The following is a 144,179-nucleotide window of genomic DNA, read 5'->3' as shown; positions in this document are numbered from 1 at the left end:
TCCATAACCTGAGCTGAAACCAGATTGCAAACCAGAGAGAATAATATAGACGTCAAGAAAGTTTTTCCAACACTTTCGATAAACAGGGCAAAGTAGAAATAGGCCTATAACAGTTAGGATCAACTTGACAAGAGAAAAACTGATGATGCAAAACGAAATGTCGAAATTACACCTGGTCTATTGTACTATTCTTTCTCTCAATAGTAATTTGAGACCTGACTGAGTTCCCCAAAAAACACACCAGAAAACGTTTTTCTTGGGTCCCCCTAGCGGCCGGGGGCCCTAAGAACCTCTTATGTTACATACAGTATGCATAGAACCGGCCCTGATTGTGACTGTCAGAGTTGACAGGGTAGAACAGTGGGACAGTGTAGGACCGGCCCTGGTTGTGACTGTCAGAGTTGACAATGGGACAGTGTAGGACCGGCCCTGGTTGTGACTGTCAGAGTTGACAGGGTAGAACAGTGGGACAGTGTAGGACCGGCCCTGGTTGTGCCTGTCAGAGGTGACAGTGGGACAGTGTAGGACCGGCCCTGGTTGTGACTGTCAGAGTTGACAGGGTAGGACAGTGGGACAGTGTAGGACCGGCCCTGGTTGTGCCTGTCAGAGATGATAGGGTAGGACAGTGGGATAGTGTAGGACCGGCCCTGGTTGTGACTGTCAGAATTGACAATGGGACAGTGTAGGACCGGCCCTGGTTGTGCCTGTCAGAGATGACAGGGTAGGACAGTGGGATAGTGTAGGACCGGCCCTGGTTGTGACTGTCAGAGATGACAGGGTAGGACAGTGGGACAGTGTAGGACCGACCCTGGTTGTGCCTGTCAGAGATGACAGGGTAGGACAGTGGGATAGTGTAGGACCGGCCCTGGTTGTGCCTGTCAGAGTTGACAGGGTAGAATAGTGGGACAGTGGGACAGTGTAGGACTGGATATTCCCCTTGTTCTGTAAACAATAATGATCACCCTCCCCACTCATTGAAGTAACTCAAAAAGAATGGGTACGACCACAAATTACAATAACTGTAGCGATCCTTTTGTCTATGAACCAGGATATCGATTTTGCAACTTCAGCATGGTTTTGTGACCCAGTTTATGCTACGCAGGCCTATGGGCTAGAAGCCTGAGGGTCCGCTGGCCGCAGACCATCTCACTCTCCCTGCCTGTATAATTACACTCTGATCAGAGCCGGCTGCAGACCCTGATCAGAGCCGGCTGCAGACCCTGATCAGAGCCGGCTGCAGACCCTGATCAGAGCCGGCTGCAGACCCTGATCAGAGCCGGCTGCAGACACTGATCAGCTAGGGAGAAATCAGATTTGAATTATATCAAATATATGCAATGAATTGTCCACCGACAGGTTACTATGCCAACGCACAACACAACCAATAATGAAAGCATAACTGCGTACTGATTACCCACTTAGGGCACTTCAATATATTGGTTTGTGTTTTCAACACCACAATCAAAAAGAATATGTAAATCTGGACAAACAGAAAATACATCCTTCCCAATCCAGTATCCAAAGCTTGGCTTGACAATTTTCCGAATGTGGATTCTGTGATTCAGTCCGCGCTCTCCGCATTGCAGATATTATAGGGTCCTGTAACTGGTTGTGTTATGCCACACATAAAAGGTAATACCTCAAGCAGGGTGCGTGTTAGGCTTTCCTGATTAACCCGGCCTGCTGGGAGTATATGTGGACACATTGTTATAGGATGATTTGGGAGAATGATGATCTGCAACAGACAGCGCATTCAGTATCAGAAGTAAGAATACAGCCAGACTGGCCTGCTACTGTGCCCTTTCTACACATCATAAACCGTCCAGAGTAGAGCCACAACGGATCCAAATGGAACGAAACATTCAAATCACGGGGCTTTTCTGCTCCGTTATTCAATTGACATGTTCACAGCAGTTTACAGCCTAGAGTAGAATGTTGTACAAAGGCTAGACAGCAGTTTACAGCCTAGAGTAGAATGTTGTATAAAGGCTAGACAGCAGTTTACAGCCTAGAGTAGAATGTTGTATAAAGGCTAGACAGCAGTTTACAGCCTAGAGTAGAATGTTGTATAAAGGCTAGACAGCAGTTTACAGCCTAGAGTAGAATGTTGTATAAAGGCTAGACAGCAGTTTACAGCCTAGAGTAGAATGTTGTACAAAGGCTAGACAGCAGTTTACAGCCTAGAGTAGAATGTTGTACAAAGGCTAGACAGCAGTTTACAGCCTAGAGTAGAATGTTGTATAAAGGCTAGACAGCAGTTTACAGCCTAGAGTAGAATGTTGTATCAAGGCTAGACAGCAGTTTACAGCCTAGAGTAGAATGTTGTACAAAGGCTAGACAGCAGTTTACAGCCTAGAGTAGAATGTTGTATAAAGGCTAGACAGCAGTTTACAGCCTAGAGTAGAATGTTGTATAAAGGCTAGACAGCAGTTTACAGCCTAGAGTAGAATGTTGTATAAAGGCTAGACAGCAGTTTACAGCCTAGAGTAGAATGTTGTACAAAGGCTAGACAGCAGTTTACAGCCTAGAGTAGAATGTTGTACAAAGGCTAGACAGCAGTTTACAGCCTAGAGTAGAATGTTGTATAAAGGCTAGACAGCAGTTTACAGCCTAGAGTAGAATGTTGTATCAAGGCTAGACAGCGGTTTACAGCCTAGAGTAGAATGTTGTATAAAGGCTAGACAGCAGTTTACAGCCTAGAGTAGAATGTTGTATAAAGGCTAGACAGCGGTTTACAGCCTAGAGTAGAATGTTGTATAAAGGCTAGACAGCAGTTTACAGCCTAGAGTAGAATGTTGTACAAAGGCTAGACAGCAGTTTACAGCCTAGAGTAGAATGTTGTACAAAGGCTAGACAGCAGTTTACAGCCTAGAGTAGAATGTTGTATAAAGGCTAGACAGCAGTTTACAGCCTAGAGTAGAATGTTGTACAAACGCTAGACAGCAGTTTACAGCCTAGACAGCAGTTTACAGCCTAGAGTAGAATGTTGTATAAAGGCTAGACAGCAGTTTACAGCCTAGAGTAGAATGTTGTATAAAGGCTAGACAGCAGTTTACAGCCTAGAGTAGAATGTTGTATAAAGGCTAGACAGCAGTTTACAGCCTAGAGTAGAATGTTGTACAAAGGCTAGACAGCAGTTTACAGCCTAGAGTAGAATGTTGTACAAAGGCTAGACAGCAGTTTACAGCCTAGAGTAGAATGTAGTATAAAGGCTAGACAGCAGTTTACAGCCTAGAGTAGAATGTTGTACAAAGGCTAGACAGCAGTTTACAGCCTAGAGTAGAATGTTGTACAAAGGCTAGACAGCAGTTTACAGCCTAGAGTAGAATGTTGTATAAAGGCTAGACAGCAGTTTACAGCCTAGAGTAGAATGTTGTATAAAGGCTAGACAGCAGTTTACAGCCTAGAGTAGAATGTTGTACAAAGGCTAGACAGCAGTTTACAGCCTAGAGTAGAATGTAGTATAAAGGCTAGACAGCAGTTTACAGCCTAGAGTAGAATGTTGTATAAAGGCTAGACAGCAGTTTACAGCCTAGAGTAGAATGTTGTATAAAGCCTAGACAGCAGTTTACAGCCTAGAGTAGAATGTTGTATAAAGGCTAGACAGCAGTTTACAGCCTAGAGTAGAATGTTGTATAAAGGCTAGACAGCAGTTTACAGCCTAGAGTAGAATGTTGTATAAAGGCTAGACAGCAGTTTACAGCCTAGAGTAGAATGTAGTATAAAGGCTAGACAGCAGTTTACAGCCTAGAGTAGAATGTTGTATAAAGGCTAGACAGCAGTTTACAGCCTAGAGTAGAATGTTGTATAAAGGCTAGACAGCAGTTTACAGCCTAGAGTAGAATGTTGTAGTGTGGTGTTGTAGGCTAGACAATAATTCTGGTAAATATAGGCCAGTGTGTGGCCTAAAACCAACTGTCTCCACAATGCCTTCACGAGGGCACCAAACACTGGAGATGTGTCTTTTGTTGGGGATCTACCTGGACTAACGCCAGGGGGCCATCTGAGCATGGAGCATTTACTGCCACAGGAACTATACAACCTCTGAGGACAATATGACGGTAACCATGTGTCCCAAATTGCATCCAATTCCCTCTGTAGTGCACTACCATAGGGCTCTGGTCTAAAGTAGTGCACTATGTAGGGAATAGGGTGCCATAGGCCTCTGGTCTAAAGTAGTGCACTATGTAGGGAATAGGGTGCCATAGGGCTCTGGTCTAAAGTAGTGCACTATGTAGGGAATAGGGTGCCATATGGCTCTGGTCAAAAGTAGTGCACTATAGAGGGAATAGGGCTCTGGTCTAAAGTAGTGCACTATATATTGAATAGGGTGCCAACCCAATTCAGTGTAGCGTACTCTGATCATTTGAGGCTTGCCGCTGACCAGCTGTGTCACTGTAGCTTGCAGGCGAGCCATATGCTAATCACTGCAGTGGGTATCAACCTCTACCCTGCTGGGATAATGAGTCTTCTGATTGGTTGAACTTGAGCCTCATTGACCCTTGTTGGGGCCTAATGGGTGGGTTTAGCGTGTGGCAGACCTTCTATCGAGAAGTGGATCTTTATATTACAGAGTGGGCCTTTAATTGGCGCTGGAACAGGCATTTCTCTGTTTACTAACCCAAATGATGCTTTGTACAAGTGGAGAGATCACACAATAGCCAACAAAGGTGATTATGAGTTTCATAGTACTCACACCTTCTCGTACTCTTACATTCCAGTGCATCAAGTTGGTAGTTAACTTTCTAAAGAGTGCTTTGACGTCTCCTTTTTTATGGATTTCATTGTCAGAAAGAAACACTAGAAACATCTGAAAAGCTATCTGATATTAGCCAGCCTGCCAGCTTAGTGGAGTCTGCCACTAGCACAGTCAGTGTAGTCAGCTCAGCTATCCCCATTGAGACCGTGTCTGTGCCTCGATCTAGGTTGGGCAAAACTAAACATGACGGTGTACGCCTTCGCAATCTCACTAGGATAAAGACCTCCTTCATTCCGGTCATTATTGAAAGAGATTGTGATATCTCACATCTCAAAATAGGAAACTATTTAATGTTACATCCTTCACTTCCAAGGCAGTTATAGTCAATTAACTAATCACTGATCATAATCTTGATGTGATTGGCCTGACTGAAACATGGCTTAAGCCTGATGAATTTACTGTGTTAAATGAGGCCTCTCCTCTTGGTTACACTGGTGACCATATGCCCCGTGCATCCCGAAAAGGCGGAGGTGTTGCTAACATTTACAATATATATATTTTTTAAATGACTGCGTTTTCGTCTTTTGAGCTTCTAGTCATGAAATCTATGCAGCTCAACTCAATCGCTTTTTATAGCTACTGTTTACAGGCCTCCTGGGCCATATACAGCGTTCCTCACTGAGTTCCCTGAATTCCTATCGGACCTTGTAGTCATAGCAGATAATATTCTAATTTTGGGAGGTTTTAATATTCACATGGAAAAGTCCACAGACCCACTCCAAAAGGCTTTCGGAGCCATCATCGACTCAGTGGGTTTTGTCCAACATGTCTCCGGACCTACTCACTGTCACAGTCATACTCTGGACCTAGTTTTGTCCCATGGAATCAATGTTGTGGATCTTAATGTTTTTCACAAGACGCAGGATTATGAGGAAAAACATTAAGATCCACAACATTGATTCCATGGGACAAAACTAGGTCCAGAGTATGACTGTGACAGTGAGTAGGTCCGGAGACATGTTGGACAAAACCCACTGAGTCGATGATGGCTCCGAAAGCCTTTTGGAGTGGGTCTGTGGACTTTTCCATGTAAATATTAAAACCTCCCAAAATTAGATTATCTGCTATGACTACAACGTCCGATAGGAATTCAGGGAACTCAGTGAGGAACGGTGTATATGGCCCAGGAGTCCTGTAAACAGTAGCTATAAAAAGTGATTGAGTAGGCTGCATAGATTTCATGACTAGAAGTTCAAAAGACGAAAACGCAGTCAAGACCACTGCTGGCTTGCTTCTGAAGCTCAACAAGGTTGGTCCTGGTTGTTCCTTGGATGGGAGACCAGATGGTGTTGGAGGGCCAGTAGGAGGCACCCTTTCCTCTGGTCTAAAAAAACAAGTTCCCAGTGCAGTGATTGGGGACATTGCCCTGTGTCGGGTGCCGTCTTTCAGATGGGATGTTAACTGGGTGTCCTGACTCTCTGTGGTCACTAAAGATCCCTTGGCACTTATTGTAATAGTAGAGATGTTGACTGGGTGTCCTGACTCTCTGTGGTCACTAAAGATCCCTTGGCACTTATTGTAATAGTAGAGATGTCAACCCCGGTGTCCTGACTAAATTCCAAATCTTGCCCTCATACCATCATGGTCACCTAATCATCCCCATCATCCTGTCGGCTCATTCATCTCATTAACTATGCTGTCAATGAGAACGTGTTCTCAGTCAACTTACCTGGTAAAATCAGGGTTGAATAAAATGTTTATTCGACTGCCATTTTACTTTATGATTGTACTCTTCTAGTTTTTACTGTTTCTCATCGTCGAGAAGGAACCTGCGTTTCGTTGTACGATGTATAGCATGCTTATCCCGTACATACGACTAACAAAACGTCAAACTGAAACTAATCTAAACTATTATTGTCTCAGTTGGACAATACAAATATGTTTCAGCTCTAATAACATCTGAGTTTGACAGAAACCACAACATTCCATTCCAGCGTCTGATGTACTTCCTGTCTCACGTGGCTTTGGGTTGCATAGTTCAGCGTTGCCATCAACTGGTCAGTCACAGAACTTGTACAGCAAATAAAAAAATAGTTGAAAAAAATAATGTGTCACTGTGGCTCCGACAGGTGTAGACGTTGAAATGCTCCGACAGGTGTAGACGTTGAAATGCTCCGACAGGTGTAGACGTTGAAATGCTCCGACAGGTGTAGACGTTGAAATGCTCCGACAGGTGTAGACGTTGAAATGCTCCGACAGGTGTAGACGTTGAAATGCTCCGACAGGTGTAGACGTTGAAATGCTCCGACAGGTGTAGACGTTGAAATGCTCCGACAGGTGTAGACGTTGAAATGCTCCGACAGGTGTAGACGTTGAAATGCTCCGACAGGTGTAGACGTTGAAATGCTCCGACAGGTGTAGACGTTGAAATGCTCCGACAGGTGTAGACGTTGAAATGCTGACAAGCCCTTCACCAACAATGCAGAGTAACAAAATGCTAAATAAACTAAAGTTTTTAAAAAAAGTTACAAAATGCTGTTTCTTGAAACCAGGGCCCATATCCACAAAGTGTCTCAGAGTAGAACATTTGGTCATAAGTGCTGGGAATAGAGATATTTTACTCCTGCTCTTATGGGTAAAAATGAAAGCTATGCATGAATCCTCTGTAGTCATCCGTCCCGCCTCGTCGAAAGATATCTAAGATGAGCGGTTCTAACCAGCAGGTGTCATGGTAATAGAAAGAAACAGCCAGGCAGTGACCACGTTTACATGCACACCAATATCCCAATATAATTAGGGATACTCCAGTACTCTGTTTTTGAGTTGACGTATATAAACATCATATACCGTTTTACAATAACCTGAATATGTTCCTATCCCGGTTTTGAGAAAGCCGAATGGGATATGCTTATCTTAGATGGGATACTGTGGCATGTAAAACTACCTATCCCATTTACTGTTGGTTCTTGCAGTCTGCCAGGCTCAGTTTCGCACCTTTTAAGTTCAGATGGGAACAGTAATAGTTGGAATAGTAACTGAAGTCTGGACACTGACTGTAGTCCTCAGTCTATTATAATATTAGGCTTTCAACCATATCATTTCTATTTAATTGTTTACCTTTATTTAACTAGGCAAGTCAGTTAAGAACAAATTATTATTTACAATGATGGCCTAGGAACAGTGGGTTAACTGCCTTGCTCAGGGGCAGAACGACAGATTTTTACCTTGTCAGCTCGGGATTTCAATCTTAACCTTTCGGTTACAAGTTCAACACTCTAACCACTAGGCTACCTGCCTCCTCTACACTCTAACCACTAGGGTACCTGCCGCCCCTACACTCTAACCACTAGGCTACCTGCCGCCCCTACACTCAAACCACTAGACTACCTGCCGCCCCTCCACTCTAACCACTAGGCTACCTGCCGCCCCACACTCTTACCACTAGGCTACCTGCCTCCTCTACACTCTAACCACTAGGGTACCTGCCGCCCCTACACTCTAACCACTAGGCTACCTGCCTCCTCTACACTCTAACCACTAGGCTACCTGCCGCCCCTACACTCTAACCTCTAGGGTACCTGCTGTCCCTACACTCTAACCACTAGACTACCTGCCGCCCCAACACTCTAACCACTAGGCTACCTGCCGCCCCTACACTCTAACCACTAGGCTACCTGCCGCCCCTACACTCTAACCACTAGGGTACCTGCCGCCCCTACACTCTAACCACTAGGCTACCTGCCGCCCCTACACTCTAACCACTAGGCTACCTGCCGCCCCTACACTCTAACCACTAGGCTACCTGCCCCCCCTACACTCTAACCATTAGACTACCTGCCGCCCCTACACTCTAACCACTAGGCTACCTGCCACCCCAAGACAAACTGAAATACTATCAGAAACATGTTGGATCATTTTCACAGCTTTCAATTGACTTAAAACCGGTCAACAGCTGATGTCGTTTGTAAATGATGCACTGGAAATCTCCCCGCACCCTAAACGTCTTCCCTCCGAGAGAGAAGTAGAAATGAAAGACAAAACCTACAGATGATTCATTCCTTCTGTCGAATGATGACATTATTCTGGTGAGCAAGGGTTGATTTAGTCTTCTAGGGCAACATATAATGACAGAAGACAAGACAAATGATGACAAGTTGACTCACAAATAGCCTACCAAAATGTTGAAAATATTTTAAACTTTAAAATGTACTCCGTTCCTTGGCAAATTAGTAATATTCTGTTTATTAATGGATACAGGGATAGTTTAACGACACAGGGTGAGACCCAGATGCAGACACAGGAGGCAGATGGTTAGAGTCTCTGATATTTATTGAACAACAAGGGGCAGGCAGGAGGCAGGTCGTGGACTGGCAAAAGTTTGTAAAACAGGTAAGAGTTCCAAACGGTACAGGGCGGCAGGCAGGCTCGAGGTCAGGCAGGCTCGAGGTCAGGAAGGCTGAATGGTCAGGCAGGCTCGAGGTCAGGCAAGATACAGGTCAGGCAGGCTCGAGGTCAGGCAGGCTGAATGGTCAGGCAGGCTCGAGGTCAGGCAGGCTACAGGTCAGGCAGGCTCGAGGTCAGGCAGGCTCGAGGTCAGGACAGGCTGAATGGTCAGGCAGGCTCGAGGTCAGGCAGGCTCGAGGTCAGGCAGTCTCGAGGTCAGGCAGAATGAATGGTCAGGCAGGCTCGAGGTCAGGCAGGCTACAGGTCAGGCAGGCTTGAGGTCAGGCAGGCTCGAGGTCAGGACAGGCTGAATGGTCAGGCAGGCTCGAGGTCAGGCAGGCTCGAGGTCAGGAAGGCTGAATGGTCAGGCAGGCTCGAGGTCAGATAGGCTGAATGGTCAGGCAGGCTCGAGGTCAGGCAGGCTACAGGTCAGGCAGGCTCGAGGTCAGGACAGGCTGAATGGTCAGGCAGGCTCGAGATCAGGCAGGCTCGAGGTCAGGCAGGCTCGAGGTCAGGCAGGCTGAATGGTCAGGCAGGCTTGAGGTCAGGCAAGCTCGAGGTCAGGCAGGCTGAATGGTCAGGCAGGTTCGAGGTCACTCAGGGTCGAGGTCAGGCAGGCTGAATGGTCAGACAGTCTCGAGGTCAGGCAGGCTGAATGGTCTGGCAGGCTCGAGGTCAGGCAGGCTCGAGGTCAGGCAGGCTCGAGGTCAGGCAGGCTGAATGGTCAGGCAGGTTCGAGGTCACTCAGGCTTGAGGTCAGGCAGGCCGAACGGTCAGACAGTCTCGAGGTCAGGCAGGCTGAATGGTCAGGCAGGCTGAAGGTCAGGCAGGCTACAGGTCAGGCAGGCTCGAGGTCAGGCAGGCTCGAGGTCAGGACAGGCTGAATGGTCAGGCAGGCTCGAGGTCAGGCAGGCTCGAGGTCAAGCAGGCTCGAGGTCAGGCAGGCTCGAGGTCAGGCAGACTGAATGGTCAGGCAGGCTTGAGGTCAGGCAGGCTCGAGGTCAGGCAGGCTGAATGGTCAGGCAGGTTCGAGGTCACTCAGGGTCGAGGTCAGGCAAGCTGAATGGTCAGACAGTCTCGAGGTCAGGCAGGCTGAATGGTCAGGCAGGCTTGAGGTCAGGCAGGCTCGAGGTCAGGCAGGCTCGAGGTCAGGCAGGCTGAATGGTCAGGCAGGTTCGAGGTCACTCAGGCTCGAGGTCAGGCAGGCTGAATGGTCAGACAGTCTCGAGGTCAGGCAGGCTGAATGGTCAGGCAGGCTCGAGGTCAGGCAGGCTACAGGTCAGGCAGGCTCGAGGTCAGGCAGGCTCGAGGTCAGGACAGGCTGAATGGTCAGGCAGGCTCGAGGTCAGGCAGGCTACAGGTCAGGCAGGCTCGAGGTCAGGCAGGCTCGAGGTCAGGCAGGCTGAATGGTCAGGCAGGTTCGAGGTCACTCAGGGTCGAGGTCAGGCAGGCTGAATGGTCAGACAGTCTCGAGGTCAGGCAGGCTGAATGGTCAGGCAGGTTTGAGGTCAGGCAGGCTCGAGTCAGGCAGGCTGAATGGTCAGACAGTCTCGAGGTCAGGCAGGCTCGAGGTCAGGCAAGCTGAATGGTCAGGCAGGTTCGAGGTCACTCAGGCTCGAGGTCAGGCAGGCTGAATGGTCAGACAGTCTCAAGGTCAGGCAGGCTGAATGGTCAGGCAGAATCGAGGTCAGGCAGGCAAAATGGTCAGGCAGGCTCAAGGTCAGGCAGGCTCGAGGTCAGGCACGCTCAAGGTCAGGATAGGCTCAAGGTCAGGATAGGCTGAATGGTCAGGAAAGGCTGAATGGTCAGGATTGGCTGAATGGTCAGGCAGGCTGAATGGTCAGGCAGGCTCGAGGTCAGGCAGGCTCGAGGTCGGGCAGGCTCAAGGTCAGGCAGGCTCGAGGTCAGGCAGGCTAAAAGTCAGGCAGGCTCGAGGTCAGACAGGCTCAAGGTCAGGCAGGCTCGAGGTCAGGACATGCTGAATGGTCAGGCAGGCTTGAGATCAGGCAGGCTGAATGGTCAGGCAGGCTCGAGGTCAGGCAGGCTTGAGGTCAGGCAGGCTGAATGGTCAGGCAGGCTCGAGGTCAGGCAGGCTGAATGGTCAGGCAGGCTTGAGGTCAGGCAGGCTGAATGGTCAGGCAGGCTCGAGGTCAGGCAGGCTCAAGGTCAGGAAGGCTCGAGGTCAGGCAGGCTCGAGGTCAGGCAGGCTCGAGGTCAGGACAGGCTGAATGGTCAGGCAGGCTTGGGGTCAGGCAGGCTACAGGTCAGGCAGGCTCGAGGTCAGGCAGGCTCGAGGTCAGGCAGGCTCGAGGTCAGGACAGGCTGAATGGTCAGGCAGGCTCGAGGTCAGGCAGGCTGAATGGTCAGGCAGGCTCGAGGTCAGGACAGGGTGAATGGTCAGGCAGGCTTGAGGTCAGGCAGGCTCGAGTTCAGGCAGGCTGAATGGTCAGGCAGGCTCGAGGTCAGGCAGGCTGAATGGTCAGGCAGGCTCGAGGTCAGGACAGGCTGAATGGTCAGGCAGGCTCGAGGTCAGGCAGGCTCGAGGTCAGGAAGGCTGAATGGTCAGGCAGGCTCGAGGTCAGGCAGGCTACAGGTCAGGCAGGCTCGAGGTCAGGACAGGCTGAATGGTCAGGCAGGCTCGAGATCAGGCAGGCTCGAGGTCAGGCAGGCTCGAGGTCAGGCAGGCTGAATGGTCAGGCAGGCTTGAGGTCAGGCAGGCTCGAGGTCAGGCAGGCTGAATGGTCAGGCAGGTTCGAGGTCACTCAGGGTCGAGGTCAGGCAGGCTGAATGGTCAGACAGGCTCGAGGTCAGGCAGGCTGAATGGTCAGGCAGGCTTGAGGTCAGGCAGGCTCGAGGTCAGGCAGGCTGAATGGTCCGACAGTCTCGAGGTCAGGCAGGCTCGAGGTCAGGCAGGCTGAATGGTCATGCAGGCTCGAGGTCAGGCAGGCTTGAGGTCAGGCAGGCTGAATGGTCAGGCAGGCTCGAGGTCAGGCAGGCTCAAGGTCAGGAAGGCTCGAGGTCAGGCAGGCTCGAGGTCAGCCAGGCTCGAGGTCAGGACAGGCTGAATGGTCAGGCAGGCTTGGGGTCAGGCAGGCTCGAGGTCAGGCAGGCTCGAGGTCAGGCAGGCTCGAGGTCAGGCAGGCTCGAGGTCAGGCAGGCTCGAGGTCAGGACAGGCTGAATGGTCAGGCAGGCTCGAGGTCAGGCAGGCTGAATGGTCAGGCAGGCTCGAGGTCAGGACAGGGTGAATGGTCAGGCAGGCTTGAGGTCAGGCAGGCTCGAGTTCAGGCAGGCTGAATGGTCAGGCAGGCTCGAGGTCAGGCAGGCTGAATGGTCAGGCAGGCTCGAGGTCAGGACAGGCTGAATGGTCAGGCAGGCTCGAGGTCAGGCAGGCTCGAGGTCAGGAAGGCTGAATGGTCAGGCAGGCTCGAGGTCAGGCAGGCTACAGGTCAGGCAGGCTCGAGGTCAGGACAGGCTGAATGGTCAGGCAGGCTCGAGATCAGGCAGGCTCGAGGTCAGGCAGGCTCGAGGTCAGGCAGGCTGAATGGTCAGGCAGGCTTGAGGTCAGGCAGGCTCGAGGTCAGGCAGGCTGAATGGTCAGGCAGGTTCGAGGTCACTCAGGGTCGAGGTCAGGCAGGCTGAATGGTCAGACAGGCTCGAGGTCAGGCAGGCTGAATGGTCAGGCAGGCTCGAGGTCAGGCAGGCTGAATGGTCAGGCAGGCTCAAGGTCAGGCAGGCTCGAGGTCAGGCAGGCTCAAGGTCAGGATAGGCTCAAGGTCAGGATAGGCTGAATGGTCAGGCAGGCTGAATGGTCAGGCAGGCTCGAGGTCAGGCAGGATCGAGGTCAGGCAGGCTGAATGGTCAGGAAAGGCTGAATGGTCAGGATAGGCTGAATGGTCAGGCAGGCTGAATGGTCAGGCAGGCTCGAGGTCAGGCAGGCTCGAGGTCGGGCAGGCTGAATGGTCAGGAAGGCTCGAGGTCAGGCAGGCTGAATGGTCAGGCAGGCTTGAGGTCAGGCAGGCTGAATGGTCAGGCAGGCTCGAGGTCAGGCAGGCTCAAGGTCAGGCAGGCTCGAGGTCAGGCAGGCTCGAGGTCAGGCAGGCTCGAGGTCAGGACAGGCTCAATGGTCAGGCAGGCTTGGGGTCAGGCAGGCTCGAGGTCAGGCAGGCTCGAGGTCAGGCAGGCTCGAGGTCAGGCAGGCTCGAGGTCAGGCAGGCTCGAGGTCAGGCAGGCTCGAGGTCAGGCAGGCTCGAGGTCAGGCAGGCTCGAGGTCAGGACAGGCTGAATGGTCAGGCAGGCTCGAGGTCAGGCAGGCTGAATGGTCAGGCAGGCTCGAGGTCAGGACAGGGTGAATGGTCAGGCAGGCTTGAGGTCAGGCAGGCTCGAGGTCAGGCAGGCTGAATGGTCAGGCAGGCTCAAGGTCAGGCAGGCTCGAGGTCAGGCAGGCTCGAGGTCAGGCAGGCTCGAGGTCAGGACAGGCTGAATGGTCAGGCAGGCTCGGGGTCAGGCAGGCTACAGGTCAGGCAGGCTCGAGGTCAGGCAGGCTCGAGGTCAGGCAGGCTCGAGGTCATGCAGGCTCGAGGTCAGGACAGGCTGAATGGTCAGGCAGGCTCGAGGTTAGGCAGGCTGAATGGTCAGGCAGGCTCGAGGTCAGGACAGGGTGAATGGTCAGGCAGGCTTGAGGTCAGGCAGGCTCGAGGTCAGGCAGGCTGAATGGTCAGGCAGGCTCGAGGTCAGGCAGGCTGAATGGTCAGGCAGGCTCGAGGTCAGGCTGGCTCGAGGTCAGGAAGGCTGAATGGTCAGGCAGAATCGAGATCAGGCAGGCTGAATGGTCAGGCAGGCTCGAGGTCAGGCAGGCTACAGGTCAGGCAGGCTCGAGGTCAGGACAGGCTCGAGGTCAGGACAGGCTGAATGGTCAGGCAGGCTCGAGGTCAGGCAGGCTCGAGGTCAGGCAGGCTGAATGGTCAGGCAGGCTTGAGGTCAGGCAGGCTCGAGGTCAGGCAGGCTGAATGGTCAGGCAGGTTCGAGGTCACTCAGGGTCGAGGTCAGGCAGGCTGAATGGTCAGACAGTCTCGAGGTCAGGCAGGCTGAATGGTCTGGCAGGCTTGAGGTCAGGCAGGCTCGAGGTCAGGCAGGCTCGAGGTCAGGCAGGCTGAATGGTCAGACAGTCTCGAGGTCAGGCACGCTCGAGGTCAGGCAGGCTGAATGGTCAGGCAGGTTCGAGGTCACTCAGGCTCGAGGTCAGGCAGGCTGAATGGTCAGACAGTCTCGAGGTCAGGCAGGCTGAATGGTCAGGCAGGCTCGAGGTCAGGCAGGCTACAGGTCAGGCAGGCTCGAGGTCAGGCAGGCTCGAGGTCAGGCAGGCTACAGGTCAGGCAGGCTCGAGGTCAGGCAGGATCGAGGTCAGGACAGCCTGAATGGTCAGGCAGGCTCGAGGTCAGGCAGGCTCGAGGTCAGGCAGGCTCGAGGTCAGGCAGGCTGAATGGTCAGGCAGGCTTGAGGTCAGGCAGGCTCGAGGTCAGGCAGGCTGAATGGTCAGGCAGGTTCGAGGTCACTCAGGGTCGAGGTCAGGCAGGCTGAATGGTCAGACAGTCTCGAGGTCAGGCAGGCTCGAGGTCAGGACAGGCTGAATGGTCAGGCAGGTTCGAGGTCACTCAGGCTCGAGTTCAGGCAGGCTGAATGGTCAGGCAGGCTCGAGGTCAGGACAGGCTGAATGGTCAGGCAGGCTTGAGGTCAGGCAGGCTCGAGGTCAGGCAGGCTCGAGGTCAGGCAGGCTCGAGGTCAGGCAGGCTGAATGGTCAGGCAGGCTTGAGGTCAGGCACGCTCGAGGTCAGGCAGGCTGAATGGTCAGGCAGGTTCGAGGTCACTCAGGGTCGAGGTCAGGCAGGCTGAATGGTCAGACAGTCTCGAGGTCAGGCAGGCTGAATGGTCAGGCAGGCTTGAGGTCAGGCAGGCTCGAGGTCAGACAGTCTCGAGGTCAGGCAGGCTCGAGGTCAGGCAGGCTGAATGGTCAGGCAGGTTCGAGGTCAGGCAGGCTCGAGGTCAGGACAGGCTGAATGGTCAGGCAGGCTCGGGGTCAGGCAGGCTACAGGTCAGGCAGGCTCGAGGTCAGGCAGGCTCGAGGTCAGGCAGGCTCGAGGTCATGCAGGCTCGAGGTCAGGACAGGCTGAATGGTCAGGCAGGCTCGAGGTTAGGCAGGCTGAATGGTCAGGCAGGCTCGAGGTCAGGACAGGGTGAATGGTCAGGCAGGCTTGAGGTCAGGCAGGCTCGAGGTCAGGCAGGCTGAATGGTCAGGCAGGCTCGAGGTCAGGCAGGCTGAATGGTCAGGCAGGCTCGAGGTCAGGCTGGCTCGAGGTCAGGAAGGCTGAATGGTCAGGCAGAATCGAGATCAGGCAGGCTGAATGGTCAGGCAGGCTCGAGGTCAGGCAGGCTACAGGTCAGGCAGGCTCGAGGTCAGGACAGGCTGAATGGTCAGGCAGGCTCGAGGTCAGGCAGGCTCGAGGTCAGGCAGGCTCGAGGTCAGGCAGGCTGAATGGTCAGGCAGGCTTGAGGTCAGGCAGGCTCGAGGTCAGGCAGGCTGAATGGTCAGACAGTCTCGAGGTCAGGCAGGCTGAATGGTCTGGCAGGCTTGAGGTCAGGCAGGCTCGAGGTCAGGCAGGCTCGAGGTCAGGCAGGCTGAATGGTCAGACAGTCTCGAGGTCAGGCACGCTCGAGGTCAGGCAGGCTGAATGGTCAGGCAGGTTCGAGGTCACTCAGGCTCGAGGTCAGGCAGGCTGAATGGTCAGACAGTCTCGAGGTCAGGCAGGCTGAATGGTCAGGCAGGCTCGAGGTCAGGCAGGCTACAGGTCAGGCAGGCTCGAGGTCAGGCAGGCTCGAGGTCAGGCAGGCTACAGGTCAGGCAGGCTCGAGGTCAGGCAGGATCGAGGTCAGGACAGCCTGAATGGTCAGGCAGGCTCGAGGTCAGGCAGGCTCGAGGTCAGGCAGGCTCGAGGTCAGGCAGGCTGAATGGTCAGGCAGGCTTGAGGTCAGGCAGGCTCGAGGTCAGGCAGGCTGAATGGTCAGGCAGGTTCGAGGTCACTCAGGGTCGAGGTCAGGCAGGCTGAATGGTCAGACAGTCTCGAGGTCAGGCAGGCTCGAGGTCAGGACAGGCTGAATGGTCAGGCAGGTTCGAGGTCACTCAGGCTCGAGTTCAGGCAGGCTGAATGGTCAGGCAGGCTCGAGGTCAGGACAGGCTGAATGGTCAGGCAGGCTTGAGGTCAGGCAGGCTCGAGGTCAGGCAGGCTCGAGGTCAGGCAGGCTCGAGGTCAGGCAGGCTGAATGGTCAGGCAGGCTTGAGGTCAGGCACGCTCGAGGTCAGGCAGGCTGAATGGTCAGGCAGGTTCGAGGTCACTCAGGGTCGAGGTCAGGCAGGCTGAATGGTCAGACAGTCTCGAGGTCAGGCAGGCTGAATGGTCAGGCAGGCTTGAGGTCAGGCAGGCTCGAGGTCAGACAGTCTCGAGGTCAGGCAGGCTCGAGGTCAGGCAGGCTGAATGGTCAGGCAGGTTCGAGGTCACTCAGGCTCGAGTTCAGGCAGGCTGAATGGTCAGACAGTCTCGAGGTCAGGCAGGCTGAATGGTCAGGCAGGCTCGATTTCAGGCAGGCTACAGGTCAGGCAGGCTCGAGGTCAGGACAGGCTGAATGGTCAGGCAGGCTCGAGGTCAGGCAGGCTCGAGGTCAGGCAGGCTCGAGGTCAGGCAGGTTCGAGGTCAGGCAGGCTGAATGGTCAGACAGTCTCGAGGTCAGGCAGGCTGAATGGTCAGGCACGCTCGAGGTCAGGCAGGCTGAATGGTCAGGCAGGCTCAAGGTCAGGCAGGCTCAAGGTCAGGCAGGCTCAAGGTCAGGCAGGCTCAAGGTCAGGATAGGCTCAAGGTCAGGATAGGCTGAATGGTCAGGCAGGCTGAATGGTCAGGCAGGCTCGAGGTCAGGCAGGCTCGAGGTCAGGCAGGCTGAATGGTCAGGAAAGGCTGAATGGTCAGGATAGGCTGAATGGTCAGGCAGGCTGAATGGTCAGGCAGGCTCGAGGTCGGGCAGGCTCAAGGTCAGGCAGGCTTGAGGTCAGGCAGGCTCAAGGTCAGGCAGGCTCGAGGTCAGGCAGGCTCGAGGTCAGGCAGGCTCGAGGTCAGGACAGGCTGAATGGTGAGGCAGGCTTGAGATCAGGCAGGCTGAATGGTCATGCAGGCTCGAGGTCAGGCAGGCTTGAGGTCAGGCAGGCTGAATGGTCAGGCAGGCTCAAGGTCAGGCAAGCTGAATGTTCAGGCAGGCTCGAGGTCAGGCAGGCTCAAGGTCAGGCAGGCTCGAGGTCAGGCAGGCTCGAGGTCAGGCAGGCTCGAGGTCAGGACAGGCTGAATGGTCAGGCAGGCTTGGGGTCAGGCAGGCTACAGGTCAGGCAGGCTCGAGGTCAGGCAGGCTCGAGGTCAGGCAGGCTCGAGGTCAGGCAGGCTCGAGGTCAGGACAGGCTGAATGGTCAGGCAGGCTCGAGGTCAGGCAGGCTGAATGGTCAGGCAGGCTCAAGGTCAGGCAGGCTCAAGGTCAGGCAGGCTCAAGGTCAGGATAGGCTCAAGGTCAGGATAGGCTGAATGGTCAGGCAGGCTGAATGGTCAGGCAGGCTCGAGTTCAGGCAGGCTCGAGGTCAGGCAGGCTGAATGGTCAGGAAAGGCTGAATGGTCAGGATAGGCTGAATGGTCAGGCAGGCTGAATGGTCAGGCAGGCTCGAGGTCAGGCAGGCTCGAGGTCGGGCAGGCTCAAGGTCAGGCAGGCTTGAGGTCAGGCAGGCTAAAGGTCAGGCAGGCTCGAGGTCAGGCAGGCTCGAGGTCAGGCAGGCTCGAGGTCAGGACAGGCTGAATGGTCAGGCAGGCTTGAGGTCAGGCAGGCTGAATGGTCATGCAGGCTCGAGGTCAGGCAGGCTTGAGGTCAGGCAGGCTGAATGGTCAGGCAGGCTCAAGGTCAGGCAGGCTGAATGGTCAGGCAGGCTCGAGGTCAGGCAGGCTCGAGGTCAGGCAGGCTCGAGGTCAGGCAGGCTCAAGGTCAGGCAGGCTCGAGGTCAGGACAGGCTGAATGGTCAGGCAGGCTTGGGGTCAGGCAGGCTACAGGTCAGGCAGGCTCGAGGTCAGGCAGGCTCGAGGTCAGGCAGGCTCGAGGTCAGGCAGGCTCGAGGTCAGGACAGGCTGAATGGTCAGGCAGGCTCGAGGTCAGGCAGGCTGAATGGTCAGGCAGGCTCGAGGTCAGGACAGGGTGAATGGTCAGGCAGGCTTGAGGTCAGGCAGGCTCGAGGTCAGGCAGGCTGAATGGTCAGGCAGGCTCGAGGTCAGGCAGGCTGAATGGTCAAGCAGGCTCGAGGTCAGGACAGGCTGAATGGTCAGGCAGGCTCGAGATCAGGCAGGCTGAATTGTCAGGCAGGCTCATGGTCAGGACAGGTTGAATGGTCAGGCAGGCTCGAGGTCAGGACAGGGTGAAAGGTCAGGCAGGCTGAATGGTCAGGCAGGCACGAGATCAGGACAGGGTGAATGGTCAGGCAGGCTCGAGATCAGGACAGGGTGAATGGTCAGGCAGGCTCGAGGTCAGGACAGGGTGAATGGTCAGGCAGGCTGAATGGTCAGACAGTCTCGAGGTCAGGCAGGCTGAATGGTCAGGCAGGCTTGAGGTCAGGCAGGCTGAATGGTCAGGCAGGCTTGAGGTCAGGCAGGCTTGAGGTCAGGACAGGCTGAATGGTCAGGCAGGCTCAAGGTCAGGCAGGCTGAATGGTCAGGCAGGCTTGAGGTCAGGCAGGCTGAATGGTCAGGCAGGCTCATGGTCAGGCAGGCTGAATGGTCATGCAGGCTCGAGGTCAGGCAGGCTCGAGGTCAGGCAGGCTGAATGGCCAGGCAGGCTCGAGGTCAGGCAGACTCAAGGTCAGGCAGGCTCGAGGTCAGGCAGGCTGAATGGTCAGGCATGCTCGAGATCAGGCAGGCTGAACGGTCAGACAGGCTCGAGGTCTGGAAGTCTGAATGGTCAGGCAGGCTCGAGGTCAGGACAGGGTGAATGGTCAGGCAGGCTTGAGGTCAGGACAGGATGAATGGTCAGGCAGGCTGAATGGTCAGGCAGGCACGAGATCAGGACAGGGTGAATGGTCAGGCAGGCTTGAGGTCAGGACAGGCTGAATGGTCAGGCAGGCTTGAGGTCAGGCAGGCTCGAGGGGTTATCAGTACAGAGTCAATGAGTAATGATAACTAGGCTATATACAAGGGGTTATCAGTACAGAGTCAATGTGCAGGGTCACGAGGTAATTGATAACCAGGCTATGTACAAGGGGTTATCAGTACAGAGTCAATGTGCAGGGTCACGAGGTAATTGATAACTATGAATAGTGACAGACAGGTAACAGTAGCATCAGTGTATGTGAATGTGGTTCAAAGTTAGTGCAAATAGGATGAATACAGATCATCCGGATAGCTATTTGGTTAACTATTTAACTAACGATTTAACTAACGATTTAACTAACGATTTAACTAACTATTTAACTAACGATTTAACTAACGATTTAACTACCTATTTAACTAACGATTTAACTAACTATTTAACTAACTATTTAACTAACGATTTAACTAACGATTTAACTAACAATTTAACTAACTATTTAACTAACGATTTAACTAACGATTTAACTAACTATTTAACTAACGATTTAACTAACGATTTAACTAACGATTTAACTAACTATTTAACTAACAATTTAACTAACTATTTAACTAACAATTTAACTAACAATTTAACTAACTATTTAACTAACGATTTAACTAACTATTTAACTAACTATTTACCTAACGATTTAACTAACTATTTAACTAATGATTTAACTAACTATTTAACTAACGATTTAACTAACTATTTAACTAACTATTTAACTAACTATTTAACTAACTATTTAACTAATGATTTAACTAAGGGGGGGGGGGGGGGGGGTTGACACTTCACACCCTGTCATAAATTACAGAAGGAGACTTTATCTCCCCCTCCAGTATTTGACTCAAGGAATGTTCTTTGTTTCACAGACAGTTTTCCCACCAAAGCTCTAACGGTCAAACGTGAATACCGGAACAATAATTCTAACATAAGAATGTGGGGTATTGTCAGTGGGGAGCAAATGTTATGCTGGGTTTTATTTTGTGATGTCATTAAAAAGGTTATCAAGGAAATACTGTAACTTGAAAAGTATTTACACTACAGGTATGAAGTCTCCATCCTTTACGTTGTGCATATAATATGAAGAATTCTGACATTATTTTTTTAAAGATAGGAATGTGATTTTAGGAGGTATAAGAGAATCTATCTCTTATAAATTGTGCCACGCCCCGAACAGGTGTCAGACTGACGAGGTGAAGAAATAAACTAAGAAGAATCTCAAATATAAAATATATTTTGATTTGTTTAACCGTTTTTTGGTTACTACATGATTCCATATGTGTTATTTCATTGTTTTGATGTCGTCACTATTATTCTACAATGTAGAACATAGTCAAAATAAAGTAAAACCCTGGAATGAGTAGGTTTGTCCAAACTTTTGACTGGTATTGTATATATTATGCATGCTAACATATTTGGCAATAATTATATCCAGCGTTTTAGCATTGCACCATTTGATGTACAGTCACTTTCACTGTGGTTTGGAAGTGTGATAGAGTTCACAGCTGCTGATGTCTCATCATGATTGGTTATTCCCCATATTTTTTTCAACATTGTCAATGAGCGTCATCATCTTTCCTTTGTGGTACCTCAAACTGTCTTGACTACCAGCTGAGATAAACTTTCAGGAGCTGATTTCACTCCTGGCGCAGACTTCGTCTGGACAGTGTTTTAACATCAACCTACTCTGAGCTGGGAAGCCTTTGTTGTTGTTTTAAAGCAGGTTTTAACAGGATTCCTAGAGCCTTTTCCGAGGTGGTTTGTAGGATATGTTTTTAAATAACGTCAATCAAAGCCAAGATGCTGAGATTGTTTACAATCACTGTGGCTAAATAGTGAAGTTACACTGAAACGTTATGGTGACGTTGGAACCCCTCTGATTGAGTTGACATCATTCTGAGGTCAGTAATGTCCTGTAACGGTCAGACTGTTATTTATGAGTCGCCAAGGCACCACAGGGCTGCCATGTTGCCTGGGAACCAGTCCACTCCCACTGGGCAATTTTTTGTTGGTGAATCAACGTTGTTTCCACGTCATTTCAACAACAACAAAATCTATGTGATGGCGTAAACGTTTAAAACTGATAGGATTTTCAAAAAATTGATCGAAAACCGTGGACACAAGGGCAAAATCTCTCCCTCCCTCTCTGTCTCACTCTCTCTCTCCCGTTCTCTCTCTCTCTCTCTCCCGTTCTCTCTGTCTCTCTCTCTCCCGTTCTCTCTCTCTCTCCTCTCTCCCTCCCTCTCTCTCTCTCTCCCGTTCTCTCTGTCTCTCTCTCTCCCGTTCTCTCTCTCTCTCCTCTCTCCCTCCCTCTCTCTCTCCTCTCTCTCCCGTTCTCTCTGTGGCTCTCTCTCTGTCTCCCCTCATGTTTTTGTTGGACCACAGCCGTTGTCTTGTTTATAAATGCAACATTAAAGAGGAAGGGTGCAGATAAACACCCCCTCTTTGTCCCAAATGGCAACCTATTCCCTATATAGTCCTTTTGGGCTCTGGTCTAAAGTAGTGCTTTAGATAGGGAATATGGTGAGGGCCCTGGTCTGAAGTAGTGCACTAGATAGGGAATATGGTGAGGGCCCTGGTCAAAGTACTGCTTTAGATAGGGAATATGGTGAGGGCCCTGGTCTAAAGTAGTGCACTAGATAGGGAATATGGTGCCATTTGGGACATATGGTTTCAAAACACATCTTCCTGTCAACACAGTTAGTAGACAGTAGAGACACATGATTTTGTACAGTATGAATCACATCCGCTGTGTAAATCTAAGAGATGTCGCAATTCTTCAGTGAACAACTGGAAAATACTTGATAAATATAGTGTATGTGATTCTTTATTAACCTGCATAGAGCCAATCAGAACAGAACTGCTCTCTTTACAGTTCTGGATGTCCTAACAGTATGTAAATAAAATGGGTAATCCCTCTTAACAGAAACTATCGATGGCAAATGCTATTCCCTATATAGTGCACTACTTTTGACCAAAGCCCAAAGGGCCAGCACCTAAAATGAACGCCTGCCACCTTCCAAATGTGTGTAGTAGGTCTTGGCATTGGCTTCTACAGTGTGAGCGTTTCATACAATAGTCACGTCAAGTATGGCCACATGTACGCGTTGTGATTTATAGGTAAATAAATGCTGCAGTAGCAGTTTTCTCAGTATTTGTGTCGTTTTGTTTCATGCTGGTAACGAACAAAGAATGTGAATCCTAACGTTATAGATATCCCGCATCGCGCACCAACACTGTGAGTTACGTGTTGAAAGACTCGTTTTTAGAAGCAATGTGTGCAGGCATAAAAGTTGGTCTAATTTACTCGAAACTCTACTTAAGTGAGACTTTGTCCCTGTGTTTCTATTTACATAGTCTTCTTCATAAGCTAGGTTGCTGTTCGCCGTTTAGGTTTCCTTCCACTGCTAGCGAAGAGATAATGTCGCACACTTGAGGACGACACAGTCAATCTAAAGGGGCAGCTGAGCATCTTCCTCTGGGATATTTTGGTTAAAACACTAAGGTACATAATATTCAATTACATTGAGAAAAATACCACATTACTTCTTATTAGTAATACATTTATTGTATTAGAAACATTACTAAGCATGCTCATCATCATCCTATAATTTAACCCAAACAACTACCTCCCTACTGTATTTAATTAATTTATTTATTTTGCTCCTTTGCACCCCATTATTTTTATTTCTACTTTGCACATTCTTCCATTGCAAATCTACCATTCCAGTGTTTTACTTGCTATAATGTATTTACTTTGCCACCATGGCCTTTTTTTGCCTTTACCTCCCTTATCTCACCTCATTTGCTCACATTGTATATAGACTTGTTTATACTGTATTATTGACTGTATGTTTGTTTTACTCCATGTGTAACTCTGTGTCGTTGTATGTGTCGAACTGCTTTGCTTTATCTTGGCCAGGTCGCAATTGTAAATGAGAACTTGTTCTCAACTTGCGTACCTGGTTAAATAAAGGTGTTCTCAACTGGCCTACCTGGTTAAATAAAGGTGTTCTCAACTAGCCTACCTGGTTAAATGAAGGTGTTCTCAACTAGTCTACCTGGTTAAATAAAGGTGTTCTCAACTGGCCTACCTGGTTAAATAAAGGTGTTCTCAACTAGCCTACCTGGTTAAATAAAGGTGTTCTCAACTTGCCTACCTGGTTAAATAAAGGTGTTCTCAACTGGCCTACCTGGTTAAATAAAGGTGTTCTCAACTGGCCTACCTGGTTAAATAAAGGTGTTCTCAACTGGCCTACCTGGTTAAATAAAGGTGTTCTCAACTAGCCTACCTGGTTAAATAAAGGTGAAATAAAATAAAAATAAATACATCTGTTTATTTGTATTTCTTTGTGTAATTACAGCGAAATATATATTTTGGCTGGTAAAAACATGGCTGGTATATATCTTATATCTAACTGCCCCAGTGGCTGGTATATATCTTATATCTAACTGCCCCAGTGGCTGGTATATATCTTATATCTAACTGCCCCAGTGGCTGGTATATGTTTTTTAATCTAACTGCCCCAGTGGATGGTATATGTTTTTTAATCTAACTGCCCCAGTGGCTGGTATATATTTTTTAATCTAACTGCCCCAGTAGCTGGTATACTAAACAGTTTGTTTTAGGCTGTGCATAGGGCCCTTTTATAGTACTGCACATGCATACACACATGATAACATACGCACTATACACACACATACACATGGATTATGTGTTGTAAAAATGTAGAGTAGGGGCCTGAGGGCACACACTTAATGTGTTGATAAATATGTTTTTAATTGTATAACAGACTTAATTTTGCCGGACCCCAGGAAGAGTAGCTGCTGCCTTGACAGGAACTAATGGGGATCCATAATAAACCCCAGGAAGAGTAGCTGCTGCCTTGGCAAGAACTAATGGGGATCCATAATAAACCCCAGGAAGAGTAGCTGCTGTCTTGAAAGGAACTAATGGGGATCCATAATAAACCCCAGGAAGAGTAGCTGCTGCCTTGGCAGGAACTAATGGGGATCCATAATAAACCCCAGGAAGAGTAGCTGCTGTCTTGAAAGGAACTAATGGGGATCCATAATAAACCCCGGGAAGAGTAGCTGCTGCCTTGGCAGGAACTAATGGGGATCCATAATAAACCCCAGGAAGAGTAGCTGCTGCCTTGACAGGAACTAATGGGGATCCATAATAAACCCCAGGAAGAGTAGCTGCTGCCTTGACAGGAACTAATGGGGATCCATAATAAACCCCAGGAAGAGTAGCTGCAGCCTTGGCAGGAACTAATGGGGATCCATAATAAACCCCAGGAAGAGTAGCTGCTGTCTTGAAAGGAACTAATGGGGATTCATAATAAACCCCAGGAAGAGTAGCTGCTGTGTCATGCGTAGATGTAATAGGTGGCAGGGAAGTCAGGCGCAGGAGAGTCAAATGGAGTGTAAAATGGAGTCTTTTAATAAAGTCCACGGAGTATGCTCCATAACACTAAATGTACATAAACATGGGTACAAGGACCCGACGCACACCTATACAACAATCACACTACACTGACAATAAAACAATCTCTGACAAAGACATGAGGGGAAACAGAGGGTTAAATACACAACAGGTAATGAATGGGATTGAAAACAGGTGTATGGGAAGACAAGACAAAACCAATGGAAAATGAAAAAAGGATCAATGATGGCTAGAAGACCGGTGACGTCGAACGCCGAGCACCGCCCGAACAAGGAGAGGCAACGACTTCGGCAGCAGTCGTGACAGTACCCCCCCCCTGACGCGCGGCTCCAGCTGCGCGTCGACACCGGCCTCGGGGACGACCCGGAAGGCGAGGTGCAGGGCGATCCGGATGGAGACGGTGGAATTCTGATAACATGGAAGGATCTAACACGTCCTCCACCGGAACCCAGCATCTCTCCTCCGGCCCGTACCCCTCCCAGTCCACGAGGTACTGAAGGCCCCTCGCCCGACGTCTCGAATCCAAAATGGATCGAACAGAGTACGCCGGAACCCCCTCGATGTCTAGAGGAGGCGGAGGAACATTACGCACTTCAGCCTCCTGGAGCGGGCCAGCCACCATCGGCCTGAGGAGAGACACATGGAACGAGGGGTTAATACGGTAATGAGTGGGTAGTTGTAACCTATAACATACCTCGTTCACTCTCCTCAGGACTTTAAACGGCCCCACAAACCGCGGACCCAGCTTCCGGCAGAGAAGGCGAAGGGGCAGGTTTCGGGTCGAGAGCCAGACCCTGTCCCCTGGTGCGAACACTGGGGCCTCACTGCGGCGACGGTCTGCGCCAATTTTCTGGCGCCTTATGGCACGCTGAAGGTGGACGTGGGCTGCCTCCCAGGTCTCCTCAGCGTGCCGAAACCAATTGTCCACCGCAGGGGCCTCGGTCTGGCTCTGATGCCAAGGAGCCAGAACCGGCTGATACCCTAATACACATTGAAAGGGAGTAAGGTTAGTGGAGGAGTGACGTAGCGAGTTCTGAGCCATCTCTGCCCAGGGCACGAACTTCGCCCACTCCCCCGGCCGATCCTGGCAATAAGACCGCAGAAACCTACCCACATCCTGGTTAACTCTCTCCACCTGCCCATTACTCTCGGGGTGAAAACCTGAGGTAAGACTAACCGAGATCCCCAGACGCTCCATGAACGCCTTCCAGACCCTTGATGTGAACTGGGGACCCCGATCAGACACTATATCCTCAGGCACCCCATAGTGCCGGAAAACGTGTGTAAACAGGGCCTCTGCAGTTTGTAAGGCCGTAGGGAGACCGGGCAAAGGGAGGAGACGACAGGACTTAGAAAACCGATCCACAACGACCAGGATCGTGGTGTAACCCTGTGAAGGTGGAAGATCGGTCAAAAAATCCACCGACAGGTGTGACCACGGCCGTTGAGGAACGGGTAGAGGTTGTAGCTTACCTCTGGGCAGGTGTCTAGGAGCCTTGCACTGGGCGCACACCGAGCAGGAAGAAACATAAATCCTCACGTCCTTAGCTAAAGTGGGCCACCAGTATCTCCCGTCAAGACAGCGCATCGTCCGACCTATCCCAGGATGACCAGAGGAGGGTGACGTGTGAGCCCAATATATCAATCGGTCGCGTACAGCAGACGGAACGTACAGACGACCAGCTGGACACTCAGGGGGAGAAGGCTCTGCACGTGACGCCCGCTCAATGTCCGCGTCCAGCTCCCACACTACTGGCGCCACCAAACACGAAGCTGGGAGTATGGGAGTGGGATCCATGGACCGCTCCTCTGTGTCATACAGCCGAGACAATGCGTCTGCCTTAACGTTCTGGGAGCCTGGTCTGTAAGAAAGAGTAAACACAAAACGAGTGAAAAACATGGCCCACCTTGCCTGGCGAGGATTCAATCTCTTTGCCTGCCGGATATACTCCAGATTGCGGTGGTCAGTCCAGATGAGAAAAGGGTGTTTAGCCCCCTCAAGCCAATGCCTCCACACCTTCAAAGCTTCTACGACAGCTAACAGCTCCCGGTTCCCCACATCATAGTTTCGCTCCGCCGGGCTGAGCTTCTTAGAAAAGAAAGCACAGGGGCGAAGCTTCAGTGGCGTACCCGAACGCTGAGAGAGCACTGCTCCTATCCCAGCTTCGGATGCGTCCACCTCCACTATGAATGGCAAAGAGGGATCCGGATGAGCCAGCACAGGCGCAGAAGTAAACAGAGTCTTCAGGTGCTCAAAAGCCCTGTTCGCCTCAGCCGACCACTGCAAGCGCACCGGGCCCCCCTTTAGCAGTGAGGTAATGGGAGCTGCCACCTGACCAAAACCCCGGATAAACCTCCGGTAGTAATTGGAAAACCCCAAAAAACGCTGCAACTCCTTTACCGTGGTTGGAGTCGGCCAATTACGCACGGCTGTAATGCGGTCGCTCTCCATCTCCACTCCTGAAGTGGAAATCCGATGCCCTAGGAAGGAGATGGATTGTTGGAAAAACAAGCATTTCTCAGACTTGACATATAGATCATGCTCCAACAGGCGACCAAGCACCCTGCGCACCAGGGACACATGCTCGGCGGGTGTAGCAGAGTATATCAGAATATCATCGATATACACCACTACACCCTGCCCGTGCAGGTCCCTGAAGATCTCATCTACAAATGATTGGAAAACTGATGGAGCATTCATCAACCCATATGGCATGACCAGGTACTCATAATGACCTGAGGTGGTGCTAAATGCCGTCTTCCACTCATCACCCTTCTTAATACGCACCAGATTGTACGCACTCCTGAGATCCAATTTTGTGAAAAAACGTGCCCCGTGCATTAACTCAATAATCGTATTGATCAGAGGTAGCGGGTAACTATATTTCACTGTGATTTTATTAAGACCTCGATAATCAACGCACGGGCGTAAACCGCCATCCTTTTTTTTCACAAAAAAGAAACTCGAAGAGACGGGTGAAATGGATGGCTGAATGAACCCCTGATGCAGGGATTCAGAGATATATGTCTCCATAGCCTCCGTCTCCGCTTGCGACAGGGGATACACGTGACTCTTGGGATATGCAGCGTCTACCAGGAGATCTATCGCACAATCCCCCAGTCGATGGGGTGGTAATTGAGTCGCCTTCTTTTTACAGAAGGCGAGAGCCAAATCGGCATATTCGGGGGGAATGCGCACGGTGGAGACCTGGTCTGGACTTTCCACCGTAGTAGCACCAACGGAAACCCCTAAACACCTACCTGAGCATTCTCGCGACCACCCTGTGAGAGCCCTCTGTGGCCAAGAAACAGTGGGGTTATGACAAACTAACCAGGGTAGGCCTAGCACCACAGAATACGCAGGAGAATCAATAAGGAAAAGACTAATCTTCTCCTTGTGACCCTCCTGCGTTATCATACACAAAGGTGCGGTTACCTCCCTGATAAACCCTGACCCTAATGGTCGACTATCTAAGGCATGAATAGGGAAAGGCATATCCACAGGAACAATAGGGATCCCTAAACTATGAGCTAGACTTTTATTAATGAAATTTCCAGCCGCACCCGAATCTACTAGCGCCTTATACTGGGAATGCAGTGAAAAGTCAGGAAAAGAGACAGAGACAAACATTAGTGCAGCAGAGGGCTCTGGATGAGAATGGTGCCTACTCACCTGGGGTGACGCCAGAATGCCCTGCCTGCCCTCTCTATTCCCAGAAGAACCAACCCGGCACCGACCAGCAGTGTGCTCTCTGCGACCTTGAATGGTGCTCGAGCGGGAACCCCCTCCGGTCTCCCTGCGCACCATCCCTCCCAATTCCATAGGTTCGGGAGAGAGGGTGCGGGAGGATGGAACAACCAGACCCCGATCTAGACGTCCACGAGTAGCCAGCATGTTGTCCAGCCTGATGGACATGTCCACCAGCTGGTCGAAGGTGAGGGTGGTGTCTCTACAGGCCAGCTCCCGACGGACGTCCTCGCGTAGACTACAACGGTAATGGTCGATCAGGGCCCTGTCGCTCCATCCAGCGCCGGCAGCCAAGGTCCTAAACTCCAAGGCAAAATCCTGTGCACTCCTCGTCTCCTGCCTCAGATGATAGAGAAGCTCACCCGCTGCTTTGCCTTCAGGTGGGTGATCGAATACTATCCGGAATTGGCGGGTGAACTCCTCAAAATGGTCCAGCGCCGCAACCTCCCTACTACACACAGCGCTGGCCCATTCCAGGGCTTTCCCGGTGAGGCATGAGACGAGGGCGTAACTCTTCTCACGGTCAGATGGTACTGGGGAGGCCGTGGCTAGATACAAGTTCAGTTTAAGGAGGAAACCCTGGCAGCCGGCAGTATCTCCGTTGTATCCCGTAGGTAGGGATAAATGGATCCTCGATTCCGGAGAGGAAAAATCGTTCACGGGAGATTCCGGTTGTGGTGGTAGTGGCGCTGGAGAAACTCCCTGTCTCTCCCAGCGATCCATTTTCATGGCAATGTGATCCATGACGGAGCTGATAACGTCAATCTCCCTAGCTTGTTCCTGAACGCGTTCCTCCAGCTCCATGGGCATAGTGTCCTCTCCTGCTGACTTCATATATTTGGTCAGAGATTCTGTCATGCGTAGATGTAATAGGTGGCAGGGAAGTCAGGCGCAGGAGAGTCAAATGGAGTGTAAAATGGAGTCTTTTAATAAAGTCCACGGAGTATGCTCCATAACACTAAATGTACATAAACATGGGTACAAGGACCCGACGCACACCTATACAACAATCACACTACACTGACAATAAAACAATCTCTGACAAAGACATGAGGGGAAACAGAGGGTTAAATACACAACAGGTAATGAATGGGATTGAAAACAGGTGTATGGGAAGACAAGACAAAACCAATGGAAAATGAAAAAAGGATCAATGATGGCTAGAAGACCGGTGACGTCGAACGCCGAGCACCGCCCGAACAAGGAGAGGCAACGACTTCGGCAGCAGTCGTGACATGCTGCCTTGGCAGGAACTAATGGGGATCCATAATAAACCCCAGGAAGAGTAGCTGCTGTCTTGAAAGGAACTAATGGGGATCCATAATAAACCCCAGGAAGAGTAGCTGCTGTCTTGACAGGAACTAATGGGGATCCATAATAAACCCCAGGAAGAGTAGCTGCTGCTTTGGCAGGAACTAATGGGGATCCATAATAAACCCCAGGAAGAGTAGCTGCTGTCTTGAAAGGAACTAATGGGGATCCATAATAAACCCCGGGAAGAGTAGCTGCTGCCTTGGCAGGAACAAATGGGGATCCATAATAAACCCTGGGAAGAGTAGCTGCTGCCTTGGCAGGAACTAATGGGGATCCATAATAAACCCCAGGAAGAGTAGCTGCTGCCTTGGCAGGAACTAATGGGGATCCATAATAAACCCCAGGAAGAGTAGCTGCTGCCTTGGCAGGAACTAATGGGGATCCATAATAAACCCCAGGAAGAGTAGCTGCTGCCTTGGCAGGAACTAATGGGGATCCATAATAAACCCCAGGAAGAGTAGCTGCTGCCTTGGCAGGAACTAATGGGGATCCATAATAAACCCCAGGAAGAGTAGCTGCTGCCTTGGCAGGAACTAATGGGGATACATAACAAACCCCAGGAAGAGTAGCTGCTGTCTTGACAGGAACTAATGGGGATCCATAATAAACCATGGGAAGAGTAGCTGCTGCCTTGGCAGGAACTAATGGGGATCCATAATAAACCCCAGGAAGAGTAGCTGCTGCCTTGGCAGGAACTAATGGGGATCCATAATAAACCCCAGGAAGAATAGCTGCTGCCTTGGCAGGAACTAATGGGGATACATAACAAACCCCAGAAAGAGTAGCTGCTGCCTTGGCAGGAACTAACGGGGATCCATAATAAATACAATTACAAAAAATACGAAGGGAAGAAAGTGCCAATTGGTAGGGAGACCTTGAGTGTCTATACGAGCGCAGGAAAATGAATGACCAGGGCCTCATTCCTGCTGTCTGTCGTCTGAGCAATGAACGTTTCTGAGACAGTAAACATTTACTGACCGAGTCAAAGGTCATTTGAACTGACCTGTAGACCATGACTGTCCTGACATTCACATGCCCCTGTCGTCCTGTGACACGAAAATATACCAACCATAACAAACCCTGCTCCTGCTAGCGTTCTGTACTCTCTGGACAGCCCAAAGCACTCTGGGTTGGAGAGAGACCCTCCCGCTAACACAGTCCCCTGGTCCGAGTTCCCCTGCTCCTGGTCATGCCTCTGGAATTCATCTGGCCGGTTTCCCGGACACATTAAGTCTAGTCCTGGAGAGTAGTTTAGACTGAGTCAGTACAGAACCCTGAAAGCAAAGTAGGTTCTATGTAATGAATGTTCTACTGCAACCACAATAGAACCGGAATCACAAAGAGAGAGACATAAGAGCACAACAAATACATGTTTGGTTGGCTTTGTGAAACAAAATATTATCTTCATGATAATAAAGCCATCCGATCTGGGGCGGCTCCGAGTTCAGTCAGTCAGTGGTGGGAAGCTCCAGTCCCAGGGGACTTCAGTCAGTGGTGGGAAGCTCCAGTCCCAGGGGAGTTCAGTCAGTCAGTGGTGGGAAGCTCCAGTCCCAGGGGAGTTCAGTCAGTCAGTGGTGGGAAGCTCCAGTCCCAGGGGAGTTCAGTCAGTCAGTGGTGGGAAGCTCCAGTCCCAGGGGAGTTCAGTCAGTCAGTGGTGGGAAGCTCCAGTCCCAGAGGAGTTCAGTCAGTCAGTGGTGGGAAGCTCCAGTCCCAGGGGTGTTCAGTCAGTCAGTGGTGGGAAGCTCCAGTCCCAGGGGAGTTCAGTCAGTCAGTGGTTGGAAGCTCCAGTCCCAGGGGTGTTCAGTCAGTCAGTGGTGGGAAGCTCCAGTCCCAGGGGAGTTCAGTCAGTGGTGGGAAGCTCCAATCCCAGGGGAGTTCAGTCAGTCAGTGGCAGGAAGCTCCAGTCCCAGGGGAGTTCAGTCAGTCAGTGGTGGGAAGCACCAGTCCCAGAGGGGTTCAGTCAGTCAGTGGTGGGAAGCTCCAGTCCCAGGGGTGTTCAGTCAGTCAGTGGCAGGAAGCTCCAGTCCCAGGGGACTTCAGTCAGTCAGTGGTTGGAAGCTCCAGTCCCAGGGGAGTTCAGTCAGTCAGTGGTGGGAGCTCCAGTCCCAGAGGAGTTCAGTCAGTAGTGGGAAGCTCCAGTCCCAGGGGAGTTCAGTCAGTCAGTGGTGGGAAACTCCAGTCCCAGGGAGTTCAGTCGGTTAGTGGTGGGACGCTCCAGTCCCAGGGGTGTTCAGTCAGTTAGTGGTGGGAAGCTCCAGTCCCAGGGGAGTTCAGTCAGTGGTGGGAAGCTCCAATCCCAGGGGAGTTCAGTCAGTGGTGGGAAGCTCCAATCCCAGGGGAGTTCAGTCAGTCAGTGGTGGGAAGCTCCAGTCCCAGGGGAGTTCAGGCAGTCAGTGGTGGGAAGCTCCAGTCCCAGGGGAGTTCAGGCAGTCAGTGGTGGGAAGCACCAGTCCCAGAGGGGTTCAGTCAGTCAGTGGTGGGAAGCTCCAGTCCCAGGGGTGTTCAGTCAGTCAGTGGCAGGAAGCTCCAGTCCCAGGGGACTTCAGTCAGTCAGTGGTTGGAAGCTCCAGTCCCAGGGGAGTTCAGTCAGTCAGTGGTGGGAGCTCCAGTCCCAGAGGAGTTCAGTCAGTAGTGGGAAGCTCCAGTCCCAGGGGAGTTCAGTCAGTCAGTGGTGGGAAACTCCAGTCCCAGGGAGTTCAGTCGGTTAGTGGTGGGAAGCTCCAGTCCCAGAGGAGTTCAGTCAGTAGTGGGAAGCTCCAGTCCCAGGGGAGTTCAGTCAGTCAGTGGTGGGAAGCTCCAGTCCCAGAGGGGTTCAGTCAGTCAGTGGTGGGAAGCTCCAGTCCCAGGGGAGTTCAGTCGGTTAGTGGTGGGAAGCTCCAGTCCAGGGTTAAAGGTACAGTAGCCTGCGTCAGCTGAGTACGTAGCGTATAGCGTAATGAACCAGGGAATGGATTGCCCTCTTCCTCTCTCCCCACTTCTCTTCTCTCTCTAAACTCAAAGTCCAGCACAGCCTACTGTACTGTAACTGTAGCTTCCTGCCCACAGACCCAGCCTCCAGCCTGTCGCCTGACAAACACCTCATTCTCGACACAGATCATGTGCCTCAGCGTTCAGCCACTGGCTTGGCTCTCCTCTCCCTGCTGCAGGAAGTCTAGCTTGTTATTCTTTATACCCCCTCCTCCACCTCTCCTCTTCTCCTCCATTCGCCCTCCATTTTTTCTTTCCTCTTAGAGCCTGACACCCCCATTCACTCACACCATTTCTCTCTGCGCATTCGCTCTCTCTGCCTCCTGCTCTGTTAGGCGAAAGAGAGAGAGCTGTGTCTGTGTTGTCGTGCTGTAGAAGACGGCTCGTGAGAGGAGGAACCGTCACAACAGTGCACCGAAGGAGAGGAAGAGAAGGAAGAAAGAAGAGGAGGAAAGGAGAGGCCCCCACTGCGGCTAGGAGATCCAGGGGCAGCCAAGTGAGAACCAGCCAGGGAAGGAAGAAGAGGCCCCCACTGTACCTAGGAGATCCAGGGAAAACCCTGGTAAAACCAGCCAGGGAGAGAAGAAGAGGCCCCCACTGTACCTAGGAGATCCAGGGGCAGCCAAGTGAGAACCAGCCAGGGAGGGAAGAAGAGGCCCCCACTGTACCTAGGAGATCCAGGGAAAACCCTGGTAAAACCAGCCAGGGAGAGAAGAAGAGGCCCCCACTGTACCTAGGAGATCAAGGGGCCATGGAGGCCCAGGTGAGGGATCTATCCCTCCTGTCTCCCCTGGGTACCAACGAGTCCCTCCCTCCCCCCACCTTGACCCCGGCTGTACCCCCTTACGTGAAGCTAGGTCTCACTGTGGTCTACACTGTCTTCTACTCCCTGCTGTTCCTCTTCATCTATGTACAGCTGTGGATGGTGCTGCGCTACAAACACAAGAGGTTCAGCTACCAGACAGTGTTTCTCTTCCTGTGTCTGCTGTGGGCTGCGTTGAGGGCCGTCCTCTTCTCCTTCTACTTCAGAAACTTTGTGACAGCCAACACTCTGGGACCATTCCCCTTCTGGCTGCTCTACTGTTACCCTGTATGCCTGCAGTTCTTCACCCTCAGCCTCATGAACCTCTATTTCGCACAGGTGAGTTTAGCACAGTTGAGTCAGTACACCCGTCTCTGTGTTGATCCTGCCTCTGTTTTAGCACATGTGAATGTAGTCCATGTGAAATAGCTAGCTAGTTAACTATGGCGCACTGGTAGCAAATCTATTGATATTTCAAGTCAACTGTGACTCAAGAATGGGTGGTGAGTGTTGTTGTGTGCCGACGGTCTCTGTTTTCGGCCCAGCTCTGGGCAGACAGGAAGCAACACTGTTACAAGTGGAGCAGATCCACATGTATGTGACCAGTCAAGTTGTAGGTTGTTGAGGCCAGAGATGAGACCATAGCTGTGTTCCAAAACCCATACCAACATACTGTATACGACATACTATATACTATTAGCAGTGGCGACCCACAGTTTTGCATGTTATTTTGGCATTAATACGTGTCACATATCAGTTTGCAAATAATGTAAAAAAAATCATCAACATAATTGAGTCAATAAAGCCACCTGCAGACTTGGTCTCTTCTCTGCTTTCCTGACTGAGGCAGCTCCAAAATGCAGGTGTTTCAGCCTAGCTCAGTGCTTTCCTGACTGAGGCAGCTACAGAATGCAGGTGTTTCAGCCTAGATTAGTGCTTTCCTGACTGAGGCAGCTCCAAAATGCAGGTGTTTCAGCCTAGATTAGTGCTTTCCTGACTGAGGCAGCTCCAAAATGCAGGTGTTTCAGCCTAGCTCAGTGCTTTCCTGACTGAGGCAGCTCCAAAATGCAGGTGTTTCAGCCTAGATTAGTGCTTTCCTGACTGAGGCAGCTCCAAAATGCAGGTGTTTCAGCCTAGCTCAGTGCTTTTCTGACTGAGGCAGCTCCAAAATGCAGGTGTTTCAGCCTAGATTAGTGCTTTCCTGACTGAGGCAGCTCCAAAATGCAGGTGTTTCAGCCTAGATTAGTGCTTTCCTGACTGAGGCAGCTCCAAAATGCAGGTGTTTCAGCCTAGATCAGTGCTTTCCTGACTGAGGCAGCTCCAAAATGCAGGTGTTTCAGCCTAGATCAGTGCTTTCTTGACCGAGGCAGCTCCAAAATGCAGGTGTTTCAGCCTAGATCTGCTTTCTGTGGTGGTGGGACAGCCAGTGGAAAATACTGAGCGTAGGGGTTGGTAATGTTCTCTAGTTGCACTGTGATTGGCTCAGCGTTCTGTCACTCATGGGGACACCATGTCACCGCAAAATCTAAGGTAGAGCTCGAAAATTCAAGCGCCTTGGGTGCTGCCATAGAGTTGTATTAGGCGTGCCCATCCACGGAGGCTCAAGGTCATTGGCCACAGATAAATTTACATCAAATCACATTATATCTACAGCAGCTTTGATTGGACTGATCATGTCAACACCATACTTTCAAAATCTTAGCTAGTAAGCTAGCAGTCATCATCATGAATCAAGTCGACAATCTGCTGGAAAATCCTTGTCATGTGAAGATAAATAATTAAGAGAAATTATAGATAAAACGTATTGGTGCTCATCAACTATTGGACATAAACATTACACAACAAGTTGGAAATCGCAACAATGAGTGGTTTGGAAGGAATCAGTGGCTTACTGCAAGCATTGCAAAGCAATCACTAGCCTGCTATTCAGTGGAGTGGGTGTGTGGTCCCAAGTCTGGGTTTAAGGGTCTCTTTTCCAAGGTTAAAGAAGATAAACATTCAACATTGGCCTTGCTGTCAATCCAGCATGACTTCTGCCGAGCTCAAAACAACTGGAAACTCAGAACTGGAAAATAAGACTTCGGTGAGTTCAAGACAACTGGGAACTTTGAAAGAAAAACAGCTCCGACTGGGAAAATTCATTTTGAACAGTCATCCAACTCGGAATTGCAAGTAGGGGACTCAAGCCTCTTTCCAGAGTGCTGACCTTAAGATCACTGAAGTCATGATTCGACCTTGTTTTCTTCAGTTCCCAGTTGTCTTGAAAGCACCATAAATCCAGAGAATGACAGACTTTGACAACAAAATTTGCCCACAAAGGACCGCCGCGCCACCTTCCTGTACAAAGTGAGTCCAAAAATGTATTGTAAGCTGCTGCATAAATGATGTAATATGCCAGGGATATATGTATACTGTCTGTAGCTAAGAAAGTAATACTAAGTGTATGTTGTGTAGTAAGCCCATGTGCCTCACCTTAATAATTCGGTCCCTTTTCCCCCTCATAGTTTCACCTACTGTTCTGACTTGGTTGTGCACATGTAGCCTATAGCCTGTTTTAGAGAAATGTAATCATTGAATATTGTAAGAGCTTTCATTGTCTGTTTATATGCCCCCTTTATTTATCCTATGGTTCTGACTTGGTGTACAGGAAGAATACTGTAAGAACGGCCCAGGTTCTGAATTCTGTCGCTGTACATTTCAAAAGTGCTGAACAAATAGTTATATTGACTACGTCTGTCCTAGCTCGCTCATTAATGTCGTCATCAAAATTACGGATTGCCTCTTATCTGCTCGTTGTCCATTTATACCATAGTTTGTACATCTCAATTGTCAGTAGAAACCACATTTGTTTAAGGGCACCATTGGGCACCATTTGTCACCGTTATAGTGCAATTAATGTTTTGTTTAGTGTTGTGTTGTGTAGTGGCTTTGCTGGCATAAAAATAAAAATAAAGTGTTTGCCTCACCAAGATTTACATGCTAAAATCGTCCCCTGACTATTAGTTCATTTTAGTATACTGTAAATGAACGGTATTCTTTCAGCTGAGCGTACTAGCTTCACCTGTCTACCTGAAGTTGATGCTGTTGCTATGCAACCTCTTGCTAGCTTGTTAGCATAAAAAATTACTAGCTAGACATTTTACGACTTTGCGTATGTTCGTAAATTCACTCTGGATTGCCAGAATGCGCTCTGGGCGTTTGTAAATTCAAAGCGTTGTCAGATTGCCCTTAGGTAAATTCAGAGCGTTCAGAACGCACACTGGACACTCTGGCCAAGGAGTAGGGTTGATCTGAGCATTCTGACCTCACAACTGCAGTCAAGCACCCAAGCTAACTGGCTAACCTGCTAACTACTTCCAGACACAAATGAGAGAACACTTCACTCTGACCATTTTACTCGCCCTAGCAGAGCTGGCTAGGCTGTTTTCATGTTATCCAGAGCGTTGGTGACTGTAACTGTAATGCTGGCAAGAATTGACTTAATATTTTTTGCAGACCTTTACTGACACCGGCCATATTCATCCGGTGTTGAGCATTCATGAATTCATCCGTTATTCTGCGCTCTGGCACACTCAGACAAGAGTGCTCTGACATCAGAGTAGATAGCCAGAGTGAATTTACAAACACACCCGAATGTCCATTGAGAACGCACAACAAACTATACCACTTAGCTAAGAATGACGTAAATAATCATGTCAATAAACGTTGGGTAGTTAGTTAGATAGCATATAGTTAATATACTGGCAAGTTCAATGTATTAGTAGCCAACTAGCGTTAGGTAGCTAGCTAACATACCAGTAATATACATACTGATTACTGCTGTAATGATATGCTTTGCAGTTCATAAGGACAGCGTAGCTAACAAACTGTCAGCCAACAAAATAATGTTTAACTTATTTGAAAAGTCATTACAGTATTACATTACTCAACATTTTGTTAACATTTGTAATAATTAGCTCTCGTTGCATATTTTCCGCCATTTTCTTCAAATCTGAAAATGTTGTGAAGCCACACCCATTTTCTGAAGAATTGCATTATGGGCCATAAAAGCAAGGAAATGTGTCCAATGCTTGTATACTTCGTATTTTGACAGATGTAGTACAACATCCGGGAACCTTTAGCATACTAATTACATCCATACTATGACTAATAAGCATACGACATAGTACATACTCATTTTACATCACAAATAGTACGGTTAGTGCATTACTATGCGTATTTGAACACAGCTCATGTCTCTCTGAGAGGTAAGGGGTCAGAGGTCAGGTGGCGAAGGCCACCATTTGGCACAGCAGTCAGACACAGACGCCGGAGCAAAGAGCTGCAACATAGTTTTGTCTAGTTTAGGATTTGTTCAAAGCTTGGCTTGTGAAATGCTCCATAAACTGAATTAGACTACAGAACACTTTACGATTCATCATTGTGCTGCTCAGACTGGAGTCCTATTGTGGCTAAAGGACCTGCTCAGACTGGAGATGTTTGGTGGGAGAGAAAGAGTTGGGATGAGATGTTTGGTGGGAGAGAAAGAGAGTTGGGATGAGATGTTTGGTAGGAGAGAAAGAGAGTTGGGATGAGGTGTTTGGTGGGAGAGAGAGAGTTGGGATGAGATGTTTGGTGGGAGAGAAAGAGAGTTGGGATGACATGTTTGGTAGGAGAGAAAGAGAGTTGGGATGAGATGTTTGGTGGGAGAGAAAGAGAGTTGGGATGAGATGTTTGGTGGGAGAGAAAGAGAGTTGGGATGAGATGTTTGGTAGGAGAGAAAGAGAGTTAGTTTGAAGACTAGGAACATGTCTCACTCCTACAACAGAAGCATTACTTGTATCAGTCAGTGGCTCTAGCAGATGTTAGTGGCTCTAGCAGATGTTAGTGGCTCTAGCAGATGTTAGTTGCTCTAGCAGATGTCAGTGGCTCTAGCAGGGTCAAGAGACAACTGGTACTGCTGTGATGCCTAGCAACTGTAACTGAGCAACTGTAGCTTAAGGCCGTTCTACTTCTTTGAACTCAGCTATTCTGAACCCAGAGGTTTCAAAGGAATGTTTGGTGTCTTTAGGACAGAGAGAAAGCAGAAGTGAGAAAGCCTTGTTTTTTTCGTCCCTTTCAACAGAGAAACACAGAACATGCGATACAGTAGAATATATATGAGGTTTAAAGGACATTTGTCTTTCTACAGGTTGTGTTCAAGGCAAAATCGAAACATGCACCAGAGCTTCTGAAATACAGGTACGATTTAAGAAACACTAAGCACCATTCAACATACAATAATGTTCCATCCTACCGACACTATGCATACTGAAGTATGTGGACACCCCCTCTAAATTACTGGATTCGGCTATTTCAGCCACACCAGTTGCTCACGGGTGTATAATATCGAGCACCCAGCCATGCAATCTCCATAGACAAACGTTGGCAGTATAATGGCCTTACTGAAGAGCTCAGTGACTTTCAACATGGCACCATCATAGGATGCCACCTTTCCAACAAGTCAGCTTGTCAAATGTATACCCTGCTAGTGCTGTAAGTGCTGCTTTGTGAAGTGGAAACATCTAGGAGCAACAACGGCTCAGCCGCGAAATGGTAGGCCACACAAGCTCACAGAACGGGACCACCGAGTGCTGAAGTACGTAGCCCGTATAAATCGTCTGTCCTCGGTTGCAACACTCACTACTGAGTTCCAAACTGCCTCTGGAAGCTTCATGAAATGGGTTTCCGTGGCCGAGCAGCCGCACACAAGCCTAAGATCACCGTGTGCAATACCAAGCATTAGCTGGAGTGGTGTAAAGCTCACCGCCATTGGACTCTGGAGCAGAGGAAACGGGTTCTCTGGAGTGATGAATCACGCTTCACCCTCTGGCAGTCAGCCAGACAAATCTGGGTTTAGCAGATGCCAGGAGAACGCTACCTGCCCCAATGCAAGTACCAACTGTAAAATTTGTTGGAGGAGGAATAATGGTCTGGGTCTGTTTTTCATGGTTCAGGCCCCTTAATTCCAGTGAAGGAAATCTTAACGCTACAGCATACAATGACATTCTAGATGATTCTGTTGCAACAGTTTGGGGAAGGCCCTTTCCTGTTTCAGCATGACAATGCCCCCCGTGCACAAAGCAAGGTCTATAAGGAAATGGTTAGTTGATATCAGTGTGGAAGAACTTGACTGGCCTGCACAGAGCCCTGACCTCAACCCTATCGAACACCTTTGGTAAGAATTGGAACGCTGACTGCAAGCCAGACCTAATCGCCCAACATCAGTGCCCTAATATTCTTGTGCACTAATGCTCTTGTGGCTGAAACAAAGCAAGTCCCCGCAGCAATTTTCCAACATCTAGTGGAAAGCCTTCCCAGAAGAGTGGAGGCTGTTATAGCAGCAATGTTCCTACATCTAGTGGAAAGCCTTCCCAGAAGAGTGGAGGCTGTTATAGCAGCAATGTTCCTACATCTAGTGGAAAGTCTTCCCAGAAGTGTGGAGGCAGTTATAGCAGCAATGTTCCTACATCTAGTGGAAAGCCTTCCCAGAAGAGTGGAGGCTGTTATAGCAGCAATGTTCCTACATCTAGTGGAAAGTCTTCCCAGAAGTGTGGAGGCTGTTATAGCAGCCATGGGGGGCAGCCAACTCCATATTAATGCCCATGATTTTGGAATGAGACGTTCGACAGGCAGGTGTCCACATACTTTTGGTCATGTAGTGTACTGTTCTATACTCTATAGTCCCTCTGTCTTCTGAACCTTACTGTTCTATACTCTATAGTCCCTCTGTCCTCTGAACCTTACTGTTCTATACTCTATAGTCCCTTTGTCCTCTGAACCTTACTGTTCTATACTCTATAGTCCCTCTGTCCTCTGTCTTCTGAACCTTACTGTTCTATACTCTATAGTCCCTCTGTCCTCTGAACCTTACTGGTCTATACTCTATAGTCCCTCTGTCCTCTGAACCTTACTGTTCTATACTATATAGTCCCTCTGTCTTCTGAACCTTACTGTTCTATACTCTATAGTCCCTTTGTCCTCTGAACCTTACTGTTCTATACTCTATAGTCCCTCTGTCCTCTGTCTTCTAAACCTTACTGTTCTATACTCTATAGTCCCTCTGTCCTCTGAACCTTACTGGTCTATACTCTATAGTCCCTCTGTCCTCTGAACCTTACTGTTCTATACTATATAGTCCCTCTGTCTTCTGAACCTTACTGTTCTATACTCTATAGTCCCTTTGTCCTCTGAACCTTACTGTTCTATATTCTATAGTCCCTCTGTCCTCTGTCTTCTGAACCTTACTGTTCTATACTCTATAGTCCCTCTGTCTTCTAAACCTTACTGTTCTATACTCTATAGTCCCTCTGTCCTCTGAACCTTACTGTTCTATACTCTATAGTCCCTCTGTCCTCTGAACCTTACTGTTCTATACTATATAGTCCCTCTGTCTTCTGAACCTTACTGTTCTATACTCTATAGTCCCTCTGTCCTCTGAACCTTACTGGTCTATACTCTATAGTCCCTCTGTCCTCTGAACCTTACTGTTCTATACTCTATAGTCCCTCTGTCTTCTGAACCTTACTGTTCTATACTCTATAGTCCCTCTGTCTTCTGAACCTTACTGTTCTATACTCTATAGTCCCTCTGTCCTCTGAACCTTACTGTTCTATACTATATAGTCCCTCTGTCTTCTGAACCTTACTGTTCTATACTCTATAGTCCCTTTGTCCTCTGAACCTTACTGTTCTATACTCTATAGTCCCTCTGTCCTCTGTCTTCTGAACCTTACTGTTCTATACTCTATAGTCCCTCTGTCTTCTAAACCTTACTGTTCTATACTCTATAGTCCCTCTGTCCTCTGAACCTTACTGTTCTATACTCTATAGTCCCTCTGTCCTCTGAACCTTACTGTTCTATACTATATAGTCCCTCTGTCTTCTGAACCTTACTGTTCTATACTCTATAGTCCCTCTGTCCTCTGAACCTTACTGGTCTATACTCTATAGTCCCTCTGTCCTCTGAACCTTACTGTTCTATACTCTATAGTCCCTCTGTCTTCTGAACCTTACTGTTCTATACTCTATAGTCCCTCTGTCTTCTGAACCTTACTGTTCTATACTCTATAGTCCCTTTGTCCTCTGAACCTTACTGTTCTATACTCTATAGTCCCTCTGTCTTCTGAACCTTACTGTTCTATACTCTATAGTCCCTCTGTCCTCTGTCTTCTGAACCTTACTGTTCTATACTCTATAGTCCCTCTGTCTTCTGAACCTTACTGTTCTATACTCTATAGTCCCTTTGTCCTCTGAACCTTACTGTTCTATACTCTATAGTCCCTCTGTCCTCTGAACCTTACTGTTCTATACTCTATAGTCCCTCTGTCTTCTGAACCTTACTGTTCTATACTCTATAGTCCCTCTGTCCTCTGTCTTCTGAACCTTACTGTTCTATACTCTATAGTCCCTCTGTCTTCTGAACCTTACTGTTCTATACTCTATAGTCCCTCTGTCCTCTGAACCTTACTGTTCTATACTCTATAGTCCCTCTGTCCTCTGAACCTTACTGTTCTATACTCTATAGTCCCTCTGTCTTCTGAACCTTACTGTTCTATACTCTATAGTCCCTCTGTCCTCTGTCTTCTGCTCTGCTTCCTCTTTGGAGTGTCGTTCAGCTTTGACCTCAGACCTCTAACAATGTTACTTCCTGTCCCCCAGGTTACCCCTGTACCTCCTCTTCCTGTCCATCAGTATGGTCTTCCTGGTAGTAAACCTGACCTGTGCCCTGCTAGTGAGGATGAGCACCACAGAGACCCAGACCATTGTACTGATCAGAGTAGCCATCAACGATACACTGTTTGTCCTGTGTGCCATCTCCCTCTCCCTCTGCCTCTACAAGATCGCCAAGATGTCCCTGGCTAATATCTACCTGGAGTCCAAGGTAAGAGATGTACACACACACCAATCCTTGGTTGAAATGCATGTGGATTTGAGTATCTGGTAATCAGAATACTTGTTTAGTGTGTATCTGGTAATCATAGTACTTGTTTAGTGTGTATTTGAGTATCTGGTAATCATATCACTTGTTTAGTGTGTATTTGGTAATCATAATACTTGTTCAGTGTGTATTTGAGTATCTGGTTAGCACTTGTTTAGTGTGTATTTGAGTATCTGGTAATAATAATACTTGTTTAGTGTGTATCTGAGTATCTGGTAATCATGATACTTGTTTAGTGTGTATTTGAGTATCTGGTAATCATAATACTAGTTTAGTGTGTATCTGAGTATCTGGTAATCATAATACTTGTTTAGTGTGTATTTGAGTATCTGGTAATCATGATACTTGTTTAGTGTGTATTTGAGTATCTGGTAATCAGAATACTTGTTTAGTGTGTATCTGAGTATCTGGTAATCATAATACTTGTTTAGTGTGTATTTGAGTATCTGGTAATCATAATACTTGTTTAGTGTGTATCTGGTAATAATAATACTTGTTTAGTGTGTATCTGAGTATCTGGTAATCATAATACTTGTTTAGTGTGTATTTGAGTATCTGGTAATCATAATACTTGTTTAGTGTGTATCTGAGTATCTGGTAATCATAATACTTGTTTAGTGTGTATTTGGTAATCATAATACTAGTTTAGTGTGTATCTGAGTATCTGGTAATCATAATACTAGTTTAGTGTGTATCTGAGTATCTGGTAATCATAATACTTGTTTAGTGTGTATCTGGTAATCATAATACTAGTTTAGTGTGTATCTGAGTATCTGGTAATCATAATACTAGTTTAGTGTGTATCTGGTAATAATAATACTTGTTTAGTGTGTATCTGAGTATCTGGTAATCATAATACTTGTTTAGTGTGTATCTGGTAATCATAATACTTGTTTAGTGTGTATCTGAGTATCTGGTAATCATAATACTTGTTTAGTGTGTATTTGAGTATCTGGTAATCATAATACTTGTTTAGTGTGTATTTGAGTATCTGGTAATCATAATACTTGTTTAGTGTGTATTTGGTAATCATAACACTAGTTTAGTGTGTATCTGAGTATCTGGTAATCATAATACTAGTTTAGTGTGTATTTGAGTATCTGGTAATCATAATACTTGTTTAGTGTGTATCTGGTTATCATAATACTTGTTTAGTGTGTATTTAAGTATCTGGTAATCATAATACTTGTTTAGTGTGTATCTGGTTATCATAATACTTGTTTAGTGTGTATCTGAGTATCTGGTAATCATAATACTTGTTCAGTGTGTATTTGAGTATCTGGTAATCATAATACTTGTTTAGTGTGTATTTGAGTATCTGGTAATCATAATACTTGTTTAGTGTGTATTTGAGTGTCTGGTAATCATAATACTTGTTTAGTGTGTATTTGAGTATCTGGTAATCATATCACTTGTTTAGTGTGTATCTGAGTATCTGGTAATCATGATACTTGTTTAGTGTGTATTTGAGTATCTGGTAATCATAATACTTGTTTAGTGTGTATCTGGTTATCATAATACTTGTTTAGTGTGTATTTGAGTATCTGGTAATCATAATACTTGTTTAGTGTGTATTTGAGTATCTGGTAATAATAATACTTGTTTAGTGTGTATTTGAGTATCTGGTAATAATAATAATAGTTTAGTGTGTATCTGAGTATCTGGTAATCATAATACTTGTTTAGTGTGTATTTGAGTATCTGGTAATCATAATACTTGTTTAGTGTGTATTTGAGTATCTGGTAATCATAATACTTGTTTAGTGTGTATTTGAGTATCTGGTAATCATAATACTTGTTTAGTGTGTATTTGAGTATCTGGTAATCATAATACTTGTTTAGTGTGTATTTGAGTATCTGGTAATCATAATACTTGTTTAGTGTGTATTTGAGTATCTGGTAATCATAATACTTGTTTAGTGTGTATTTGAGTATCTGGTAATCATAATACTTGTTTAGTGTGCATTTGAGTATCTGGTAATCATAATACTTGTTTAGTGTGTATTTGAGTATCTGGTAATCATAATACTTGTTTAGTGTGTATTTGAGTATCTGGTAATCATAATACTTGTTTAGTGTGTATTTGAGTATCTGGTAATCATAGTACTTGTTTAGTGTGTATTTGAGTATCTGGTAATCATAATACTTGTTTAGTGTGTATCTGGTAATCATAATACTTGTTTAGTGTGTATCTGGTAATCATAATACTTGTTTAGTGTGTATTTGAGTATCTGGTAATCATAATACTTGTTTAGTGTGCATTTGAGTATCTTTGTACTTTAAGCATTTGTACATCGTTATGACATTTCTAATGTCTTTATTGTTTTGAAGCTTCTGTACGTGTCATGTTTACTGTTAATTTTTATTGTTTATTTCACTTTTGTATATCATCTACCTCACTTGCTTTGGCAATGTTAACACATGTTTCCCATGTCAATAAAGCCCCTTAAGTTGAATTGAGTGAGTGCACTTGCTTACACATGACGAGAGCCTGCCCTGCGCCCTGCTGAGTGTGCTGCTGTAGGCACGGCTGTGTGAGCATCGAGAATCAAATGGCACAGTTGGGTAGTTGACGTGTACCAGCTTCTCTAACCTGGTCCCAGATTTGTTGGTATTGTCTGGCCTACTCGTTGAGGACCATAGGAGATGTCAGGACAAACAGATCTGGGACCAGGTTCTATGATTCACACAAAGCTAAAACTATTGCTATCTGAGACAGTGTGTTTTATTTCCCAGGGAACCTCATTGTGCCAGGTGACAGCTATAGGAGCCACAGTCACCCTGCTGTACACATCCAGAGCCTGTTACAACCTGCTGGTTCTGGCCCTCACCAACGTTAAGAGCATCAACTCCTTCGACTACGACTGGTACAATGTATCTGACCAGGTAATACTGTACGACAGTGTCTTTCCTGGTCCTGGGGACCAAAAAGATGCACGTTTTTGTCACGACACACATAATACCTCTAATCAAGGTTGAAGGAAGTCTAGTGGTTAATAACTGAAAGGACGTTGGTTTGAATCCGCGAGCAGACTAAATGAAAAATCTGTTGATGTGCCCTTGAGCAAGGCACTTAACCCTAGTTGCTCATGTAAGTCGCTCTGGATAAGAGGTGACTAAGTCATTTAAGCGTGCCGGCCCAGTATCGTCCTCAGAACAGGTGCAGAGCAGCTTTACGGACAGATTTACATCTCTCCCTGTCCCAGTCTGCTCTCCCCACATCCTTCAACATCTCTCCCTGTCCCAGTCTGCTCTCCCCACATCCTTCAACATCTCTCCCTGTCCCAGTCTGCTGTCCCCACATCCTTCAACATCTCTCCCTGTCCCAGTCTGCTGTCCCCACATCCTTCAACATCTCTCCCTGTCCCAGTCTGCTGTCCCCACATCCTTCAACATCTCTCCCTGTCCCAGTCTGCTCTCCCCACATCCTTCAACATCTCTCCCTGTCCCAGTCTGCTGTCCCCACATCCTTCACCATCTCTCCCTGTCCCAATCTGCTGTCCCCACATCCTTCACCATCTCTCCCTGTCCCAGTCTGCTGTCCCCACATCCTTCAACATCTCTCCCTGTCCCAGTCTGCTCTCCCCACATCCTTCAACATCTCTCCCTGTCCCAGTCTGCTGTCCCCACATCCTTCACCATCTCTCCCTGTCCCAATCTGCTGTCCCCACATCCTTCACCATCTCTCCCTGTCCCAGTCTGCTGTCCCCACATCCTTCACCATCTCTCCCTGTCCCAGTCTGCTGTCCCCACATCCTTCAACATCTCTCCCTGTCCCAGTCTGCTCTCCCCACATCCTTCAACATCTCTCCCTGTCCCAGTCTGCTCTCCCCACATCCTTCAACATCTCTCCCTGTCCCAGTCTGCTGTCTCCACATCCTTCACCATCTCTCCCTGTCCCAGTCTGCTCTCCCCACATCCTTCAACATCTCTCCCTGTCCCAGTCTGCTGTCCCCACATCCTTCAACATCTCTCCCTCCCAGTCTGCTCTCCCCACATCCTTCAACATCTCTCCCTGTCCCAGTCTGCTCTCCCCACATCCTTCAACATCTCTCCCTGTCCCAGTCTGCTGTCCCCACATCCTTCAACATCTCTCCCTCCCAGTCTGCTCTCCCCACATCCTTCAACATCTCTCCCTGTCCTAGTCTGTTGTCCCCACATCCTTCAACATCTCTCCCTGTCCCCACATCCTTCAACATCTCTCCCTGTCCCAGTCTGCTGTCCCCACATCCTTCAACATCTCTCCCTGTCCCCACATCCTTCAACATCTCTCCCTGTCCCAGTATGTTGTCCCCACATCCTTCAACATCTCTCCCTGTCCCCACATCCTTCAACATCTCTCCCTGTCCCAGTCTGCTGTCCCCACATCTTTCAACATCTCTCCCTGTTCCCACATCATTCAACAGCTCTCCCTGTCCCCACAAACTTCAACATCTCTCCCTGTCCCCACATCATTCAACAGCTCTCCCTGTTCCCACATCCTTCAACATCTCTCCCTGTCCCCACATCCTTCAACATCTCTCCCTGTCCCCTCATCCTTCAACATCTCTCCCTGTTCCCACATCCTTCAACATCTCTCCCTCTCCCCTCATCCTTCAACATCTCTCCCTGTCCCCACATCCTTCAACATCTCTCACTGTCCCCTCATCCTTCAACATGTCTCCCTGTCCCCTCATCCTTCAACATCTCTCCCTGTCCCCACATCCTTCAACATCTCTCCCTGTCCCCTCATCCTTCAACATCTCTCCCTGTTCCCACATCCTTCAACATCTCTCCCTCTCCCCTCATCCTTCAACATCTCTCCCTGTCCCCACATCCTTCAACATCTCTCACTGTCCCCTCATCCTTCAACATGTCTCCCTGTCCCCTCATCCTTCAATATCTCTCCCTGTCCCCTCATCCTTCAACATCTCTCCCTGTCCACACATCCTTCAAACATCCTTCAACATCTCTCCCTGTCCCAGTCTGCTGTCCCCACATGTTTCAAGATGGCCACCATTATTCTTGTACCCAATAAAGGGAAGGTATCTGACCACATACCTTACTCAACAACCTAGACCAAACGTCTAAAAGCCTATCTGAGTAGGAGTGCTGGTCTAGGATCAGGTCTTAAAGCCTCTCTGAGTAGGAGTGCTGGTTTAGGATCAGGTCTTAAAGCCTCTCAGTGTAGGGGTACTGGTCTAGGATCAGGTCTTAAAGCCTCTCAGTGTAGGGGTACTGGTCTAGGATCAGGTCTTCCCTGGCCATAATCCTATTCATTATGATCTAAAAGGGAAAACTGGTCCTAGATCAGCACTCCTATATTCTGAAGCTCAATTCAATCCGTATTTCAGACGTTCAGCATTACAGTCTGATTGAAATGTAAAGGCAGTGTTCCCAGCATCAGCGGTGACTGGATTCATGTTAAACGCTGCATATGTAATTCATGTTAAATGCTGAATATATTAAATGCTGCATATGTAATTCATGTTAAACGCTGCATATGTAATTCATGTTAAATGCTGAATATATTAAATGCTGCATATGTAATTCATGTTAAACGCTGCATATGTAATTCATGTTAAATGCTGACTATATTAAACGCTGCATATGTAATTCATGTTAAATGCTGAATATATTAAATGCTGCATATGTAATTCATGTTAAATGCTGCATATATTAAATGCTGCATATGTAATTCGTGTTAAATGCTGCATATATTAAATGCTGCATATGTAATTCGTGTTAAATGCTGAATATATTAAACGCTGCATATGTAATTCATGTTAAATGCTGAATATATTAAACGCTGCATATGTAATTCATGTTAAATGCTGAATATATTAAACGCTGCATATGTAATTTGTGTTAAGTGCTGAATATATTAAACGCTGCATATGTAATTCATGTAAACGCTGCATATGTAATTCATGTAAACGCTGCATATATTAAACGCTGCATATGTAATTCATGTTAAACGCTGCATATGTAATTCATGTTAAACGCTGCATATGTAATTCATGTTAAATGCTGACTATATTAAACGCTGCATATGTAATTCATGTTAAACGCTGCATATGTAATTCATGTTAAACGCTGCATATGTAATTCATGTTAAATGCTGACTATATTAAACGCTGCATATGTAATTCATGTTAAATGCTGAATATATTAAATGCTGCATATGTAATTCATGTTAAATGCTGCATATATTAAATGCTGCATATGTAATTCGTGTTAAATGCTGCATATATTAAATGCTGCATATGTAATTCGTGTTAAATGCTGAATATATTAAACGCTGCATATGTAATTCATGTTAAATGCTGAATATATTAAATGCTGCATATGTAATTCATGTTAAATGCTGAATATATTAAATGCTGCATATGTAATTCATGTTAAATGCTGAATATATTAAATGCTGCATATGTAATTCATGTTAAACGCTGCATATGTAATTCATGTAAACGCTGCATATGTTATTCATGTTAAATGCTGAATATATTAAATGCTGCATATGTAATTCATGTTAAACGCTGCATATGTAATTCATGTAAACGCTGCATATGTAATTCATGTTAAATGCTGAATATATTAAATGCTGCATATGTAATTCATGTTAAATGCTGAATATATTAAATGCTGCATATGTAATTCATGTTAAACGCTGCATATGTAATTCATGTTAAATGCTGAATATATTAAATGCTGCATATGTAATTCATGTTAAATGCTGCATATATTAAATGCTGCATATGTAATTCGTGTTAAATGCTGAATATATTAAATGCTGCATATGTAATTCATGTTAAATGCTGCATATGTAATTCATGTTAAATGCTGAATATATTAAATGCTGCATATGTAATTCATGTTAAATGCTGCATATATTAAATGCTGCATATGTAATTCATGTTAAACGCTGCATATGTAATTCATGTTAAACGCTGCATATGTAATTCATGTTAAATGCTGAATATATTAAATGCTGCATATGTAATTCATGTTAAATGCTGCATATATTAAATGCTGCATATGTAATTCGTGTTAAATGCTGAATATATTAAATGCTGCATATGTAATTCATGTTAAATGCTGCATATGTAATTCATGTTAAATGCTGAATATATTAAACGCTGCATATGTAATTCATGTTAAATGCTGAATATATTAAACGCTGCATATGTAATTCATGTTGAATGCTGCATATGTAATTCAAGCCCTTAGTTTATACAGGATCCAGACTGAATAGAGGAAGCCCTTAGTTTATACAGGATCCAGACTGAATAGAGGGAGCCCTTAGTTTATACAGGATCCAGACTGAATAGAGGAAGCCCTTAGTTTATACAGGATCCAGACTGAATAGAGGAAGCCCTTAGTTTATATAGGATCCAGACTGAATGGAGGAAGCCCTTAGTTTATACAGGATCCAGACTGAATAGAGGAAGCCCTTAGTTTATACAGGATCCAGACTGAATAGAGGAAGCCCTTAGTTTATACAGGATCCAGACTGAATAGAGGAAGCCCTTAGTTTATATAGGATCCAGACTGAATAGAGGGAAGCCCTTAGTTTATACAGAATCCAGACTGAATAGAGGAAGCCCTTAGTTTATACAGGATCCAGACTGAATAGAGGAAGCCCTTAGTTTATACAGGATGTTGTAGTTGACTGTGTTTATACTGAGCTTATCTGACTTCAGACTCTAACATTACATCCTGTCTGTGTGGTGTCTCAGGCAGACCTGCAGTCGACCCTGGGAGACGCGGGGTACATTGTGTTTGGGGTGATTCTGTTTGTCTGGGAGCTGCTGCCAACCTCTCTGGTCGTCTACTTCTTCAGGGTCCGACAGCCTCACCAGGACAAGGTGAGGAGTGTGTGTGTGTGCGTGCCAATGACATGGACGTTGATTAGGCAGATCCCCGTTGGGTTAAATGTGGAAGACACGTATGGGTTCAACTGAGTAGGTTTCCCCTTTCCCGATACACTGTACTGTTCATTGGTTAAAACGTGTTTTGTCTTTCCCAATACACTGTACTGTTCATTGGTTAAAACGTGTTTTGTCTTTCCCGATACACTGTACTGTTCATTGGTTAAAACGTGTTTTGTCTTTCCCGATACACTGTACTGTTCATTGGTTAAAACGTGTTTTGTCTTTCCCGATACACTGTACTGTTCATTGGTTAAAACGTGTTTTGTCTTTCCCGATACACTGTACTGTTCATTGGTTAAAACGTGTTTTGTCTTTCCCAATACACTGTACTGTTCATTGGTTAAAACGTGTTTTGTCTTTCCCAATACACTGTACTGTTCATTGGTTAAAACGTGTTCTGTCTTTCCTAATACACACACACACACACACACACACACACACACACACACACACACACACACACACACACACACACACAGAGGACCAGGATAAGCAGCAGTGTAAGGCCCCTGGATGGACAGCAATTTTCTTGATCTCCTTGCAACTGCTTTGCTCAAGGGCACGATGGCAGGAGAGGGTTTACTGTGAACTGTTCTATACAGGGTCAAGTACAGCTGAATGCCAGTCAGGAAGCACACTGAAACTCTCCTTCCAATGTTCTTCAATGCTTTTCAATAAGGGAAACGTGGAATTTTAATAGGTTTACTTGACCCCTAACCCTGGTACTATCCACTGACCCTAAAGGCTGGTTTCCTGGACACAGATAAGGGAAATGTAGAATTGGAATAGGTTTACTTGACCCCTAACCCTGGTACTATCCACTGACCCTAAAGGCTGGTTTCCTGGACACAGATTAATCCTAGTTAGACTAAAAAGCATGTTCAATGGAAATTCTTCATTTAGTGTGATTTTAGTCTAATACTAGGTGTGATTTGTGTCTGGGACAGAGTGGGTTTAGTATCATAGAAATCTTGAACTAGAACACCCCCTAGCCATACCCTGACCTACGACACCATAGAGAACCAAGGGCTCTCATTGGTCAGGGCGTGACAAGGTGTGATTTGTGTCTGGGACAGAATGGGTTTAGTATGATAGGAATTTGACGGATATCTGGTTTTGTTGTTCTCCAGAGTGGGACGGGACTCCCAGGACACGTCTTCTCGTCCAGGGCCTATTTCTTTGACAACCCTCGACGTTATGACAGTGATGACGACCTGGTATGGAGCATCATCCCTCAGGATGTACAGGCCAGGTACATGAACAACAGACAATCAATCAAATTGTATTTGTCACATGCGCCGAATACAACAGGTGTAGTAGACTTCGCAGTGAAATGCTGAATACAACAGGTGTAGTAGACCTTATAGTGAAATGCTGAATACAGCAGGTGTAGTAGACCTTACAGTGAAATGCTGAATACAACAGGTGTAGTAGACCTTACAGTGAAATGCTGAATACAACAGGTGTAGTAGACCTTACAGTGAAATGCTGAATACAACAGGTGTAGTAGACCTCACAGTGAAATGCTGAATACAACAGGTGTAGTAGACCTTACAGTGAAATGCTGAATACAACAGGTGTAGTAGACCTTACAGTGAAATGCTGAATACAACAAGTGTCGTAGACCTCACAGTGAAATGCTGAATACAACAGGTGTAGTAGACCTCACAGTGAAATGCTGAATATAACAGGTGTAGTAGACCTCACAGTGAAATGCTGAATACAACAGGTGTAGTAGACCTCACATTGAAATGCTGAATACAACAGGTGTAGTAGACCTCACAGTGAAATGCTGAATACAACAGGTGTAGTAGACCTCACAGTGAAATGCTGAATACAACAGGTGTAGTAGACCTCACAGTGAAATGCTGAATACAACAGGTGTAGTAGACCTTACAGTGAAATGCTGAATACAACAGGTGTAGTAGACTTCGCAGTGAAATGCTGAATACAACAGGTGTAGTAGACCTTACAGTGAAATGCTGAATACAACAGGTGTAGTAGACCTTACAGTGAAATGCTGAATACAACAGGTGTAGTAGACTTCGCAGTGAAATGCTGAATACAACAGGTGTAGTAGACCTTACAGTGAAATGCTGAATACAACAGGTGTAGTAGACCTTACAGTGAAATGCTGAATACAACAGGTGTAGTAGACCTTACAGTGAAATGCTGAATACAACAGGTGTAGTAGACCCCACAGTGAAATGCCGAATACAACAGGTGTAGTAGACCTTACAGCGAAATGCTGAATACAACAGGTGTAGTAGACCTCCCAGTGAAATGCTGAATACAACAGGTGTAGTAGACCTTACAGTGAAATGCTGAATACAACAGGTGTAGTAGACCTTACAGTGAAATGCTGAATACAACAGGTGTAGTAGACCTCACAGTGAAATGCTGAATACAACAGGTGTAGTAGACTTCGCAGTGAAATGCTGAATACAACAGGTGTAGTAGACCTTACAGTGAAATGCTGAATACAACAGGTGTAGTAGACCTTACAGTGAAATGCTGAATACAACAGGTGTAGTAGACTTCACAGTGAAATGCTGAATACAACAGGTGTAGTAGACCTTACAGTGAAATGCTGAATACAACAGGTGTAGTAGACCTTACAGTGAAATGCTGAATACAACAGGTGTAGTAGACCTCCCAGTGAAATGCTGAATACAACAGGTGTAGTAGACCTTACAGTGAAATGCTGAATACAACAGGTGTAGTAGACCTTACAGTGAAATGCTGAATACAACAGGTGTAGTAGACCTCACACTGAAATGCTGAATACAACAGGTGTAGTAGACCTCACAGTGAAATGCTGAATACAACAGGTGTAGTAGACCTCACAGTGAAATGATGAATACAACAGGTGTAGTAGACCTCACAGTGAAATGCTGAATACAACAGGTGTAGTAGACCTCACAGTGAAATGCTGAATACAACAGGTGTAGTAGACATTACAGTGAAATGCTGAATACAACAGGTGTAGTAGACCTCACAGTGAAATGCTGAATACAACAGGTGTAGTAGACCTTACAGTGAAATGCTGAATACAACAGGTGTAGTAGACCTTACAGTGAAATGCTGGACATTTTCACTTAGGGGTGTACTCACTTTTGTTGCCAGCGGTTTAGACATTAATGGCTGTGTGTTGAGTTATTTTGAGGGGATAGCAAATTTACACTGTTATACAAGCTGTACACTCACTACTTTGCATTGTTGCAAAGTGTTATTTCTTCAGTGTTGTCACATGAAAAGATGTACTCACTTTTGTGATATACTGTATATATAGATAATTTGTTAGTCCAAAAATGGATGCCGACAGCAGTCGCACCATTGGAAGACATAGCTTGGACTGTAGCCTACAGTGGTTAGAGTGTTGTGCGGTAGGTAGCCTAGTGGTTAGAGCGTTGGGCGGCAGGTAGCCTAGTGGTTAGAGTGTAGGGGCGGCAGGTAGCCTGGTGGTTAGAGCGTTGTGCGGTAGGTAGCCTAGTGGTTAGAGCGTTGGGCGGCAGGTAGCCTAGTGGTTAGAGTGTAGGGACGGCAGGTTGCCTGGTGGTTAGAGTGTAGGGTCAGCAGGTAGCCTAGTAGTTAGAGCGTTGGGCGGCAGGTAGCCTAGTGGTTAGAGCGTTGGGCGGCAGGTAGCCTAGTAGTTAGAGCGTTGGGCGGCAGGTAGCCTAGTGGTTAGAGTGTAGGGGCGGCAGGTACCCTAGTGGTTAGAGCGTTGGGCGGCAGGTAGCCTAGTGGTTAGAGCGTTGGGCGGCAGGTAGCCTAGTGGTTAGAGCGTTGGGCGGCAGGTAGCCTAGTGGTTAGAGTGTAGGGTCAGCAGGTAGCCTAGTGGTTAGAGTGTAGGGTCAGCAGGTATCCTGGTGGTTAGAGTGTAGGGTCAGCAGGTAGCCTAGTGGTTAGAGTGTAGGGTCAGCAGGTATCCTGGTGGTTAGAGTGTAGGGTCAGCAGGTAGCCTAGTGGTTAGAGTGTAGGGTCAGCAGGTAGCCTAGTGGTTAGAGTGTAGGGTCAGCAGGTAGCCTAGTGGTTAGAGTGTAGGGTCAGCAGGTATCCTGGTGGTTAGAGTGTAGGGTCAGCAGGTAGCCTAGTGGTTAGAGCGTTGGGCGGCAGGTAGCCTAGTGGTTAGAGCGTTGGGCGGCAGGTAGCCTAGTGGTTAGAGCGTTGGGCGGCAGGTAGCCTAGTGGTTAGAGCGTTGGGCGGCAGGTAGCCTAGTGGTTAGAGCGTTGGGCGGCAGGTAGCCTAGTAGTTAGAGCGTTGGGCGGCAGGTAGCCTAGTGGTTAGAGCGTTGGGCGGCAGGTAGCCTAGTAGTTAGAGCGTTGGGCGGCAGGTAGCCTAGTGGTTAGAGTGTAGGGGCGGCAGGTACCCTAGTGGTTAGAGCGTTGGGCGGCAGGTAGCCTAGTGGTTAGAGCGTTGGGCGGCAGGTAGCCTAGTGGTTAGAGCGTTGGGCGGCAGGTAGCCTAGTGGTTAGAGTGTAGGGTCAGCAGGTAGCCTAGTGGTTAGAGTGTAGGGTCAGCAGGTATCCTGGTGGTTAGAGTGTAGGGTCAGCAGGTAGCCTAGTGGTTAGAGTGTAGGGTCAGCAGGTATCCTGGTGGTTAGAGTGTAGGGTCAGCAGGTAGCCTAGTGGTTAGAGTGTAGGGTCAGCAGGTAGCCTAGTGGTTAGAGTGTAGGGTCAGCAGGTAGCCTAGTGGTTAGAGTGTAGGGTCAGCAGGTATCCTGGTGGTTAGAGTGTAGGGTCAGCAGGTAGCCTAGTGGTTAGAGCGTTGGGCGGCAGGTAGCCTAGTGGTTAGAGCGTTGGGCGGCAGGTAGCCTAGTGGTTAGAGCGTTGGGCGGCAGGTAGCCTAGTGGTTAGAGCGTTGGGCGGCAGGTAGCCTAGTGGTTAGAGTGTAGGGTCAGCAGGTAGCCTAGTGGTTAGAGTGTAGGGTCAGCAGGTAGCCTAGTGGTTAGAGTGTAGGGTCAGCAGGTAGCCTAGTGGTTAGAGTGTAGGGTCAGCGGGTATCCCAGTAGTTTTGGAATTGTTAGTTAGATTACTTGTTATTACTGCATTGTCGGAACTAGAAGCACAAGCATTTCGCTACACTCGCATTAACATCTGCTAACCATGTGTATGTGACAAATAAAATGTGATTTGATTTGTGATTTGATTTGATTAGAGTGTAGGGTCAGCAGGTAGCCTAGTGGTTAGAGCGTTGGGCGGCAGGTAGCCTAGTGGTTAGAGCGTTGGGCGGCAGGTAGCCTAGTGGTTAGAGCGTTGGGAGTGAGTCTGGGGTTTCTGGGATAATGCCATGAGCCATGACCAGCCTTTCAAAGGACTTCATGGCTACAGATGTGAGTGCTACCGGTCGGTAGTCATTTAGGCAGGTTACCTTAGTGTTCTTGGGCACAGGGACTATGGTGGTCTACTTGAAACATGTAGGAATTACAGACTCGGTCAGCCAGTTGATCAGCACATGCTCTGAGTACACATCCTGGTAATCCGTCTGACTCTGTGGCCTAGTGAATGTTTAAAGGTCTTACTCACATTGGCTATGGAGCGCGTGATCACACAGTCACACACCAGGGACATAAAAACACAGACAACCAGGTGAACACAAATACACACATGCTGCTGTCAGGTATTACACGTTTTAATATCGAAGTGAGGACCGTGACATGCCTGTGGAGAAGCAAGGACCGGGCTTTCCAATAGAGCTTAGATACATACTGACACCGCATCTCAATTAGTAGAAGTTCTGATCTAGGATCAGATCTCCCCCGTCCATCTTTTTCATCTTACAGGGCAAAACTGATCCTAGATCAGAACTCCTACCGTGAGACTTTGTGAATATGGGCCCAGGAATGTAATGTTTGTTTTGTCTTTGTCCTCAGTTTGACAGCAGACAGCTATGATTGCAGCAGCAGCACAGCCCTGCCCCCAGAGGAGCTCAACCCTTATTGAAGACTTTCTATTGGCCCTGAACCTTATTTAAGAGCTCTGATTGGTCCGGAACTTTTACAAGAGCTCCTATTGGTCCGGAGCTCTTTTTGAAGTCTTCCTGCTGGCCCTGTCTCTTTTTTTGCACACGCCTACACTGATGACCTCACACCCGAGGGCCTCGGATCGAGACACGGGGGTGAATATCATCAAGGACTTTATTCATTCTATTTTCTACTATTTTGATAAATAAAGTCAACATATTTTCTAAAGGGCAGTAAGTATTGAGATGATGGTCTTAGGGGGCATACATAACTTGCACAAACAAATATGAATATGTAAAAAGGTTTATTATCAAGGTGTACAACATTGGCAGCTATGAGCTGAATTGCACTGTACAGCCCATCTGAATATGCATTACCTGAATTCACTATTTTAAAAACATGTTTACTGTATGCAATTATTCATTTACAGGTATTTCCTAATCTTGTATGTAAAATGTATCCATTTATATTCTCAATGTCTCCTTTTCATGTTTTTAACACAAGCAGCTAAAATTGTTCATAGGCATTAGTTATCTTTGTTGAGGGAGGAGATGTACTGTACATGTGTTCTGGTCTTTACAATCCTCTCTCACATTGCAGTCTCCATAATAAAACAACTATTTTATAAAACACCTTGATTGTGCTTTAGGACAGTGTGGTGGAACATTCTAATTCTATAGGTGGAACATTCTAATTCTATAGGTGGAACATTCTAATTCTATAGGTGGAACACATTCTAATTCTATAGGTGTAACACATTCTAATTCTAGAGGTTGAACAATCTAATTCTATAGGTTATAGGTGGAACAATCTAATTCTATAGGTTATAGGTGGAACAATCCAATTCTATAGGTGGAACAATCTAATTCTATAGGTTATAGGTGGAACAATCTAATTCTATAGGTTATAGGTGGAACAATCTAATTCTATAGGTGGAACATTCTAATTCTATAGGTGGAACACATTCTAATTCTATAGGTGGAACACATTCTAATTCTATAGGTGTAACACATTCTAATTCTAGAGGTGGAACAATCTAATTCTATAGGTTATAGGTGGAACAATCTAATTCTATAGGTGGAACATTCTAATTATATAGGTGGAACATTCTAATTCTATAGGTGGAACACATTCTAATTCTAGAGGTGGAACACATTATAATTCTATAGGTGGAACACATTCTAATTCTATAGGTGGAACATTCTAATTCTATAGGTGGAACATTCTAATTCTATAGGTGGAACACATTCTAATTCTATAGGTGGAACACATTCTAATTCTATAGGTGGAACACATCCTAATTCTATAGGTGGAACATTCTAATTATATAGGTGGAACACATTCTAATTCTATAGGTGGAACATTCTAATTCTACAGGTGGAACACATTCTAATTCTATAGGTGGAAAACATTCTAATTCTAAAGGTGGAACACATTCTAATTCTATAGGTGGAACACATTCTAATCCTATAGGTGGAAAGCATTCTAATTCTATAGATGGAACACATTACATGGGTGGAACAAATTCTGATTCTATAGATGGAACACATTACATGGGTGGAACAAATTCTGATTCTATAGGTTGAAGATGTTTTTTTCTGTCTTCAAGACCCTACCAGCAACAGTCTGTGATAGTCACTGCTGGGAACCTGCACTCTGAGAACCACTCGTAAAGAAAACCACTGAATACAGTCCATACATGTGGTCAGACAGGAATCTGTCTCTTCAGCCCTTTCCCAAGGATCATAGTCTGTTTAAAAAGACATTTAGTTCTGACAGAGTCAGCATACTGTCGCCACATTTCTGCTTGATGTCTGAGCAATGAATCAACAGAAACATGGATCAAGTGTAACGGACAATCAATCCAGCAAGTCCTTTACAGAAGTACAACATTCATACTAGTCTGGAATTGTGATTGGCATTAACAATATAGTTGTAATTGGCATTAACAATACAGATGTAATTGGCATTAACAATACAGATGTAATTGGCATTAACAATACAGATGTAATTGGCATTAACAATCCAGATGTAATTGGCATTAACAATACAGATGTAATTGGCATTAACAATACAGATGTAATTGGCATTAACAATACAGATGTAATTGGCATTAACAATACAGATGTAATTGGCATTAACAATACAGATGTAATTGGCATTAACAATACAGATGTAATTGGCATTAACAATACAGATGTAATTGGCATTAACAATACAGATGTAATTGGCATTAACAATCCAGATGTAATTGGCATTAACAATACAGATGTAATTGGCATTAACAATACAGATGTAATTGGCATTAACAATCCAGATGTAATTGGCATTAACAATACAGATGTAATTGGCATTAACAATACAGATGTAATTGGCATTAACAATCCAGATGTAATTGGCATTAACAATACAGATGTAATTGGCATTAACAATACAGATGTAATTGGCATTAACAATACATGAAAAGTTCAGATTGAGAATACGTTGAATGCTTGTAGTAAATAGTGCTTGCAGTAATGACATTGACCGTAATGTGTGAGATGGTTAACTGTTAAGTCTGGTGGATAAATAGAGTATTATTGTTTCACCTAGCAACAACCCTGAACAACAAGCCTGATGTGGAATACGACAGCACATGTCTCCACTGTGAAGAGCCTGCAGTTAGATGACAGACCAACACAGAGGACTGGCTGCACACAGATAACAACAGTAACAGTATACAACAGCTCCCTGTTGACTAAGTTAGCCCAGAGCAGTGCTGCCATCTGCAGGCTGGAGTCGATCAGTCAGTTAAAGATGACTATGTCAGCCCAGAGCAGTGCTGCCATCTGCAGGCTGGAGTCCATCAGTCAGTTAAAGATGACTATGTCAGCCCAGAGTCCATCAGTCAGTTAAAGATGACTATGTCAGCCCAGAGTCTATCAGTCAGTTAAAGATGACTATGTCAGCCCAGAGTCTATCAGTCAGTTAAAGATGACTATGTCAGCCCAGAGCAGTGCTGCCATCTGCAGGCTGGAGTCCATCAGTCAGTTAAAGATGACTATGTCAGCCCAGAGCAGTGCTGCCATCTGCAGGCTGGAGTCCATCAGTCAGTTAAAGATGACTATGTCAGTCCAGAGCAGTGCTGCCATCTGCAGGCTGGTGTCGATCAGTCAGTTAAAGATGACTATGTCAGCCCAGAGCAGTGCTGCCATCTGCAGGCTGGAGTCCATCAGTCAGTTAAAGATGACTATGTCAGTCCAGAGCAGTGCTGCCATCTGCAGGCTGGTGTCGATCAGTCAGTTAAAGATGACTATGTCAGCCCAGAGCAGTGCTGCCATCTGCAGGCTGGAGTCCATCAGTCAGTTAAAGATGACTAAGTCAGCCCAGAGCAGTGCTGATCAGTCAGTTAAAGATGACCATGTCAGCCCAGAGCAGTGCTGCCATCTGCAGGCTGGAGTCCATCAGTCAGTTAAAGATGACTATGTCAGCCCAGAGCAGTGCTGCCATCTGCAGGCTGGAGTCCATCAGTCAGTTAAAGATGACTATGTCAGCCCAGAGCAGTGCTGCCATCTGCAGGCTGGAGTCCATCAGTCAGTTAAAGATGACTATGTCAGCCCAGAGTCTATCAGTCAGTTAAAGATGACTATGTCAGTCCAGAGCAGTGCTGCCATCTGCAGGCTGGTGTCCATCAGTCAGTTAAAGATGACTATGTCAGTCCAGAGCAGTGCTGCCATCTGCAGGCTGGTGTCGATCAGTCAGTTAAAGATGACTATGTCAGCCCAGAGCAGTGCTGCCATCTGCAGGCTGGAGTCCATCAGTCAGTTAAAGATGACTATGTCAGTCCAGAGCAGTGCTGCCATCTGCAGGCTGGTGTCGATCAGTCAGTTAAAGATGACTATGTCAGCCCAGAGCAGTGCTGCCATCTGCAGGCTGGAGTCCATCAGTCAGTTAAAGATGACTATGTCAGCCCAGAGCAGTGCTGCCATCTGCAGGCTGGAGTCTATCAGTCAGTTAAAGATGACTATGTCAGCCCAGAGCAGTGCTGCCATCTGCAGGCTGGAGTCTATCAGTCAAATTCAAAATATGTTTCATAAAATGCCTCATAATCATTTAATATTTATTGTACTTTGATATTGTACAAACAATTATTGTAAATCCTGGCAAGAAGGGAGGGGTAGAGAGAGGGAAGAAGGAGGAGGGATAGAGAGAGGGAGGGATAGAGAGAGGGAGGGGGAGGGATAGAGAGAGGGAAGAAGGGAGAGGGAGGGAGAGAGAGAGGGAAGAAGGGGAGGGAGGGAGAGAGAGAAGGAAGAAGGGAGAGGGAGGGAGGGAGAGGGATAGGGATGGAGGGAGAGAGGGAGGGATAGAGAGAGGGAAGAAGGGGGAGGGAGGGAGAGGGGGAGGGATAGAGAGAGGGAGAGGGAGGGATAGAGAGTGAGGAGGAGGAGTGAAAGAAAGAGGGAGTGGGTAGGGAGAGGGAGGGGGTAGGGAGGAATAGAGAGAAGGGGTGAGAGGGAGAGAAAGAGAAGGAAGGAGGGACTGAGAGAGGGAAGGAGGGGGAGGGATGGATAGAGAGAGGGAGGTGGGAGGGATAGAGAGAGAGAAAGAGGGGACAGGGAGGGATAGAGAGAGGGAGGTGGGAGGGATAGAGAGAGGGAAGAGTGAAGGATAGAGAGAGGGAAGGGGAGGGATGGAGAGGGGGGTAGGGCGAGGAGGGAGGGAGGCAGGGATAGAGAGAGGGAGGGATAGAGAGTGGGAGGGAGGGATAGAGGGAGGGGCAGGGAGGGATAGATGGAGGGGGGAGGGATAGAGAGAGAGAGGGAAGAGTTGCCCTCTAGTACATATTAAGATAAACTGAAGGGAAGAGGTGACCTCTAGTACATATTAAGATAAGTATGTTAACTGGGATATTCGGGACGGTAGCGTCCCACCACGCCAACAGCCAGTGAAAGTGCAGGGCGCCAAATTCAAAACAACAAAAATCTCATAATTAAAATTCCTCAAGCATACAAGTATTTTACACCATTTTTAAGATACAATTCTCGTTAATCCAGCCACAGTATCTGATTTCAAAAAGGCTTTCCAGCGAAAGCACCTCAAACGATTATGTTAGGTCACCACCAAGTCATAGAAAAACACAGCCATTTTTCCAGCCAAAGAGAGGAGTCACAAAAAGCAGAAATCTAGATACAATGAATCACTAACCTTTGATGATCTTCATCAGATGACACTCATAGGACTTCATGTTACACAATACATGTATGTTTTGTTCGATAATGTGCATATTTATGTCCAAAAATCAAATTTTACATTGGCGTGTTATGTTCAGTAGTTCCAAAACATGCAGTGATTTTGCAGAGAGCCACATCAATTCACAGAAATACTAAAAATAAACATTGATAAAAGATACAACTATTATACATGGAACTTTAGATAAACTTCTCCTTAATGCAACCGCTGTGTCAGATTTGAAAAAACTTTACGGAAAAAGCAAACCATGCAATAATCTGAGTACGGCGCTCAGAGCCCAAACCAGCCAAAGAAATATCCGCCATGTTGTGTAGTCAACATTAGTCAGAAATAGCATTATAAATATTCACTTACCTTTGATGATCTTCATCAGAATGCACTCCCAGGAATCCCAGTTCCACAATAACTGACTCAAAGAGCCCTTATGAGCCCCTCCTTTACAGTAGAAGCCTCAAACAAGTTTCTAAAGACTGTTGACATCTAGTGGAAGCCTTAGGAAGTGACCAATGACCAATATCCCACTGTATCTTCAATGGGGAATGAGTTGAAAAACGACCAACCTCAGATTTTCCTGGTTGGATTTTTTCTCAGGTTTTCGCCTGCCATATGAGTTCTGTTTTACTCACAGACATCATTCAAACAGGTTTAGATGCATATTCCAGATTTAACGGCTGAGTAGCAGGCAGTTTACTCTGGGCACCTTATTCATCCAAGCTACTCAATACAGCCCCCCAGTCACCAAGAAGGTAAGAAGTCCATGGGCACACGTGATCATTAACAATACAGGGGCAGCAGAAGACCCCAAAGAGGTGGAATTAACGGAGGATGCAGTAAGACATGTGGATAGAGAAATACATCTACATTCTGGTCATTTGGCAGACGCTCTTATCCAGAGCGTATCACAGTCATTATATTCAACTACGGTAGGTAAGACAACCACATATCAGTCATTACATTACAACTAAGGTAGGATAGACAACCACATATCAGTCATTACATTACAACTAAGGTAGGATAGACAACCACATATCAGTCATTACATTACAACTAAGGTAACGTACATTACATCTAAAGTAATTACATCGGACTCCTCTTCACAACGAGATCCTCTTCAACATGACTCTGTGTCTCCGGTTCTTCTCTGACCTCAGTAAGATCCAGTCCCTCTTCTTTATGGCTACCAGAGCCCACAGTGATGACTTCATCCAGTATACGCCCAGAGTGGGAGACTAACAGGTAATATAATTATAATAATATATAATTATAATAATAGATAATAATAGTAATAATATATCATATAAATAATATATAAATAATATATAATATAAATAATAGTCATTATAGTAATCATTATCATAATAATATAATAATAATAGTAACCATTACCATAATAATAATATAAAATTAATAATAATAATAATGGTAATAATAATAATAATTATATGGTAATGCATATAATAAAATAATAGTAATAATAATACTTAATATAATATAAATAATGATAATAGTAATCATTATAATAATATAAATAATAATAATTGTAATCATTATCATAGTAATAAAATAATAAGAATAGTAATACTAATAATTATAATATATAATGTATTAATAATACTGCATAGAATATATAACAATAATAATAGTATAATACACTGAGTATACAAAACATTAGGAACACCTTAATATTGAGTTGCACCCCCTTTTGCCCTTAGAACAGCCTCAATTCACCAGGGCATGGACTCCACAAGGTGTCAAAAGCGTTCCACATGAATGCTGGCCCAAGTTGACAACAATGCTTCCCACTGCAGCGTTGCAGTTCTTGACACACTCTAACACAAAGCACCTACTACCATACCCTGTTCAAAGGCACTGAAATCTTTTTTCTTGACAGGTAATATAATAATAATAATAATTTACTAATATATAATTATAATAATTGTTAATAATAGTAATAATGTATAATACAACTAATTATAAATGGCACACATACACAATCCAGGCCTCTCTTGTCTCAATGCTTAAAAATCCTTCTTTAAACCTCTATGGGATCGGTGTCCCCCCCGCGGGACGGTTGAGCTAACGTAGGCTAATGTGATTAGCATGAGGTTGTAAGTAACAAGAACATTTCTCAGGACATAGACATGTCTTATATGGGCTGAAAGCTTACATTCTTGTTAATCTAACTACACTGTCCAATTTATAGTAGCTATTACAGTGAAAAAATACCATGCTATTTGAGGAGAGTGCACGACAACAAAAACCTTTATCATGGCAACTGGTTTGATACATTCACCTCTGAAGGTAAATAATTTACTTACATTCAGTAATCTTGCTCTGATTTGTCATCCTTCAGGTCTCAGAGATAAATAGTAGCATAGTTTTGTTTAATAAAATCATTTTTTATAATAAAATGTATGAACTGGGTTCTACAGTTTGAACACCTGCTGTGTCATATATGTACAATCATGCATGCGTACATTTCTGGACACAGGGCACCAGGGAGCTGACTTCTGGGGCCTGCCTGACCCCCTGGCTTGCTGGACCTGGGACTCCTCCACGGGGCTGACCCAGCTGGTGTTATTTTTAGGGGTCAGCATTAATATTGCAGCTAGATTGTGGCTTCTATCAATGTAAATGTCTGCATCATTTCCAAACTCCTGTATATATTTTTTGTAAGTATTTGTAATATTATTTTTAATATATATATATATTTAAATATATTTTCCTTCTTTATTATTTTCCCCTATCCTACCACCTCTACCCTACCACCCCTATCCTACCACCTCTACCCTACCACCCCTATCCTACCACCCCTATCCTAATTGGAGTAAACTAATTAAATATATTTCTCTTATTTATTATTTTCCCATATCCTACCACCCCTATCCTAATTGGAGTAAACTAATTAAATATATTTCTCTTATTTATTATTTTCCCCTATCCTACCACCCCTATACTACCACCCCTATACTACCACCCCTATCCTACCACCCCTAACCTACCACCCCTAACCTACCACCCCTATCCTAATTGGAGTAAACTAATTAAATATATTTCTCTTATTTATTATTTTCCCCTATCCTACCACCCCTATACTACCACCCCTATACTACCACCACTATCCTACCACCCCTAACCTACCACCCCTATCCTACCACCCCTATCCCTATTCTACCACCCATCCCTTAATTTGGTTAAACTAACGGCCAACAATACTTAGGTTTCTACTTCCAGTTTATACATACTATATACATTTTACAGATAGTTTAACATTAGTTATCTGTTTTTTCTTTTTAGTCCCAGCCTTCAGCTACCCTCAACCATTGTTCCCTCAAATTGTTTTCCGTCACTGAGCAAATTTCAGGTCTGCTGAGCACAAACTTGAACGTTGTTTCCAGCATTTACTGTGAACGCTGAGGCTGTACCCACTTTAAATTACAGTTTTAACTATGGCCAAGTAGGCTACTGTGACTATTTGATCATAATTTTAACATGGTAATAGCTGTTCTATCATTCAGCCTACATCAGCAGCCAATGTGTGGTGTTCAACATTCCATGAGACTTTTGGAAAAAACATGCATGGCTTGACATTAACCTGTTTATCCACTTGTAAGGAGGTGACTTAAAATGTGTTTGATGCAAGAAACCACTTTACAAAATAAAATGCATTATTATTCCCATACCATTATTACAGAAAATCAGACAAATTATGCTACCCTCTGCCTATTGGCTACTTATCTTACTCAAGCCTGTCTCAAAATACAACACTGCCCCTTTAAGAGAAAAAAAGCTTCTGTCGGAAAGATCTCAGTTTGTCTCTGTGAATGGTTTGTCCTTTGACAAATCAACTGTAAATGTAGGTGTTCCTCAAGGTTCCGTTTTAGGACCACTATTGTTACATTCAGTAATCAGGGGGTTCTGCCAGCCTGTCCTTAATCCAACAGCCAGAAGGAGCGAGCCAATCAAGATATGGAGACGGCACTCCGGTGTCTGGTTTCCAGTAATTCCACCACCTGGAGTCAGCAACTGGTCTGGTTGGAATATACACTCTCCCCTGCTCAGCTACTGGACTCTCCCCCTTCATATGCCCCATGGGGTATTAGCCTCCGCTCTTCCCAGAGCAAGAAGTTGAGGTCAACATACCTTCAGCCCATATGTTCGTCCGCCGCTGTCGGCGTACCTGGAAAAGAGCTCGGTCGGCTCTCCGACAAGCGGATCACCACCGGACTTCGGCTCCCTGCTATCGTATCGGGCAGAGGGTATGGTTGTCCACTCGGGACCTTCCCCATTTCTAGAGTCCTTAGTCCCACTGCTGTTATACCGTACCCTCCGTGTTCACCCTACTTTTCACGTGTCCAGGATTAAGTTCTTGTCTCACATTCATGTGTCTTCTGTTTCTAGGCCCATCCCTCCCCCGGTGTCATTGATGGCCAGCCAGCGTACACGGTGAGATGCCTCCTGAGGGTTCGACCACAGGGCAGTGGTTTCCAGTACCTGGTTGACTGGGAGTGTTATGGCCCGAAGGAGAGGTGCTGGGTTCCCGCTAAAGACATCCTGGACCCGGACCTCATAGCTGATTTTCACCACCGACACCCCAGTCACCCTGCTCTATTTCACCAGTCTTCGTGATTGTCTCAACCCACCTCCAGGTGTCACCTGTTTCCTCATTAGTCCCTGGGTATTTATTCCTGTGTTCCCTGTTTGTCTGTCTAGTTTTGTCAAGTCAACCAGCGTGTGATGTCCGTGCTCCTGCTTTTTCTTATCTCTCTTTTGCTAGTTCTCCCGGTTTTGACCCTTGCCTGCCTTGACTTTGTACCCACCTGCCTGACCATTCTGCCTGCCTTGACACTGAAACCACCTGCCTGACCATACTGCCTGCCCTGACCTCGAGCCTGCCTGCCACTCTATCTCCTGGACTCTGACCTTGTTATGATAATTTTGCCTGTCCACGACCAATCTCTTGCCTGCCCCTTGGATTATAATAAATATCAGAGACTCGAACCATCTACCTTCCATGTCTGTATCTGGGTCCCGCCCTGTGCAGTTATAATTATACTGTGTTACGCACGCCTCTATGAAGAGGGAACGCAACACCCTGCTACAACTAAACTCTCCGTGAAGTGAAAAAGGTATGGACTGTAGGTGTGAGTAAGAATGACAACAGGCAGAATGTGGTACCGTTTACAAGGACTTTATTCCTTTACACGGTAATATGGGGAAAAGGGGCTGGATGGAACCAAAGCAAAGAAAGTACATCTCAAAGTCCCCTCTCTCCTATCTTACCTGCCTACCCACTACTTACCTAATACCTAACCAAAATACAGGGGGTGGTCCGCCCAGGTCTTACCTAGTGTGCCTAGACAGTGAATATACTACGTGTATACGTGTACTACGTGTCTATACTATATGTATGCCTGCGGGCCTCTTGCCTAAGCACTCCCAAGGTGCCTTCCCCTTCCCCTCTGGGAACAAATGAAACAATTTCAAACAAACTAAAAAACAAAGGACATCAAATAAGCTCTACCTGAGCAACAAACTCACAGAACATACCAACTTCCCAGCAATGAACTCCCATCAAAATCAACCTCTAGCAAAATCTCTCTATCACAATCAATCGCTCTGCAATGACCTCCCAGCAAATCGCACTGCAATGACCTCCCAGCAAATCTCTCTCAGCAATCCCTACCTCCAAAATCTCTAGCAAAATCTCTCTATGCAATGACCTCCCAGCAAATCTCTCTCAGCAATCCCTACCTCCAAAATCTCTAGCAAAATCTCTCTATGCAATGACCTCCCAACAAATTTCTCTCAGCAATCCCTACCTCCAAAATATCTCTCTCCTGAACAGAACACTGGCTTTTATATAGCTTCAGAATGAATGTAACTGGAGACAGCTGTGTCTTGACGAGGGGGCGGGGTCAGCTCTCCAATTAGCCCTGGAGTCGACCAATCAGCTGCTTGAGGGATTTCAGGAAGCCATTTCCTGAAATAAAACACATGCAAATACACAAACTACAACACATAAACTGGGGAACGTAACATACTGTATTAACTATACTAGAAATGAGATATGGACAGAACATGTCTTATATTAAGTGCTTCTTTTTGACTTTAAAAATCACTTTTTGTGCTTTATAAAAATATAGTTTTTGTTGTTGTTGAGTAATTTGATGTAAAATGTATTGTATAATATTAAAGTACTTATTTTACACTATTTGACTGTGCGTCTCCGGAACTCAAAATGGTTTCACATTTGTAATTAATATATACTTTGTAATTAATATATACTTTGTAATTGTATTTATTAAGATCCCCATTAGTTCCTGCCAAGGCAGCAGCTTCTCTTCCTGGGTTTATTATGGTTCCCCATTAGTTCCTGTCAAGGCAGCAGCTACTCTTCCTGGGGTTTATTATGGATCCCCATTAGTTAATTTCAAGGCAGCAGCTACTCTTCCTGGGTTTATTATGGATCCCCATTAGTTTCTGCCAAGGCAGCAGCTACTCTTCCTGGGGTTTATTATGGATCCCCATTAGTTTCAGCCAAGGCAGCAGCTACTCTTCCGTTAGACAGGTAACTCTCTACTGTTAGACAGGTAACTCTTTATCCACATTATAGCGGGGGGTGTAAAGCCATGACACATACGTTTTTCCAGCAGTAGACTGATTAATAATGTCAAAAGCCGCACTGAAGTCTAACGAGACAGCCCCCACAATAATTGTCAAAAGGGGCTCCTGAGTGGCGCAGCGGTCTAAGGCACTGCATCGCAGTGCTAGAGGCGTCACTACAGATCCTGGTTCGATTCCAGGCTGTATCACAACCGTCCGTGATTGGGAGTCCCATAGGAGGGCACAGCGTGGTTAGGGTTTGGCTGAGGTCGGCCGTCATTGTAAATACGATTTTTTTTCTAACTGACTTGCATGGTTAAATAAAGATTAAAAAAAAAAGCTGCACTGAAGTAATTTGTGTAGGTTGTTGAGTGTCCTTCCCTATAAGCGTGCTGAACGTTTGTTAATTTGTTTACTGTAAAATAGCATTGTATCTGGTCAAACACTATTTTTTCCAGAAGTTTACTAAGGGTTGGTAACAGGCTGATTGGTTGGCTATTTGAGCCAGTAAAGGGGGCTTTACTATTCTCAGGTAGCAGAATTAATTTTGCTTCCCTCCAGGCCTGAGGGGACACACTTTTTGGTAGGCTTAAATTGAAAATATGGCAAATAGGAGTGGCAATATCATCCGCTATTATCCTCAGTACATTAAAACTGTTAGTTGGTATTGGTGAACTCGATTAGTTCACATGAAGACAATCATAATTTCATTCCTCTAAACAAATGACATCTTTCATTCCATGATTGTGATGGAGCTGACTACAGTATGTTCCCAGAAAGTCAGTGAGCTCAAGTCTTGATTCTACCTTTAGTTGGCAGAATGGGACAACTAAAGGAACTCCTACTGGTACAGTATGTCATCAACCAAGCATCATTTGTTGCATATCAAAAGAGAGAAAGAGAGCGAGAGAGGAGAGAGCGAGAGAGGAGGGAGAGAGCGAGAGGAGGGGGAGAGCGAGAGAGGAGGGAGAGAGGGAGAGAGCGAGAGAGGAGGGAGAGAGCGAGAGAGGAGGGAGAGAGCGAGAGAGGAGGGAGAGAGCGAGAGAGGAGGGAGAGAGCGAGAGAGGAGGGAGAGAGCGAGAGAGGAGGGAGAGAGCGAGAGAGGAGGGAGAGAAGGGAGAGAGCGAGAGAGGAGGGGGGTAGAGCGAGAGAGGAGGGAGAGAGCGAGAGAGGAGGGAGAGAGCGAGAGAGGAGGGAGAGAAGGGAGAGAGCGAGAGAGGAGGGGGGTAGAGCGAGAGAGGAGGGAGAGAGGAGGGAGAGAGCGAGAGAGGAGGGGGGTAGAGCGAGAGAGGAGGGAGAGAGGAGGGAGAGAGCGAGAGAGGAGGGAGAGAAGGGAGAGAGCGAGAGAGGAGGGGGGTAGAGCGAGAGAGGAGGGAGAGAGCGAGAGAGGAGGGGGGTAGAGCGAGAGAGGAGGGAGAGAGGGAGAGAGCGAGAGAGGAGGGGGGTAGAGCGAGAGAGGAGGGAGAGAGGAGGGAGAGAGCGAGAGAGGAGGGAGAGAGGAACTTCACTGTGCAGTGACTGAAGATACATAAAACATGAGACAAAAATACGGTCCAAATGTTTTTTTATTGAGGTCTCTTCTCATGTTATCAAAAACCTTTAAAAATAGGATCTCTTCTCATGTTATCAAAAACCTTTAAAAATAGGATCTCTTCATGTTATCAAAAACCTTTAAAAATAGGATCTCTTCATGTTATCAAAAACTAGTTTAATTGAGATCTCTCATGTTATCAAAAACTATTTTAATTGAGATCTCTCCTCATTTAATTAAAAAACCTCCACAAGCTCTTTTAACAAAAAGCTTAAAACAGCTTATTCCTTGTAAACAGCATCAACACAACAAGCAAAACACCGTGGGTCCATACTTACGAACTCTGAATGAACCCTTAAACCTTTTTAAAACTAAGTTAGCTGTCCCAATTAGAAGCCTTGCTTCCGAGACGCACTCGCAATACGGTTAACTCAGAGTTCGTCAGTATGGACTCTGTACCTTTAAGAAATCAACCACAAAACCAGAACATGGTAAAATACAACAGAATGACAGTCTCTCAGGGGTCGGTTGGTTCCTGAAGCTCAATACCAGGACATGGTAAAGACTACAGAATGACAGTCTCTCAGGGGTCGGTTGGATCCCGAAGCTCAATACCAGAACATGGTAAAATACAACAGAATGACAGTCTCTCAGGGGTCGGTTGGTTCCTGAAGCTCAATACCAGGACATGGTAAAGACTACAGAATGAGTCTCTCAGGGGTCGGTTGGTTCCTGAAGCTCAAAGCTTTCTCTAAATGGCAGCTTCTTTTTTCTCAGCATTGTCTTCACCAAAAAGCCACAGACTTTGTCCCAAATGGAACCGTTTTCCCTACAGAGTGCACTACATTTGACCAGGGCCCATAGCTTAGTCCTGGAATAAAAAGCTAGTTCAATGGATATTCTCCATTGAGCATCTATTTTTTGGTCACTAGTGCACTATGTAGGAAATAGGGTCCCTTTTGGGCCACAAGCAGAGAAGGGACAGTCTCTCCTTGCAGTACTGTGACATCATGACATTCAAGGTCAGTTGTGGAATCAGTCCACCCGTAGAGCTCCAGAAAACGTAAAGAAATACTCTCTCTCTCTCTCTTACGCTTACACTCTCTCTCTTGGTTTAGGCCTCTCCCTTTCTCATGGATTAGCGCTTCATGGCTGGAGGGGGGGGGGGGGGGGGTCTTGGCTGGTAGATTGGGTGTCTCCTCTCCCCTCTCTGCTCCACTCCGGTCTCCTCCTCTCTCTCCCCTTCTCTCTTTTTCTCCGCTCTCCTCTCTCACTAGCTGGGGTCTGATGGTTTGTTCAGTTCCACCTTCACTCCTTTCTCTCCAGCTCCTGGAAACACACAGAGACAGACAGACAGACAGACAGACAGACAGACAGACAGACAGACAGACAGACAGACAGACAGACAGACAGACAGACTCAGAGGCTGACAGTGAGATGATTCTCCTAGATTTGTGGAAAGGTGTTTAACATAAAACTTGAATTAAACGCAGAGTCTCAAACAGCCGCCTGTCCCTTTTAAAAGCTGGGCATCGGCACAGATTTCAGCAATAAAACGACTGTTTCAAATAAACACTGGGTCGAAGTAACGTGTTTACCAGGTTACCATGGACACAACTATTATATTTCCACAGGCATGTGCATTAAAAACATTTGTAAAAAAAAATCTGTCATTGTTGCTAGCCATGGCGCCACCAAAAACAAAACACAACATCAAATTCATGGGTGTATGATAGACAGCCTAGTCTTTGTAAGTCTGATCTGCGATAGATGTGTTATTATAATGTTTATACTGGTAACAATAAACAGTGGGTTGGTCTTTTCAACATTTTATTGAGAAAAGGTTGTGCGCATTAAGGAAATAGAAGGCCGTCTCTAAATAGAAGCCCGTCTCTAAATAGAAGCCCGTCGTCTCTAAATAGAAGCCCGTCTCTAAATAGAAGCCCGTCTCTAAATAGAAGCCCGTCTCTAAATAGAAGCCCGTCTCTAAATAGAAGCCCGTCTCTAAATAGAAGCCCGTCTCTAAATAGAAGCCCGTCTCTAAATAGAAGCCCGTCTCAAATAGAAGCCCGTCTCTAAATAGAAGCCCGTCTCTAAATAGAAACCCGTCTCTAAATAGAAGCCTGTCTCTAAATAGAAGCCTGTCTCTAAATAGAAGCCTGTCTCAAATAAGCGCCTGTTGTGTTCAATCATTGACTTAAATAAATGCCTGGGCAATTAATGAAAGTTTTACAGTACATACAGTGATATCCTCATAGTAAGAGGTTTACCTGTTAAGTATTTCTCTTTAGCCCTGGCTCGCTCATCAGCATCAAAATACCACACTGTGATGGCATACCTGGAGAGGAAGAGGTCAGAATTTACATCTCTGGGAGGGAGACACCAGAGATAATAGACCAAGTTCTGGACAGGTGAGACAGGTGATATAGGTTATACAGGTGAGGGTGTGTTATAAAGGTGTTTTAAGAAAAGTTATAAAGGTGTGTTTTAAGAAAAGTTAAAGGTGTGTTATAAAGGTGTGTTATAAAGGTGCGTTATAAAGGTGTGTTATTAGAAAAGTTAAAGGTGTGTTATAAGGTGTGTTATAAGATGAGTTATACGGGTGTTATAAAGGTTAGTTATACAGGTGTGTTATAAAGGTGCTTTATAAAGGTGTGTTATAAGAAAAGTTAAAGGTGTGTTATAAAGGTGTGTTATAAAGGTGTGTTATTAGAAAAGTTAAAGGTGTGTTATAAAGGTGTGTTTTAAGAAAAGTTAACGGTGTGTTATAAGGTGTGTTATAAAGGTGTGTTAAGAAAAGTTAAAGGTGTGTTATAAGAAAAGTTAAAGGTGTGTTATAAAGGTGTGTTATAAGATGAGTTATACGGGTGTTATAAAGGTTAGTTATACAGGTGAGTTATACAGGTGCGTTATAAAGGTGTGTTATAAGATGAGTTATAAAGGTGTGTTATAAGATGAGTTAAAGGTGTGTTATAAGATGAGTTAAAGGTGTGTTATAAGATGAGATAAAGGTGTGTTATAAGATGAGTTATAAAGGTGTGTTATAAGATGTGTTATAAAGGAGTGTTATAAGATGTGTTATAAAGGAGTGTTATAAGATGAGTTAAAGGTGTCTTATAAGATGTGTTATAAGATGAGTTAAAGGTGTGTTATAAGATGAGATAAAGGTGTGTTATAAGATGAGTTATAAAGGTGTGTTATAAGATGAGTTATAAAGGTGTGTTATAAGATGTGTTATAAAGGAGTGTTATAAGATGAGTTAAAGGTGTGTTATAAGATGAGATAAAGGTGTGTTATAAGATTATGTTAAAAAGGTGTGTTATAAGATGAGTTAAAAAGGTGTGTTATAAGATGTGTTATAAAGGTGTGTTATAAGATGAGTTAAAGGTGTGTTATAAGATGAGATAAAGGTGTGTTATAAGATGAGTTATAAAGGTGTGTTATAAGATGTGTTATAAAGGAGTGTTATAAGATGTGTTATAAAGGTGTGTTATAAGATGAGTTAAAGGTGTGTTATAAGATGAGTTATAAAGGTGTGTTATAAGATGTGTTATAAAGGTGTGTTATAAGATGTTATAAAGGTGTGTTATAAGATGAGTTAAAGGTGTGTTATAAGATGAGATAAAGGTGTGTTATAAGATGAGTTATAAAGGTGTGTTATAAGATGAGATAAAGATGTGTTATAAAGGTGTGTTATAAGATGAGTTAAAGGTGTGTTATAAGATGTGTTATAAAGGTGTGTTATAAGATGAGTTATAAAGGTGTGTTATACGATGAGATAAAGATGTGTTATAAGATGAGATAAAGGTGTGTTATAAGATGAGTTAAAGGTGTGTTATAAGATGAGTTAAAGGTGTGTTATAAGATGAGATAAAGATGTGTTATAAAGGTGTGTTATAAGATGAGTTAAAGGTGTGCTATAAGATGTGTTATAAAGGTGTGCTATAAGATGTGTTATAAAGGTGTGTTATAAGATGAGTTATAAAGGTGTGTTATAAGATGTGTTATAAAGGTGTGTTATAAGATGTGTTATAAAGGTGTGTTATAAGATGTGTTATAAAGGTGTGTTATAAGATGTGTTATAAAGGTGTGTTATAAGATGAGTTAAAGGTGTGTTATAAGATGAGTTAAAGGTGTGTTATAAGATGTGTTATAAAGGTGTGTTATAAGATGAGTTATAAAGGTGTGTTATAAGATGAGATAAAGATGTGTTATAAAGGTGTGTTATAAGATGAGTTAAAGGTGTGTTATAAGATGAGATAAAGGTGTGTTATAAGATGAGTTATAAAGGTGTGTTATAAGATGTGTTATAAAGGTGTGTTATAAGATGTGTTATAAAGGTGTGTTATAAGATGAGTTATAAAGGTGTGTTATAAGATGTGTTATAAAGGTGTGTTATAAGATGAGTTAAAGGTGTGTTATAAGATGAGTTATAAAGGTGTGTTATAAGATGTGTTATAAAGGTGTGTTATAAGATGAGTTATAAGGTGTGTTATAAGATGAGTCAGTTTAACTTGACCAGGTTGTTATTTTAGTCAGTTTAACTTGACCAGGTAAGGTACTAACCTGATAGCGTGGGCGGGCTGGACCTCGTGTGGGTTCCGTCTGTCTGACCAGAAAAACAGCAACCGGTCAAACTTAGGCTCGATGTCGGCGAACTGAGCTTTACCCTCTGGGAAGATACGCAGAACACCCCCATGTTCCTGGAACAGAACATATCAATCAATCAAATAATCAATCAGAACACCCCCATGTTCCTGGAACAGAACATATCAATCAAATAATCAATCAGAACACCCCCATGTTCCTGGAACAGAACATATCAATCAATCAAATAATCAATCAGAACACCCCCATGTTCCTGGAACAGAACATATCAATCAAATAATCAATCAGAACACCCCCATGTTCCTGGAACAGAACATATCAATCAAATAATCAATCAGAACACCCCCATGTTCCTGGAACAGAACATATCAATCAATCAAATAATCAATCAGAACACCCCCATGTTCCTGGAACAGAACATATCAATCAATCAAATAATCAATCAGAACACCCCCATGTTCCTGGAACAGAACATATCAATCAAATAATCAATCAGAACACCCCCATGTTCCTGGAACAGAACATATCAATCAAATAATCAATCAGAACACCCCCATGTTCCTGGAACAGAACATATCAATCAAATAATCAATCAGAACACCCCCATGTTCCTGGAACAGAACATATCAATCAATCAAATAATCAATCAGAACACCCCCATGTTCCTGGAACAGAACATATCAATCAATCAAATAATCAATCAGAACACCCCCATGTTCCTGGAACAGAACATATCAATCAAATAATCAATCAGAACACCCCCATGTTCCTGGAACAGAACATATCAATCAAATAATCAATCAGAACACCCCCATGTTCCTGGAACAGAACATATCAATCAATCAAATAATCAATCAGAACACCCCCATGTTCCTGGAACAGAACATATCAATCAATCAAATAATCAATCAGAACACCCCCATGTTCCTGGAACAGAACATATCAATCAAATAATCAATCAGAACACCCCCATGTTCCTGGAACAGAACATATCAATCAAATAATCAATCAGAACACCCCCATGTTCCTGGAACAGAACAGATGTGAGAACAGACCACAACAATAGAATGACAGATGACACATGTATTTAGTACTCTGCTATAGAAAGAAATGGGTTTGACTACAAGGTCAACAGACAGATCATAGCAGCACTAAGAGCAACAAACTGTTTGAAAGGATGAGAAGGCCATTTAAAGGACCTACGGCTGAATCAGTTACAAACATGGAACTAGAAAAGAGAAGAAAAAGACCGTTCCACCTTCTGGGTCTGTGTTCCAAATGGCTCCCTAGTCCCTTAAGAATGAACTACTGTTGACCAGGAAGTGACAGTCTAGGGAATAGGGTGCCATTTGGGACACTCAGGTGGAGGAGGACTTAGGGAGGAGAGCTGTGGATAGGAAGCGGTGTGGGAACGGTCTTTCCTGCTGAGCAATCAGAAGAATAATCTAACAGGAAAAGAGTTAGTTTGGATATTTAATACCTTGGTATCTCAGTCTCTGTGCTAGAGGGTTCATTTCAGTATAACTGTAGACAGTAATATTTAATACCTTGGTATCTCAGTCTCTGTGCTAGAGGGTTCATTTCAGTATAAATGGAGACAGTAATATTTAATACCTTGGTATCTCAGTCTCTGTGCTAGAGGGTTCATTTCAGTATAATGGTAGACAGTAATATTTAATACCTTGGTATCTCAGTCTCTGTGCTAGAGGGTTCATTTCAGTATAACTGTAGACAGTAATATTTAATACCTTGGTATCTCAGTCTCTGTGCTAGAGGGTTCATTTCAGTATAATGGTAGACAGTAATATTTAATACCTTGGTATCTCAGTCTCTGTGCTAGAGGGTTCATTTCAGTATAATGGTAGACAGTAATATTTAATACCTTGGTATCTCAGTCTCTGTGCTAGAGGGTTAATTTCAGTATAATGGTAGACAGTAATATTTAATACCTTGGTATCTCAGTCTCTGTGCTAGAGGGTTCATTTCAGTATAACTGTAGACAGTAATATACCTTGGTGTCCCAGTCTCTGTGCTAGAGGGTTCATTTCAGTATAAATGGAGACAGTAATATTTAATACCTTGGTATCTCAGTCTCTGTGCTAGAGGGTTCATTTCAGTATAATGGTAGACAGTAATATTTAATACCTTGGTATCTCAGTCTCTGTGCTAGAGGGTTCATTTCAGTATAATGGTAGACAGTAATATTTAATACCTTGGTATCTCAGTCTCTGTGCTAGAGGGTTCATTTCAGTATAACGGTAGACAGTAATATTTAATACCTTGGTATCTCAGTCTCTGTGCTAGAGGGTTCATTTCAGTATAACTGGAGACAGTAATATTTAATACCTTGGTATCTCAGTCTCTGTGCTAGAGGGTTCATTTCAGTATAACTGGAGACAGTAATATTTAATACCTTGGTATCTCAGTCTCTGTGCTAGAGGGTTCATTTCAGTATAACTGGAGACAGTAATATTTAATACCTTGGTATCTCAGTCTCTGTGCTAGAGGGTTCATTTCAGTATAACGGTAGACAGTAATACTTAATACCTTGGTATCTCAGTCTCTGTGCTAGAGGGTTCATTTCAGTATAACTGGAGACAGTAATATTTAATACCTTGGTATCTCAGTCTCTGTGCTAGAGGGTTCATTTCAGTATAACGGTAGACAGTAATACTTAATACCTTGGTATCTCAGTCTCTGTGCTAGAGGGTTCATTTCAGTATAACTGGAGACAGTAATATTTAATACCTTGGTATCTCAGTCTCTGTGCTAGAGGGTTCATTGCAGTATAACTGGAGACAGTAATATACCTTGGTATCTCAGTCTCTGTGCTAGAGGGTTCATTTCAGTATAACGGTAGACAGTAATACTTAATACCTTGGTATCTCAGTCTCTGTGCTAGAGGGTTCATTTCAGTATAACGGTAGACAGTAATACCTAATACCTTGGTATCTCAGTCTCTGTGCTAGAGGGTTCATTTCAGTATAACGGTAGACAGTAATACTTAATACCTTGGTATCTCAGTCTCTGTGCTAGAGGGTTCATTTCAGTATAACTGGAGACAGTAATATACCTTGGTATCTCAGTCTCTGTGCTAGAGGGTTCATTTCAGTATAACGGTAGACAGTAATACTTAATACCTTGGTATCTCAGTCTCTGTGCTAGAGGGTTCATTTCAGTATAACGGTAGACAGTAATACCTAATACCTTGGTATCTCAGTCTCTGTGCTAGAGGGTTCATTTCAGTATAACGGTAGACAGTAATACTTAATACCTTGGTATCTCAGTCTCTGTGCTAGAGGGTTCATTTCAGTATAACTGGAGACAGTAATATACCTTGGTGTCCCAGTCTTTATTTAGGTAGTATATACAGGTGACACATCGCCCGTCTCCGTTCGGATTGTCCACATGGCGTACGTATCCGGTCCCGTTGCCTGGGTAACACGCCACCATCGCCTAGACAACAGAACAGAAACATTATGATGATTGCCTTGGAAGGAGATGATTAGTCCTGACACTCTTAAGAACGTGATACCATTACTCATGCCAACATTAACTGTCCCTCACGATTAGACCTAGGAAGGTGACCCACACACACTCCCGCTATGAATGTTACACCCTCCGTTATTGATGTTACAGTCTAAAATAGACATTCAAATAAAAATAATTTGGAATGTTTTAAAAAAAATGTCAACGGAAGTTGCAGAACCTTAGAATTGCATAATTATAGGTAGACACCACCCCCTGACAGGTAGACACCACCCCCTGACAGGTAGACACCACCCCCTGACAGGTAGACACCACCCCCTGACAGGTAGACACCACCCCCTGACAGGAAGCCTGAATAGTAGACAAGCCAGACACCACACCCTGACAGGTAGACACCATCCCCTGACAGGTAGACACCACACCCTGACAGGTAGACACCACACCCTAACAGGAAGCCTGAATAGTAGACAAGCCAGACACCACACCCTGACAGGTAGACACCACCCCCTGACAGGTAGACACCACCCCCTGACAGGAAGCCTGAATAGTAGACAAGCCAGACACCACACCCTGACAGGTAGACACCATCCCCTGACAGGTAGACACCACACCCTGACAGGTAGACACCACACCCTGACAGGTAGACACCACACCCTAACAGGAAGCCTGAATAGTAGACAAGCCAGACACCACACCCTGACAGGTAGACACCACCCCCTGACAGGTAGACACCACCCCCTGACAGGAAGCCTGAATAGTAGACAAGCCAGACACCACACCCTGACAGGTAGACACCACACCCTGACAGGTAGACACCACACCCTGACAGGTAGACACCACACCCTGACAGGTAGACACCACACCCTAACAGGAAGCCTGAATAGTAGACAAGCCAGACACCACACCCTAAATGAACCTATTGATGCACAAATATGTTTTTCTAGTACATGCCCCCATGCAGTCTTTAGATTGTAGATTTAAAAGCTCACTGTGTGAAAATAACTCCAAATATATGTTGTATCATTTATTTTCCCTGAGCCTCCTTTGGCCATGCTCAGTCTGATCATGTGGGCTTGATGATACACATTTAAATATATTTACATACACAGCCCTGATGGCAGATAGGATCATCTAGACCAGGGGTCCAGAGCCTGCTGCTCTTCTGTTCTACCTGGTAATTCATTGCACCTACCTGGTGTCCCAGGTCTAAATGAGTCCCTGATTAAAGGGGAATCACCTGCCTGGTGTCCCAGGTCTAAATGAGTCCCTGATTAAAGGGGAATCACCTGCCTGGTGTCCCAGGTCTAAATGAGTCCCTGATTAAAGGGGAATCACCTGCCTGGTGTCCCAGGTCTAAATGAGTCCCTGATTAAAGGGGAATCACCTACCTGGTGTCCCAGGTCTAAATGAGTCCCTTGATTAAAGGGGAATCACCTACCTGGTGTCCCAGGTCTAAATGAGTCCCTGATTAAAGGGGAATCACCTACCTGGTGTCCCAGGTCTAAATGAGTCCCTGATTAAAGGGGAATCACCTACCTGGTGTCCCAGGTCTAAATGAGTCCCTGATTAAAGGGGAATCACCTACCTGGTGTCCCAGGTCTAAATGAGTCCCTGATTAAAGGGGAATCACCTACCTGGTGTCCCAGGTCTAAATGAGTCCCTGATTAAAGGAGAATCACCTACCTGGTGTCCCAGGTCTAAATGAGTCCCTGATTAAAGGGGAATCACCTGCCTGGTCCGTAAATGCTAACTTTGAGACATGTATGCATAAATATGATGTTTTAACCTTCTTTTAAACACTTAAACCAGTATTTTTACACAAGATATGAGCCTTGTGAAATGTCCTAGGCTACATCAACAGATGGAATCGCTTTACATATACGGAAAAGAAAGATTTGACATGATTAGTCTCGGTGTGTTACGAGCCCAGGGAGGCTAGTCTGCTATAATGCCATGGTAATAATACTGTTTCTATGATGTTGGTGTAACCGGATAGAGGAACATGGACTAACACGCAGACAGGCGAGGTGCTTCATGACGACTGAACAAGTCTCTGTTCCAGGAACATCCTGAGCTCCTCTGTCTGCGTTGTGCACGTGGCTTCTTCTGGGTTAAACTAGGTGCATATACAATTTCATGCAAACCTCCAAGATTTATGGGTGAAGTCACATCCAAATCCTACAATATCGCGTTTGTTTTGAAACACACTGCAGTTGCTCTCTAAACGTAACCAATGTTGTACTAAAGATACACTATATCTACAGCAGTATGTGAAGACCCCTTCACACGAGTGGAGCCACACTACATCAGCCACAGCCGTTGCTGACAGGTGTATAATATCGAGCACAGAGCCATGTAATCTCCATAGACAAATATGGGATTGGCGGATGCCAGGAGAACTACCTATCCGAAATGCATAGTGCCAACTGTAAAGTTTGGTGGAGGAGGAATAATGGTCTGGGTCTGTTTTTAATGGTTCGGGCTAGGCCTCCTTCAGCATGACATCGCCCCCGTGCACAAAAGCGAGGGCCTTACAGAAAAGGTTTGTCGAGATCGGTGTGGAAGAACTTGACTGGCCTGCTGAGAGTGACCTAAGCCCCATCAAACACCTTAAGTATGAATTGGAACGCTGACTACGAGCCAGGCCCAATCGCTCAACATCAGTACCCGGCCTCACTGATGCTCTTGTGACTGAATGGAAGCAAGTCCCCACAGCAATGTTCCTACATCTAGTGGAAAGCCTTCCCAGAAGACTGGAGGCTGTTATAGCAGCAATGTTCCAACATCTAGTGGAAAGCCTTCCCAGAAGAGTGGAGGCTGTTATAGCAGCAATGTTCCTACATCTAGTGGAAAGCCTTCCCAGAAGAGTGGAGGCTGTTATAGCAGCAATGTTCCAACATCTAGTGGAAAGCATTCCCAGAAGAGTGGAGGCTGTTATAGCAGCAATGTTCCTACATCTAGTGGAAAGCCTTCCTATAAGAGTGGAGGCTGTTATAGCAGCAATGTTCCAACATCTAGTGGAAAGCCTTCCCAGAAGAGTGGAGGCTGTTATAGCAGCAATGTTCCTACATCTAGTGGAAAGCCTTCCCAGAAGAGTGGAGGCTGTTATAGCAGCAATGTTCCAACATCTAGTGGAAAGCCTTCCCTGAAGAGTGGAGGCTGTTATAGTAGCAATGTTCCTACATCTAGTGGAAAGTCTTCCCAGAAGAGTGGAGGCTGTTATAGCAGCAATGTTCCAACATCTAGTGGAAAGTCTTCCCAGAAGAGTGGAGGCTGTTATAGCAGCAAAGGGGGGACCAACTCCATATTAACACCCATGATTTTAGAATGAGATGTCCGACGAGCATGTGTCCACATACTTTTAAAGGTTAGATGCTCTGTCTCAAGAGTTAAATGTCTAATGATTAGTAGCTCTGTCTCAGAGTTAAATGTGTTTAATGGTTAGTAGCTCTGTGTCAGAGTTAAATGTCTAATGATTAGTAGCTCTGTCTCAGAGTTAAATGTCTAATGATTAGTAGCTCTGTGTCAGAGTTAAATGTCTAATGATTAGTAGCTCTGTCTCAGAGTTAAATGTCTAATGATTAGTAGCTCTGTGTCAGAGTTAAATGTCTAATGATTAGTAGCTCTGTCTCAGAGTTAAATGTCTAATGATTAGTAGCTCTGTGTCAGAGTTATATGTCTAATGATTAGTAGCTCTGTGTCAGAGTTATATGTCTAATGATTAGTAGCTCTGTGTCAGAGTTATATGTCTAATGATTAGTAGCTCTGTCTCAGAGTTATATGTCTAATGGTTAGTAGCTCTGTCTCAGAGTTATATGTCTAATGATTAGTAGCTCTGTGTCAGAGTTATATGTGTTTAATGATTAGTAGCTCTGTGTCAGAGTTAAATGTCTAATGATTAGTAGCTCTGTGTCAGAGTTATATGTCTAATGATTAGTAGCTCTGTGTCAGAGTTATATGTCTAATGATTAGTAGCTCTGTGTCAGAGTTATATGTCTAATGATTAGTAGCTCTGTGTCAGAGTTATATGTCTAATGATTAGTAGCTCTGTCTCAGAGTTATATGTCTAATGGTTAGTAGCTCTGTCTCAGAGTTATATGTCTAATGATTAGTAGCTCTGTGTCAGAGTTATATGTGTTTAATGATTAGTAGCTCTGTGTCAGAGTTAAATGTCTAATGATTAGTAGCTCTGTGTCAGAGTTATATGTCTAATGATTAGTAGCTCTGTCTCAGAGTTATATGTCTAATGGTTAGTAGCTCTGTCTCAGAGTTATATGTCTAATGGTTAGTAGCTCTGTGTCAGAGTTATATGTGTTTAATGATTAGTAGCTCTGTGTCAGAGTTATATGTGTTTAATGATTAGTAGCTCTGTCTCAGAGTTATATGTCTAATGGTTAGTAGCTCTGTCTCAGAGTTATATGTCTAATGATTAGTAGCTCTGTGTCAGAGTTATATGTGTTTAATGATTAGTAGCTCTGTCTCAGAGTTAAATGTCTAATGATTAGTAGCTCTGTCTCAGAGTTAAATGTCTAATGATTAGTAGCTCTGTGTCAGAGTTAAATGTCTAATGATTAGTAGCTCTGTGTCAGAGTTAAATGTCTAATGATTAGTAGCTCTGTCTCAGAGTTAAATGTGTTTAATGGTTAGTAGCTCTGTGTCAGAGTTAAATGTCTAATGATTAGTAGCTCTGTCTCAGAGTTAAATGTCTAATGATTAGTAGCTCTGTGTCAGAGTTAAATGTCTAATGATTAGTAGCTCTGTGTCAGAGTTATATGTCTAATGATTAGTAGCTCTGTGTCAGAGTTATATGTCTAATGATTAGTAGCTCTGTGTCAGAGTTAAATGTGTTTAATGATTAGTAGCTCTGTGTCAGAGTTATATGTCTAATGATTAGTAGCTCTGTGTCAGAGTTATATGTGTTTAATGATTAGTAGCTCTGTCTCAGAGTTATATGTCTAATGGTTAGTAGCTCTGTCTCAGAGTTATATGTCTAATGATTAGTAGCTCTGTGTCAGAGTTAAATGTGTTTAATGATTAGTAGCTCTGTGTCAGAGTTAAATGTCTAATGATTAGTAGCTCTGTCTCAGAGTTATATGTCTAATGATTAGTAGCTCTGTCTCAGAGTTATATGTCTAATGATTAGTAGCTCTGTCTCAGAGTTATATGTCTAATGGTTAGTAGCTCTGTCTCAGAGTTATATGTCTAATGATTAGTAGCTCTGTGTCAGAGTTATATGTGTTTAATGATTAGTAGCTCTGTGTCAGAGTTATATGTCTAATGATTAGTAGCTCTGTGTCAGAGTTATATGTGTTTAACAACCTCTTCCTCAACAGACGAAGAAGCTGATGAGGACTACAGGAAACAGAACAGACCCCATTCACATCGACGGGGCTGTAGTGGATTGGGTCGAGAGCTTCAAGTTTCTCGGTGTCCACATCACTTTTTTCCATTTCACCTTTATTTAACCAGGTAGGCTAGTTGAGAACAAGTTCTCATTTACAACTGCGACGTGGCCAAGATAAAGCGTAGCAGTGTGAACAGACAACACAGAGTACTTCCGGATTGGATTTTTCTCAGGCTTTCACCTGCAACATTTTTCTGTTATACTCACAGACAATATTTTTCAGTTTTGGAAACTTAAGCTGTCAATCATATGCATATTCTAGCATCTTGTCCTGACAAAATATCCCGTTAACTACGGGAATGTTTTTTTTCTCAAAAAATGAAAATACTGCCCCCTAGTCACAAAAGGTTTTAATAGACCAGGTCATATTCACTGAGTGGTTTAATAGACCAGGTCATATTCACTGAGTGGTTTAATAGACCAGGTCATATTCACTGAGGGGTTTAATAGACCAGGTCATATTCATATCCACTGAGGGGTTTAATAGACCAGGTCATATTCATATCCACTGAGTGGTTTAATAGACCAGGTCATATCCACTGAGTGGTTTAATAGACCAGGTCATATTCATATTCACTGAGTGGTTTAATAGACCAGGTCATATTCATATCCACTGAGTGGTTTAATAGACCAGGTCATATACACTGAGGGGTTTAATAGACCAGGTCATATTCACTGAGGGGTTTAATAGACCAGGTCATATTCACTGAGTGGTTTAATAGACCAGGTCATATCCACTGAGTGGTTTAATAGACCAGGTCATATTCACTGAGGGGTTTAATAGACCAGGTCATATTCATATTCACTGAGGGGTTTAATAGACCAGGTCATATTCACTGAGTGGTTTAATAGACCAGGTCATATCCACTGAGTGGTTTAATAGACCAGGTCATATTCACTGAGGGGTTTAATAGACCAGGTCATATTCATATCCACTGAGTGGTTTAATAGACCAGGTCATATCCACTGAGTGGTTTAATAGACCAGGTCATATTCACTGAGTGGTTTAATAGACCAGGTCATATTCAGTGAGGGGTTTAATAGACCAGGTCATATCCACTGAGTGGTTTAATAGACCAGGTCATATTCACTGAGTGGTTTAATAGACCAGGTCATATTCACTGAGGGGTTTAATAGACCAGGTCATATTCACTGAGTGGTTTAATAGACCAGGTCATATCCACTGAGTGGTTTAATAGACCAGGTCATATTCACTGAGTGGTTTAATAGACCAGGTCATATTCACTGAGGGGTTTAATAGACCAGGTCATATCCACTGAGTGGTTTAATAGACCAGGTCATATTCACTGAGTGGTTTAATAGACCAGGTCATATTCAGTGAGGGGTTTAATAGACCAGGTCATATCCACTGAGTGGTTTAATAGACCAGGTCATATTCACTGAGTGGTTTAATAGACCAGGTCATATTCACTGAGTGGTTTAATAGACCAGGTCAAATTCACTGAGGGGTTTAATAGACCAGGTCATATTCACTGAGTGGTTTAATAGACCAGGTCATATCCACTGAGTGGTTTAATAGACCAGGTCATATTCATATCCACTGAGGGGTTTAATAGACCAGGTCATATTCACTGAGTGGTTTAATAGACCAGGTCATATTCATATCCACTGAGGGGTTTAATAGACCAGGTCATATCCACTGAGTGGTTTAATAGACCAGGTCATATCCACTGAGGGGTTTAATAGACCAGGTCATATTCATATTCACTGAGTGGTTTAATAGACCAGGTCATATTCATATTCACTGAGGGGTTTAATAGACCAGGTCATATTCATATTCACTGAGGGGTTTAATAGACCAGGTCATATCCACTGAGTGGTTTAATAGACCAGGTCATATTCATATCCACTGAGGGGTTTAATAGACCAGGTCATATTCACTGAGGGGTTTAATAGACCAGGTCATATCCACTGAGGGGTTTAATAGACCAGGTCATATTCATATTCACTGAGGGGTTTAATAGACCAGGTCATATCCACTGAGGGGTTTAATAGACCAGGTCATATCCACTGAGTGGTTTAATAGACCAGGTCATATTCATATCCACTGAGTGGTTTAATAGACCAGGTCATATTCACTGAGGGGTTTAATAGACCAGGTCATATCCACTGAGGGGTTTAATAGACCAGGTCATATCCACTGAGTGGTTTAATAGACCAGGTCATATCCACTGAGGGGTTTAATAGACCAGGTCATATCCACTGAGTGGTTTAATAGACCAGGTCATATCCACTGAGGGGTTTAATAGACCAGGTCATATCCACTGAGGGGTTTAATAGACCAGGTCATATTCACTGAGGGGTTTAATAGACCAGGTCATATCCACTGAGGGGTTTAATAGACCAGGTCATATCCACTGAGGGGTTTAATAGACCAGGTCATATTCACTGAGGGGTTTAATAGACCAGGTCATATTCACTGAGGGGTTTAATAGACCAGGTCATATTCACTGAGGGGTTTAATAGACCAGGTCATATTCACTGAGGGGTTTAATAGACCAGGTCATATTCATATCCACTGAGGGGTTTAATAGACCAGGTCATATCCACTGAGTGGTTTAATAGACCAGGTCATATCCACTGAGGGGTTTAATAGACCAGGTCATATACATATCCACTGAGGGGTTTAATAGACCAGGTCATATTCACTGAGTGGTTTAATAGACCAGGTCATATCCACTGAGTGGTTTAATAGACCAGGTCATATTCATATTCACTGAGGGGTTTAATAGACCAGGTCATATCCACTGAGTGGTTTAATAGACCAGGTCATATTCATATTCACTGAGGGGTTTAATAGACCAGGTCATATCCACTGAGTGGTTTAATAGACCAGGTCATATCCACTGAGTGGTTTAATAGACCAGGTCATATTCATATCCACTGAGGGGTTTAATAGACCAGGTCATATTCATATTCACTGAGTGGTTTAATAGACCAGGTCATATTCATATTCACTGAGGGGTTTAATAGACCAGGTCATATTCATATCCACTGAGGGGTTTAATAGACCAGGTCATATTCATATTCACTGAGTGGTTTAATAGACCAGGTCATATCCACTGAGTGGTTTAATAGACCAGGTCATATCCACTGAGGGGTTTAATAGACCAGGTCATATTCATATCCACTGAGGGGTTTAATAGACCAGGTCATATTCATATCCACTGAGGGGGTTTAATAGACCAGGTCATATCCACTGAGTGGTTTAATAGACCAGGTCATATTCACTGAGTGGTTTAATAGATCAGGTCATATTCACTGAGGGGTTTAATAGACCAGGTCATATTCACTGAGGGGTTTAATAGACCAGGTCATATTCATATCCACTGAGTGGTTTAATAGACCAGGTCATATACACTGAGGGGTTTAATAGACCAGGTCATATTCACTGAGGGGTTTAATAGACCAGGTCATATTCACTGAGTGGTTTAATAGACCAGGTCATATTCACTGAGGGGTTTAATAGACCAGGTCATATCCACTGAGTGGTTTAATAGACCAGGTCATATTCACTGAGGGGTTTAATAGACCAGGTCATATCCACTGAGTGGTTTAATAGACCAGGTCATATTCACTGAGTGGTTTAATAGACCAGGTCATATTCACTGAGTGGTTTAATAGACCAGGTCATATTCACTGAGGGGTTTAATAGACCAGGTCATATCCACTGAGTGGTTTAATAGACCAGGTCATATTCACTGAGTGGTTTAATAGACCAGGTCATATTCACTGAGGGGTTTAATAGACCAGGTCATATTCACTGAGGGGTTTAATAGACCAGGTCATATTCATATCCACTGAGGGGTTTAATAGACCAGGTCATATACACTGAGGGGTTTAATAGACCAGGTCATATTCATATCCACTGAGGGGTTTAATAGACCAGGTCATATTCATATCCACTGAGGGGTTTAATAGACCAGGTCATATTCACTGAGTGGTTTAATAGACCAGGTCATATTCACTGAGGGGTTTAATAGACCAGGTCATATCCACTGAGGGGTTTAATAGACCAGGTCATATTCACTGAGGGGTTTAATAGACCAGGTCATATTCACTGAGTGGTTTAATAGACCAGGTCATATTCACTGAGTGGTTTAATAGACCAGGTCATATTCACTGAGTGGTTTAATAGACCAGGTCATATTCATATCCACTGAGGGGTTTAATAGACCAGGTCATATTCACTGAGTGGTTTAATAGACCAGGTCATATTCATATCCACTGAGGGGTTTAATAGACCAGGTCATATACACTGAGTGGTTTAATAGACCAGGTCATATCCACTGAGGGGTTTAATAGACCAGGTCATATTCATATCCACTGAGGGGTTTAATAGACCAGGTCATATCCACTGAGTGGTTTAATAGACCAGGTCATATCCACTGAGTGGTTTAATAGACCAGGTCATATCCACTGAGGGGTTTAATAGACCAGGTCATATTCATATCCACTGAGTGGTTTAATAGACCAGGTCATATTCACTGAGTGGTTTAATAGACCAGGTCATATTCATATCCACTGAGTGGTTTAATAGACCAGGTCATATTCACTGAGGGGTTTAATAGACCAGGTCATATCCACTGAGTGGTTTAATAGACCAGGTCATATACATATCCACTGAGGGGTTTAATAGACCAGGTCATATTCACTGAGGGGTTTAATAGACCAGGTCATATTCATATCCACTGAGTGGTTTAATAGACCAGGTCATATTCACTGAGGGGTTTAATAGACCAGGTCATATTCACTGAGTGGTTTAATAGACCAGGTCATATTCACTGAGGGGTTTAATAGACCAGGTCATATTGACTGAGGGGTTTAATAGACCAGGTCATATCCACTGAGGGGTTTAATAGACCAGGTCATATTCATATCCACTGAGTGGTTTAATAGACCAGGTCATATCCACTGAGGGGTTTAATAGACCAGGTCATATTCATATCCACTGAGGGGTTTAATAGACCAGGTCATATCCACTGAGGGGTTTAATAGACCAGGTCATATTCATATCCACTGAGGGGTTTAATAGACCAGGTCATATCCACTGAGGGGTTTAATAGACCAGGTCATATTCATATCCACTGAGGGGTTTAATAGACCAGGTCATATCCACTGAGTGGTTTAATAGACCAGGTCATATCCACTGAGTGGTTTAATAGACCAGGTCATATCCACTGAGTGGTTTAATAGACCAGGTCATATCCACTGAGGGGTTTAATAGACCAGGTCATATTCATATCCACTGAGTGGTTTAATAGACCAGGTCATATTCATATCCACTGAGGGGTTTAATAGACCAGGTCATATTCACTGAGGGGTTTAATAGACCAGGTCATATTCATATCCACTGAGGGGTTTAATAGACATGGTCATATTCACTGAGTGGTTTAATAGACCAGGTCATATCCACTGAGGGGTTTAATAGACCAGGTCATATTCATATCCACTGAGGGGTTTAATAGACCAGGTCATATCCACTGAGGGGTTTAATAGACCAGGTCATATTCATATCCACTGAGGGGTTTAATAGACCAGGTCATATCCACTGAGGGGTTTAATAGACCAGGTCATATTCATATCCACTGAGGGGTTTAATAGACCAGGTCATATCCACTGAGTGGTTTAATAGACCAGGTCATATCCACTGAGTGGTTTAATAGACCAGGTCATATCCACTGAGTGGTTTAATAGACCAGGTCATATCCACTGAGGGGTTTAATAGACCAGGTCATATTCATATCCACTGAGTGGTTTAATAGACCAGGTCATATTCATATCCACTGAGGGGTTTAATAGACCAGGTCATATTCACTGAGTGGTTTAATAGACCAGGTCATATTCATATCCACTGAGTGGTTTAATAGACCAGGTCATATTCACTGAGGGGTTTAATAGACCAGGTCATATCCACTGAGAGGTTTAATAGACCAGGTCATATTCACTGAGTGGTTTAATAGACCAGGTCATATTCACTGAGGGGTTTAATAGAACAGGTCATATCCACTGAGTGGTTTAATAGACCAGGTCATATTCACTGAGTGGTTTAATAGACCAGGTCATATACACTGAGGGGTTTAATAGACCAGGTCATATCCACTGAGGGGTTTAATAGACCAGGTCATATTCACTGAGGGGTTTAATAGACCAGGTCATATTGACTGAGGGGTTTAATAGACCAGGTCATATCCACTGAGGGGTTTAATAGACCAGGTCATATTCATATCCACTGAGGGGTTTAATAGACCAGGTCATATTCACTGAGGGGTTTAATAGACCAGGTCATATCCACTGAGTGGTTTAATAGACCAGGTCATATTCATATCCACTGAGGGGTTTAATAGACCAGGTCATATTCATATCCACTGAGTGGTTTAATAGACCAGGTCATATCCACTGAGGGGTTTAATAGACCAGGTCATATTCATATTCACTGAGTGGTTTAATAGACCAGGTCATATTCATATCCACTGAGGGGTTTAATAGACCAGGTCATATTCACTGAGTGGTTTAATAGACCAGGTCATATTCATATCCACTGAGGGGTTTAATAGACCAGGTCATATTCACTGAGTGGTTTAATAGACCAGGTCATATCCACTGAGGGGTTTAATAGACCAGGTCATATTCATATCCACTGAGGGGTTTAATAGACCAGGTCATATCCACTGAGGGGTTTAATAGACCAGGTCATATTCATATCCACTGAGGGGTTTAATAGACCAGGTCATATCCACTGAGGGGTTTAATAGACCAGGTCATATTCATATCCACTGAGGGGTTTAATAGACCAGGTCATATTCACTGAGGGGTTTAATAGACCAGGTCATATTGACTGAGGGGTTTAATAGACCAGGTCATATCCACTGAGGGGTTTAATAGACCAGGTCATATTCATATCCACTGAGGGGTTTAATAGACCAGGTCATATTCACTGAGGGGTTTAATAGACCAGGTCATATTCACTGAGGGGTTTAATAGACCAGGTCATATTCATATTCACTGAGTGGTTTAATAGACCAGGTCATATCCACTGAGTGATTTAATAGACCAGGTCATATTCATATCCACTGAGGGGTTTAATAGACCAGGTCATATTCACTGAGGGGTTTAATAGACCAGGTCATATCCACTGAGTGGTTTAATAGACCAGGTCATATTCATATCCACTGAGGGGTTTAATAGACCAGGTCATATTCATATTCACTGAGGGGTTTAATAGACCAGGTCATATTCATATTCACTGAGTGGTTTAATAGACCAGGTCATATTCATATTCACTGAGTGGTTTAATAGACCAGGTCATATCCACTGAGGGGTTTAATAGACCAGGTCATATTCATATTCACTGAGTGGTTTAATAGACCAGGTCATATTCATATCCACTGAGTGGTTTAATAGACCAGGTCATATTCACTGAGGGGTTTAATAGACCAGGTCATATCCACTGAGGGGTTTAATAGACCAGGTCATATCCACTGAGGGGTTTAATAGACCAGGTCATATTCACTGAGGGGTTTAATAGACCAGGTCATATTCATATCCACTGAGGGGTTTAATAGACCAGGTCATATCCACTGAGTGGTTTAATAGACCAGGTCATATCCACTGAGTGGTTTAATAGACCAGGTCATATTCACTGAGTGGTTTAATAGACCAGGTCATATTCACTGAGGGGTTTAATAGACCAGGTCAAATCAAATCAAATCAAATCAAATTTTATTTGTCACATACACATGGTTAGCAGATGTTAATGCGAGTGTAGCGAAATGCTTGTGCTTCTAGTTCCGACAATGCAGTAATAACAAGTAATCTAACTAACAATTCCAAAACTACTGTCTTGTACACAGTGTAAGGGGATAAAGAATATGTACATAAGGATATATGAATGAGTGATGGTACAGAGCAGCATAGGCAAGATACAGTAGATGGTATCGGGTACAGTATGTACAATGAGATGAGTATGTAAACAAAGTGGCATAGTATAGTATAAAGTGGCTAGTGATACATGTATTACATAAGGATACCGTCGATGATATAGAGTACAGTATATACGTATGCGTATGAGATGAATAATGTAGGGTAAGTAACATTTATATAAGGTAGCATTGTTTAAAGTGGCTAGTGATATATTTACATCATTTCCCATCAATTCCCATTATTAAAGTGGCTGGAGTTGAGTCAGTGTCAGTGTGTTGGCAGCAGCCACTCAGTGTTAGTGGTGGCTGTTTAACAGTCTGATGGCCTTGAGATAGAAGCTGTTTTTCAGTCTCTCGGTCCCAGCTTTGATGCACCTGTACTGACCTCGCCTTCTGGATGATAGCGGGGTGAACAGGCAGTGGCTCGGGTGGTTGATGTCCTTGATGATCTTTATGGCCTTCCTGTGACATCGGGTGGTGTAGGTGTCCTGGAGGGCAGGTAGTTTGCCCCCGGTGATGCGTTGTGCAGACCTCACTACCCTCTGGAGAGCCTTACGGTTGAGGGCGGTGCAGTTGCCATACCAGGCGGTGATACAGCCCGCCAGGATGCTCTCGATTGTGCATCTGTAGAAGTTTGTGAGTGCTTTTGGTGACAAGCCGAATTTCTTCAGCCTCCTGAGGTTGAAGAGGCGCTGCTGCGCCTTCTTCACGATGCTGTCTGTGTGAGTGGACCAATTCAGTTTGTCTGTGATGTGTATGCCGAGGAACTTAAAACTTGCTACCCTCTCCACTACTGTTCCATCGATGTGGATAGGGGGGTGTTCCCTCTGCTGTTTCCTGAAGTCCACAATCATCTCCTTAGTTTTGTTGACGTTGAGTGTGAGGTTGTTTTCCTGACACCACACTCCGAGGGCCCTCACCTCCTCCCTGTAGGCCGTCTCATCGTTGTTGGTAATCAAGCCTACCACTGTTGTGTCGTCCGCAAACTTGATGATTGAGTTGGAGGCGTGCGTGGCCACGCAGTCGTGGGTGAACAGGGAGTACAGGAGAGGGCTCAGAACGCAACCTTGTGGGGCCCCAGTGTTGAGGATCAGCGGGGAGGAGATGTTGTTGCCTACCCTCACCACCTGGGGGCGGCCCGTCAGGAAGTCCAGTACCCAGTTGCACAGGGCGGGGTCGAGACCCAGGGTCTCGAGCTTGATGACGAGCTTGGAGGGTACTATGGTGTTGAATGCCGAGCTGTAGTCGATGAACAGCATTCTCACATAGGTATTCCTCTTGTCCAGATGGGTTAGGGCAGTGTGCAGTGTGGTTGAGATTGCATCGTCTGTGGACCTATTTGGGCGGTAAGCAAATTGGAGTGGGTCTAGGGTGTCAGGTAGGGTGGAGGTGATATGGTCCTTGACTAGTCTCTCAAAGCACTTCATGATGACGGATGTGAGTGCTACGGGGCGGTAGTCATTTAGCTCAGTTACCTTAGCTTTCTTGGGAACAGGAACAATGGTGGCCCTCTTGAAGCATGTGGGAACAGCAGACTGGTATAGGGATTGATTGAATATGTCCGTAAACACACCGGCCAGCTGGTCTGCGCATGCTCTGAGGGCGCGGCTGGGGATGCCATCTGGGCCTGCAGCCTTGCGAGGGTTAACACGTTTAAATGTCTTACTCACCTCGGCTGCAGTGAAGGAGAGACCGCATGTTTTCGTTGCAGGCCGTGTCAGTGGCACTGTATTGTCCTCAAAGCGGGCAAAAAAGTTATTTAGTCTGCCTGGGAGCAAGACATCCTGGTCCGTGACTGGGCTGGGTTTCTTCCTGTAGTCCGTGATTGACTGTAGACCCTGCCACATGCCTCTTGTGTCTGAGCCGTTGAATTGAGATTCTACTTTGTCTCTGTACTGGCGCTTAGCTTGTTTGATAGCCTTGCGGAGGGAATAGCTGCACTGTTTGTATTCGGTCATGTTACCAGACACCTTGCCCTGATTAAAAGCAGTGGTTCGCGCTTTCAGTTTCACACGAATGCTGCCATCAATCCACGGTTTCTGGTTAGGGAATGTTTTAATCGTTGCTATGGGAACGACATCTTCAACGCACGTTCTAATGAACTCGCACACCGAATCAGCGTATTCGTCAATGTTGTTATCTGACGCAATACGAAACATCTCCCAGTCCACGTGATGGAAGCAGTCTTGGAGTGTGGAGTCAGCTTGGTCGGACCAGCGTTGGACAGACCTCAGCGTGGGAGCCTCTTGTTTTAGTTTCTGTCTGTAGGCAGGGATCAACAAAATGGAGTCGTGGTCAGCTTTTCCGAAAGGGGGGCGGGGCAGGGCCTTATATGCGTTGCGGAAGTTAGAGTAACAATGGTCCAAGGTCTTTCCTCCCCTGGTTGCGCAATCGATATGCTGATAAAATTTGGGGAGTCTTGTTTTCAGATTAGCCTTGTTAAAATCCCCAGCTACAATGAATGCAGCCTCCGGATAAATTGTTTCCAGTTTGCAGAGAGTTAAATAAAGTTCGTTCAGAGCCATCGATGTGTCTGCTTGGGGGGGGATATATACGGCTGTGATTATAATCGAAGAGAATTCTCTTGGTAGATAATGCGGTCTACATTTGATTGTGAGGAATTCTAAATCAGGTGAACAGAAGGATTTGAGTTCCTGTATGTTTCTTTCATCGCACCATGTCACGTTAGTCATAAGGCATACGCCCCCGCCCCTCTTTTTACCAGAAAGATGTTTTTTCCTGTCTGCGCGATGCGTGGAGAAACCTGTTGGCTGCACCGCTTCGGATTGCGTCTCTCCAGTATACCACGTTTCCGTGAAGCAAAGAACGTTACAGTCTCTGATGTCCCTCTGGAATGCTACCCTTGCTCGGATTTCATCAACCTTGTTGTCAAGAGACTGGACATTGGCAAGAAGAATGCTAGGGAGTGGTGCGCGCTGTGCCCGTCATATCCACTGAGGGGTTTAATAGACCAGGTCATATTCACTGAGGGGTTTAATAGACCAGGTCATATTCATATCCACTGAGGGGTTTAATAGACCAGGTCATATCCACTGAGTGGTTTAATAGACCAGGTCATATCCACTGAGGGGTTTAATAGACCAGGTCATATCCACTGAGGGGTTTAATAGACCAGGTCATATTCACTGAGGGGTTTAATAGACCAGGTCATATCCACTGAGGGGTTTAATAGACCAGGTCATATTCATATCCACTGAGGGGTTTAATAGACCAGGTCATATCCACTGAGTGGTTTAATAGACCAGGTCATATCCACTGAGTGGTTTAATAGACCAGGTCATATCCACTGAGTGGTTTAATAGACCAGGTCATATCCACTGAGGGGTTTAATAGACCAGGTCATATTCATATCCACTGAGTGGTTTAATAGACCAGGTCATATTCATATCCACTGAGGGGTTTAATAGACCAGGTCATATTCACTGAGTGGTTTAATAGACCAGGTCATATTCATATCCACTGAGGGGTTTAATAGACCAGGTCATATTCACTGAGTGGTTTAATAGACCAGGTCATATCCACTGAGGGGTTTAATAGACCAGGTCATATTCATATCCACTGAGGGGTTTAATAGACCAGGTCATATCCACTGAGGGGTTTAATAGACCAGGTCATATTCATATCCACTGAGGGGTTTAATAGACCAGGTCATATCCACTGAGGGGTTTAATAGACCAGGTCATATTCATATCCACTGAGGGGTTTAATAGACCAGGTCATATCCACTGAGTGGTTTAATAGACCAGGTCATATCCACTGAGTGGTTTAATAGACCAGGTCATATCCACTGAGTGGTTTAATAGACCAGGTCATATCCACTGAGGGGTTTAATAGACCAGGTCATATTCATATCCACTGAGTGGTTTAATAGACCAGGTCATATTCACTGAGGGGTTTAATAGACCAGGTCATATTCACTGAGGGGTTTAATAGACCAGGTCATATTCATATCCACTGAGGGGTTTAATAGACCAGGTCATATCCACTGAGGGGTTTAATAGACCAGGTCATATTCACTGAGTGGTTTAATAGACCAGGTCATATTCATATCCACTGAGGGGTTTAATAGACCAGGTCATATCCACTGAGGGGTTTAATAGACCAGGTCATATTCATATTCACTGAGGGGTTTAATAGACCAGGTCATATTCATATCCACTGAGTGGTTTAATAGACCAGGTCATATTCACTGAGGGGTTTAATAGACCAGGTCATATTCACTGAGTGGTTTAATAGACCAGGTCATATCCACTGAGGGGTTTAATAGACCAGGTCATATTCATATTCACTGAGGGGTTTAATAGACCAGGTCATATCCACTGAGTGATTTAATAGACCAGGTCATATTCATATCCACTGAGTGGTTTAATAGACCAGGTCATATTCACTGAGGGGTTTAATAGACCAGGTCATATCCACTGAGTGGTTTAATAGACCAGGTCATATTCATATCCACTGAGTGGTTTAATAGACCAGGTCATATTCACTGAGTGGTTTAATAGACCAGGTCATATACACTGAGGGGTTTAATAGACCAGGTCATATCCACTGAGGGGTTTAATAGACCAGGTCATATTCACTGAGGGGTTTAATAGACCAGGTCATATTGACTGAGGGGTTTAATAGACCAGGTCATATCCACTGAGGGGTTTAATAGACCAGGTCATATTCATATCCACTGAGGGGTTTAATAGACCAGGTCATATTCACTGAGGGGTTTAATAGACCAGGTCATATCCACTGAGTGGTTTAATAGACCAGGTCATATTCACTGAGGGGTTTAATAGACCAGGTCATATCCACTGAGTGGTTTAATAGACCAGGTCATATTCATATCCACTGAGGGGTTTAATAGACCAGGTCATATTCATATTCACTGAGGGGTTTAATAGACCAGGTCATATTCATATTCACTGAGTGGTTTAATAGACCAGGTCATATTCATATTCACTGAGTGGTTTAATAGACCAGGTCATATCCACTGAGGGGTTTAATAGACCAGGTCATATTCATATTCACTGAGTGGTTTAATAGACCAGGTCATATTCATATCCACTGAGTGGTTTAATAGACCAGGTCATATTCACTGAGGGGTTTAATAGACCAGGTCATATCCACTGAGGGGTTTAATAGACCAGGTCATATTCACTGAGGGGTTTAATAGACCAGGTCATATACACTGAGGGGTTTAATAGACCAGGTCATATTCACTGAGGGGTTTAATAGACCAGGTCATATTCACTGAGGGGTTTAATAGACCAGGTCATATTCACTGAGGGGTTTAATAGACCAGGTCATATTCATATTCACTGAGTGGTTTAATAGACCAGGTCATATTCACTGAGGGGTTTAATAGACCAGGTCATATTCACTGAGGGGTTTAATAGACCAGGTCATATTCACTGAGGGGTTTAATAGACCAGGTCATATCCACTGAGGGGTTTAATAGACCAGGTCATTTTCATATCCACTGAGGGGTTTAATAGACCAGGTCATATCCACTGAGGGGTTTAATAGACCAGGTCATGTTCACTGAGTGGTTTAATAGACCAGGTCATATTCATATCCACTGAGTGGTTTAATAGACCAGGTCATATCCACTGAGGGGTTTAATAGACCAGGTCATATCCACTGAGGGGTTTAATAGACCAGGTCATATCCACTGAGGGGTTTAATAGACCAGGTCATATCCACTGAGTGGTTTAATAGACCAGGTCATATCCACTGAGGGGTTTAATAGACCAGGCCATATACACTGAGGGGTTTAATAGACCAGGTCATATCCACTGAGTGGTTTAATAGACCAGGTCATATTCACTGAGGGGTTTAATAGACCAGGTCATATCCACTGAGGGGTTTAATAGACCAGGTCATATCCACTGAGTGGTTTAATAGACCAGGTCATATCCACTGAGGGGTTTAATAGACCAGGTCATATCCACTGAGTGGTTTAATAGACCAGGTCATATCCACTGAGGGGTTTAATAGACCAGGTCATATTCATATCCACTGAGTGGTTTAATAGACCAGGTCATATTCACTGAGGGGTTTAATAGACCAGGTCATATCCACTGAGGGGTTTAATAGACCAGGTCATATTCACTGAGGGGTTTAATAGACCAGGTCATATTCACTGAGGGGTTTAATAGACCAGGTCATTTTTTTATTTATTTAAACTTTATTTAACCAGGCAAGTCAGTTAAGAACAAATTCTTATTTTCAATGACGGCCTGGGAACAGTGGGTTAACTGCCTGTTCAGGGGCATATTCACTGAGGGGTTTAATAGACCAGGTCATATTCATATCCACTGAGGGGTTTAATAGACCAGGTCATATCCACTGAGTGGTTTAATAGACCAGGTCATATCCACTGAGGGGTTTAATAGACCAGGTCATATACATATCCACTGAGGGGTTTAATAGACCAGGTCATATTCACTGAGTGGTTTAATAGACCAGGTCATATTCACTGAGTGGTTTAATAGACCAGGTCATATTCACTGAGGGGTTTAATAGACCAGGTCATATTCACTGAGGGGTTTAATAGACCAGGTCATATCCACTGAGGGGTTTAATAGACCAGGTCATATCCACTGAGTGTTTTAATAGACCAGGTCATATTCATATCCACTGAGGGGTTTAATAGACCAGGTCATATACACTGAGTGGTTTAATAGACCAGGTCATATCCACTGAGGGGTTTAATAGACCAGGTCATATTCACTGAGTGGTTTAATAGACCAGGTCATATCCACTGAGGGGTTTAATAGACCAGGTCATATTCACTGAGTGGTTTAATAGACCAGGTCATATTCATATCCACTGAGGGGTTTAATAGACCAGGTCATATTCATATTCACTGAGGGGTTTAATAGACCAGGTCATATCCACTGAGGGGTTTAATAGACCAGGTCATATCCACTGAGTGGTTTAATAGACCAGGTCATATTCACTGAGGGGTTTAATAGACCAGGTCATATTCATATCCACTGAGGGGTTTAATAGACCAGGTCATATCCACTGAGGGGTTTAATAGACCAGGTCATATTCATATCCACTGAGTGGTTTAATAGACCAGGTCATATTCATATTCACTGAGTGGTTTAATAGACCAGGTCATATTCATATCCACTGAGGGGTTTAAAAGACCAGGTCATATTCATACCCACTGAGGGGTTTAATAGACCAGGTCATATCCACTGAGTGGTTTAATAGACCAGGTCATATTCACTGAGGGGTTTAATAGACCAGGTCAAATTCACTGAGGGGTTTAATAGACCAGGTCATATTCACTGAGTGGTTTAATAGACCAGGTCATATTCACTGAGGGGTTTAATAGACCAGGTCATATTCATATCCACTGAGGGGTTTAATAGACCAGGTCATATTCACTGAGGGGTTTAATAGACCAGGTCATATCCACTGAGGGGTTTAATAGACCAGGTCATATACACTGAGGGGTTTAATAGACCAGGTCATATCCACTGAGTGGTTTAATAGACCAGGTCATATTCATATCCACTGAGGGGTTTAATAGACCAGGTCATATTCACTGAGGGGTTTAATAGACCAGGTCATATCCACTGAGGGGTTTAATAGACCAGGTCATATCCACTGAGTGGTTTAATAGACCAGGTCATATCCACTGAGGGGTTTAATAGACCAGGTCATATCCACTGAGTGGTTTAATAGACCAGGTCATATCCACTGAGGGGTTTAATAGACCAGGTCATATTCATATCCACTGAGTGGTTTAATAGACCAGGTCATATTCACTGAGGGGTTTAATAGACCAGGTCATATACACTGAGTGGTTTAATAGACCAGGTCATATCCACTGAGTGGTTTAATAGACCAGGTCATATTCACTGAGGGGTTTAATAGACCAGGTCATATTCACTGAGTGGTTTAATAGACCAGGTCATATACACTGAGGGGTTTAATAGACCAGGTCATATCCACTGAGGGGTTTAATAGACCAGGTCATATTCACTGAGGGGTTTAATAGACCAGGTCATATTCACTGAGGGGTTTAATAGACCAGGTCATATTCACTGAGGGGTTTAATAGACCAGGTCATATTCATATCCACTGAGGGGTTTAATAGACCAGGTCATATCCACTGAGTGGTTTAATAGACCAGGTCATATCCACTGAGGGGTTTAATAGACCAGGTCATATCCACTGAGTGGTTTAATAGACCAGGTCATATTCACTGAGTGGTTTAATAGACCAGGTCATATTCACTGAGGGGTTTAATAGACCAGGTCATATCCACTGAGTGGTTTAATAGACCAGGTCATATTCACTGAGGGGTTAAATAGACCAGGTCATATTCACTGAGGGGTTTAATAGACCAGGTCATATCCACTGAGGGGTTTAATAGACCAGGTCATATCCACTGAGTGTTTTAATAGACCAGGTCATATTCATATCCACTGAGGGGTTTAATAGACCAGGTCATATCCACTGAGTGGTTTAATAGACCAGGTCATATTCACTGAGGGGTTTAATAGACCAGGTCATATTCATATCCACTGAGGGGTTTAATAGACCAGGTCATATTCACTGAGTGGTTTAATAGACCAGGTCATATTCACTGAGGGGTTTAATAGACCAGGTCATATTCATATCCACTGAGTGGTTTAATAGACCAGGTCATATTCATATTCACTGAGTGGTTTAATAGACCAGGTCATATTCATATCCACTGAGGGGTTTAAAAGACCAGGTCATATTCATATCCACTGAGGGGTTTAATAGACCAGGTCATATCCACTGAGTGGTTTAATAGACCAGGTCATATTCACTGAGGGGTTTAATAGACCAGGTCATATTCATATCCACTGAGGGGTTTAATAGACCAGGTCATATTCACTGAGTGGTTTAATAGACCAGGTCATATTCACTGAGGGGTTTAATAGACCAGGTCATATTCATATCCACTGAGGGGTTTAATAGACCAGGTCATATTCATATCCACAGAGGGGTTTAATAGACCAGGTCATATTCATATCCACTGAGTGGTTTAATAGACCAGGTCATATTCACTGAGGGGTTTAATAGACCAGGTCATATACACTGAGGGGTTTAATAGACCAGGTCATATCCACTGAGGGGGTTTAATAGACCAGGTCATATCCACTGAGGGGTTTAATAGACCAGGTCATATACACTGAGGGGTTTAATAGACCAGGTTATATTCACTGAGGGGTTTAATAGACCAGGTCATATTCATATCCACTGAGTGGTTTAATAGACCAGGTCATATCCACTGAGGGGTTTAATAGACCAGGTCATATCCACTGAGTGGTTTAATAGACCAGGTCATATCCACTGAGGGGTTTAATAGACCAGGTCATATTCACTGAGTGGTTTAATAGACCAGGTCATATACACTGAGGGGTTTAATAGACCAGGTCATATCCACTGAGGGGTTTAATAGACCAGGTCATATTCACTGAGGGGTTTAATAGACCAGGTCATATTCACTGAGGGGTTTAATAGACCAGGTCATATCCACTGAGGGGTTTAATAGACCAGGTCATATTCACTGAGGGGTTTCATAGACCAGGTCATATCCACTGAGGGGTTTAATAGACCAGGTCATATCCACTGAGGGGTTTAATAGACCAGGTCATATCCACTGAGTGGTTTAATAGACCAGGTCATATCCACTGAGTGGTTTAATAGACCAGGTCATATTCATATCCACTGAGGGGTTTAATAGACCAGGTCATATTCACTGAGGGGTTTAATAGACCAGGTCATATCCACTGAGGGGTTTAATAGACCAGGTCATATTCATATCCACTGAGGGGTTTAATAGACCAGGTCATATTCACTGAGGGGTTTAATAGACCAGGTCATATTCATATTCACTGAGTGGTTTAATAGACCAGGTCATATTCATATCCACTGAGTGGTTTAATAGACCAGGTCATATTCACTGAGGGGTTTAATAGACCAGGTCATATTCACTGAGGGGTTTAATAGACCAGGTCATATTCACTGAGGGGTTTAATAGACCAGGTCATATCCACTGAGGGGTTTAATAGACCAGGTCATATTCATATCCACTGAGGGGTTTAATAGACCAGGTCATATTCATATCCACTGAGGGGTTTAATAGACCAGGTCATATCCACTGAGGGGTTTAATAGACCAGGTCATATTCATATCCACTGAGGGGTTTAATAGACCAGGTCATATCCACTGAGGGGTTTAATAGACCAGGTCATATTCATATCCACTGAGGGGTTTAATAGACCAGGTCATATTCACTGAGTGGTTTAATAGACCAGGTCATATTCATATCCACTGAGTGGTTTAATAGACCAGGTCATATTCACTGAGGGGTTTAATAGACCAGGTCATATTCACTGAGGGGTTTAATAGACCAGGTCATATACACTGAGGGGTTTAATAGACCAGGTCATATCCACTGAGTGGTTTAATAGACCAGGTCATATTCATATCCACTGAGGGGTTTAATAGACCAGGTCATATTCACTGAGGGGTTTAATAGACCAGGTCATATCCACTGAGGGGTTTAATAGACCAGGTCATATTCATATTCACTGAGGGGTTTAATAGACCAGGTCATATCCACTGAGGGGTTTAATAGACCAGGTCATATCCACTGAGTGGTTTAATAGACCAGGTCATATTCATATCCACTGAGTGGTTTAATAGACCAGGTCATATTCACTGAGGGGTTTAATAGACCAGGTCATATCCACTGAGGGGTTTAATAGACCAGGTCATATCCACTGAGTGGTTTAATAGACCAGGTCATATCCACTGAGGGGTTTAATAGACCAGGTCATATCCACTGAGTGGTTTAATAGACCAGGTCATATCCACTGAGGGGTTTAATAGACCAGGTCATATTCATATCCACTGAGGGGTTTAATAGACAAGGTCATATTCACTGAGGGGTTTAATAGACCAGGTCATATCCACTGAGGGGTTTAATAGACCAGGTCATATTCACTGAGGGGTTTAATAGACCAGGTCATATTCACTGAGGGGTTTAATAGACCAGGTCATATTCATATCCACTGAGGGGTTTAATAGACCAGGTCATATCCACTGAGTGGTTTAATAGACCAGGTCATATCCACTGAGGGGTTTAATAGACCAGGTCATATACATATCCACTGAGGGGTTTAATAGACCAGGTCATATTCACTGAGTGGTTTAATAGACCAGGTCATATCCACTGAGTGGTTTAATAGACCAGGTCATATTCACTGAGGGGTTTAATAGACCAGGTCATATTCACTGAGGGGTTTAATAGACCAGGTCATATCCACTGAGGGGTTTAATAGACCAGGTCATATCCACTGAGTGGTTTAATAGACCAGGTCATATTCATATCCACTGAGGGGTTTAATAGACCAGGTCATATTCATATCCACTGAGGGGTTTAATAGACCAGGTCATATTCATATCCACTGAGTGGTTTAATAGACCAGGTCATATTTACTGAGGGGGTTTAATAGACCAGGTCATATCCACTGAGGGGTTTAATAGACCAGGTCATATACACTGAGGGGTTTAATAGACCAGGTCATATTCACTGAGGGGTTTAATAGACCAGGTCATATTCATATCCACTGAGTGGTTTAATAGACCAGGTCATATCCACTGAGTGGTTTAATAGACCAGGTCATATTCACTGAGGGGTTTAATAGACCAGGTCATATTCACTGAGGGGTTTAATAGACCAGGTCATACTCATATCCACTGAGTGGTTTAATAGACCAGGTCATATCCACTGAGGGGTTTAATAGACCAGGTCATATCCACTGAGGGGTTTAATAGACCAGGTCATATTCACTGAGGGGTTTAATAGACCAGGTCATATCCACTGAGGGGTTTAATAGACCAGGTCATATCCACTGAGGGGTTTAATAGACCAGGTCATATCCACTGAGGGGTTTAATAGACCAGGTCATATTCACTGAGGGGTTTAATAGACCAGGTCATATACACTGAGGGGTTTAATAGACCAGGTCATATCCACTGAGGGGTTTAATAGACCAGGTCATATTCACTGAGGGGTTTAATAGACCAGGTCATATACACTGAGGGGTTTAATAGACCAGGTCATATCCACTGAGTGGTTTAATAGACCAGGTCATATCCACTGAGTGGTTTAATAGACCAGGTCATATTCATATCCACTGAGGGGTTTAATAGACCAGGTCATATTCACTGAGGGGTTTAATAGACCAGGTCATATTCACTGAGGGGTTTAATAGACCAGGTCATATTCATATCCACTGAGGGGTTTAATAGACCAGGTCATATCCACTGAGGGGTTTAATAGACCAGGTCATATCCACTGAGGGGTTTAATAGACCAGGTCATATTCACTGAGGGGTTTAATAGACCAGGTCATATACACTGAGGGGTTTAATAGACCAGGTCATATCCACTGAGGGGTTTAATAGACCAGGTCATATTCACTGAGGGGTTTAATAGACCAGGTCATATACACTGAGGGGTTTAATAGACCAGGTCATATCCACTGAGTGGTTTAATAGACCAGGTCATATCCACTGAGTGGTTTAATAGACCAGGTCATATTCATATCCACTGAGGGGTTTAATAGACCAGGTCATATTCACTGAGGGGTTTAATAGACCAGGTCATATTCATATCCACTGAGGGGTTTAATAGACCAGGTCATATTCACTGAGGGGTTTAATAGACCAGGTCATATTCATATCCACTGAGGGGTTTAATAGACCAGGTCATATCCACTGAGGGGTTTAATAGACCAGGTCATATCCACTGAGGGGTTTAATAGACCAGGTCATATCCACTGAGGGGTTTAATAGACCAGGTCATATCCACTGAGTGGTTTAATAGACCAGGTCATATTCATATTCACTGAGTGGTTTAATAGACCAGGTCATATTCATATTCACTGAGTGGTTTAATAGACCAGGTCATATTCATATCCACTGAGTGGTTTAATAGACCAGGTCATATTCACTGAGGGGTTTAATAGACCAGGTCATATTCACTGAGGGGTTTAATAGACCAGGTCATATCCACTGAGGGGTTTAATAGACCAGGTCATATTCACTGAGGGGTTTAATAGACCAGGTCATATCCACTGAGGGGTTTAATAGACCAGGTCATATTCACTGAGGGGTTTAATAGACCAGGTCATATCCACTGAGGGGTTTAATAGACCAGGTCATATTCACTGAGGGGTTTAATAGACCAGGTCATATCCACTGAGGGGTTTAATAGACCAGGTCATATTCATATTCACTGAGTGGTTTAATAGACCAGGTCATATTCATATCCACTGAGTGGTTTAATAGACCAGGTCATATTCACTGAGGGGTTTAATAGACCAGGTCATATTCATATCCACTGAGGGGTTTAATAGACCAGGTCATATTCATATCCACTGAGGGGTTTAATAGACCAGGTCATATTCATATCCACTGAGGGGTTTAATAGACCAGGTCATATTCACTGAGGGGTTTAATAGACCAGGTCATATTCACTGAGGGGTTTAATAGACCAGGTCATATTCATATCCACTGAGGGGTTTAATAGACCAGGTCATATCCACTGAGTGGTTTAATAGACCAGGTCATATTCATATCCACTGAGTGGTTTAATAGACCAGGTCATATTCACTGAGGGGTTTAATAGACCAGGTCATATCCACTGAGTGGTTTAATAGACCAGGTCATATTCATATCCACTGAGTGGTTTAATAGACCAGGTCATATCCATATCCACTGAGGGGTTTAATAGACCAGGTCATATTCATATCCACTGAGGGGTTTAATAGACCAGGTCATATTCACTGAGTGGTTTAATAGACCAGGTCATATTCATATCCACTGAGGGGTTTAATAGACCAGGTCATATCCACTGAGGGGTTTAATAGACCAGGTCATATTCATATCCACTGAGGGGTTTAATAGACCAGGTCATATTCACTGAGTGGTTTAATAGACCAGGTCATATTCACTGAGTGGTTTAATAGACCAGGTCATATACACTGAGAGGTTTAATAGACCAGGTCATATTCACTGAGTGGTTTAATAGACCAGGTCATATTCACTGAGGGGTTTAATAGACCAGGTCATATTCATATCCACTGAGGGGTTTAATAGACCAGGTCATATTCATATTCACTGAGGGGTTTAATAGACCAGGTCATATTCATATCCACTGAGGGGTTTAATAGACCAGGTCATATTCACTGAGGGGTTTAATAGACCAGGTCATATTCACTGAGTGGTTTAATAGACCAGGTCATATTCATATCCACTGAGGGGTTTAATAGACCAGGTCATATTCACTGAGGGGTTTAATAGACCAGGTCATATTCACTGAGGGGTTTAATAGACCAGGTCATATCCACTGAGGGGTTTAATAGACCAGGTCATATCCACTGAGGGGTTTAATAGACCAGGTCATATTCACTGAGTGGTTTAATAGACCAGGTCATATTCATATCCACTGAGTGGTTTAATAGACCAGGTCATATTCATATCCACTGAGGGGTTTAATAGACCAGGTCATATTCATATCCACTGAGGGGTTTAATAGACCAGGTCATGTACACTGAGTGGTTTAATAGACCAGGTCATGTACACTGAGTGGTTTAATAGACCAGGTCATATTCACTGAGGGGTTTAATAGACCAGGTCATATTCATATCCACTGAGGGGTTTAATAGACCAGGTCATATTCATATCCACTGAGGGGTTTAATAGACCAGGTCATATTCACTGAGGGGTTTAATAGACCAGGTCATATACACTGAGTGGTTTAATAGACCAGGTCATATACACTGAGGGGTTTAATAGACCAGGTCATATTCACTGAGGGGTTTAATAGACCAGGTCATATTCATATCCACTGAGGGGTTTAATAGACCAGGTCATATTCATATCCACTGAGGGGTTTAATAGACCAGGTCATATTCATATCCACTGAGGGGTTTAATAGACCAGGTCATATTCACTGAGTGGTTTAATAGACCAGGTCATATCCACTGAGTGGTTTAATAGACCAGGTCATATTCATATCCACTGAGGGGTTTAATAGACCAGGTCATATTCATATCCACTGAGGGGTTTAATAGACCAGGTCATATTCACTGAGGGGTTTAATAGACCAGGTCATATTCACTGAGTGGTTTAATAGACCAGGTCATATTCATATTCACTGAGTGGTTTAATAGACCAGGTCATATTCATATCCACTGAGGGGTTTAATAGACCAGGTCATATACACTGAGGGGTTTAATAGACCAGGTCATATTCACTGAGTGGTTTAATAGACCAGGTCATATTCATATTCACTGAGGGGTTTAATAGACCAGGTCATATACACTGAGGGGTTTAATAGACCAGGTCATATCCACTGAGGGGTTTAATAGACCAGGTCATATCCACTGAGGGGTTTAATAGACCAGGTCATATTCATATCCACTGAGGGGTTTAATAGACCAGGTCATATACACTGAGGTGTTTAATAGACCAGGTCATATCCACTGAGGGGTTTAATAGACCAGGTCATATTCATATCCACTGAGGGGTTTAATAGACCAGGTCATATTCACTGAGTGGTTTAATAGACCAGGTCATATTCACTGAGTGGTTTAATAGACCAGGTCATATCCACTGAGGGGTTTAATAGACCAGGTCATATTCATATCCACTGAGGGGTTTAATAGACCAGGTCATATTCATATCCACTGAGGGGTTTAATAGACCAGGTCATATTCACTGAGGGATTTAATAGACCAGGTCATATTCACTGAGGGGTTTAATAGACCAGGTCATATCCACTGAGGGGTTTAATAGACCAGGTCATATTCATATCCACTGAGTGGTTTAATAGACCAGGTCATATTCACTGAGTGGTTTAATAGACCAGGTCATATTCACTGAGGGGGTTTAATAGACCAGGTCATATCCACTGAGTGGTTTAATAGACCAGGTCATATCCACTGAGTGGTTTAATAGACCAGGTCATATCCACTGAGTGGTTTAATAGACCAGGTCATATCCACTGAGTGGTTTAATAGACCAGGTCATATTCATATTCACTGAGGGGTTTAATAGACCAGGTCATATCCACTGAGGGGTTTAATAGACCAGGTCATATTCATATCCACTGAGGGGTTTAATAGACCAGGTCATATTCACTGAGGGGTTTAATAGACCAGGTCATATCCACTGAGGGGTTTAATAGACCAGGTCAAATTCACTGAGTGGTTTAATAGACCAGGTCATATTCACTGAGGGGGTTTAATAGACCAGGTCATATCCACTGAGTGGTTTAATAGACCAGGTCATATCCACTGAGGGGTTTAATAGACCAGGTCATTTTCACTGAGGGGGTTTAATAGACCAGGTCATATTCATATCCACTGAGTGGTTTAATAGACCAGGTCATATTCATATCCACTGAGGGTTTTAATAGACCAGGTCATATCCACTGAGGGGTTTAATAGACCAGGTCATATTCATATCCACTGAGTGGTTTAACAGATCAGGTCATATCCACTGAGAGGTTTAATAGACCAGGTCATATACACTGAGGGGTTTAATAGACCAGGTCATATACACTGAGTGGTTTAATAGACCAGGTCATATCCACTGAGTGGTTTAATAGACCAGGTCATATACACTGAGTGGTTTAATAGACCAGGTCATATACATATTCACTGAGGGGGTTTAATAGACCAGGTCATATCCACTGAGTGGTTTAATAGACCAGGTCATGTACACTGAGTGGTTTAATAGACCAGGTCATATTCATATCCACTGAGGGGTTTAATAGACCAGGTCATATCCACTGAGTGGTTTAATAGACCAGGTCATATTCATATCCACTGAGGGGTTTAATAGACCAGGTCATATCCACTGAGGGGTTTAATAGACCAGGTCATATCCACTGAGGGGTTTAATAGACCAGGTCATATACACTGAGGGGTTTAATAGACCAGGTCATATTCATATCCACTGAGTGGTTTAATAGACCAGGTCATATCCACTGAGGGGTTTAATAGACCAGGTCATATACACTGAGGGGTTTAATAGACCAGGTCATATTCATATCCACTGAGGGGTTTAATAGACCAGGTCATATTCATATCCACTGAGGGGTTTAATAGACCAGGTCATATCCACTGAGGGGTTTAATAGACCAGGTCATATCCACTGAGGGGTTTAATAGACCAGGTCATATACACTGAGGGGTTTAATAGACCAGGTCATATTCATATCCACTGAGTGGTTTAATAGACCAGGTCATATCCACTGAGGGGTTTAATAGACCAGGTCATATCCACTGAGGGGTTTAATAGACCAGGTCATATCCACTGAGGGGTTTAATAGACCAGGTCATATTCATATCCACTGAGTGGTTTAATAGACCAGGTCATATTCATATCCACTGAGTGGTTTAATAGACCAGGTCATATACATATTCACTGAGGGGGTTTAATAGACCAGGTCATATCCACTGAGTGGTTTAATAGACCAGGTCATGTACACTGAGTGGTTTAATAGACCAGGTCATATTCATATCCACTGAGGGGTTTAATAGACCAGGTCATATCCACTGAGTGGTTTAATAGACCAGGTCATATTCATATCCACTGAGGGGTTTAATAGACCAGGTCATATCCACTGAGGGGTTTAATAGACCAGGTCATATCCACTGAGGGGTTTAATAGACCAGGTCATATACACTGAGGGGTTTAATAGACCAGGTCATATCCACTGAGGGGTTTAATAGACCAGGTCATATACACTGAGTGGTTTAATAGACCAGGTCATATACACTGAGGGGTTTAATAGACCAGGTCATATTCACTGAGTGGTTTAATAGACCAGGTCAAATTCATATCCACTGAGTGGTTTAATAGACCAGGTCATATTCACTGAGTGGTTTAATAGACCAGGTCATATTCACTGAGGGGGTTTAATAGACCAGGTCATATCCACTGAGTGGTTTAATAGACCAGGTCATATCCACTGAGGGGTTTAATAGACCAGGTCATATCCACTGAGGGGTTTAATAGACCAGGTCATATCCACTGAGTGGTTTAATAGACCAGGTCATATTCACTGAGGGGTTTAATAGACCAGGTCATATTCATATCCACTGAGTGGTTTAATAGACCAGGTCATATCCACTGAGGGGTTTAATAGACCAGGTCATATTCATATCCACTGAGGGGTTTAATAGACCAGGTCATATCCACTGAGGGGTTTAATAGACCAGGTCATATTCATATTCACTGAGTGGTTTAATAGACCAGGTCATATTCATATTAACTGAGGGGTTTAATAGACCAGGTCATATTCATATCCACTGAGGGGTTCAATAGACCAGGTCATATCCACTGAGGGGTTTAATAGACCAGGTCATATTCACTGAGTGGTTTAATAGACCAGGTCATATTCATATCCACTGAGGAGTTTAATAGACCAGGTCATATCCACTGAGGGGTTTAATAGACCAGGTCATATCCACTGAGGGGTTTAATAGACCAGGTCATATTCACTGAGTGGTTTAATAGACCAGGTCATATTCACTGAGGGTTTAATAGACCAGGTCATATTCACTGAGGGGTTTAATAGACCAGGTCATATCCACTGAGTGGTTTAATAGACCAGGTCATATTCATATCCACTGAGGGGTTTAATAGACCAGGTCATATTCATATCCACTGAGGGGTTTAATAGACCAGGTCATATCCACTGAGGGGTTTAATAGACCAGGTCATATTCACTGAGGGGTTTAATAGACCAGGTCATATCCACTGAGTGGTTTAATAGACCAGGTCATATTCATATCCACTGAGGGGTTTAATAGACCAGGTCATATCCACTGAGTGGTTTAATAGACCAGGTCATATTCACTGAGGGGTTTAATAGACCAGGTCAAATTCACTGAGGGGTTTAATAGACCAGGTCATATACATATCCACTGAGTGGTTTAATAGACCAGGTCATATTCACTGAGGGGTTTAATAGACCAGGTCATATTCACTGAGGGGTTTAATAGACCAGGTCATATTCATATCCACTGAGGGGTTTAATAGACCAGGTCATATTCACTGAGGGGTTTAATAGACCAGGTCATATACATATCCACTGAGTGGTTTAATAGACCAGGTCATATTCACTGAGGGGTTTAATAGACCAGGTCAAATTCACTGAGGGGTTTAATAGACCAGGTCATATTCATATCCACTGAGGGGTTTAATAGACCAGGTCATATTCATATCCACTGAGGGGTTTAATAGACCAGGTCATATTCACTGAGGGGTTTAATAGACCAGGTCAAATTCACTGAGGGGTTTAATAGACCAGGTCATATACATATCCACTGAGGGGTTTAATAGACCAGGTCATATTCACTGAGAGGTTTAATAGACCAGGTCAAATTCACTGAGGGGTTTAATAGACCAGGTCATATTCACTGAGGGGTTTAATAGACCAGGTCATATTCACTGAGGGGTTAAATAGACCAGGTCATATTCACTGAGGGGTTAAATAGACCAGGTCATATCCACTGAGGGGTTAAATAGACCAGGTCATATCCACTGAGGGGTTAAATAGACCAGGTCATATTCACTGAGGGGTTTAATAGACCAGGTCATATCCACTGAGGGGTTTAATAGACCAGGTCATATACACTGAGGGGTTTAATAGACCAGGTCATATTCATATCCACTGAGAGGTTTAATAGACCAGGTCATATTCATTTCCACTGAGGGGTTTAATAGACCAGGTCATATACACTGAGGGGTTTAATAGACCAGGTCATATCCACTGAGGGGTTTAATAGACCAGGTCATATTCATATCCACTGAGGGGTTTAATAGACCAGGTCATATTCACTGAGGGGTTTAATAGACCAGGTCATATTCATATCCACTGAGTGGTTTAATAGACCAGGTCATATTCATTTCCACTGAGGGGTTTAATAGACCAGGTCATATTCACTGAGGGGTTTAATAGACCAGGTCATATCCACTGAGGGGTTTAATAGACCAGGTCATATCCACTGAGGGGTTTAATAGACCAGGTCATATACACTGAGTGGTTTAATAGACCAGGTCATATTCATATCCACTGAGTGGTTTAATAGACCAGGTCATATTCATATTCACTGAGTGCTTTAATAGACCAGGTCATATTCACTGAGGGGTTTAATAGACCAGGTCATATCCACTGAGTGGTTTAATAGACCAGGTCATATTCACTGAGGGGTTTAATAGACCAGGTCATATCCACTGAGGGGTTTAATAGACCAGGTCATATACACTGAGTGGTTTAATAGACCAGGTCATATTCATATCCACTGAGGGGTTTAATAGACCAGGTCATATTCATATCCACTGAGTGGTTTAATAGACCAGGTCATATTCATATTCACTGAGGGGTTTAATAGACCAGGTCATATTCACTGAGGGGTTTAATAGACCAGGTCATATTCACTGAGGGGTTAAATAGACCAGGTCATATCCACTGAGGGGTTAAATAGACCAGGTCATATCCACTGAGGGGTTTAATAGACCAGGTCATATTCATATTCACTGAGGTGTTTAATAGACCAGGTCATATCCACTGAGGGGTTTAATAGACCAGGTCATATCCACTGAGGGGTTTAATAGACCAGGTCATATTCACTGAGGGGTTTAATAGACCAGGTCATATCCACTGAGGGGTTTAATAGACCAGGTCATATACACTGAGGGGTTTAATAGACCAGGTCATATTCACTGAGGGGTTTAATAGACCAGGTCATATCCACTGAGGGGTTTAATAGACCAGGTCATATCCACTGAGGGGTTTAATAGACCAGGTCATATTCACTGAGTGGTTTAATAGACCAGGTCATATTCATATCCACTGAGGGGTTTAATAGACCAGGTCATATTCATATCCACTGAGGGGTTTAATAGACCAGGTCATATCCACTGAGGGGTTTAATAGACCAGGTCATATTCACTGAGGGGTTTAATAGACCAGGTCATATACACTGAGGGGTTTAATAGACCAGGTCATATTCACTGAGGGGTTTAATAGACCAGGTCATATCCACTGAGGGGTTTAATAGACCAGGTCATATTCACTGAGGGGTTTAATAGACCAGGTCATATTCACTGAGGGGTTTAATAGACCAGGTCATATCCACTGAGAGGTTTAATAGACCAGGTCATATACACTGAGTGGTTTAATAGACCAGGTCATATCCACTGAGGGGTTTAATAGACCAGGTCATATACACTGAGGGGTTTAATAGACCAGGTCATATTCATATCCACTGAGAGGTTTAATAGACCAGGTCATATACACTGAGGGGTTTAATAGACCAGGTCATATTCATATCCACTGAGGGGTTTAATAGACCAGGTCATATTCACTGAGGGGTTTAATAGACCAGGTCATATTCATATCCACTGAGAGGTTTAATAGACCAGGTCATATACACTGAGGGGTTTAATAGACCAGGTCATATTCATATCCACTGAGAGGTTTAATAGACCAGGTCATATACACTGAGTGGTTTAATAGACCAGGTCATATTCACTGAGGGGTTTAATAGACCAGGTCATATCCACTGAGAGGTTTAATAGACCAGGTCATATACACTGAGTGGTTTAATAGACCAGGTCATATCCACTGAGGGGTTTAATAGACCAGGTCATATTCACTGAGGGGTTTAATAGACCAGGTCATATTCATATTCACTGAGGGGTTTAATAGACCAGGTCATATCCACTGAGTGATTTAATAGACCAGGTCATATTCATATCCACTGAGTGGTTTAATAGACCAGGTCATATTCACTGAGTGGTTTAATAGACCAGGTCATATCCACTGAGTGGTTTAATAGACCAGGTCATATTCACTGAGGGGGTTTAATAGACCAGGTCATATCCACTGAGTGGTTTAATAGACCAGGTCATATTCACTGAGGGGTTTAATAGACCAGGTCATATTCATATCCACTGAGGGGTTTAATAGACCAGGTCATATTCATATCCACTGAGGGGTTTAATAGACCAGGTCATATCTACTATTGTAACCACACCGCGTGTGCATACCAAACGGCACCCCATATTGTGGATTACATTTGACCAGGGTCTATAGGGCTCTACGGCGGCAGGGAGCATAGCAGGTAAGAGCGTTGGGCCAGTTGATGGTTCGAATCCCTTACTGGACTAGGTGAAAAATCTGCCGATGTGCCCATGACCAAGGTACCTAAACCTAAACGGTAATGGATACGAGCACCATTATAATGTAAAGGGCCAGAGTGCCATTTGGGAAACAGCCTCGGCTATTGCATGACATATGGGCCAAGATAACGATTATAAATACCCAGGTTTGAAATCACTCTGCCATTTCCTGGTTGTTAAAATTCTAATAGTTCGACTAATTTCAGTTTGTGTGACAAAACAAGCAAGTATAGGGGAGAGAATCATTGTACCATCTAAACAAAAACACTGTGAAATAAATTGAACATATGCAAAAACATTTTCAGCTGTATTGTCGGTGGGGTACAAAACCGAAAGTAGAAGACACAAAAACTACACGTAATGGTGTGCATAGAAATTACACACACATAAACAGAGCTACAGCATCTTAAACTTGCTTTCAATGAGAATGACAGATCTATAACTTACTAGTCTATGTGAATTTGATCGGGTTTGACAAAACGTTTCATAGTGCAGCTTTAACTTAACCTGGCTACTTACTTTAGTCCTTCCATTTATTGTAAAGTTTCCCAGCTGACCATTACAATGTCTGACCAGATCATCCATCCGGCTCATGAGGAAGCAGATCTTCTCACATCCGGTCTCTCGGCCCTCGATCCATGTGATCTTATCTCCCCTAATGTCTTTAGTGGAGTCCGTTTTCTGACTGACCAACTGACCGTCGGTAAACTTCCCGGTTTTATGCAACAATTTGACGTCTTCCAAGATGGCCAGCCCCGTTTCACCGCCTAGGAAATTGTCAACAACACATATCCCATGCTTTATCATACACGGGACGATGTACTCAATGGCGAGATTCTGAGGCGTGGACCGGGTGGTGGTCTGTCCGTTGGGTTTGGTGTTCGACCCGCCCGGTTTCCCGACCGAGGAGCCAGCGCACTCTGCGTTAGTTATAAAACCTTTCATTCTTGTCTCTCCGCTCGGAGATGCGGTGTTGTCGGGTTGGACGCGTGTCTTTAGTTGTGGTGACGGTAGTGTCTGTCCCTCTATCCCCCCTGACGGTGCCTGAGGTTCAGCAGACTTCTGTTTTGAAACCTGTGGTTTTACCTCGGATTCTTTACAATTCACCTTGTGCATTTTCCAGTGCTGCTTCTGGTGCTCCTTGCTGCAGTAAAACGAGTTTCGACACCGGCCGCACTTCAGGAGATTCTCCATTTTCCCACAAAGTTCACAATACTGTCTTTCTCGCTCCAAGTCCAGAGCAGTCTGAGCTGCAGTCTTAAGTTTAGTCTCCATGTTTGCAGTTAGAAGTAACGTTAGCTAACCTGTGTGTTACGGTCTTTAAATCCAATCATTTACACGCGTCCTGTTACTGATTTAGTTTGGGAGTGATCCACACACAGATCGAGCCCAGCCTGCCACGCCACACCGAGTGAAACGGATAATTTCATCACACGTATTCCGTTGTTTACTTTATTTTACACGGTAATAAGAGTTTAGGTGCGTTCGAGCCCAACATTTGGATAATTCCAGTGTTCGGGACGTTTTGTAGCACGGAGCCATCGATCAGACTGTGTCGCAAACCGCCGTCAGTGTTACGACGCCTTATCTCTCTCGGAGCGTATTATTTACGCAGATTCTGTTACAAAACCTTTCTTAAACGGAAGCGAACAAAACGGGGCGGGATATACCTGCATTTGTCCAATAGAAACTCTAGTTTTAGTTGCAACTCGGAATGATAACGATTACGCCTCTGGGCTGCGTTTCGTATGTTTTTACGTTCTGAAACGGTGCTGTACTGAACGACCAGTTGAAAAAAGGGTCGGGGAACACAGTCGACATCGCCACTTCCCTTTAAATACGTTACTCCTTGCTTCAAGTCACGCCTCGCCACACCCACCAAATGGCAGCAAACCTACCACAAAGTATGTTCAAGAACGTACAAGAACGTTTTGGAGAAACGTCGTTAAATACAAACAGTTGCACAACGTAGCAAACGTTCCAGCGAACTGAACGCACCCATGATGTCAACAACGAAACCTGCCTGCTGGTCCAATGTCAGCAGCTGGTCCTCCTCCATTTAAACCTGCAGTGTGGAACTTTTTGGGAGACGACCAAATTCACATAGAAATGCGAGTTACAGATGTGTCATTCATTGAAAGCAAGTCTAAGAAGCGTTGTATTTGTTCTATGTGCTCTATTTCTATAATTCCATTTCTTAAGTTTCGTTTTTTGCATCGTTTACTTTTGATTCTGGACAAGAGCTTCAAAAAGCTGAAAATACAATCTTTTTTGGTTATGGAAAATATATTTCACCACGGTTTAGATGGTACAATGATTCTCTACATTAGACTTGCTTGTTTTGTCACATAAACTGAATTAGACTATTAGAATTTTAGCCGAAAAGGTGCCAAGATGGCGTCTTGAACAGATGCTTTTATACCGAGATCCGTACCAAACTTCAGAAAGATTGTGAATAAAACAAGTTTACAGTCATTACTATTTTTATTTGTTCAAGATATAAGACCTTTCCTGTTACCGGAATAATAATTGGATCATTTATTTCAGCATGTCTATGCAAAGTCATGACAAAAGAAGAAAGGAAGAAGTTAGCCGTTCTATTGCTAAACAACAAGAGAGAAACGTGCTTATAGACAACTGCCATAACTACGCTTGGCCTATGGATAATATCATGCTTTCGAATGCTGAAGATGACGAATTCCCCTCTTTACCGGTTACTCCGTGCAAACCTCCACCCTCCAAAAAACCCAACATGAACTCTGACATCGTGGCTACCCTCTCCTTACTCATCAACTCCAGGTGTGACGCCATTGAGAAAATGGTAGGCGCGAACACCATGGTTATCGAAGGCTTGAAAAAGACTGTGGAGTTTGCATGTGGTGAAATCAAGGATGTGAAAACGAGAGTGGCAAAAGTTGAAAAAAGTGTGGAAAAGGTGGAAAAGAATGACAATGTCTACCATAGACGTCTCACTGATCTGGAACAATACACAAGAAAATGGAACCTGAGACTCTACAGCTTGCCAGAGGTGGAGAATGAAGATGGAACCTGAGACCCTACGGCTTGCCAGAGGTGGAGAATGAAGATGGAACCTGAGACTCTACGGCTTGCCAGAGGTGGAGAATGAAGATGGAACCTGAGACTCTACGGCTTGCCAGAGGTGGAGAATGAAGATGGAACCTGAGACTCTACGGCTTGCCAGAGGTGGAGAATGAAGATGGAACCTGAGACTCTACGGCTTGCCAGAGGTGGAGAATGAAGATGGAACCTGAGACTCTACGGCTTGCCAGAGGTGGAGAATGAAGATGGAACCTGAGACTCTACGGCTTGCCAGAGGTGGAGAATGAAGATGGAACCTGAGACTCTACGGCTTGCCAGAGGTGGAGAATGAAGATGGAACCTGAGACTACGGCTTGCCAGAGGTGGAGAATGAAGATGGAACCTGAGACTCTACGGCTTGCCAGAGGTGGAGAATGAAGATGGAACCTGAGACTCTATGGCTTGCCAGAGGTGGAGAATGAAGATGGAACCTGAGACTCTACGGCTTGCCAGAGGTGGAGAATGAAGATGGAACCTGAGACTCTACGGCTTGCCAGAGGTGGAGAATGAAGATGGAACCTGAGACCCTACGGCTTGCCAGAGGTGGAGAATGAAGATGGAACCTGAGACTCTACGGCTTGCCAGAGGTGGAGAATGAAGATGGAACCTGAGACTACGGCTTGCCAGAGGTGGAGAATGACGATGGAACCTGAGACTCTACGGCTTGCCAGAGGTGGAGAATGAAGATGGAACCTGAGACTCTACGGCTTGCCAGAGGTGGAGAATGAAGATGGAACCTGAGACTCTACGGCTTGCCAGAGGTGGAGAATGAAGATGGAACCTGAGACTCTACGGCTTGCCAGAGGTGGAGAATGAAGATGGAACCTGAGACTCTACGGCTTGCCAGAGGTGGAGAATGAAGATGGAACCTGAGACTACGGCTTGCCAGAGGTGGAGAATGAAGATGGAACCTGAGACTATGGCTTGCCAGGGGTGGAGAATGAAGATGGAACCTGAGACCCTACGGCTTGCCAGAGGTGGAGAATGAAGATGGAACCTGAGACTCTACGGCTTGCCAGAGGTGGAGAATGAAGATGGAACCTGAGACTCTACGGCTTGCCAGAGGTGGAGAATGAAGATGGAACCTGAGACTCTACGGCTTGCCAGAGGTGTAGAATGAAGATGGAACCTGAGACTCTACGGCTTGCCAGAGGTGGAGAATGAAGATGGAACCTGAGACTCTACGGCTTGCCAGAGGTGGAGAATGAAGATGGAACCTGAGACTCTACGGCTTGCCAGAGGTGGAGAATGAAGATGGAACCTGAGACTACGGCTTGCAAGAGGTGGAGAATGAAGATGGAACCTGAGACTACGGCTTGCCAGAGGTGGAGAATGAAGATGGAACCTGAGACTACGGCTTGCAAGAGGTGGAGAATGAAGATGGAACCTGAGACTCTACGGCTTGCCAGAGGTGGAGAATGAAGATGGAACCTGAGACTCTATGGCTTGCCAGAGGTGGAGAATGAAGATGGAACCTGAGACTCTACGGCTTGCCAGAGGTGGAGAATGAAGATGGAACCTGAGACTCTACGGCTTGCCAGAGGTGGAGAATGAAGATGGAACCTGAGACTCTACGGCTTGCCAGAGGTGGAGAATGAAGATGGAACCTGAGACTACGGCTTGCCAGAGGTGTAGAATGAAGATGGAACCTGAGACTACGGCTTGCCAGAGGTGTAGAATGAAGATGGAACCTGAGACTCTACGGCTTGCCAGAGGTGGAGAATGAAGATGGAACCTGAGACTCTACGGCTTGCCAGAGGTGGAGAATGAAGATGGAACCTGAGACTCTACGGCTTGCCAGAGGTGGAGAATGAAGATGGAACCTGAGACTCTACGGCTTGCCAGAGGTGGAGAATGAAGATGGAACCTGAGACTCTATGGCTTGCCAGAGGTGGAGAATGAAGATGGAACCTGAGACTCTACGGCTTGCCAGAGGTGGAGAATGAAGATGGAACCTGAGACTACGGCTTGCCAGAGGTGGAGAATGAAGATGGAACCTGAGACTCTACGGCTTGCCAGAGGTGTAGAATGAAGATGGAACCTGAGACTCTACGGCTTGCCAGAGGTGGAGAATGAAGATGGAACCTGAGACTCTACGGCTTGCCAGAGGTGGAGAATGAAGATGGAACCTGAGACTCTACGGCTTGCCAGAGGTGGAGAATGAAGATGGAACCTGAGACTCTATGGCTTGCCAGAGGTGGAGAATGAAGATGGAACCTGAGACTCTACGGCTTGCCAGAGGTGGAGAATGAAGATGGAACCTGAGACTCTACGGCTTGCCAGAGGTGGAGAATGAAGATGGAACCTGAGACTCTACGGCTTGCCAGAGGTGGAGAATGAAGATGGAACCTGAGACTCTACGGCTTGCCAGAGGTGGAGAATGAAGATGGAACCTGAGACTCTACGGCTTGCCAGAGGTGGAGAATGAAGATGGAACCTGAGACCCTACGGCTTGCCAGAGGTGGAGAATGAAGATGGAACCTGAGACTCTACGGCTTGCCAGAGGTGGAGAATGAAGATGTGCGAGGAGAGGCTATCCGTTTCTGCCAAGAAGTTTTGCCTGCAGAGAAGAACAAAGTTGGTGATACCATCGACGTTGTGCATCGCCTCGGCAAGAAGCAACAACAAAACGATTCAAGACCACTTTGTATCATCATCATTGGTGGTAATATTCTACACTCTGTGACCCCTCTGGTGGTAATATTCTACACTCTGTGACCTCTTTGGTGGTAATATTCTACACTCTGTGACCCCTTTGGTGGTAATATTCTACACTCTGTGACCCCTCTGGTGGTAATATTCTACACTCTGTGACCTCTTTGGTGGTAATATTCTACACTCTGTGACCCCTTTGGTGGTAATATTCTACACTCTGTGACCCCTTTTGTGGTAATATTCTACACTCTGTGACCCCTTTGGTGGTAATATTCTACACTCTGTGACCCCTTTGGTGGTAATATTCTACACTCTGTGACCCCTTTGGTGGTAATATTCTACACTCTGTGACCCCTCTGGTGGTAATATTCTACACTCTGTGACCCCTTTGGTGGTAATATTCTACACTCTGTGACCCCTTTGGTGGTAATATTCTACACTCTGTGACCCCTCTGGTGGTAATATTCTACACTCTGTGACCCCTTTGGTGGTAATATTCTACAGTCTGTGACCCCTTTGGTGGTAATATTCTACACTCTGTGACCCCTTTGGTGGTAATATTCTACACTCTGTGACCCCTTTGGTGGTAATATTCTACACTCTGTGACCCCTTTGGTGGTAATATTCTACACTCTGTGACCCCTTTGGTGGTCATATTCTACACTCTGTGACCCCTTTGGTGGTAATATTCTACACTCTGTGACCCCTTTGGTGGTAATAGTCTACACTCTGTGACCCCTTTGGTGGTAATAGTCTACACTCTGTGACCCCTTTGGTGGTAATATTCTACACTCGGAATGTGACCCCTTTGGTCACTTTATTTGTCTTGTGATCAGTTACAATGACATTACACTCATTACTGTAAACTTCTACAGGTACAATACCAAACATGAGAATGATCAGTTACAATGACATTACGCTCATTACTGTAAACTTCTACGGGTACAACACCAAACATGAGAATGATCAGTTACAATAATATTACACTCATTACTGTAAACTTCTACGGGTACAATACCAAACATGAGAATGATCAGCTACAATGACATTACACTCATTACTGTAAACTTCTACGGGTACAATACCAAACATGAGAATGATCAGTTACAATGATATTACACTCATTACTGTAAACTTCTACGGGTACAATACCAAACATGAGAATGATCAGCTACAATGACATTACACTCATTACTGTAAACTTCTACGGGTACAATACCAAACATGAGAATGATCAGTTACAATGACATTACACTCATTACTGTAAACTTCTACGGGTACAATACCAAACATGAGAATGATCAGTTACAATGATATTACACTCATTACTGTAAACTTCTACGGGTACAATACCAAACATGAGAATGATCAGTTACAATGATATTACACTCATTACTGTAAACTTCTACGGGTACAATACCAAACATGAGAATGATCAGTTACAATGATATTACACTCATTACTGTAAACTTCTACGGGTACAATACCAAACATGAGAATGATCAGTTACAATGATATTACACTCATTACTGTAAACTTCTACGGGTACAATACCAAACATGAGAATGATCAGTTACAATGATATTACACTCATTACTGTAAACTTGTACGGGTACAATACCAAACATGAGAATGATCAGTTACAATGATATTACACTCATTACTGTAAACTTCTACGGGTACAATACCAAACATGAGAATGATCAGTTACAATGATATTACACTCATTACTGTAAACTTCTACGGGTACAATACCAAACATGAGAATGATCAGTTACAATGATATTACACTCATTACTGTAAACTTCTACGGGTACAATACCAAACATTTTTTATGTATTTTATTTTACCTTTATTTAACCAGGCAAGTCAGTTAAGTTAAGTTAAAAAAATCTTATTTTCAATGATGGCCTAGGAACAGTGGGTTAACTGCCTGTTCAGGGGCAGAATGACAGAATTGTATCTTGTCAGCTCGGGAACTTGCAAACTTCCGGTTACTAGTCCAACGCTCTAACCACTAGGCTACCCTGCCACCCCAACACTCTAACCACTAGGCTACCCTGCCACCCCTACACTCTAACCACTAGGCTACCCTGCCACCCCAGGGTAGGGGAGAATGATGTGAATGATGAGTTGCTTGAATCTATAGAGAAACATATACTTCATTGGTTATCTACATTTCTGAATTAGTTATTATTGATAGGAGGGGACTTGAACATTACTATAGATAATTCAACTGATAGATGGCCCCCAGGTAGGCCAACCAATCAGAATTTGGGTTTAATACTTTTCATGGAAAAGCTTGATATATGGAGAGAGAGGTTTCTGGCCAACAGATCATTCACTTGGAGTAACAAAACAGGTTCCAGACAATCGAGAATAGATATTGGGCTCATATCCAAATGTCTTGATAGTGAGTGTGTTACTACACATATTAGGGCCATTTACATTGATATAAAAATATTTACCCCTCATACTAACCTTGGTAGAGCATCCTACTGGAAGCTAAATAGCTCATTATTAAATATTGAAATTTGAGGTGTCCAAATACCTTAGAAAATATGGTAGTAATCTTGCTAAGACCAGAAGAGCTGAGGAGGAAAAGGTGATCATTAAGATAACTTCCCTTTCTCAGAGGTCCCCAGCCGACCTCTCGGGGGAGGAGAAGATGGAACTAATTGAGTTACAAAATAAACTGGATAATATATATAAATTAAAAGCAGAAGGAGCCTTTACTAGATCTGGGAAAAAATGGATTGAGGAGGGAGAACAGAATTCATCCTATTTCTTTAGACTTGAGAAATTCCACTCTACAAATAACACTATCCATAAGTTAAACATTGATGGTGTTATTACAGATGACCAAAAATGAATCGCTAAATACTGTAGCAATTTTTAAAGAAAATTGTATAGCTCAACGTACTGTCAGAATCCACAGATATGTTTTTTAACTCACTGAACTCCCTGAATAATGTTCACTATCAGTGATACAGAATCTAAACAGTGTGATGAACCCATCAAAGTTGAAGAGATTTTAGAGTCTATCAAATATCTAAAGAACAATAAATCACCAGGTGTTGATGGAATTACATCAGAATTTTACAAATTATTTTCTGAACAAGTAGCTCCCTTCCTATTTTAAGTCTTTTTTTTAGAGAGTATTAAAAACAACGTTCTACCTCCTACAATGAGCCAGGGGTTAATAACACTGATACCTAAACCCCAAAAGAAGTGCTGCTCATCGATAACTGGCGTCCAATTTGTCTTCTTAATAATGACTATAAGATATTAGCCTTAATACTTGCAAAAATAATTAAAGAAGTCCTGGATGCAATCATTGATGAAACGCTGTTACGGTGCGTGAATGAGGACCCAAAAGCGAATTAACTTAAACAGAGCTTCTTTAATTACCAAACATAGGTAGGCTCAGACGGACCGGCAGATTCCGACAGGACAAGACAAGGTTACAGCAAACATGACGACAGTCTGGTTCAGGCATGAAACACAACAAACAAGAATCCGACAAGGACAGGAACAAAAACAGAGAGAGATATAGGGGACTAATCAGAGGGAAAAAGGGAACAGGTGGGAAAAGGGGTGACGAGGTGGTTAGGAGGAGACAAGGCACAGCTGGGGGAAAGAGGGGGAGAAAAGGTAACCTAACAACGACCAGCAGAGGGAGACAGGGTGAAGGGAAAGGACAGAGACAAGACACAACATGACAGTACATGACAGTACCCCCCCACTCACCGAGCGCCTCCTGGCGCACTCGAGGAGGAAACCTGGCGGCAACGGAGGAAATCCTCGATCAGCGCACGGTCCAGCACGTCCCGAGAGGGAACCCAACTCCTCTCCTCAGGACCGTACCCCTCCCAATCTACGAGGTACTGGTGACCACGGCCCCGAGGACGCATGTCCAAAATTCTACGGACCCTGTAGATGGGTGCGCCCTCGACAAGGATGGGGGGGGGGGGGGGGGAAGACGAGCGGGGGCGCGAAGGACGGGCTTGATGCAGGAGACATGGAAGACCGGGTGGACGCGACGAAGGTATCGCGGAAGAAGAAGTCGAACTGCGACAGGATTAATGACCCGAGAAATACGGAACGGACCAATGAACCGCGGGGTCAACTTGCGAGAAGCCGTCTTAAGGGGAAGGTTCTGAGTGGAGAGCCAAACTCTCTGACCGCGACAATATCTAGGACTCTTAGTTCTACGCTTATTAGCAGCCCTCACAGTCTGCGTCCTATAACGGCAAAGTGCAGACCTGACCCTCTTCCAGGTGCGCTCGCAACGTTGGACAAAAGCCTGAGCGGAAGGGACGCTGGACTCGGCGAACTGAGATGAGAACAGCGGAGGCTGGTACCCGAGGCTACTCTGAAAAGGAGATAGCCCGGTCGCAGACGAAGGAAGCGAGTTGTGGGCGTATTCTGCCCAGGGGAGCTGTTCTGACCAAGACGCAGGGTTACGAAAAGAAAGACTGCGTAAGATGCGACCAATAGTCTGATTGGCCCGTTCTGCTTGACCGTTAGACTGGGGGTGAAAGCCGGAAGAGAGACTGACGGAAGCCCCAATCAAACGGCAAAACTCCCTCCAAAATTGAGACGTGAATTGCGGACCTCTGTCCGAAACGACGTCTGACGGAAGGCCATGAATTCTGAAAACATTCTCGATGATGATTTGTGCCGTCTCTTTAGCAGAAGGAAGCTTAGCAAGGGGAATGAAATGAGCCGCCTTAGAGAACCTATCGACAACCGTAAGAATAACAGTCTTCCCCGCTGACGAAGGCAGTCCGGTGACAAAATCTAAGGCGATGTGAGACCACGGTCGAGAGGGAATGGGAAGCGGCCTGAGACGGCCGGCAGGAGGAGAGTTACCGGACTTAGTCTGCGCGCAGACCGAACAAGCAGCCACGAAACGACGCGTGTCATGCTCCCGGGTGGGCCACCAAAAACGCTGGCGAATGGAAGCAAGCGTACCCCGAACGCCAGGGTGGCCGGCTAACTTGGCAGAGTGAGCCCACTGAAGAACGGCCAGACGAGTAGGAACGGGAACGAAAAGAAGGTTCCTAGGACAAGCGCGCGGCGACGGAGTGTGAGTGAGCGCTTGTTTTACCTGCCTCTCAATTCCCCAGACAGTCAACCCGACAACACGCCCCTCAGGGAGAATCCCCTCGGGGTCAGTGGAGGCTACTGAAGAACTGAAGAGACGAGACAAAGCATCAGGCTTGGTGTTCTTAGAGCCCGGACGATAAGAAATCACGAACTCGAAACGAGCGAAAAACAGCGCCCAACGCGCCTGACGCGCATTAAGTCGTTTGGCAGAACGGATGTACTCAAGGTTCCTATGGTCAGTCCAAACGACAAAAGGAACGGTCGCCCCCTCCAACCACTGTCGCCATTCGCCTAGGGCTAACCGGATGGCGAGCAGTTCGCGGTTACCCACATCATAGTTACGTTCCGACGGCGACAGGCGATGAGAAAAATACGCGCATGGGTGGACCTTGTCGTCAGAGAGGGAGCGCTGAGAAAGAATGGCTCCCACGCCCACCTCTGACGCGTCAACCTCGACAACGAACTGTCTAGAGACGTCAGGTGTAACAAGGATAGGAGCGGATGTAAAACGATTATTGAGGAGATCAAAAGCTCCCTGGGCGGAAACGGACCACTTAAAGCACGTCTTGACAGAAGTAAGGGCTGTGAGAGGAGCTGCCACCTGACCGAAATTACGGATGAAACGACGATAGAAGTTCGCGAAGCCGAGAAAGCGCTGCAGCTCGACGCGTGACTTAGGGACGGGCCAATCAATGACAGCTTGGACCTTAGCGGGATCCATCTTAATGCCTTCAGCGGAAATAACAGAACCGAGAAATGTGACGGAGGAGGCATGAAAAGTGCACTTCTCAGCCTTCACAAAAAGACAATTCTCTAAAAGGCGCTGGAGGACACGTCGAACGTGCTGAACATGAATCTGGAGTGACGGTGAAAAAATCAGGATATCGTCAAGGTAAACGAAAACAAAGATGTTCAGCATGTCTCTCAGGACATCATTGACTAATGCCTGAAAGACAGCTGGAGCGTTAGCGAGGCCGAAAGGAAGAACCCGGTATTCAAAGTGCCCTAACGGAGTGTTAACTTATAGCTCTAGGGGCGCTATTTCATTTTTGGATAAAAAACGTTCCCGTTTTAAGCGCGATATTTTGTCACGAAAAGATGCTCGACTATGCATATTCTTGACAGTTTTGGAAAGAAAACACTCTGAAGTTTCAGAATCTGCAAAGATTTTGTCTGTAAGTGCCCCAGAACTCATTCTACAGGCGAAACCAAGATGATGCATCACCCAGGAATTAGCAGAATTTCTGAAGCTCTGTTTTCCATTCTCTCCTTATATGGCTGTGATTGCGCAAGGAATGAGCCTACACTTTCTGTCGTTCGCCCAAGGTCTTAGCAGCATTGTGACGTATTTGTAGGCATATCATTGGAAGATTGGCCATAAGAGACTACATTTTCCAGAGGTCCGCCCGGTGTCCTTTGTCTAAATTTGTGCGTAATCTTCAGGTGCAGGCATTTTCTCCTGGGATTCAGGAGAGAAAGCATGTTTCCAAGAACGATGTATCAATGAAGAGATATGTGAAAAACACCTTGAGGATTGATTCTAAACAACGTTTGCCATGTTTTCAGTCGATATTATGGAGTTAATTTGGAAAAAAGTTTGCGTTTTGAGGACTGAATTTATGGATTTTTTTTGGTAGCCAAATGTGATGTATAAAACGGAGCTATTTCTAATACACAAGGAATCTTTTTGGAAAAACTGAGCATCTGCTATCTAACTGAGAGTATCCTCATTGAAAACATCAGAAGTTCTTCAAAGGTAAATGATTTTATTTGAAGGCTTTTATGTTTTTGTTAATGTTGCGTGCTGGATGCTAACGCTAATGCTAACGCTAAATGCTAACGCGAAATGCTAACTCTAGCTAGCTACTTTTACACAAATGATTGTTTTCCTATGGTTGAGAAGCATATTTTGAAAATCTGAGATGACAGTGTTGTTTACAAAAGGCTAAGCTTGAGAGATGGCATATTTATTTCATTTCATTTGCGATTTTCATAAATAGTTAACGTTGTGTTATGCTAATGAGCTTGCTGATAGATTTACACAATCCTGGATACAGGGGTTTTTTCATAGCTAAACGTGACGCAGAAAACGGAGCGATTTGTCCTAAACAAATAATCTTTCAGGAAAAACTGAACATTTGCTATCTGAGAGTCTCCTCAATGAAAACATCTGAAGTTCTTCAAAGGTAAATGATTTTTTTGAATGCTTTTCTGTTTTTTTGTGTAAATGTTGCCAGCTGAATGCTAATGCTAAATGCTACGTTAGCCATCAATACTGTTACACAAATGCTTGTTTTGCAATGGTTGAGAAGCATATTTTGAAAATCTGAGATGACAGTGTTGTTAACAAAAGGCTAAGCTTGAGAGCTAGCATATTTATTTCATTTCATTTGCGATTTTCATGAATAGTTAACGTTGCGTTATGGTAATGAGCTTGAGTCTGTATTCACGAACCCGGATCCGGGATGGGGAGATCAGAAAGGTTAAACGCCGTCTTCCACTCGTCCCCCTCCCTGATGCGCACGAGATGGTAAGCGTTACGAAGGTCCAACTTAGTAAAAAACCTGGCTCCCTGCAGGATCTCGAAGGCTGAAGACATAAGAGGAAGCGGATAACGATTCTTCACTGTTATGTCATTCAGCCCTCGATAATCTATGCAGGGGCGCAGAGACCCGTCCTTCTTCTTGACAAAAAAAACCCCCGCTCCGGCGGGAGAGGAGGAGGGGACTATGGTACCGGCGTCAAGAGCTACAGACAAATAATCTTCGAGAGCCTTACGTTCGGGAGCCGACAGAGAGTATAGTCTACCCCGGGGGGGGGGGGGTGGTTCCCGGAAGGAGATCAATACTACAATCATACGACCGGTGTGGAGGAAGAGAGGTGGCCCTGGACCGACTGAACACCGTGCGCAGATCGTGATATTCCTCCGGCACCCCTGTCAAATCACCAGGCTCCTCCTGTGAAGAAGAGACAGAGGAAACAGGAGGGATAGCAGACATTAAACATTTCACATGACAAGAGACGTTCCAGGAGAGGATAGAATTACTAGACCAATTAATGGAAGGATTATGACAAACTAGCCAGGGATGGCCCAAAACAACAGGTGTAAAAGGTGAACGAAAAATTAAAAAAGAAATGGTTTCACTATGATTACCAGAAACAGTGAGGGTTAAAGGTAGCGTCTCACGCTGAATCCTGGGGAGAGGACTACCATCCAGGGCGAACAAGGCCGTGGGCTCCTTTAACTGTCTGAGAGGAATGTCATGTTCCCGAGCCCAGGTCTCGTCCATAAAACAGCCCTCCGCCCCAGAGTCTATTAAGGCACTGCAGGAAGCTGACGAACCGGTCCAGCGTAGATGGACCGACAAGGTAGTGCAGGATCTTGAAGGAGAGACAGGAGTAGTAGCGCTCACCAGTAGCCCTCCGCTTACTGACGAGCTCTGGCCTTTTACTGGACATGAAGTGACAAAATGACCAGCGGAACCGCAATAGAGACAGAGGCGGTTGGTGATTCTCCGTTCCCTCTCCTTAGTCGAGATGCGGATACCTCCCAGCTGCATGGGCTCAGCACCCGAGCCGGCAGAGGAAGATGGTAGTGATGCGGAGAGGGGGGCGACGGAGAGCGCGAGCTCCTTTCCACGAGCTCGGTGACGAAGATCAACCCGTCGCTCAATGCGAATAGCGAGTTCAATCAAGGAATCCACGCTGGAAGGAACCTCCCGGGAGAGAATCTCATCCTTTACCTCTGCGCGGAGACCCTCCAGAAGACGAGCGAGCAAGGCCGGCTCGTTCCAGCCACTGGAGACAGCAAGAGTGCAAAACTCAATAGAGTAGTCTGTTATGGATCGATTGCCTTGACATAGGGAAGACAGGGCCCTGGAAGCCTCCTCCCCAAAAACAGATCGATCAAAAACCCGTATCATCTCCTCCTTAAAGTCCTGATACTGGTTAGTACACTCAGCCCTTGCCTCCCAGATTGCCGTGCCCCACTCACGAGCCCGTCCAATAAGGAGAGATATGACGTAGGCGACACGAGCAGTGCTCCTGGAGTAAGTGTTGGGCTGGAGAGAAAACACAATATCACACTGGGTGAGGAACGAGCGGCATTCAGTGGGCTCCCCAGAGTAACACGGCGGGTTATTGATTCTGGGCTCCGGAGATTCGAAAGCCCTGGAAGTGGCCGGTGGATCGAGGCGGAGATGGTGAACCTGTTCTGTGAGGTTGGAGACTTGGGTGGCCAGGGTCTCAACGGCATGTCGAGCAGCAGACACTTCCTGCTCGTGTCTGCCTAGCATCGCTCCCTGGATCCCGACGGCTGAGTGGAGAGGATCCGAAGTCGCTGGGTCCATTCTTGGTCGGATTCTTCTGTTACGGTGCGTGAATGAGGACCCAAAAGCGAATTAACTTAAACAGAGCTTCTTTAATTACCAAACATAGGTAGGCTCAGACGGACCGGCAGATTCCGACAGGACAAGACAAGGTTACAGCAAACATGACGACAGTCTGGTTCAGGCATGAAACACAACAAACAAGAATCCGACAAGGACAGGAACAAAAACAGAGAGAGATATAGGGGACTAATCAGAGGGAAAAAGGGAACAGGTGGGAAAAGGGGTGACGAGGTGGTTAGGAGGAGACAAGGCACAGCTGGGGGAAAGAGGGGGAGAAAAGGTAACCTAACAACGACCAGCAGAGGGAGACAGGGTGAAGGGAAAGGACAGAGACAAGACACAACATGACAGTACATGATAAACGCAGTCTGGCTTCATGAGGAACAGACATATTTCTAACAATGTCAGACTAGTATTAGACATACTTGACTACTCAGACCTAATAACTGAGGATGGCTTCATATTATTTTTAGATTTTATAAAGCATTTGACACAGTAGAGCATCAGTTTCTCTTCCACTCCCTTGAGAGACTTGGCTTTGGGGATTTTGTCTGTAAGGCAATTAAGACGCTCTATGCAAATGGTCTATCAAATTGAAATATGGCAGCTCACCTAGATTTGAGTAAAAGAGAGGAATTAGGCAAGGTTGTCCTATCTCTCCTTACCTGTTTTTATTAATCACCCAACTTCTTGCAAATTCTTTAAATAATAGTCCTGTACAAGGTATTTTCATAGCTGGTAGAGAAATTATTATAAGCCAGCTGGCTGATGATACTACACTTTTTCTGAAAGACGCTAACCAAATTCCCATATCAATCAATGTGATACAATCCTTTTCCAAAGCGTCTGGTCTGTATCTTAGCATTAATAAATGTGAACTCATAGCTGTCAAAGATTGTGTGACACCTTCATATTATGGTATTCCAGTAAAAGAAGAACTTACATATTTAGGCAGAACCATTACAAAGGATCAGAAGTCTAGAGGCTTACTACATTTTAACCCTCTTATTAAAAATACCCAGAAGAAGCTAAATCAATGGCTACAGATATATTGAATATTGACAAAATTCCAGTGAAACTTTCTGCTTTTCATCAGTAGGTTTTCTTGTCATGGTCCTTAATTTATAAACACAATTTTTCTCCACACAGATATTATATATGGAATAATCGGGATATATTGTATAAAAATACTTCTATGTTTTTAGAATATTGGTTCCGAAATAATATCCTATTGGTGAGCCAACTGGTAAATGCAGAGGGTCTTTTACTCAGTTATAAAGAATTCGTATCCCTTTACAAGGTCCCTGTAACACCTAAAGATTTTGCAATTGTTTTAGATGCCATTCCCTCAGGTGTTGCTCTGTTATTCAGGAACGTGTCAAGACCTGACCCTCAGAGCCTACCTTCTATTGACCCTGTTGACTCATCAGTAGGAAAGATTTGTTTATCTTTTGGTCCATTCAACAACAGAGCGATACGATCCTTGTTTCAGCAGGATGTTGTATCTATCTATACCTTATGTCATGCCTTATTGGAATGGATTTATTGACAATATATGTTGGAAAGAAGTTTGGATGTTGCCACACACATACCTACTTGTTAACAAAATGAAGGAAGTTCCCTTTAAAATTATTCATCAATATTATCCTGCCAACCACTATATGAAGAAGTTTAAGGAAAACATCAACTCAAATTGCTCATTTTGTAATGACCACCCAGAAACAGTGTTGCATCTTTTTTGACATTGTGTTCATGTAAGAAAACTGTGGCAAGACATCAGTAGATTTATAATTGAACACGTTTATGAAGATTTTACACTATTGTGGAGAGATGTACTGCTTGGATTATTTACCTACGATATAAATAAGCTGAAACATTATGTAATTAATTTCATTATTCTTTTGGCCAAATTTCATATACACAAATGTAAATTTACAAACAAAAAAATACATTTTCTTACCCTACAAAAAGAAATGGAACTGTATTTTAAGACAGTTAAATACTCTACTAACAAAACAACTGTTAGAATTGTAAGTCATGTCCCTAAAGGTCCTTGTGTAATTGTAATGTGATATTGTACCCCCTAGCTCGATTGTCCATTGTTTAAAATCTATATATACTTGTGTTCTGTATTGATTTGTTGTTAATAAAATATATATATATTAGAATTGTAATGTTGGTGTGAGGTAGTCAACCTGTAATGTTGGTGCTCTGTAGTCAACCTGTAATGCTCTGTAGTCAACCTGTAATTTTGGTGCTCTGTAGTCAACCTGTAATGTTGGTGTGTGGTAGTCAACCTGTAATGTTGGTGCTCTGTAGTCAACCTGTAATGTTGGTGCTCTGTAGTCAACCTGTAATGTTGGTGTTCTGTAGTCAACCTGTAATGTTGGTGTTCTGTAGTCAACCTGTAATGTTGGTGTTCTGTAGACAACCTGTAATGTTGATGCTCTGTAGTCAACCTTTAATGTTGGTGTTCTGTAGTCAACCTGTAATGTTGGTGCTCTGTAGTCAACCTGTAATGTTGGTGCTCAGTCGTCTGAACAGAGGTTTTATTATATAGGTTATATAGGTGAACAGATATTTTATTATATAGGTGAAATATAGACACTGATACTTTTGTAATTATTTTGAAAGTCACCAAAAGTTGCCAGATACATTTTTCATTGGACACCAGGATATACACCATAAACTTAACAACTATAAACATATAATTAATTATTTTAATGTTTATCACAATTATAAATCTTATCAAACCTGACAATTTCTATTGTACCAAAACTACTTTCCCCAAAATGCATCTATGTATGTATGTATGTAAGTTGTACAAAAGCCCCAAAAGAACGGGTTGCCCCTAGGAATGCCGGAAAATTAGAATACACCAAAGCTTCTTGTTTACTATTCGATATTATATAATACTGTAACGACCCTGGGTTCAGCGTGGAAATCGAAATGCGGCAGAGTCGATAGCGCTCCGGACCCCGGGCTAGAAGGTCGAGGGTTCGAGACCTGCTCCCTGCCTGTTTCATTGCAATACTATACACATTATATGAAGGTGTTACATACGCCTCTTGGAGGGGGGAACGCCCCACCCCACTACATCTCAACTTCAGTGTTGCCAATTTAGCGACTTTGTCGCTATATTTAGCGAGTATTTAGACCCCTCTATTAACACATTTTTTTAAAAAGCGACTAGTGACCTTTTCTGGTGTTATTGGAGACTCTGACGTGAAAGCACGTATCGTTTTTACTCTTCTCAACGAGCAGCCCGTCCCAAAGCACTCACAGGCGACCAAGTCCTCACACAGCAGTCAGAGCAGGAGATCTTCACCCCTCCGTGTCCAGACTGCAAATGAATCGCGCATGCGGGAAGCCACCGCTGGCTGATCCCGCCCTGGCTTACATTCAAGGCAGGATGAAAATGTAAAAACAAAAAAATTAAATAAAAAACGAAGTAGCTCTGCCCGAGTGTCTCTTTTGGGTCACTTTTGCCGGACCCAAGCCCGGATAAATGAGGAGGGTTGGAATTGTGAGGTAAAAAAAAACAAGAATCGACAGAAAGTTCATTTGTAGTTCTAAACATATTTATGGTGTTTTTTTTCCTAACTTTTTGTCTCTCCCACAACGTTATTCCTCTCTCCCATGACGTTATTCCTCTCTCCCATGACGTTATTCCTCTCTCCCATGACGTTATTCCTTTCTCCCATGACGTTATTCCTCTCTCCCACGACGTTATTCCTCTCTCCCACGACGTTATTCCTCTCTCCCATGACGTTATTCCTCTCTCCCACGACGTTATTCCTCTCTCCCATGACGTTATTCCTCTCTCCCATGACGTTATTCCTTTCTCCCATGACGTTATTCCTCTCTCCCACGACGTTATTCCTCTCTCCCATGACGTTATTCCTCTCTCCCACGACGTTATTCCTCTCTCCCATGACGTTATTCCTCTCTCCCACGACGTTATTCCTCTCTCCCACGACGTTATTCCTCTCTCCCATGACGTTATTCCTCTCTCCCATGACGTTATTCCTCTCTCCCACGACGTTATTCCTCTCTCCCATGACGTTATTCCTCTCTCCCACGACGTTATTCCTCTCTCCCATGACGTTATTCCTCTCTCCCACGACGTTATTCCTCTCTCCCACGACGTTATTCCTCTCTCCCATGACGTTATTCCTCTCTCCCATGACGTTATTCCTCTCTCCCATGACGTTATTCCTCTCTCCCACGACGTTATTCCTCTCTCCCATGACGTTATTCCTCTCTCCCATGACGTTATTCCTCTCTCCCACGACGTTATTCCTCTCTCCCACGACGTTATTCCTCTCTCCCACGACGTTATTCCTCTCTCCCATGACGTTATTCCTCTCTCCCATGACGTTATTCCTCTCTCCCATGACGTTATTCCTCTCTCCCATGACGTTATTCCTCTCTCCCACGACGTTATTCCTCTCTCCCACGACGTTATTCCTCTCTCCCACGACGTTATTCCTCTCTCCCACGACGTTATTCCTCTCTCCCACGACGTTATCCCACGACGTTATTCGTCTCTCCCACGACGTTATTCCTCTCTCCCACGACGTTATTCGTCTCTCCCACGACGTTATTCCTCTCTCCCACGACGTTATTCCTCTCTCCCACGACGTTATTCCTCTCTCCCACGACGTTATTCCTCTCTCCCACAACGTTATTCGTCTCTCCCACGACGTTATTCCTCTCTCCCACGACGTTATTCCTCTCTCCCATGACGTTATTCCTCTCTCCCACGACGTTATCCCACGACGTTATTCCTCTCTCCCATGACGTTATCCCACAACGTTATTCCTCTCTCCCACGACGTTATTCCTCTCTCCCACGACGTTATTCCTCTCTCCCACGACGTTATTCCTCTCTCCCATGACGTTATTCCTCTCTCCCACGACGTTATTCCTCTCTCCCATGACGTTATTCCTCTCTCCCACGACGTTATTCCTCTCTCCCACGACGTTATTCCTCTCTCCCATGACGTTATTCCTCTCTCCCATGACGTTATTCCTCTCTCCCACGACGTTATTCCTCTCTCCCACGACGTTATTCCTCTCTCCCATGACGTTATTCCTCTCTCCCACAACGTTATTCCTCTCTCCCATGACGTTATTCCTCTCTCCCATGACGTTATTCCTCTCTCCCATGACGTTATTCCTCTCTCCCACGACGTTATTCCTCTCTCCCACGACGTTATACCTCTCTCCCACGACGTTATTCCTCTCTCCCATGACGTTATTCCTCTCTCCCACGACGTTATTCCTCTCTCCCACGACGTTATTCCTCTCTCCCACGACGTTATTCCTCTCTCCCATGACGTTATTCCTCTCTCCCACGACGTTATTCCTCTCTCCCACGACGTTATTCCTCTCTCCCACGACGTTATTCCTCTCTCCCATGACGTTATTCCTCTCTCCCATGACGTTATTCCTTTCTCCCATGACGTTATTCCTCTCTCCCACGACGTTATTCCTCTCTCCCACGACGTTATTCCTCTCTCCCACGACGTTATTCCTCTCTCCCACGACGTTATTCCTCTCTCCCACGACGTTATTCCTCTCTCCCATGACGTTATTCCTCTCTCCCATGACGTTATTCCTTTCTCCCATGACGTTATTCCTCTCTCCCACGACGTTATTCCTCTCTCCCATGACGTTATTCCTCTCTCCCACGACGTTATTCCTCTCTCCCATGACGTTATTCCTCTCTCCCACGACGTTATTCCTCTCTCCCACGACGTTATTCCTCTCTCCCATGACGTTATTCCTCTCTCCCATGACGTTATTCCTCTCTCCCACGACATTATTCCTCTCTCCCATGACGTTATTCCTCTCTCCCACGACGTTATTCCTCTCTCCCATGACGTTATTCCTCTCTCCCACGACGTTATTCCTCTCTCCCACGACGTTATTCCTCTCTCCCATGACGTTATTCCTCTCTCCCATGACGTTATTCCTCTCTCCCATGACGTTATTCCTCTCTCCCACGACGTTATTCCTCTCTCCCATGACGTTATTCCTCTCTCCCACGACGTTATTCCTCTCTCCCACGACGTTATTCCTCTCTCCCACGACGTTATTCCTCTCTCCCACGACGTTATTCCTCTCTCCCATGACGTTATTCCTCTCTCCCATGACGTTATTCCTCTCTCCCATGACGTTATTCCTCTCTCCCACGACGTTATTCCTCTCTCCCACGACGTTATTCCTCTCTCCCACAACGTTATTCCTCTCTCCCACGACGTTATTCCTCTCTCCCACGACGTTATTCCTCTCTCCCACGACGTTATCCCACGACGTTATTCGTCTCTCCCACGACGTTATTCCTCTCTCCCACGACGTTATTCGTCTCTCCCACGACGTTATTCCTCTCTCCCACGACGTTATTCCTCTCTCCCACAATGTTATTCCTCTCTCCCACGACGTTATTCCTCTCTCCCACAACGTTATTCGTCTCTCCCACGACGTTATTCCTCTCTCCCACGACGTTATTCCTCTCTCCCATGACGTTATTCCTCTCTCCCACGACGTTATCCCACAACGTTATTCCTCTCTCCCATGACGTTATCCCACAACGTTATTCCTCTCTCCCACGACGTTATTCCTCTCTCCCACGACGTTATTCCTCTCTCCCACGACGTTATTCCTCTCTCCCATGACGTTATTCCTCTCTCCCACGACGTTATTCCTCTCTCCCATGACGTTATTCCTCTCTCCCACGACGTTATTCCTCTCTCCCACGACGTTATTCCTCTCTCCCATGACGTTATTCCTCTCTCCCATGACGTTATTCCTCTCTCCCACGACGTTATTCCTCTCTCCCACGACGTTATTCCTCTCTCCCACGACGTTATTCCTCTCTCCCACGACGTTATTCCTCTCTCCCACGACGTTATTCCTCTCTCCCACGACGTTATTCCTCTCTCCCACGACGTTATTCCTCTCTCCCATGACGTTATTCCTCTCTCCCACGACGTTATTCCTCTCTCCCATGACGTTATTCCTCTCTCCCACGACGTTATTCCTCTCTCCCACGACGTTATTCCTCTCTCCCACGACGTTATTCCTCTCTCCCATGACGTTATTCCTCTCTCCCACGACGTTATTCCTCTCTCCCATGACGTTATTCCTCTCTCCCACGACGTTATTCCTCTCTCCCACGACGTTATTCCTCTCTCCCACGACGTTATTCCTCTCTCCCACGACGTTATCCCACGACGTTATTCCTCTCTCCCACGACGTTATTCCTCTCTCCCACGACGTTATTCCTCTCTCCCACAGCGTCCATCACAATTACATGCACATGGCCAATTATGCAAATTAGGTGATGCTGTCATTTAGCGACTTTTAGGACAGCCAATAGCTACTTTCCTTACTGAGGAGTTAGCTACATTGCTCAACTCCCCGTGGAGTGAAAAAAGGTATGTGATCGTAGGTGCGGGGAAGGATGACAGAAGCAAAGAAAAATACCTTTTACAGGGAATTTATTATTCCTACACGCGGTAAGGTAAAAGGGGCTGGATGGAAACAAAGCAAAGAAAGTAAAAGTTAGAGTCCCCTCTCCTACCTTCCCACTACTTACCTAACCTACCCTCTCCTACCTTCCCACTACTTACCTAACCTACCCTCTCCCACCTTCCCACTACTTACCTAACCTACCCTCTCCTACCTTCCCACTACTTACCTAACCTACCCTCTCCTACCTTCCCACTACTTACCTAACCTACCCTCTCCTACCTTCCCACTACTTACCTAACCTACCCTCTCCTACCTTCCCACTACTTACCTAATCTACCCTCTCCTACCTTCCCACTACTTACCTAACCTACCCTCTCCCACCTTCCCACTACTTACCTACCTTTAGCACCACCTGGCGCCCTAACTAAAATACAGGGTGTGGTCCGCCCAGGTTTTACCTAGTGTGCAGAGACAGTAAATACTACAGGTAATGTATGCCCGCAGGCCACTTGCCTAAACACTCCCAAGGTGCCTTCCCCCCCGATGATTCCTGAAACAGAATCATTTACCAATACTTATATGAACAAATTCAATAACCCAAAACACTAAGTCCTATGGGCATACACCTCCCTCTGAAGAAGCGGCTACAAAATAATTTCCACAAAACTTTACTGACCGCCGCAACAATCAACACAGGACATAACAGGAAGCTCTCTCGCCTGGGGAAGGAACACTGGCTTTTATCAAGCTGGAGAAGGAGTTGGTAATTGTCACGGCCGTTGAAAGAACTGGACCAAGGTGCAGCGTGGTGAGCGTACATTTTATTTATTAGAATGAAAAGACGCCGAACAAAAACAATAAACACTACAAAACCAACCGTGAAGCTAAAGGCTATGTGCCATAAACAAAGTCACCTACCCACCAAGACAGGTGGAAAAAGGGCTGCCTAAGTATGGTTCCCAATCAGAGACAACGATAGATCCCTGATTGAGAACCGTACCCAGCCAAAACAAAGAAATACAAAACATAGAAAAATTAACATAGAATGCCCACCCAAATCACACCCTGACCAAACCAAAATAGAGACATAAAAAGCTCTCTAAGGTCAGGGCGTGACAGTAATTGCAGAGACAAGCTGTATCCCCTGACGAGAGGGAGGGGTCAGAGCGCCAATCAGCGATGGGGTTGACCAATCAGCTGCTTAGAATCCAGGAAGTTATCCTGAAATACACACATACAAACCCCACAACAACACAGAAACTGGGGAATGTAACATAAGGTTATTCAGGAATCTTCTTGTAGCCTTCTGTGCTTCTGAAAATATATTTTATGACTCAATAACTCAATGTTATTTTTGTTCAACGTTCCTGTCCGATAATATTATTATATAGAAGTTATGAGCTCGAAGGTAAACACATTAATTCTTAACAGTATGATGTGTAATTTCGCTATGGTTTGGATTTGATGCGGGGCATAAACTGCAGACGATTCCTAATTTCGCATCAATCCAGTGCCACGTGAAATTCACATAGCTAGCTAGCTCGCTTACTATTTTTGTTCCATAACGCCTTGCTATATTGCCAAATAAAACAGGAATATTTAATCTCCCTGTCTCTCTCAGGTGAACGGTGTCCTCGGATGAGGAAGACTGATGCAACTCAGAAAACAAAAGAAAGTGACACTGGCGCTAACCTGACCTCAACCGACCTGCATTCACCTGATTAGATACCTTTCTGTCTTACCTTGGGCTGCACTGATTGATGTGAGAAATCATTTTAGATTCAGCCCAGAGTTCACTCCTCCTCTCATCCCCTCTCATTCAGAATAATGTATTAACTTAACCCTTACCTAAACCATTCAGAATTAATGTCTTAACTTAACCCTTACCTAAACCATTCAGAATTAATGTCTTAACCCTTACCTAAACTATTCAGAATAATATCTTAACTTAACCCTTACCTAAACTATTCAGAATAATATCTTAACTTAACCCTTACCTAAACTATTCAGAATTAATGTCTTAACTTAACCCTTACCTAAACCATTCAGAATTAATGTCTTAACTTAACCCTTACCTAAACCATTCAGAATTAATGTCTTAACTTAACCCTTACCTAAACTATTCAGAATAATATCTTACCTTAACCCTTACCTTAACCCTTACCTTAACCCTTACCTTAACCCTTACCTAAACTATTCAGAATAATATCTTAACTTAACCCTTACCTTAACTATTCAGAATTAATGTCTTAACTAACTTAACCCTTACCTAAACTATTCAGAATTAATGTCTTAACTTAACCCTTACCTAAACCATTCAAAATGAATGTCTTAACTTAAACCTAACCTAAAACATTCAGAATTAATGTCTTAACTTAACCCTTACCTAAACCATTCAGAATAATGTCTTAACTTAACCCTTACCTAAACCATTCAGAATTAATGTCTTAACCCTAACCCTAACCTAAACCATTCAGAATTAATGTCTTAACTTAACCCTTACCTAAACCATTCAGAATTAATGTCTTAACTTAACCCTTACCTAAACTATTCAGAATAATATCTTAACTTAACCCTTACCTTAACCCTTACCTTAACCCTTACCTTAACCCTTACCTTAACCCTTACCTAAACTATTCAGAATAATATCTTAACTTAACCCTTACCTTAACTATTCAGAATTAATGTCTTAACTAACTTAACCCTTACCTAAACTATTCAGAATTAATGTCTTAACTTAACCCTTACCTAAACCATTCAAAATGAATGTCTTAACTTAAACCTAACCTAAAACATTCAGAATTAATGTCTTAACTTAACCCTTACCTTAACCATTCAGAAGTAATGTCTTAACTTAACCCTTACCTAAACTATTCAGAATTAATGTCTTAACTTAACCCTTACCTAAACCATTCAGAATTAATGTCTTAACTTAACCCTTACCTAAACCATTCAGAATTAATGTCTTAACCCTAACCCTAACCTAAACTATTCAGAATTAATGTCTTAACTTAACCCTTACCTAAACCATTCAAAATGAATGTCTTAACTTAAACCTAACCTAAACCATTCAGAATTAATGTCTTAACTTAACCCTTACCTAAACTATTCAGAATTAATGTCTTAACTAACATAACCCTTACCTAACCTATTCAGAATAATGTCTTAACTTAACCCTTACCTTAACCCTTACCTATACTATTCAGAATTAATGTCTTAACTAACTTAACCCTTACCTAAACTATTCAGAATAATATCTTAACTTAACCCTTACCTTAACTATTCAGAATTAATGTCTTAACTAACTTAACCCTTACCTAAACTATTCAGAATTAATGTCTTAACTTAACCCTTACCTAACCCATTCAAAATGAATGTCTTAACTTAAACCTAACCTAAAACATTCAGAATTAATGTCTTAACTTAACCCTTACCTAAACCATTCAGAATTAATGTCTTAACCCTAACCCTAACCTAAACTATTCAGAATTAATGTCTTAACTTAACCCTTACCTAAACCATTCAAAATGAATGTCTTAACTTAAACCTAACCTAAAACATTCAGAAGTAATGTCTTAACATAACCCTTACCTAACCTATTCAGAATAATGTCTTAACTTAACCCTTACCTTAACCCTTACCTATACCATTCAGAATTAATGTCTTAACTTAACCCTTACCTAAACTATTCAGAATTAATGTCTTAACTTAACCCTTACCTAAACCATTCAGAATTAATGTCTTAACTTAACCCTTACCTAAACCATTCAAAATGAATGTCTTAACTTAAACCTAACCTAAAACATTCAGAAGTAATGTCTTAACATAACCCTTACCTAACCTATTCAGATTAATGTCTTAACTTAACCCTTACCTTAACCCTTACCTAAACCATTCAGAATTAATGTCTTAACCCTAACCCTAACCTAAACCATTCAGAATTAATGTCTTAACCCTAACCCTAACCTAAACCATTCAGAATTAATGTCTTAACTTAACCCTTACCTAAACCATTCAGAATTAATGTCTTAACTTAACCCTTACCTAAACTATTCAGAATTAATGTCTTAACTTAACCCTTACCTAAACTATTCAGAATTAATGTCTTAACTTAACTACCAAAATGTGATTTTTATCCCCCCAAACGTTTAATACTGAAGTCAAACCTTGAGATCTTGTTGTAATAACAGGAAGTTAGTCAGGTGGGGCTGAAACCCTGTGTATTGCTACTGGAAGGGTTTAGCTGAATAACACAGACCTCCAGGATGACAGTTTAGCTGAATAACACAGACCTACAGGATGACAGTTTAGCTGAATAACGCAGACCTCCAGGATGACAGTTTAGCTGAATAACTCAGACCTCCGGGATGACAGTTTAGCTGAATAACACAGACCACCAGGATGACAGTTTAGCTGAATAACGCAGACCTCCAGGATGACAGTTTAGCTGAATAACGCAGACCTCCAGGATGACAGTTTTGCTGAATAACACAGATCTCCAGGATGACAGTTTTGCTGAATAACACAGACCTCCAGGATGACAGTTTAGCTGAATAACTGAACAGCGCTGCCAGGATCCTAACATAACATAATTATCTTTTATTTCTTATGTTTTTGTCCTGTTACAGGGATGTTGTGAAGAGTGACAGAGGGAAGGAAACCTTCCAGGTCCACTGCAAAGGAAATAGCGTCTGCTGCAACTTACGTAGAGATACCAGGTCTACCTGGTAGAGGGGCGTAGAGATACCAGGCCTACCTGGTAGAGGGGCGTAGAAATACCAGGCCTACCTGGTAGAGAGGCGTAGAGATACCAGGTCTACCTGGTAGAGGGGCGTAGAGATACCAGGTCTACCTGGTAGAGGGGCGTAGAGATACCAGGCCTACCTGGTAGAGAGGCGTAGAGATACCAGGCCTACCTGGTAGAGGGGCGTAGAGATACCAGGCCTACCTGGTAGAGGGGCGTAGAGATACCAGGCCTACCTGGTAGAGGGGCGTAGAGATACCAGGCCTACCTGGTAGAGGGGCGTAGAGATACCAGGCCTACCTGGTAGAGGGGCGTAGAGATACCAGGCCTACCTGGTAGAGGGGCGTAGAGATACCAGGCCTACCTGGTAGAGGGGCGTAGAGATACCAGGCCTACCTGGTAGAGGGGCGTAGAGATACCAGGCCTACCTGGTAGAGGGGCGTAGAGATACCAGGCCTACCTGGTAGAGGGGCGTAGAGATACCAGGCCTACCTGGTAGAGGGGTGTAGAGATACCAGGCCTACCTGGTAGAGGGGCGTAGAGATACCAGGCCTACCTGGTAGAGGGGCGTAGAGATACCAGGCCTACCTGGTAGAGGGGTGTAGAAATACCAGGTCTACCTGGTAGAGGGGCGTAGAGATACCAGGTCTACCTGGTAGAGGGGTGTAGAGATACCAGGCCTACCTGGTAGAGGGGCGTAGAGATACCAAGCCTACCTGGTAGAGGGGTGTAGAGATACCAGGTCTACCTGGTAGAGGGGTGTAGAGATACCAGGCCTACCTGGTAGAGGGGCGTAGAGATACCAAGCCTACCTGGTAGAGGGGTGTAGAGATACCAGGCCTACCTGGTAGAGGGGCGTAGAGATACCAGGCCTACCTGGTAGAGGGGCGTAGAGATACCAAGCCTACCTGGTAGAGGGGCGTAGAGATACCAGGCCTACCTGGTAGAGGGGCGTAGAGATACCAGGCCTACCTGGTAGAGGGGCGTAGAGATACCAGGCCTACCTGGTAGAGGGGTGTAGAGATACCAGGTCTACCTGGTAGAGGGGCGTAGAGATACCAGGCCTACCTGGTAGAGGGGTGTAGAGATACCAGGCCTACCTGGTAGAGGGGTGTAGAGATACCAGGCCTACCTGGTAGAGGTAGATAAATATAAATCATAAAGGTACCTAATATTTCATCATATACATTAATATTTAATATATTTACACAAACGTACATGGAGCTCTGTATGTTCTGTCTTTTACACAAATATGTCCAAATTGGCTCTAACAGTAGTATCTGTGTAACTGGAGGCATGAGGAAGTTTAGTGATTCTGCGCCACGCCTTGCTATACACTATTTCCACCTCTTCTGCCCACTGCCTTCTCTCTTCTCTGTCTGACAGCTGCAGTACACACAGTCACCACATGGGGCTGCTAGAGAGCCTTCTCTGTCTGACAGCTGCAGTATACACAGTCACCACATGGGGCTGCTAGAGAGCCTTCTCTGTCTGACAGCTGCAGTACACACAGTCACCACATGGGGATGCTAGAGAGCCTTCTCTGTCTGACAGCTGCAGTACACACAGTCACCACAAGGGGATGCTAGAGAGCCTTCTCTGTCTGACAGCTGCAGTACACAGTCACCACACGGGGCACATGACACGTGAAAGAGAGGTTTTGTATTATAGTAGTTATTTAAGAAGAAACGTATTCTTGCTTGTGAAATGGGCTGATTCGTTTAGATTTGGTTCAGTCTGGTTATTATCAAACGCTTTCTCAGAGGTTCTACAGGAATACTAGGCTGGTCCCAAATGGCACCCTATTCCCGATGAAGTGGACTCTTGATCACAACCCTGGTCTAAAGTAGTGCACTACTACCCTATAGGCCCTGGTCTAAAGTAGTGCACTACTACCCTATAGGTCCTGGTCTGAAGTAGTGCACTTCTACCCTATAGGCCCTGGTCTAAAGTAGAGAACTACTATGGAATAGGGTGCCATTTGGGACTAAATCTCTCTTTGGAGTCTCTTTCCACAGACACCTGTTGTGTTCTTAACCTTTTACTCAGAGTCCCATTCTTCTACTGTCAAATAGTGACATTTAAAACCAATCCCACTCTGGTATCCTGCTGCTATTCTGGCTTCTGGTAGAAGAATATAGTGCTTTGGTCTCTGGTCACACACATGTCTAATGGCCTCTGTTCTGACAGAGAAAGCTGCTGCTGCTGTACTGACTTCTGATATAACACACTGCTTTGATGGAACAAGGAGAAATGGTCCTTTTCTGTTGAAATGCCACGTTGAATAATAGATCATATTAACAGACAGACAGGAGTTTATAATAGATGATAGAAACAGACAGACAGGAGTTTATAATAGATCATATTAACAGACAGACAGGAGTTTATAATAGATCATATTAACAGACAGACAGGAGTTTATAATAGATCATATTAACAGACAGACAGGAGTTTATAATAGATGATAGAAACAGACAGACAGGAGTTTATAATAGATCATATTAACAGACAGACAGGAGTTTATAATAGATGATAGAAACAGACAGACAGGAGTTTATAATAGATGATAGAAACAGACAGACAGGAGTTTATAATAGATGATAGAAACAGATAGACAGGAGTTTATAATAGATGATAGAAACAGACAGACAGGAGTTTATAATAGATGATAGAAACAGACAGACAGGAGTTTATAATAGATGATAGAAACAGACAGACAGGAGTTTATAATAGATGATAGAAACAGACAGACAGGAGTTTATAATAGATGATAGAAACAGATAGACAGGAGTTTATAATAGATGATAGAAACAGACAGACAGGAGTTTATAATAGATGATAGAAACAGACAGACAGGAGTTTATAATAGATCATATTAACAGACAGACAGGAGTTTATAATAGATGATAGAAACAGACAGACAGGAGTTTATAATAGATGATAGAAACAGACAGACAGGAGTTTATAATAGATGATAGAAACAGACAGACAGGAGTTTATAATAGATGATAGAAACAGACAGACAGGAGTTTATAATAGATGATAGAAACAGATAGACAGGAGTTTATAATAGATGATAGAAACAGACAGACAGGAGTTTATAATAGATGATAGAAACAGACAGACAGGAGTTTCTAATAGATGATAGAAACAGACA

The 144,179-nt window shown here is 44.6% G+C and overlaps 2 protein-coding genes across 7 annotated transcripts; one reads left to right on the top strand and one right to left on the bottom strand.

Annotated features, from left to right (window-relative positions):
• The first annotated feature begins 32,938 nt into the window (after nt 1-32,938).
• On the top strand, nt 32,939-57,078 carry gpr137ba (G protein-coupled receptor 137Ba). Its single transcript, XM_021564564.2, has 7 exons — nt 32,939-33,956; nt 38,788-38,837; nt 42,296-42,518; nt 45,311-45,460; nt 50,293-50,421; nt 51,618-51,739; nt 56,359-57,078. Exons 1-7 carry the CDS (start codon nt 33,567-33,569, stop codon nt 56,426-56,428), a joined length of 1,134 nt encoding a protein of 377 aa, XP_021420239.1. The 5' UTR covers nt 32,939-33,566; the 3' UTR covers nt 56,429-57,078.
• Nucleotides 57,079-69,833: 12,755 nt separating this feature from the next.
• egln1a (egl-9 family hypoxia-inducible factor 1a) lies at nt 69,834-115,271 on the bottom strand. Of its 6 annotated transcripts, none has more exons than XR_005036403.1 (6): nt 114,060-115,259; nt 77,762-77,881; nt 74,384-74,520; nt 72,088-72,155; nt 69,956-71,146; nt 69,834-69,883 (listed from the first exon to the last, which is right to left on the bottom strand). XR_005036403.1 is itself a non-coding variant. In XM_036945909.1 (5 exons), exons 1-5 carry the CDS (start codon nt 114,813-114,815, stop codon nt 71,091-71,093), a joined length of 1,137 nt encoding a protein of 378 aa, XP_036801804.1. In that variant the 5' UTR covers nt 114,816-115,259; the 3' UTR covers nt 69,836-71,090. The 6 variants fall into 6 exon arrangements, 2 of the variants coding, with proteins under 2 accessions (XP_036801804.1, XP_036801805.1); XR_005036402.1 differs by having other exon boundaries at nt 69,835-69,883; nt 69,921-71,146; XR_005036404.1 differs by having other exon boundaries at nt 69,836-69,955; nt 69,991-71,146.
• Between the last annotated feature and the right edge of the window lie 28,908 nt (nt 115,272-144,179).

The sequence above is a fragment of the Oncorhynchus mykiss genome, chromosome 16 (assembly GCF_013265735.2).
Source record: "Oncorhynchus mykiss isolate Arlee chromosome 16, USDA_OmykA_1.1, whole genome shotgun sequence".
Lineage (NCBI taxonomy): Eukaryota > Metazoa > Chordata > Actinopteri > Salmoniformes > Salmonidae > Oncorhynchus > Oncorhynchus mykiss.
The sequence above is the reverse complement of the archived record's forward strand: the minus strand, read 5'-3'. Positions and strand labels throughout refer to the sequence as shown.

Excerpts from the sequence above, each read along its gene's own strand:
- gpr137ba (XM_021564564.2), top strand. The coding sequence starts at position 33,567 with ATGGAGGCCCAGGTGAGGGATCTATCCCTCCTGTCTCCCCTGGGTACC. Across the intron at positions 45,461-50,292 it reads GGTACAATGTATCTGACCAG|GCAGACCTGCAGTCGACCCT; the intron begins GTAATACTGTAC and ends GTGGTGTCTCAG. Across the intron at positions 50,422-51,617 it reads GACAGCCTCACCAGGACAAG|AGTGGGACGGGACTCCCAGG; the intron begins GTGAGGAGTGTG and ends GTTGTTCTCCAG.
- egln1a (XM_036945909.1), bottom strand. The coding sequence starts at position 114,815 with ATGGAGACTAAACTTAAGACTGCAGCTCAGACTGCTCTGGACTTGGAG. Across the intron at positions 74,521-77,761 it reads ATAAAGACTGGGACACCAAG|GAACATGGGGGTGTTCTGCG; the intron begins GTATATTACTGT and ends GTTCTGTTCCAG. Across the intron at positions 72,156-74,383 it reads CAGCCCGCCCACGCTATCAG|GTATGCCATCACAGTGTGGT; the intron begins GTTAGTACCTTA and ends CTTCCTCTCCAG.